The 144,179-nt window shown below is 43.7% G+C and overlaps 4 protein-coding genes across 10 annotated transcripts; 2 read left to right on the forward strand and 2 right to left on the reverse strand.

Annotated features, from left to right (window-relative positions):
• Window positions 1–2,202: 2,202 nt before the first annotated feature.
• On the forward strand, window positions 2,203–43,793 carry col2a1a (collagen, type II, alpha 1a). Of its 5 annotated transcripts, none has more exons than XM_056274544.1 (54): window positions 2,203–2,296; window positions 5,069–5,275; window positions 6,685–6,701; window positions 6,907–6,939; window positions 7,723–7,755; window positions 7,910–7,963; window positions 8,688–8,789; window positions 9,600–9,677; window positions 10,098–10,142; window positions 10,488–10,541; window positions 10,976–11,029; window positions 11,499–11,552; window positions 11,737–11,790; window positions 11,953–12,006; window positions 12,127–12,171; window positions 12,785–12,838; window positions 13,062–13,106; window positions 13,261–13,314; window positions 15,248–15,346; window positions 15,459–15,503; window positions 15,627–15,725; window positions 16,051–16,104; window positions 17,132–17,239; window positions 17,350–17,403; window positions 18,441–18,539; window positions 18,889–18,942; window positions 19,395–19,493; window positions 19,722–19,775; window positions 19,892–19,945; window positions 20,205–20,258; window positions 21,664–21,717; window positions 22,479–22,523; window positions 22,800–22,898; window positions 24,277–24,384; window positions 24,656–24,709; window positions 24,870–24,923; window positions 25,099–25,152; window positions 25,733–25,786; window positions 26,071–26,178; window positions 27,248–27,301; window positions 27,719–27,772; window positions 29,137–29,298; window positions 33,036–33,143; window positions 34,009–34,116; window positions 35,014–35,067; window positions 35,404–35,511; window positions 35,633–35,686; window positions 36,270–36,377; window positions 36,496–36,549; window positions 37,380–37,487; window positions 39,338–39,626; window positions 41,920–42,107; window positions 43,264–43,506; window positions 43,647–43,793. In XM_056274544.1, exons 1-54 carry the CDS (start codon window positions 2,203–2,205, stop codon window positions 43,791–43,793), a joined length of 4,473 nt encoding a protein of 1,490 aa, XP_056130519.1. The 5 variants fall into 5 exon arrangements, with proteins under 5 accessions (XP_056130519.1, XP_056130520.1, XP_056130521.1 ...); XM_056274545.1 differs by having other exon boundaries at window positions 5,069–5,263; XM_056274546.1 differs by lacking the exons at window positions 5,069–5,275; window positions 6,685–6,701 and adding an exon at window positions 4,141–4,148 and having other exon boundaries at window positions 2,203–2,311.
• A 5,529-nt stretch (window positions 43,794–49,322) lies between these two features.
• Window positions 49,323–56,448, reverse strand: aaas (achalasia, adrenocortical insufficiency, alacrimia). Of its 2 annotated transcripts, none has more exons than XM_056298599.1 (17): window positions 56,381–56,448; window positions 55,874–56,010; window positions 55,234–55,361; window positions 55,074–55,129; window positions 54,874–54,965; window positions 54,721–54,767; window positions 54,283–54,381; window positions 53,638–53,781; window positions 53,167–53,287; window positions 52,911–53,035; window positions 52,385–52,445; window positions 52,189–52,279; window positions 51,437–51,527; window positions 50,217–50,284; window positions 49,989–50,070; window positions 49,771–49,855; window positions 49,323–49,566 (listed from the first exon to the last, which is right to left on the reverse strand). In XM_056298599.1, the coding sequence occupies exons 2-17, from the start codon at window positions 55,982–55,984 to the stop codon at window positions 49,411–49,413; spliced, it is 1,557 nt and encodes a 518-aa protein (XP_056154574.1). In that variant the 5' UTR covers window positions 55,985–56,010; window positions 56,381–56,448; the 3' UTR covers window positions 49,323–49,410. The 2 variants fall into 2 exon arrangements, with proteins under 2 accessions (XP_056154574.1, XP_056154582.1); XM_056298607.1 differs by having other exon boundaries at window positions 55,874–56,026; window positions 56,381–56,440.
• A 2,425-nt stretch (window positions 56,449–58,873) lies between these two features.
• Window positions 58,874–69,771, forward strand: map3k12 (mitogen-activated protein kinase kinase kinase 12). Its single transcript, XM_056298587.1, has 13 exons — window positions 58,874–59,354; window positions 61,615–61,798; window positions 62,026–62,217; window positions 62,448–62,606; window positions 63,149–63,307; window positions 63,588–63,696; window positions 63,916–64,025; window positions 65,053–65,169; window positions 65,537–65,671; window positions 66,189–66,915; window positions 67,021–67,088; window positions 68,323–68,620; window positions 69,610–69,771. The coding sequence occupies exons 1-13, from the start codon at window positions 58,874–58,876 to the stop codon at window positions 69,769–69,771; spliced, it is 2,901 nt and encodes a 966-aa protein (XP_056154562.1).
• Window positions 69,772–71,441: 1,670 nt separating this feature from the next.
• pcbp2 (poly(rC) binding protein 2) lies at window positions 71,442–78,641 on the reverse strand. 2 transcript variants are annotated; one of them, XM_056298627.1, is made up of 13 exons: window positions 78,504–78,641; window positions 76,944–77,074; window positions 76,746–76,769; window positions 76,628–76,660; window positions 76,278–76,394; window positions 76,044–76,175; window positions 75,676–75,804; window positions 75,507–75,581; window positions 75,159–75,200; window positions 73,792–73,864; window positions 73,641–73,696; window positions 73,221–73,390; window positions 71,442–72,642 (listed from the first exon to the last, which is right to left on the reverse strand). In XM_056298627.1, exons 2-13 carry the CDS (start codon window positions 77,010–77,012, stop codon window positions 72,606–72,608), a joined length of 957 nt encoding a protein of 318 aa, XP_056154602.1. In that variant the 5' UTR covers window positions 77,013–77,074; window positions 78,504–78,641; the 3' UTR covers window positions 71,442–72,605. The 2 variants fall into 2 exon arrangements, with proteins under 2 accessions (XP_056154602.1, XP_056154595.1); XM_056298620.1 differs by having other exon boundaries at window positions 75,141–75,200.
• Window positions 78,642–144,179: the final 65,538 nt, after the last annotated feature.

The raw sequence follows: 144,179 nt of genomic DNA on the forward strand, positions 1-144,179 counted from the left end.
GACCACCCTTACGGAAAAAAAGCTGTACTTGCAGTTTTTTAGAGTATAAATCTCAGCTAAAAGTATAAGTTTCACAGTCTTTAGTACATGTTTTCTTTTTAGTCAAATTTAAGTACACTTACAAGTAAAATTTTATGAAGTAAAAGTGGGCCAATTAAGAACTAAAGCGTAACATAATATTAGGGCTGGAACTCAGCAGGTGTCTCCTGATTCGATAATACAATATTTTGGTGATAATTCAATAAATATTGAAATTTTTCAAATATTGCAGCATTATAATATTGCGATTCGATATCGCCCTGTGATGGCCTGGCGGCCTGCCCAGAGTGTCTTCCCGCCTGCTGCCCGATGTCTGCTGGATAGGCTCCAGCATCCCGCGACCCTGAGAGCAGGATAAGCGGTTTGGGTAATGGATGGATGGATGGATGGATATTATGCTTTTTTTTAAGGCTCCATCTCCTTTTTTCTTAAAGAAAAGGTACAACAAAATGCATTCATCTGAAGACCCATATATTACAATAGATGAGTAAAAATTAAAACAATTTAAATTCAGACATTCAAAGATGTAGAAATTATTACCAATTACAATCATGTTCATTGTGCGTCAACATTGTGATTCAGGGGTAACTTGAACTTGAACTCACAATATACACAATTTTGTTGTCTGAATGAATGATAACAGACTTTTATTACCTAAATTTTCTCACAAAATGAGGTCTGAAATATGTGAAACCTAGTTTCGGTTTGATATTATACTGTTGCGAATTAGCGGGGGCAGCCCAGGAACAGCCTCACCCGGGAAGCGAATCCGGGTCTCCCATATCACGGATGACAACGTTAACCAGCCGACTAAAGGGTCCTCGGACACGACCCGTAGCGGTGTACGTTACACTAGCCCCCCTCCTTCGGGAAGCGCGTCCACGCGTTTCAGCTCCCTCACGCCTTTGGGCGCACGCGCTTCCAATGACCTCACGGTCTCACCATCCCACTTCTGACACCAATGCAGCGAATTATGGGGGGCAGTCCAGAAACCGCCACAGCCGGGACGCGAACCTGTATGTTCTGCACCGCGGGCGACAACGTTAACCAGTCGACTAAAGGGTCCGACCCGTTAGCCAAAGGCTAACGTGTCTACTTATTCGTATACGTTACACTACTTTACATTACCAATCAGTTTAATGTGATAAACCTCAGTTGGATTCTTAAACATAATATTTTTGCACATGTAAGCAGATGTCGTGATATATATATTGATAATGTATAAATTTCTCAGTGATTATCACGGTGATATTCTCCATATTGCCCAGCACTACTTATGCTAGTATATGGGGGTGGGGGGGGTCTTGAGTCACTGCAACATCGCGATACTTTAACACATGAAGCGTGAACATTTTGTACGCGTATTTTTCAAATCCGTCGTCGTAACAAGCTCACAAAAATCTTCTATAGAACGCAAAAAAGTAGTAAATCGAAACTGTTGTGAATATTTTATGACTGACTACTTTTTCCGAGTCTTGAGGTCGAATTTTTTTACGCGGGAAATTATCCGACGAAAAATTCACTAGGTGTGCGAAGGCCTTAAGCTTGACGATTTTAATATGAAAGACGATTAATTTAATACTTAATTATTTCCCATCCCGTTGAAAGTACATTTTAGTTCCCCAACATTACCGTAGCTACTTTAAAACTCAAGTATACTTTTAAAAAAAGAAAGAAAAGTATTGCTTTTTTTCATATATGGGACGCCATTTTACTGCTGCACCCCGCGTGAACTGAAGCTGAAACGTTGAAGGTTTCAGCAGGGTGCATCTGCTGGCAAGGCCTTGAGAGGAAGGAGGTCCTGTGAGCAAAAGCCGAAGGGGGAGATGCTGCAGGGAGGAGGGAAGGAGGGCGGGATGGAGGTAAAGTTCGGGTTTCAGCCTCGCTGGGGGTCTGGGGGAAGGACTGGTATTTTAGAATATACGAAGATCCATAGAGAGCAGCGTGGACATAAAACCGCGGCGCTTGCCCTGACGCGGTGGGTGCAGAGTGCCGGCTGGGGCCCCACGTTGGATTCCACTTTGTTTCTGGAGGTTATTTGACTGCATGGTGCCATAAAGTCCGTGGGAACAACAACAAACAAAACACCAACAACAGAAAAGCACAAATTTGAACTCCTTTCCTTATTTCTCACCCAAGGTCCTGCATGTCTAACATTTAGACATGTTCAGCTTTGTGGATTCAAGGACTGTCCTGCTACTCGTAGCGTCCCAGGTTGTTTTACTATCCGTTGTCAGATGTCAAGAAGAGGACGACCGTAAGTTAACACTTGGTTTTTGTTGTTGAATGTTTTAACTTGCACAAATTTTGGATTTTGTTCCGCTGATCTACTTTTCTGCTGCCCTTTAACTTGGGCTGTCTCACCTGTTTGTTCCTGAGGAATAGCGGACAATCACAGTCAAACGACACTTGTTTGGAGTCAGATGAGAAGAGAATGGATTTGCTTTTTCTTTTCCTTTTTTATTCCTTTATCAAAGATGTCACCTTAAATAAGGCTATCTGTTGCCAACAAGTGTGAACAACCATTGATTTGGTTATTTATAAATATGGCTGTTATTGATGATAGGGTGCATAAAATGGATAAGGGAGATGACGTAACAAATAGTTGTACCAAATAGGAACTATGTATGCTGTAGAGTTGTTTACCCATATATTTTGTGGCAGACAGATTAATGAAACTTATGTGGAAAAATCAGATGTGTGATCAGTGATGTATTGGTAAATAAATAGGTGGGTAAACTGTTATCAGCATCATTAGGCGGCCAACTATCAATATGGACAATATATTCAGAAAAGAAGGAATTTTTGTAAGTTCCCAGTGAAATACACCATCATTCACTATAATTTACATCAGTTTGATACTATTGACATTGGTGTAATTTATGTGATGAAGATTTATTTTAGCTATAAAAAGGTGGCAAACTATAGTCTGCAAATCAAAATGTGGGTAAACTGCATTTAGGTATGTTGGTCGGGCGTAGAAATGTCCTCCACTACACCACTTTTTTTCTATTAATAGCTTTAGTAAAGTAAGGCCAAAGGTAAAATGTGAGGTACCATTGTAATTGCTCTCCCCTATAATAAAGGATCACTGGTCTTTACTGTAAGCCAGTGCAGTTCCCTCAGGAGAATAGGTGAGGCTGTCAATAAGGCACACCTGTGTGAGATGGAGGATCAGGTCAACAAGCATCTGCTTGTTCTCCTCCCACTGCATCACCTCTTATAACCAAGTTCTGTTCACAGCAGCAAATCTGCAGCACAACGGTCTTCAATTTGTTTTTTGTTAATTCACTGAAGACAACTTGATCATGCAGGTTTACAGAACAAGACACTGAACACTTGTTAGGACGGTTTCAAGCTTGAGTTTTATTGTAAATGAGTCACATCTAGGATTAATCTAAGCTACAATGTATTGCCAGGATAGACTCGGGTTTTCATGATGTGAAGTGACAGGGTCGCACAGTGTTTGACCCCAGACTAGCAGGCTCAAAGGGGAGCAGGAAGAGAGTGGAACTTGGTAACTTCACTTTGGGGCTCATGCACAGCAAAGAAATAGGGGGTCATGGAGATGTATTTCTGTGTATAGGCGAATGGAGTTTAGTATACTTAAAGTGCACCGCTTCACATAACCTGTTATGAAGCAAAGCTTTTATGACATTTTCAGTCCTCTTATGCTTTTCGTAATGCATTGAGTCCTTGATGAAAGTCAGTGGCGAAACTGAATTCAAGCGAATCAATTTCAAGTAACCAAACCCACCTCGATAAGAGAAAACTAATTCTGCATAATTTCTGTAAGAGTACGTGCTGAGATTCACTTTTGCGTAAATCCTAAAAAAAAAAAAAAAAAAACAACCAAAAACCAACAACCCCAAATAGCAGCATGTAGTGGGCTCGAAATTAAGTGGTACACACCAAACAAGCCATCCATTCTAAACTCTCCAATGTGTTTGAACTGGCACTTGACACAGCTATGAGATCCAGATGGAGAAATTTTGCGGGAGCCCGTGTTTACTTAAGGCAGCAGCTTGTCAATTGGGCACAGTCTCTCCGTGAGAGAGGCTCATTCATATGGATTCCCCAGGCCACTGGAGAGCACAGCAGGCCCGCAGGTTAAATATACCCACCCAACAACATAAAATACCCTTGGCTGGGGATTGAGAGCTCACTGTTGAACGTTTACTGATATTAAATTCCAATCCACTGTAAAACTGCATGAAGTAAATTGAAAACGTTCATATTGATTGCTTCTTCAGTTACAGTAAAAACACAAACCTCACAGAATGCAACTCAAAGCTGAATAAATATTGTTGTACCTGAAATAACTACATTGACGTTTTCAGTTTACCCAGTTTAAGCTTTGAGTCCGCATCATTTGTGACTCAAATGAACAAGGACTCTTCATCCATATTCAGATTTAGGTTATGACACCCAGCCCAACATTCATTATAATACATGATGAAAACGTGTCTATAATTTTGAATCCTCATGAGAGTTGAATATGAATGCCAAAATGATATTTCACCCTTGAAAACGTGATATGGCTCAGGCATTGTTCATAATGTTGTGCTGCTATGCTATAATGGTTTTTGAATTTGAAATACTTTGTATATGCTTTGTGCTGTTACTGTGTGTCTTCAGAAAGGTTTCATCCGACGGAAGATAACCTTTATCTTTCTTCTTCTTTATCCATTCTCCTCTCCTTAAATCATCTCTAATCCTTCCCTACCCCACAACCACCTCCCGTCCATCTTGTTACGACCCCCCCGCACCACCTCTTCTTCACCTTGCTCTTTCTCCCCCTCATCCTCTCCTCACTCCCACCAAACAACCTCCCTTAAAATAACTCAACCTTTGCCTTACACCTTACACACCTGCCGTGCCATCCCACAACACCCTGCGTTATGCAACCCAACACCTGCACACCTCTAATCCTTTCATTGTACCAACTTTTTCCGACTATCCTGACTGCTCCTAATCCTCTGCCCCTTGCTGTCTTAACCACAACGCGTCCCCCTGGTGGTCACCACAGAGGAGACAGGTGGCTGCATCCAAGATGGCCAGCAATATAATGATAAGGATGTGTGGAAGCCGGAGCCGTGCCGCATCTGTGTGTGTGACAGCGGCGCGGTTCTGTGCGATGAGATAATCTGCGAGGAGATCAAAGAGTGCACCAACCCCGTCATCCCATCTGGAGAGTGCTGCCCCATCTGCCCTGCTGATGCCAGTGCCCCCATTGGTTGTAATTTATTTATTCACATACCCATAAATAAATTACTCTTTACCTTACAGTGCATCTCACCCTGACTCATACTTTGAAATAGGGAACCACCTCAGGTCTACAGCTCATGATATTTTGCCTGAGCTGGGCACAGTGTATTTTGGTGTCATTGACTTTAGTGGCAATGATTTAGTGATTTAGCTTCTGCAATGTACTTTTGGCTGAGTCATATAAAAATTATTATAGGACTGATTATAAATTGTTTATTAGATGTGTGATGTTCCCTATTCCAAAGTCACCCCCGTCTCTGCCTTATTTCTTATGGAGAAAAGAAGGGCAACATCAAAAGGACCTTCTTCCTCCCTATGGAAGTTTATTTCCTACGGGGTCAAGATGGATCCTGAGTTGTGCTGTCTGGTTCTCACCTTAAACACCTAGAATTAGCTTCAGCTAATTTTGGCCAGCGGCTGACATGAATCATGTGACTTGTTTCTTTTCTGGATTTTATTGAGTTCTCATTCCCAAACTGACTTCATCCATCTTGAAGGTCTTTCCTCTAACGAAGGTACCCAGTGAGGAGAAGCCTTTTACTTTGAGGCCTCATATCACCTGTAGTAAAACAAACATGTTTGGCCCTTTTAGAGGATCACCGTATTCCTGTGGTGCTTTCAAATGCACCTGGTCCTCATTTGACATGGCACAGTACATAGTAGAAAGTACATTGTAGTTGTAGTTTGACAATTATTTTACAGCAAAAATCCAGAGATAAAAGGCAGGTAGATGGTTAAATGTTGGTTTTATCTATTAACACGAGTAATCTCATCAGACAGCACAAGTAGACCGAAGCTGATTTATCTGAAGTCAAAGTTTCATTCATTCACTGACTTTACATGTTTAAGCTAATTTAAATCTGATTTATTCCCTTGAATCTGTCATAACAATTGATAACGAATCTATATCTGTCAAAACCAAGTTATGTTAATTTCCTTAAGATATGTAGTATTATTCAGCTATTTTTAAAAAGAGCTTAGCATTGTAATGCTTATTTGACACTACCGACCAATCTGGCTGCCAGAATTTACTGTTATTTCTTCATTTTTCAATACAGAGATTTGATCCGAATGCTCCCTGATTTGTTCAACCTCTCATTAATATAACGTAACTGTTTCTTCTCTCTTTCATCTCGGTGTCTTTGCTTGCTCCTGCTTCGACCCTTTTTAAAAAACACAACTCAAAATTAAGTCTGATCTGGATGGGTTTATCATGCCTTTGGGTTTGGTGACAAGTCCTTGGCGTCATTAGATGTGACCTCTGGTCTCAGTCTGTATAACTACAAGGGGCTACACTTCAAATAAGTCCACTGTCTGAAATTTACCACTTTTAATGTTGTTCTTTCTTTCCCTTCATTCATCCAACTGCAACATCAGAGTCAGTCGGTGCTAAGGTGAGGCAATGGGTTGTGGGAAAATGCTGATTTCCACTGACACACACAACAAAATAATAATGAACCTGTTATAATTAAATCAGAAGCTGTCATACTTTGTTTTGTTTTGGTTTTTTTTCTTCTCCAAATCTAAAGCTTAATGTTAGTTCATTTCTGAAGGTGATGTGACTGACAGCTCATGCTGTTCTTCTGTTTTGTCAATCAGGGCCAGAAAGGTGAACCAGGAGAGATTGCAGATGTAAGTGTGTGTCAATGGTGCTGCCCCATAGTGAATTAATGCTCAAACTATTGGCGGTTTTAACTAACAAATGTATCAAAACTCAGTTTAATGCTGAGAATGATGAATTATTTCCATTGTAGAATTATTACATCTTGTGCATGTATTGTTTCATTGTGAAGAATTGAACTATTGTGTTCATGCAAAATAGTGCACCATTTTTGGTGTGTTGTTGGTGCCTATGATAATCAGTAACATAATTAAGCTAATTTTAAAGCAATTTTCATTCCAAAAAAACAAATAAAACATCTCTGACATCCTGCACTATTATTATGGACTACCCCATTGGAGGAAAAAAAATTCCCTTGAAGAATCATATGATCTCTATAATGGCAAGGTCTCTTGCTGACAAGCGATTAGCTAGAATGCTTTTTTGCTGAACTTTTCACTGACGGAGAGGAAGGAACACTTGCATTCCTTGAACATAATCAACCCAAACAAATCCTCTTAGATCTTCTCAGCAACTTTCTTGCAAGTCCACATGGCAAATGAACAAAGTCTGCCAAGTAGAGGTTAAGAGGGGGGTGATGTTTTTCGCCAAACTTGTCCTGTCAAATGACATCCCCATCATGTTGTGTTTTTGGCTTAGTGTCCACCGCCATCAGTGTCTTGATGTGTTACTTTCCCAGACTGGCTGTTCACAAAACTGGAGCAAAACTAGCATAAAAGATGTAACCTGTGATATGTATTTTAGCATCAACACACAGAAAATTTACAGAACACAATGTTTTCTCCCTTATGCAGGTTGTAGGACCAAGAGGACCACCGGGCCCTATGGTAAATATTAAAATCGTCCATCATTTATGCCTTTTTGAAGGAGTCATTATGGGAATACATCAGATATAGATGGTCTCAAGTTCATTATCTGTTTTATGCTTATTTAAGCTGAAAGTTTTGTAAAGCTGTTTTTTTTCTCTCTCTCTCTTTTAAGGGCCCCCCAGGTGAGCAGGGATCACGCGGAGAGGCTGGCGCTAAAGGTGATAAGGTAAGAAACAATGCGTTCTGCCTGTGAAATTACTCCAGCACTCGGTCCTTATGGGATTTAAGTGGTACTGATTCATGTCTGCATGAGACAGCATTGTACGGAATCAGGGTTAAGGTTATTTTTATACACTAGTCCTAATGATTGTGAGTAATAAACTTATATCCTATGCAGTTGTTGCTCCCCCAAAACTACTGAGCATATGTTGCCATATCTGTCAGTTCTGCCTGTCATGGCTTTCTCTATGGAAGATTGCGAAGAGGTGTCTAATTGCATGGCATCCTAAAAGGCATCCGCTTTCTCTGTTAGACTCTACCAGATATGGCACACCTAAAAAAAGAAATGGCTCCTCGTCATTTATTATCGTCATCAAACAATACCACCCCTATCGTTTTTCCCTCACTAGACTAAAATAACGTACTAAATACATTAAACTAAAATAATGTGTGTTAATGACCGAAGATGATTTAAGCATTGACAGTTTCATAATGAGCATAAATCATAATTGATGTTAAACATACTAAACATGTATTAAGAGCAGGTGTAATTGAAGCTGTGTTCCACCAAATTTTAATCTTACCTGAATTCTCACTAAGCTCTCAGCTCCATGTGAGGTCCAAGTCAGGCATGAACTCGGATTGTCTGTATTCCTTCCGGTGAGAGTTGAGTAACTTAATGTTAAGATTTTCTCTTTCATGGATGAATGTTGGTCCCTTTGTTTTGCTAGGGAAATCCTGGCCCCCGAGGCAGAGATGGTGAGCCTGGCACCCCAGGGAATCCAGGTCCACCCGGCCCACCCGGACCTAATGGACCCCCAGGGCTTGGAGGGGTAAGTTGGGGACAAAGGCAGGCACAAGCCCTGATTTGTCAAATTTTCTAATGCCATCTCAGAAATAACTTTCAGCTCCATTGAACTGGTCATGTAAAAATTTTAACACCCCCACTTGGGGTGATCCAGACTGCTTAAAACTAAGCAATACAAATGGATAAGGTTGTGATGAATCCGTTTTCCAGATCAGTGTTTAAACCTTTTGCGTTATTTAAAAACTTTTTTTTGCTCCGTTTGCATCGATATGGAAGTGAGAATCTATCCACTTATGGATTCACTTAAAAATGAGTCCAGAAAATCGTATTTAAACATGCTATCAAAATAACAAACAAATCAAGTCAAGTCAAATTTTATTTGTAATGCCCTAAATCACAGCTCATTCCCAGAGGCCTTTACAATTACATCACATTCTGTAATAGATAAAAAATAGAATAAGTGCCAAGTGTACGACACATACTGTAAAGTGAACAATGATGTACATTGTTGGAGAATGGAGATTACATAGGAAAGTTTTCTTCTCTATGTTCTAGGTAAAAGGTAAAAATGTGTAAAATATCTCATGGTTATGGTATGTGGGGATTCTGTCTGCTTTCTTTTATTGGTAAAGTAATGATTACGTTGGATGGATACTTGTATGATCTTATTATGGTGGGGGAGGAACGCAGTTACCGTGAAAGCAACAAATGCAGTTAATATTCCTCTCAATGGTATATAATGCTTCATTGTGCAACCTTGAGCCCACTATAAGACTTTAAAACCATGAATAGATTTAATCAAAGATGTTCCTTTGTTTTCGTGTTGTTTTTACAGAACTTTGCTGCTCAGATGGCTGGTGGATTTGATGAGAAAGCTGGAGGCGCTCAGATGGGAGTGATGCAAGGACCTATGGTAGGCTTTGTACTGTAGGAGCACAGGATATATTTTTGACATGGAGATACACTATTAGAAGGTGCATCTGTTTGCATGACTAAATATAAATTTTAAATGAGCAAAGAAGCTTATATAAGAGTGAGTACTTAAAATAAATTGATAAATAAATGCTTAGTGTACAATGGGTAACGGTTGATGAGATTGTAACGCTTCCACCTAGCGGCCAAATAGTTTTACTCCATGACATTGTCATTTAAATCTGCTCAATCAGAACAGATGTGTAAGGTTGAATTGATTATGTTAAGTTTGTTATTGCAGACTTTGAATTAGTAATGAACTCTTTATTTAAGCATCTTATTGTTTAAATTCACCTTTTTTTTGTAAAGAATGAACAGTGTTTGTTTTAATTTTTTGCAACTCATCTGTTTTGCCCTACAGGGCCCTATGGGTCCCCGTGGTCCCCCTGGCCCCACTGGAGCCCCTGTGAGTATGAACAACTCATAATAAATAATCTGAGTTTGACCATATTGTAAATTAAATTTCTCTAAGGAGAAACTGTTTTTAAGTTATTTACTCAAACACGTCTTTTGACCTTAGGCAAGGCGTTTTGCATTACATGTATGTGCTTGGTGCCTAGCAAACTGTCCTCATGTAAAGTTTGAATCAAAAGTATATGTCAGCATATGTATGATGCTTTTTGATCACCCTCCAGCTCTACACTGCTATGTGGCTGAGGATTATAGCTTATTGTTCATGGAAATCTGCAGTAACTTGTTTGTATATATGACTAAATTCAAATTATTGTGAACTATTTCATCTCTATCCAAGGGCCCACAAGGTTTCCAAGGTAACCCTGGAGAGACTGGAGAGCCTGGTTCATCTGTAAGTATCAATAGATAGTATCTCAGAATGTGCTGCAAATTGCTGTTACAACCGGTGTTATATCGATGGTCATTTGGACTGAAAACATGACATTTAGATGCTAGCGTGAGAAAGTGAGAACAAAATAATTTTACATTCCTATATCTAGATCCATTTGATCTTAAATGCTCTCCAAAACTCTCATTGTTATAAATATGTCACAGTCCAACCCTTTTTGATTTCTTTTCACTTCATGGATGAAACTCTCACATCCATACTTGGATTTATCAGGAAACACTATATAATTAGGGTATTCCTATTTCAAATGGTTCTTAAAGTCATGGTTAAACAGGCTAAAGCTTACAACCGTGTGCACTGCAAAGAGGCCCTTTTGATTTCATATACATGGAGCGACCTCAGACTTAAACGATTCATGTACCTTTGTTGTTTTACAGGGACCCATGGGACCCCGTGGCCCTCCTGGACCATCTGGAAAACCTGGAAGTGATGTAAGTATCCCTGATTTACTTACAAGTCTAAACACTTTATAGTTTGGAGATACACTAAGCATATGTGTAAGAAACACAAACCAAGTGAATCACACCACAAACATATATCCCACTTTGCAATGAAATCACCTGCGTAACAGTGATTACGCAGTGATCAAGGTCAAAAGATCATAAGGACCAGTATAGAGCAATGTTAAAACCTAAAGAACATAAAAGCTCTCCTATGAGTCATTCGCTGTCCATTTATTGAAGATTGTAAACTGTAACTATAACTATACAGTAATTATGCCACTAGGGGACACTGTCTATTTTCCAACAGCATTAAAGAAACGTCAGACAGACTTCATTACATAAAATCACAGCCCAGTCAACACATTACAGCTAAAAACAGTTAAACGTCCATCATTCAGTTGATCACCCAAACATCCATCTAAACAACTAATCCCGCTTTTCTGTGTTTTATTTCCAGGGTGAGGCGGGCAAACCAGGGAAGTCTGGTGAGCGTGGACCTGCAGGGCCACAGGTAAGTAGCCTCAACTATCACCTATCAGTATATTCAGTGTTATTATCACATTATACAGGTCTGCATATTCATATTACTTCAGGAATCTCTTTAGCCTTTGTTCTTTCTAGGATGCCTCTTGTAGTGACTTGAGAGAGGAGATAACTGATGCATGAATTATTCATTGAGTTTATTTTATATTTAGGGAGCTCGTGGATTCCCTGGAACTCCTGGTCTTCCTGGAATCAAAGGACACCGAGTGAGTACTTCACCTTTTACCATGATACCATTAAAACATGAATGTTGACACGCTACACACCCCTCGAAAAGACTATTTCTTTGCCTGTGGATTGCAGCATACCTTATGTGTGAGAGTTGCATGCATCCTATTGAGTGTTAATGTTTTTCTGTCTCTCTTTAGGGTCACCCTGGTCTAGATGGAGCCAAGGGAGAGACTGGCACCGCAGGAGCCAAAGTAAGACTGACACATAAACCTGCCAGGCTTTATCCTTCACCATCCATCTATTCAGGTTTAAGGTTTACATTTTTACCGTTTTGAGCCGAGACTAAGATGTCTCTGCTCCCTGCTCTTTAGGGTGAGGCTGGTGCTCCTGGAGAGAATGGTGCCCCTGGACCTATGGTAGGTTTGCTGCCCTGTTTGTTTTCAACCAAACCAAACGTGTGCACCTGTTTACATTATTCTACATTTTGTCACATACAACCAGGGCTGGGCCATAATCATCATCTTTCAATGGTATTGTGTCAGGATGAAATTTGGATGTTGTCATATCATATTGCCAACAGTTCAATAAGATGAACCTCAACGGGATTCTTAACTGTGATATCCTTACATTTGTAAGCAGATATCATGCTGTATAATCCAGTGAGCCAAGTAAATTCTTTGAGACAGTCTCATAAAGAACTTACTTGACTAACTGGATTATTTTGCTCCTTATTTGTTGAACACTTTCCCTACCATTGAGTGTTTCTTTTAACAAAGTTATCTTGATATATATATATATATATATAGATAGATAGATAGATAGATAGATATAGATATTGTGTAAAATGTCCAACGAGGATCCTGATTATAATAGTTTACTGTAATTTATACCCCCCAGTCCCCCTTACTTCGAAGGTTGTGTGGTGATGTAGTATTACAATGCGACCCAGTTATATGAGAACTAGTAGGACTAATGAATAATGTTATCTACTCTATAAGGGACTGATTTGAATTTTACCCTCATTTCCAGGGCCCACGTGGTCTGCCTGGTGAGAGAGGACGTCCTGGAGCAGCTGGAGCGGCTGTGAGTGACAGCTTTTAGTCTGTTTCAATCAGCTGAACCATCCTTCCAATTTTTCTTGGTGGTTTAGATGTCACTGTGTGCATTTCTATCTTTAAGTATGGAGAGTAGTTAAAATTTTAGTAGACTTCTCTACTGTAAGAGGTGAACTTGACCTGTGAATGAACTCTCCTGTGTTGTAAAGAAATTCAAGAGTCATCCATTTAACACTGTCTGTTTTCTGTAGGGAGCCCGTGGAAATGATGGCCTGCCTGGTCCTGCTGGTCCCCCTGTACGTACCATTCCTCCCACATTCACCGCCAATAAGCTGTTCTAGATGACGCATTGCATCTTTGTTTTGAACAATATTGTCCCTTGTAAATTAATAGAGACAAATCTTGATGAGTTGTGAATGCTAACTCGGGATTTTTTTTCCTCTTTTTCAGGGACCCGTTGGCCCAGCCGGAGCACCCGGTTTCCCTGGATCTCCAGGAGCCAAGGTAAGATCAACTCAGACATATTCTTTGTTTTCATATTTGTGAGGCTTTCTATATACCAGGAGTTGTCAGTTTATTACAAAAGATCAAAGAAGCTTATTGAGTTCATTACATGATTTCAGTCAACCCATTTCAACCTCATTCATTAAGTTACTTAATTTAAACAACTAATTTATTCAAACAACTTTATAATTACCTTGATTAAGGTTAATAAAGATTACCGTATTTCCCGGACTATAAGTCACTGTTTTTTACTCATCTGGCTGTGTCCTGCGCAATTTATACAAGGTAATTTTGTCGGATGAATACACAGCATTTCAACTAAGGCCACTAGATTGCACTCTTCAATCTTGTGACTCAATTGAAAATGCTGTACTGGAGGACTGCATTGGGATTGGGGTTCTGCCGCAAATCTCGCAGGAGCGGGTGGTTTTAACTTTGCTGTGGGTGGGAGCAGGCAGTCGAAAAACAAACTGCAGGTCCTGAGATTTAGCTAGCGCTAACTAAAAGGATGGCGTCAACAAATGAAGTTGAAAAGAAGATCAAAGCAGGTCATTACAACACAAAAGAAAAACAAGGCAAGTCTGACATTTTGAAAATATTCTCAGTTGTTACTAACAACGATGGAGACAAACTGGACTTTGTTAGTTGCGACAAATGTGCAAAAGTATTGATCTACAATGGGCACAAATCTGGCACCTCTGGGTTGAGGCAAGATACTCACGCTGTGCTTCTCGGCAAAGTAAGCTCCGCTTCAAAGATAAAGCACTTCTTCCTGCACATATTAAAGAAGATAATACTGAGAAATGTGTCGCACTTTGCTGTAATGACATTTGGCCATATGACTTTGTCGCCAGGAAAGGCTTTGTTGACACGGAATAGAATGGAAAGGCTTTATTGTCATTGTACAGAGTACAAGGCTCATAAGTATGTTAAAAGACAGGGAGACGAAACAAAATAAAACAACCGCAGCAAAACAAATAACCACAGCCAACAACACATGTTCTAAAATAATAAGATAAATAAATGTAATGTAATTTTGCCCTAGAATAGGCAAATAATACTTATTGCACTAGAATAACTGTAATTATTGCACTAGCATGAATGCAGTTATGCACTAATTATGCAATTATGCACATAATTTTGCTACGTTATTACCAACAGGTATGCCTCTCTTTATTAATGCTACACAGTAAAATAACGTGTTTTCCCTACGGGACGGGAGAAGACACAAAATCAATGGAAATCTATTGTGCGGGTATGAATGGTCCGAATGTTTGCGGGTGTCGGGGGAGTGTAACACACACATTGCAGGAGCGGGTGGGAGTGTAACACACACATTGCCGGGGCGGGCGGGAGTGTAACACACATTGCAGGAGCAGGCGGTAATGGTCAGAAATCTAGTGGGAGTGATAATAAGAAAACAGTCCCATGCAGGGCTCTATACTATACCACCATATAAATGCGATTTAGACACCGAAGCGACTTATGTATGTTTTTCTCCTCACAACAATAAATTTTTTGCTGAGTGGGATTTATACTCCAGTGTAACTTGTAGTCCGGGAAATATGGTAACAGGGATTCATGTGAGACTACATTATTACTTTCTTGAAATTATATAAATTTGTTTTGCATCTCAAACAACGTCATTTTAATGTACAAAGCATGACAAAACAATCAGTTTCCAAAGACATTGATTATCTCACAGGAAACCATCATGCTTATTTGCACGTTCCCACTGATATCTTGTTTTGCCATAAGCTCTCTAGAGTAATACCAAATTGTACCTAGTAAGAGTTATATTTATTACACTTAACCCTGGCCATTCAAGAGCTGTTGGTTCAGCATCCTAATTAGATTGAATACATGTTGATTATTGATTGAACACACACACATTCTCTGTTTGTTGATCATTAAATAATGTGTGTCCTATCAGGGTGAAGCTGGCCCAACTGGTGCCCGAGGATCCGAGGGCGCACAAGGACCCCGCGGAGAGGCTGGTACCCCAGGATCTCCTGGACCCGCTGGAGCCTCTGTATGTGATGTCACTCAGCTATGATTTCATTCTGAGCTTTCATTGGTCTTTATTCTGTTCATGGTGTGTACTGTCTTATTGAATGTATTTTTCCCCTCCGTTGATCCAATAGGGAAACCCTGGTACTGATGGCATCCCAGGAGCTAAAGGATCAGCTGTGAGTAGCCTCATGATTCTGTTTGATCCAAGTAACATCATGTCTTGCTATATCATATACATATACCTGGTGTGTGTGTGTTCAGTTGAATCTCATCGCTTGTTATTTCTCTCTCTCTTTCAGGGAGGTCCTGGTATTGCCGGTGCCCCTGGATTCCCAGGACCCCGTGGCCCACCTGGACCTCAGGGAGCGACAGGACCTCTCGGGCCCAAAGGACAGTCTGTAAGTCACCCTGTAATCACAAAATAATCTCAGAAACGTCTATACTTCTTTCATTCTACATAAATTTCCCCTGACTCTGGTGTAGTGTTATGAAGGAGTAGATGTGACCAGAGTAGTATAAAATACATAATAATGCAATGAAATTTGGTATTTGGTGGATGCTATTAGCATCTTATGATACCACAAGTTCTTAAGTTTTTATCATGGGTAGCCCCAGTTGGAGAGGAACTCACGACAGTTGTAGTGCCATGTTTCAACTATAATGAACTACAAGTCATGGTTGTTTATTATACTGATCATCACCATTTGCTTTTGCATTGTTTAGGGAGACCCTGGTATTCCTGGATTCAAAGGTGAAGCTGGACCCAAGGGAGAGCTTGTGAGTTGTTGAGTTGCAACTTATTCTTAAAGGTAAAATGAGTAGGATTTGTCTGTTGCGGTTTGTAAACACAATATTCAAAGTTGGCCCCTCCTCCCTGGCTCGACAACACTAGATGTGCACACCCCCCTGAACGCAGTTACCAGAACACAGGCCAACTCCACGTCACTCTTCATTCCCATCCTCCCCTTCAGTGCTCGCAAGCGGATGAAAGACAACCCCAGATTCACTCTCGTTTTGGAATGAGCTTTGTCCGCTAGGCATTTCGCCTGAGCTATATTTGCATCTTTTGTGCGCTGTGTCCGCCATGGTTGTAGCTTCCTCTTGGATGCGTGCCTACAATCTTGATCTGGCACCTGGTTGCTCCACCCCCTCTGCCTATCTGGGGAGGGCTGCAGACTACCACATGCCTCTTTCAATACACGTGGAGTCGCCAACCACTTCTTTTCACCTGACAGTGAGGAGTTTCGCCAGGGGGACATAGCATGTAGTAGGATCACGCTATTCCCCCCAGTTCTTCCTCCCCCCTCAAACATGCGCCCCGACTGACCAGAGGAGGCGCTAGTGCGGCACTAGGACACATAACCACATCCGGCTTCCCACCCACAGACACGGCCAATTGTGTCTGTAGAGACAGCCGACTAAGCTGTAGGTAACACGAGGATTCGAACCGGCGAGCCCCGTATTGGTAGGCAACAGAATAGACCGCCATGCCACCCAGACGTCCTGGTTGGTGCATTTTTAGAGTCCCACTTTCCAAAGGTTACCACCCAGAAAAGTCCCATACACATCAAAATAAGAAAAATAGGAAAATACAGAGGACAGATACATGTCTAGTGGCTAATAAGTGATGATTGACAGTGATTATTTTTGTATGAGTCTATACATTGATTTTTAGGAAAATCCTACTCGCTCTACCTTTAACTATTCAAAGTATGAAAAACACATTGTACCCACTCTAAGATATCTTTTTATAATGGATGAAGGCTGCAGGTAACTCATAATTGTATGTTTTTGTTTGGCCTAGGGCCCTGCTGGTCCCCTAGGTGCCCCCGGTCCCGCAGGTGAGGAGGGCAAAAGAGGAGCCAGAGGAGAGCCTGGTGCTGCTGGACCACTCGGACCTCCTGGAGAGAGAGTAAGTGATGTCAAGAAATTCACATTATTGTAAAGATAATATTATAAATAGGTTAATCCTGTTGTATGTACAGTCTATTTGTGAATAACTTTCTTTCTCTGATTTTTCAGGGTGCTCCTGGTAATCGTGGTTTCCCTGGTCAAGATGGTCTGGCTGGTGCTAAGGTGAGTCCTGCTCAAAATTATGATTTATTTGAACATGATAGCTCGGCATCCAATGTAAAATTTTGCCAAATCAGTATGTGGATTGACAAGACCATACTGGATTGGTCAAGGCCCACATTAACCATGGCCAGCATTGGTGCTGTGCCCTCACAGGGTCCTGATGGAAACTGTAAAATCCGCTGTGATGATGCCTGAAAAACAGGGAAAAAAGCGGAAAGAAGAAGATTCAAAGATGATAGCTCAATTAATGTGATGACAGACATCAACAACATAATGACTATGTCTATAATACAAACATTATAGCAAGAGAAAAGTGCTTTGCTCACAATTGATCCTTATTCTACATCTACAAACTATGAAGACCATTTACTGTGATCCTCTCAAGTGTTGTCCTCATTTCTGTGCTCTCAGACTACATCCAGATCCATTTATTTTTATCCTATGGCCAAAATGAATAGGGTTTTTGGATCTTGTTTGCCACCCTTATTCTTTTCAAATATATTGAGTAAGATAGTTTATTTTAACATGTTAGTCAATTTTTAAGAATTGTTTTTGCTGACAACCGTGGTGCGGATGTTACGTCACTGATCTAAAAAATGCAAATACAGGGGAAAGTACAACTTATGTTAAGCTAGCAGTTGCTAGCAATTTCTTAGTGCAGCCTCAGTACTGGTCAAAATCCAGCTCTACTAATCTAGAAATGGATAAGAGAGCAATCCTCAAAAGAGGTAAGAGTTCATATTAGTGTTGGACAGAGTTAAGGGCAATTATTTTACCACCATATGCATTTTTACAATGGACTGAAACAGCGCCAGATCCAGAAACACTCATTTGAGCATGAAATTTATGTCACTCTTTAAAAGGTCGAATGGTGCAGTGAAAATGGTGTAATTATTATATGCCTGTCCATCCTTCCTCTTCCTGAGCTGCTTTCTGGGGCTTTTCTGGAACTGTTGTTTAGGTATATACAAACAAGACATGCCATGACTTGATAAATCATATTTAATTAATAACATTTTTATTCTTATGTTCTTTAGGGAGCTCCTGGTGATCGTGGTGTTCCTGGTGCTGCTGGGCCTAAAGGAGCCACTGGCGATCCCGGCCGTACAGGCGAAGCCGGCCTCCCTGGAGCCAGAGTGAGTAGTAGCCCCCTCCTCATCACCTCCACAATTCCCAAGAAATTAATGAGGAAGCAGGATTTTGTATTGATTTGAGAATCAATCAATCAATCAGTCAATCAATCAGTCGAGCTTTATTTATGTAGCACATTTTGCATATTTAGAATGCAATGCTATGCGCATTACATTCAGCTAAAGTGCACAGATAAAAGTAGAGAAGGATGAAGGAAGAAAACAGCTCCTTTTATCTTAGCATAGAATAAAAGGGAAAAAATATTATCAGAACAATATATATGTATTATTAATCCTTAACAGTTATTCTCCTTGAATGATGTTGATGGTCTTTGGATCTGTGTGGCTCTTCTAGGGTCTCACTGGTCGACCTGGAGATGCTGGTCCCCAAGGCAAAGTTGGACCTTCTGTAAGTACCTCTCTTACCCTTTCCTATCTCCTCCTTACATGCTCACAAACAAGTATGAAGTGTCAACATCAATACAATCCAAGACAGTAGCTGTTTTACATTGCAAACAGACCAGTGGTTTAGGACACTAATCCACTCTGATAAAATTGCACAGTATAACAGAAAACACTTAATGTCTTTGGCAACCTTAGCTATTATTTAACAATTAATGATAACCTAAACTAAAGAAAGCTACAGAGCAAGGCTAGGGGTATTCACATCCCATTCACACTGGAACTTTTGTGAAACAGGGAAGTGCAACAACACACTTTGTTTTTGATGCACGCTACAATATTCACCTTTCCATATAATCATTATTGTGAGCAGAGACCTGGCTTTCTCTCCAAACCTGGGGGACTTATTATCCATGGGCATCTGTTTGATTTGGGGTTTTGTCTTGTTTTTTGTGATAGGGTGCCCCTGGTGAGGACGGTCGCCCTGGCCCCCCTGGTCCACAGGGAGCCCGTGGACAGCCAGGAGTGATGGGATTCCCCGGACCAAAGGGAGCCAATGTAAGTCTCTCCCTAGTTTAACCTAACACTTAACAGAGGAACTTAAGGTGTGTGAAGGCCATTGCACAAAGAAGTTAGTAAACATAATGTAGATTCCGCTTATGCGCAGTGGAAATATAAGCCTTTCATGTCTTTATCATAGAGTACGATGCAGTGTATTAGTTTCCAGTTCAGATGATTGCTGCCCTATTTTTTCTCAGGTTAACTAATAGGGATTTTCTTCAACAGGGGGAGCCTGGTAAGGCAGGAGAGAAGGGTCTTGTGGGTCGTCCTGGTCTGAGAGTAAGTACATTTGATATGTAGATATGATGTCCTGTTAACCTGACAAATAAATTCAGAATTATCTTTAACTGAAGGGGCATTTCACAATAAAATCCCTTAAATTCTCCTCTGAACAGGGTCTATCTGGAAAAGATGGTGAGACTGGTGCTGCTGGACCTCCTGGTCCTGCTGTAAGTATTTTATTCACGAGTCAAGAGTCTTTTGTTTGCACTGTGGAAGCTATTCTTATAGTACCAGCCATCCCAGGGCAAGTTTGACTTCATTTAACCCTTCTTGCACAGCTCCCTTTGACATAGTAGAGTTTCTGATCATTATTGCCATTGCAGCTTATACTCGCTAATTACAACTTGGTTGCTGAAGTTCATCTGAGCATTTGCAGAGCTCTAGTTTGTCTTATGATAACCTGATGATATGCTTTGTCCATTTTAGGGACCTGCTGGAGAGAGAGGAGAGCAAGGACTACCCGGACCTTCTGGTTTCCAGGTGAGATTACCTTACAATGTAGTCCTAGAGAAAAAAAAAATGGAGTGCACTCAGTAGAGTGCGGATCTCCACCAGTTATACGTATTTTCCCTTCTCCAGTGTTTGAACTTGGCAACAAACCACCCTTTATTTCACCTACCAGGAGAAGGGAAATACATGCACACACAGACGGAAAAACCAGTGTTTCTCCGGCCACTATAAGAATTAGTCATTTGAACAAGAAATATGGAAAAACATTTTAATATATAATGCTCAAGCTAATAAATCTACCTAAAAAAATACATTTTGCCTGTCAGTCTGTGGATGCACAGCCTCCTAGGCGGACCCTCGCACGAAAGCAACCAAGTCTGACATGAAATGACAAACGATCAGGATATCATTATTTCAAAGCCCTTATTAAAAGACTTCAAATGTGTTTAACTGTCAATGTTTTCATGATAGACAATGAATGAGGGCAAATGGCTGCTCTGCTGATTTTAATTCATGAAACAATTGTAAGAAAACATAGCTCAGCCATGGGAAATGTTTTATTGTAGCTGCTGAGATTATTTCCAGCTGTGACTGAGTAATCCTTTTAACACTGGAGACTATGGCACTTCTGTGTGGCGGCGAGGTGAATAAGGCGAATTATTTTTGGTTCATCCAGTGTTCCTGTAGTTCTTCTGTGCTGAGATCAGTAGTGAATGATTTGCTGACTTATGAAATATGATTGACTTCTCGTTTACGTTCAAGATTCATAACCGCATACATAATGTTTTCATTTTGACACTGACGCTGCCTGATCTGACTCTACCGTAGATGTGAGTCATGCATGTGCACGGTTGAGTCAGATAGGGCCCCGACAGAGAGCAGCGTTGGTTGAGCGAGCTAGAAAGTGAATGAAGAGAGGGAGTGGTGATAGCAAGAACAAACGTTTTCGAAGGTTTTTTTTCATATAGTCATAACTGCACAAAAATTTTTAGTCTGATCAGGTCTAGTAGTTTGCAAGATTAGCTGTGGACAGATACACACACACAGACACACGTGACCTAACGCAAAGTCCCCTCCAGACTAAAAGATAGAGATAAAAACAAATATAGGCTTATAACACCCCAAATTTCACATTACAGGTACTTGATTCACCACAGAATTATAATAACAAGAGGACTTAATAGTATCATCCTCAATCTAACCTCAAGGGACCTATCTTTTTTGCATAAAGGAAACAGGACAGAAAGAAACAAACAATATTTAAGAAGTAGGCTTGGGCATGGTGGAGAGCTGATAAGTCTGTTGACCTGTTTGCTTCCACAATATGACAATCAATTTGAAAATGAAGAAAAGACAGGTCGTCTTTATTGATGTGAAATTAAAATGGTGGGTCATTTGTTGAAATGTAGTCCATTTATTTTTTGATGTTGTGCAGGGTCTTCCCGGACCATCTGGCCCCCCAGGAGAGGCAGGAAAGCCCGGTGACCAGGTCTGTCTACTCGTCGACTTTTACATTTCATCCGGTCTAATAGTTGTGTAATTGTGAATCTATGGGTTATCTTCTTTATTTGAAACTAACAAACAATCTGAGGTGGATTGTCACAGCAGAAATGCAGCGTTTTTCAGATTTCGTATAAGAAAAAAATAATGTGCTTTGTCAAGAATCACACTCGTGAAACTCATTTCTAATTTCGCTGTTCAGATAAACACCCCTCTCTGTAACTGCTATGTGTCTCAACATAAAATGCTGTCAGCCAACTGATGGATTCATTACACCATTACACTGTTTTAATGGATTTTAAGATTCTTCACTCTGAAATCTATTGACTGAGTTACAGATACGAGGACTGACAGTATGCAACAGCTAGACAAAAGTTTGACTTCTATTGAGTTTGTAAACATTTTACATTTGTAAGTAAGTAAACATTATATTCAAACAGCCCTGTATTTTTAACAGTGTCCTCAACTCTAGTATGTTATCGCTCTATTATTAATATCATCTAGTATAATATTGCTCATACCTGGATTTGCACGCATATTCTTTTCAGTTATTGTGTTTAGTTTTGATATCCTAACCTCACACCTAACTTTCTTAATTTCTTCGCTTATCTTTTTGCATACATATACATATGCATAGCTGAGAGAAACACACCCAGTCAATTTCCGTATATGCAGTCATGCTTGGCCAATAAAACTGACTGTTGCTCTTTGTATTTGTGGCTGCTCACTGTGACTTTTCTCTCTCTTTAGGGAGTCCCTGGAGAGGGTGGAGCTCCTGGTGTTGTTGGACCCAGAGTGAGTCTCCATCTTTAAGATTTCTGCTCCTCATAAAGCCGTGCAATTATTTTCAAACACAAATGACTGTCAACTCTGTCAGTCCTGTACTACCATTTATGTAATACATCAACACCACATATATAAGATATTATGCCTTATGTTTTCTTCAGAAGTTAATCAACTCTGCATCAGGTGTAACAGAAAACGCTTTCTTTTCTTGATCACACAGCAAAAAGAAATTACTATGACTCTGTATTTCTCCCATTCACTTCCTGTCTGTTTGTTAACGGGTAGGGTGAGCGTGGTTTCCCTGGAGAAAGGGGTGGTGCTGGACCACAGGGTCTTCAGGGACCTCGTGGACTCCCAGGAACCCCTGGAACTGACGGACCCAAGGTCAGTGGACACATCCCGCCAACAGACTCTCCCTCCATGTGATTTATGAAGCAACCCTTTTTTTATGGGCCAGTAACTGTCCTTTATATATATGGCTGTCTGACACCATCTATTCCATAGGCATTGAAAAGATTCTCTGTATCTATGTTACAGTTTTTCAGAAATTGTATTGCAAAATGGAAAAGGGGGGGTGGATTTGAAATATATTAAGTGAAATTTAATGATGAAGTAAGGCTCAGATAGAAATTAATTCTTATTCAAAAATGGTACAAAAAAAGATAAGGTACTTAGTACTAACATATTTCATTTAAAATGGTGTACGTTAGGCAATACACAGGACTCCAACCTACACATAGGGTTGCTATATTTTTATCAACCCAAACCTCGAAGTCCTCCCTCTACCCGCCAAGTCCTGACTACTTAAAAGAATATGACCAGTAATATGATATGAAAATGCAGCTTGTTCAGAGGTTATGTGTTAGATTAAATATTACTGTTCATTCACAAGATGGACTTTATACTTATTTTTTGTCTGGGTGTTGCTGCTGTCACTGGCTCCATATCTTTGTCATTGTCCATTTTTGAGTGCGCAACTTGACAAGGTTGATTGACATGTGACCAGACTAGTGTTGACAGTTAAGTCAAGTCAGTTTTATTTGTATAAGTCCGTTATCACAAATTGCAAATTTGCCTAAGTGGGCTTTATAGCAATACAACATCCTGTCCTTAGACCCTCGCATCAGATAAGGAACAACTCCCTAAAAAAAGCCATGAGATGACAGACTGGATGCATGCACTGGTATAAAAACAACATTGATTTGATGGTCAAATGAGAAAAAGAATGGCACAGGAAGTCTAATGACCTGGCTAACGAAGACTATTTTTTCATACATATACCATAAGCTATTTTTTCCAGTCTCGAAAACCTGACATTTGGTATCAGAGACCTGGAATTAGATGGACAAGCAAACAGACGTTGATTAGGGTGTGGCAAGTATTCAGTCCTAAGTACTAATACTAAACACTTAAGTATTTAGTACTTAGTACCTTGTCTTTTGTATTCTGTACCATTTTTTTAAGATTGAGTCAAACAGGAAGTAACTCATATGTATCATATCTTATGATACATATAAGAGTTACTTTCTGTTTAACCCTCACGTCATCATTAAACGTCACTAATATAAAAGAACCTGCCCTTTTACATTTTTCCTTTTCTTTTCCCTCCATACCTTGCGGATGTTGTGTTTCATAAATTGTATAGAGACTTAAATTTACTACACTTGTGGTATATTCTAAAGAAGCAGGTCATCTCTTGCCAAAGCCTTCCTGTGCCATCTCCTTCCATAACGCAACCTCTCTCTGTCTTCTCTTCTTCTAGGGAGCCATTGGACCAGCAGGTGCTTCTGGAGCCCAGGGACCTCCCGGCCTGCAGGGAATGCCCGGAGAGAGAGGAGCTGGTGGCATCTCTGGACCCAAAGGAGACAGAGTGAGTGACAGATAATACCTCCACAGTTGTAATATATGGTTTTCATTTGGTCATTATGAGCTATTTCACCAGCGATATTTTAGGGTTTTGTACATCACATGTTGAATTTCCTGGAGCAAAATGGATGTCTTAGCGTAAGTTGTTGATTGACTCTTAGAGCCTGCTTTACTACTGGGGGGGCAAGTAGGAATAGTAACGTAGAACTAATCAGGCCGCTGTATTGGGTCACTTTGTTCATGATACACCTGCTTACATCATATCTGTCTTTCAGGGTGATAATGGAGAGAAGGGACCTGAGGGAGCTCCAGGAAAGGACGGTTCTAGAGTGAGTTCAATGCTCAGGTCTTTGTTTTCCAGTTCTGCCATTGTCTTTGATTGACACGCACCATTCACTGTCCTTGTGCAAGATAAGAAGCATTGGATCAATCTCTGCCTCTCTCTTCCCCTTTGCCTATTTTCACTGCCTATTTTCTTTTCTATCCCAGGGTTTGACTGGTCCCATTGGTCCTCCTGGCCCATCTGGTCCAAATGGCGCCAAGGTCAGAATGATGTTTTGAGTTTATTTTTTGAGGTTCACAGGAGGGTTGTGATAATATTCATTGTATGGTTGATTAGCAAGTTGCACCGTTAGGAACTGTTTTGCCTAAAATGACTATACATGTGTATATTTTATGGAGTTTTATTAGTTTAACTAAATGTTTCCTTCTCTTCCAGGGTGAGACCGGACCTACTGGTCCTACTGGTGCTGCTGGTGCTCGTGGTGCTCCTGTAAGTCAATCTCAATGTCCATCTATCATTTTTTTTAAAGCTTTGTCTTAGTAATTGATTTGCTGTAAAGAGTGAGGTTTCTCAGTAGGTAACTTAGCACAGACATGTCTGAGGTTTTTAATTAGATGTAAAAGAACCAAACAGCACACAGTCCAAAAAACTTCTTCAGTCGCAGAGTCAGACAAGTCAAAATGGATTCAAAGGTATAGCACTTGCACACCAAATTAAATGCTCCAAAAAAATCTGTATTTACATCTCTCTAAATATAAAAGAAACCAAATTTTTGATTTGCTTCCTCATATGAATCCTACCAAAGTCACCTGGGATTAAACATCTTTCCTCCAAGTTAGTACATTTTTGTGGCAGACTTATTATTGAAGTCCTTCAGAATTCAAGCAGCTCTCACCAGGCTTGAGGCAGGCTGCAATTACAGAGGATGATAGACCTCCTTTCTCTCCACTCACCAGCCATGGCTCAGGAATCAGATTATTATAATTACACACAGAGCGTGAATGGAATATTTTTAAGGCTTAACCAATGTGTTATATTGACCCGGTCCCTGTTATCTGTCCTCCTGTAGGGTGACCGTGGTGAGCTTGGGCCTCCTGGGCCAGCTGGCTTTGCTGGGCCTCCTGTAAGTACTATTTCCACAACGCCTTTTATTCTGGCTAAGAAAATATGAAAAATCCAATGTGTCGTCTAATTCACCCATATTCTACTCTCTCTCTCTCTCTCTCTCTCTCTCTCTCTCTCTCTCTCTCTCTCTCTCTCTCTCTCTCTCTCTCTCTCTCTCTCTCTCTCTCTCTCTCTCTCTCTCTCTCTCTCTCTCTCTCTCTCTCTCTCTCTCTCTCTCTCTCTCTCTCTCTCTCTCTCTCTCTCTCTCTCTCTCTCTCTCTCTCTACATATATATATATATAGGGTGCAGATGGTCAGCCTGGTGCCAAAGGAGAGCTTGGTGAGTCTGGACAGAAAGGAGATGCTGGTGCTCCTGGCCCACAGGGACCATCTGGGGCCCCTGGACCTGTAGTGAGTACCCAAACTATATATTAAGTACATCCAGTAAACAGTTTTATGCGACAGTCTGCACTTCTACTCATGTAACAGTAGAATCAGACTAGTCCAAACATACAGTCGTAGATATATTTCCATACAACTTTAGATTAAGTTTCAAGCGAATAATAAAATTTTGAAAAAAAGAGATGCGATTTAATTTGTCTTGTAGTAAGATCTGTTTAAGTGAATAAAACTCTAAATGTAGACCTACATGTCCTACATCATGTGTCCATACGTCCACATCCATGATAAAAATGGAGAAGTTAAGATGAAGAAACCACTGATCATGTGATTACATTCTGTCTGCATTTCATTTTAGATTTGGCAAATGTGTTTCTGCTGTTTCCATCCAACTTTTGAATATTTTTCAAATGAATAATTAAATGTTATGAAAAAAAGAATTGAATTCATGTCAATTTCCATCAGATCTTTTTAAGTGATTAAAACTCCAAACCAAGGCGCACCGTTCCTACATCATATGTCCATACATCCACACCCTCGAGAAAGATGGACCAGCTAAGATGAAGAAACAGCTGATCATGTGATTAAATTCTATTCACATTTCATTTTTAATTCGGCAAATATGTTTCCGTCGCAATTTATCCCATTTCTTTTATCCAATAAAATTGTATGCCCACTTGAGGTGGGCATACAATTTTTTATACCAATTTTGGAGGATTTTATTTATTACTTACCATTTCCATCAAGCCTTTTTTAATTCAAAACAATAAAATTCACATTAAAACACTTGGATGGAAATGCAGTTAGTATTTAATCCCAGATTTAAATTCAGATTTCATTCAAATTCAGATAAACTCAGTTTGGGAGGCTATTAGTGATTTCTCCCGGTCCTTGAAGTGAGCGACTCTATTTTTACTTTTCAAACACGTAAGTCCATTCATTACAATGCCTTGGTCCCCAGATACAGTGATATCAGAAAAACAGGTTAAAACATGCCAGCCCAATCTGTTCTCTCCTATTTATAATGTTCGGTTCTGCATAAACAGGATTAATATATGAGTGTCGTTTTTCTATTTTCAAGGGACCCACTGGTGTTTCCGGACCTAAAGGAGCCCGTGGTGCTCAAGGAGCTCCTGTAAGTAATGATGAATTATGAAATGCAGATATAGATTGGACAGGGGATGATGGAGATACAGATTCTGCAGTATGTATTTCAAACAGGAGCATCAGAGAAAAACAGTCTGAATTTATGTTCAGCATTATGCTGCACAATTTTCCAATAGCTTGCATCCTTAAGTGTGAGGCTCCTAACTTAGTGGGGAATATGTACTGCACACTGAATCTGTACTTTCTAAAACGCACAGGTAATTTCATTGAATCGTGTTTATTCACCTTGGAGAGGAAAGTATCAACTAAAACACGACTGGCCCTTATATATCCTGTCCAAATCAGTGATTTGATGGCATCCTATCACACAATAGGGAGAAAAAGGTAGATGTGTCAAATTGGCCAGTTAAGTTTTTGTTTGCTGAACATTAATTGTCTTCTGTAGGGTGCTACTGGTTTCCCTGGTGCTGCTGGAAGAGTTGGACCTCCTGGCCCCAATGTGAGTATCTAACCATGAAAACAAATCTCAAACAAATTTCCTTCAATTCATATGAAATAGCCTATGTAAGCACAGTTTATATTGTATATATTCTACATGTATTTCTACTACTCTATTCAGTATGTGGTGCTAAGCAACAAGTACTTTGTTACTGTACATAAGTGCATCTTTCAAATATCTGTACTTACATTTTGCAGACTTTCAACTTTTACTCCGGTACATTTAAAATAAAATATCTATACTTTTTACCTCACTACATTTCTTATACAGTGACATTACGTTAGTTAAAAAAACAAATCAGGATATATATTATATATGTATATCAAAATCAAGAAGAACCAGTCCACTGAAGCAATCATACAGTTCATTACAATGTTCTAATAGTTTGATTACTTAGATCAAATCCTCAATTTAATCATTGTTTTCAAGGTTTGTTATCAATATTTTATTTTGCCTAATTGCAATTCAATGTTTAAGTCAACTTCAAGAAAAACATATTCAGATTTATTGTAGCTTCAGTGTTCACAGATGGAAATTTGGTTTGTAGTATTAGATCCAGGTCACATAATTCAAAAATAGAATCAGGGACTGGATTTGTCAAACATTTGTTGAATTAGAATTGCTCATCAATTATTCATTGGGTCCAATTCCTTCTAAATTCCTTCTAAATAACTATGAGACCACCTGTAGTATTTCTTCGTAAACTATAATCTGGGTATTTGTTAAAAGCCATCTGCAGAAAAAGTGATACAGTAAGGCGTACGTTAAGCCTTATGCTGTCTGTTATAGGCACTGAATATGACAAGTACTTTTAGTACTTACTTTGGTGACACTTTACAATAAGACTACCATTATAAAGGGTTTGTGATTAGTTTATTAATTAGGTTGCGAACACTTTATAAATCATTAATAAGCTGCTCTAACACATTAGAAAAAAGGAGCAACGGCGACCTGTTGCTTGCCAAATAGTGAGCCCACATTTATCTGTACTGTTAAGCTTCAGATCACATTGGTTACTTAGCTAGTTACTAGCAAGATCTGCTAGCAATTAGCAAGCTCTGAGATTTAACAGGATAGGTAGATAAAAAGTGCAGAAGTAACTTGATCTTGCCAAATAGTTTGCCCGCATCATGTTTGAAAACTGTTATAACTTGTTCATAATTGTTTATTAATGATTTATAAAGTATTTAAAACATAATTAATAAACCTAATTATAAACCATTTACAAATCCCTTATAAGGGTGGTCTTATTGTTGAGTGGTACCTAATTTTGTGTCAGGGTATTTAGTACTTTTATTTAAGTCAAAGGTCAGAGTACTTCCACCATTGTCGTAGTCACACTGAATTCTCTATTTCTATGGCAGGGTAATCCTGGTGCTGCCGGCCCAGCCGGTCCTGCGGGTAAAGACGGTCCTAAAGGTACTCGAGGTGACCAGGGCACTCCAGGCAGAGCAGGGGATGCTGGGCTTCGTGGACCTGCCGGCCCCTCAGGAGAGAAAGGAGAGCCTGGAGAGGATGGACCCCCTGTAAGTCAGAGTCTCCCACTTTTGATTAGGACTGTTAGATTTAAACCCCAGAAAACATCCTCGAGTATCTTACAATACACAGTTGAGGTGTCCATCCTGTGTGATATCCTACTGTTATTACCCTCTATTACTGTAGCTACCATCACAGAAAACCCTTATAATGTTCTGTTCAGGTCAAAAAGACCCGTTTTAAATAACAGCTATTGTTAATATGATTAATAATTGAAATGTCAGTAAGATATTTTGAGTATTTTTCACTAAATTTTACAATTGTATTGTTATGAAATCCAAAGGACACCTGGGTCAATGTGACCGGTGAATAGTACAATTAGTGAGTAGAACATGAGGCTTCACCAACGGAGCAATTTTCAATTTGACCTTCTGTTCAGATTTATCCCAACAGGAGTTCTGCTTATTAAAGTGAAGGCATAGCCTCAGTACATATTAAATTATCAATATCTTCAAGTGCAGAGCAACAAATATGTCTGACATCACTGGTTCAGTCAAAAGGAAAAAAAAAATACGTTAACAAGAGTTTTAGGTTGGAAAACTGGATTTTATTTCCAGAATATAAATCAATGTAAATCTGAAGAAACTGATTTGGTTGTACTAGGCATTTATTTGAGTTTTTGTTTGGCAAAAGCCATAAAGCAGGAACTTCCTGCATCACATCATAACTGTGTGACCTCTAAAAGTATCCAAGTACTTTAAATGTGTTATAGTAATACCTTCTTAGATCTGTTTGTTTAGGATTTTAAATTATTACAATATGCAGGATTTAAAAATATGAAAATTGAAAACTTCAACCACCCGCACAACTCGCCCATTCCAGCCCTTACAGACAGGATATATATATATATATATATATATATATATATATATATATATAGTCTGCAAATCTAAGATGTCAAAATCACAGAAGAAATTAAATTCAGTTCAATTCAATTCAATTTATTGTCATTGAAAATACTGTGCAGGCACACGTTAAAAATGAAATAAGGGCTGCGGCTTCACCAAACAGTGCAAGGCAGACATAGACAAACACAGCAAACACAGTATAAGATATACACACATGAAGACCACAAGATAAAAATAAGTTGAAAAAAAAGAGCAAGAGTACAAAATATTTAAAAATATCCACAGACATTAATTCAGTGGGTAGCCAGGTTCAGGTGGGCAACAGCTTGGGGAAAGAACTAAACACCGGACTACTATTTAACACACACACACACACACAAACACACACACACAGACACACTGTTGCAAACATTTAAATATCAATAGTAATACTTGCATTAATAGAAATGAACACTATGTACATTTCAGGTTTAGTCTTCATCCAGGTAAACTGTCTATCTTTACATAGTCAAGGAAAAGTCACCAGGTGTTTTCAGATGACACATGATTTCACATGAGAGCCCTTTAAAGAAAACCCGAATTTGCCCAAGTTTAAGAAAGTAAGAGACATCCTTAATCCATCTATTATGGTATGGGGGGCAGACATGTTTCCACTTATTGAGTATAATTGTAATTATGTTGTATGATTCTATAAGTTATTATAAGTAATTATATGTAATTATTATTATACATAATAAAATTACTTAATAATAATTAGAATATAGTAATAATAATTATTATAAGATATTATATTATTATATGTAAATTATAAGTATAATTATATTGGCCCAGTGGGTAGCACTGTTGCCTCACAGCAAGAAGGTCCTGGGTTTGAACCCCGGGGTTGTCCAACCTTGGGGGTCATCCCAGGTCGTCCTCTGTGTGGAGTTTGCATGTTCTCCCCGTGTCTGCGGTAGGTTTTGCCCAGGTGCTCTGATTTCCCCCACCATCAAACAGACATGCATGTTAGGGTTCATACTCCTGTCTGTGTCTGACCAAGGCATGGCAAGACGAACTGGAGTTGGTCCCCGGATGCTGCACGGTGGCTGCCCACTGCTCCAAGCTACACAGCTAGGATGGGTTAAATGCAGAGAGGAATTTCCCCACAGGGATTAATATAGTATACCAAAATCAAAAATCAAAACAAGTTGCCTTGCTAAAAGTGAGATAAATGCGACAACCTTTTGTATTTCTACTGGATGGGCTTCCAGTAGGACTCCAGATACAGTGGGTTAAAGCAAGGTTGGGTTAAAAGGCAAACCACAGATCTCCCCATATGTGTTAAAAATACTGGTCTAAAGCTCAGCACGGCAACAACATCGGCAGGAGATGGTTCACAGCTAATATAGGAGGCACTTGCGCCAGGGAATATTTTTGCAAGTCTGGTATTACTGTATTGAATGTGGTGTGAAACTTCAAACTTTATCAGTCCGTGCCCTAGCATAAATTGAAGATGCATACACCATATCTGAAACAGCATCCGGTGTTCCCAGATATGGCGACAGGCATGGGCACAAGTCCATGTATATTGGGATGGCCTCCAGTGCTTTACCTGTGCCCCTGTCCATGGGGTTAGTGGTTGTATCAGGAAGGGCATCCAACGTAAAATTTTGCCAAATCAATATGTGGATTCACAAGACCATACCAGATAGGTCGAGGCCGCCATTGGTGCTGTGGCCTCACAGGGTGCTGATGGACACTATAAAATCTGCTGTGGCAACCCCTGAAAAACAGGGAACAAGCCTAAAGAAGAAGATCCGGTGTTCTCAGATCCTGATCCTAAACAGCTTTAATATCATAAAAAGACACATTGTTAATGTTGCTAATCATGTTGTAAATTACCAAAATATGGCCCCTGCAATATGGAGCTGGTTGCACAAAAGTATGTTTGACTGGTCTATGGTGTTAGACTAGTCTTAGTTTTGCTATAAAACTACATAAAATGAGTTAGAAAAAAATAAACACTGACTAATGTTAAGCCTGAAAAGTTAGCAGTGCTAGCTCAGAACTAAGAGCTGTGTTTCTGTGGGGACACCTGCCAACAACTGACAAAAATCAAAAGGAAAACATGGCTCATGGTTTGTGGTTTGAAAAAGATCATAAAGACCTATGTCACAAATTGTTTCAATCAAAATGTTCTTGTAACTGTTGTATTCTTTAAGAAGGCACACGTTATCTGCTGGAGTGGATGGAGCTGAGCAGCTTGAAGTGGGTACTTAATTTGTCAGCCATATTTTGTAGTTTTTTGGTCTTATTTTACCCATAATGCATAGTGAATCTGTCCTACTTAGGATAGTCAAGAATTAGACAGTTTGTGCAACAAGTGACGTTAGTAGATGTCTATCTTAAGTCTGACTATGTGCTAGATGTAAGCCTTAGTCAAAGTCCGTCTTTGTGCAACCAGCTCCTGGTTCCAGGTCCAAAAAACCTGTCATGCTGAGACAGAAGAAGTCTCAAGAGAGGAGGCGAGAGAAATGCCTCTTAACAAACTGATGCCTCTGAAAATATCTGTGTGACCAAGGAAGGTTAAATTTCTGTGAGGAAATGAGAAAATTAAGAAAAATTAAACAGCTTAAAGACCTCTGACTGTTTTAATACATTTGTGTGACCATATTCTGAAAGTACAAAATGGTGTCAAAACGATGGATAGAGAGATCTGGGGACCGAATAGAGAACCCATGCAAGCCAGTGCGTTTCCTGAACTGGACCTTAATCTTCAGCAATGTTTTTAGTCTCAGTAAACAACAGGACTACCACCAATGACGTTTACCACCAGTGACCTTTACACTGGTATATAACTTGTCGTTCGTAATTCATTCTGCTATCTCTTTATCATTTAGGGTCCCGATGGGCCTTCAGGTCCCCAGGGTCTTGCTGGATCTCGTGGTATTGTTGGTCTGCCTGGTCAGCGTGGAGAGAGAGGCTTCCCTGGTCTCTCTGGACCATCTGTAAGTGTCATCATCCTGACATAGGGAGTTTATTTTGTCTATTTGTGTGATGACAGACAGTTAGTTGGTAGCATGAAACCTAGCACTGGAACATGGTAAAACTCTTTGTCTGATATTTTGAAAATCACACTCTAAGATGCAAATGACATGACTGTCACTGTACTTATGAAGACTCATGTAATGGTAACCTTAATTTGATGTTGATGCAAGTTTGACTAGGGCTGGGCAGTAATTTACTGCTATCATTTATTGTCTTTCGATGGTTATCTGGATGAAATGTGGAAATTACCATACCATCCTACACAATTTTTCTAAGTACACTATTTGTTGTGTAAATTAAAGAATTTCTTACCTACAATTTCTTACAAAATGAGGTCCGAAATATTTTAGGGAGTATTGTTTGAGCTAGTTTTGGTTCTTAAACATGGTATTTTTGCATATGTAAGCAGGTATTGTCATATATATCAATATCATGTAAAATTCCATTTGATTGCTGTGATATTTTCTATTGTTAGCTTGATTGAATCAATGATTGAATCATTGATCAATGATTGAATTATTGATCCCAACATTGTAAGTGAACATTCAGCTTTTGTTTCTCTTTTAGTAGAAGAACTCAAAAGGCGATTTTGGTATTTCATTGCTGTGCCTTGAATATTTCACCAGCCATCGAAAAATGTTAAAAAACAAAGATTTAACTCTTCAGAATGAGTTAAAAACTGTATACAAACATCAGCTACACTCCAAATTCATCAAATATGAGAGAGGAACAACCACAACTGGCCTTGCACACTTCCTCTCTGATTTGTAAGTGTTTTTACTGTGTGAGGGTAAATCTGATGTAATGTTTCTATGTGTATTTCAGGGAGAGCCTGGTAAGCAGGGAGCTTCTGGTTCCTCTGGTGACCGTGGACCTCCAGGACCTGTGGGACCTCCTGGACTGACAGGACCCGCTGGAGAAGCTGGTAGAGAGGTCAGAAATTAACCTTAACCACCACGTCTCAGCATCATACACTTCACAGCCCATCTCATCCTACTAGTTTTAATGGTTTATGCTTTTGTGGTTTAGCTATATTCGACAAAACAGTGTTTTGATTTACCCAAATAAATATCCTGCTGGCAAATAACCATTTTCACTCTCTTGGCCCTAAAATGTTGGAACGAAATCCCATTCTCCATCAGAGCGACTTTTTCACTTACTTCCCTCAAGAAAAAAATGTTCCTCTTTAAGGACTACCTTAATCCTTAAAGTGGTCTCTGACAGCACTTGGTAATTAATATGAATTGGCACCAGCTGTTATCATTGTGCTCCTACTTACTTCAACAGCCTAATTGGTGTCCACTAATTTGCCCTCTTCTATCTGCACTGGACATTTTATGCCCTTATGTCAATGATACTATGTCATACTGACATGTTATACTGATATGGCAATGTAAATCTACTTTTTACATGGGTTCTCTTATTCACTGCCTCTTGATAATCTGAGGTGTACTTACATGAAACACACTCGAAAAAATGTGCACGCTTTGCTATTATATGATTAGTATGTAGTAAATGTATCACTACTTTGTATCGTACTACTGTGATGAGATTACTATATAGCAAACTTACTCCTGCTACTACTTCATATAGTATTACTATGATAGGATTACTATGTAGCGCTCTATGACGCCAGTTGGTAACATTGAATCTATTTGCTAATTACTGACTCTCATAAGTTGCTTTGGGTAAAAGTATCTGCCAAATAAGTAAATGTAAATGTAAGTAACTAAACAAATGATAAACGTCAAAGAACAGCCAACTAGGTGTATTTCCTTGGCATTGCTTCACATCACTTTAATTGAAAAAATAACTTTCTGTGTGTCACAGGGCAACCCCGGAGCTGATGGACCCCCGGGTAGGGATGGAGCCACTGGAGTCAAGGTGAGAGACAGAAACTTGATCTGATCCTACGTCAGCCAGTCACCACTGGTCCCAAACAGTGTATTAGATCCACTGTTTTGCATAAGCCCTCTCACTAGGTGGAGAGCATAGGATTAGAAGTATTTTTGATGACTTAGGGCCATACCATCCTGATAACGCCCAATCTCGTTCAATCTCGGAAGCTAAGCAGGGTCGGGCCTAGTTAGTACTTGGATCAATCAGTCAATCAAGTTGCATTTTTTATAGCGCTTGGGAGAAGTAGTTTTGATGGCTCGACAGCACACATCACATGACATTTGATGCTACTGTGAATCTTAACTTGTTGTTGTCCCATAGGGTGAGCGTGGTAATACTGGTCCTGCTGGTGGCCCTGGAGCTCCTGGTGCCCCCGGTGCCCCAGGTCCCGTCGGTCCCCTCGGCAAGCAAGGAGACAGAGGAGAGGCTGTGAGTAAAGGAAGGGACAGAGCCCATTGTAGTGGAAGAGTTGCTTGAGTTGTGCACTAATTGATATTCAGGTTTTTTTAGGAATTGATAAAAATATGCACTCAAACTCTTTGTATTCCAGGGAGCTCAAGGACCCGCTGGACCATCCGGACCTGCCGGTGCTAGAGGAATGGCTGTAAGTATCATCAAATGTAACTTGCAATCCAATGTATTTGGTCTCTCGTTATGTTTAGTAAACTTTTGTATGTGCGAAAGGCTGAACGATATTGGAGAAAAAAAATCAACATTGCGATATTTTTGTTTTTGCGATATGTAGTGCAATGCTAAAGAATTAAAAGAAGTTACAAAATGTCACCAGATATATGCAGCTTTAAACTTTCAAATCTCCATTTACAAAGAATTTACCACCCTAGCAATGGTTAGGCTGATTTTAGAGGGGAAATAAGACAGTTGTCCTTGTAGTAATTAAATCAGACTAAATTATATTATTTGTCAGATGCACTAGAATATTTTTCTTCAAGAGTAGTCATAAAAAGCAGACCCTGCTAGATTTCATTTTTTATCAAACAATATAAGTTTTAGCCTAACTTGACTGATGTTGTCAGTTTGCCTCACATTGCATCCTTTGCAATGTGACTGTTGCACATGCATATATTGCAAAGTCCATATTGAAATGATATATTGTTCAGCCCTATTCTGCTCATATGCAGCCGCAGTATTTGGTACATTAACTGATGCATCAACAACGCTACTTTCAGGGACCCCAAGGACCACGTGGAGACAAGGGAGAGGCTGGTGAGGCCGGAGAGAGGGGACAGAAGGGTCACCGTGGATTTACCGGTCTGCAGGGTCTGCCCGGACCTCCTGTGAGTGAACCAAACCTGTCATTGTCTATGGCAACAACCTTCACCCAACTTTGTCCTTGTCCTTTATTGGCCCCTGTTAGGTCCACTATCTGATCTGCTGTTGTGTTTGTCTGTACAGGGTCCCGCTGGTGACTCTGGAGCTGCAGGACCTTCCGGACCAAGTGGCACCAAGGTAAGTTCAGAAGCACTGGTTGAATTTAAGAGACATGCGCAGGGCACTTATTACCATCCTTACTACAGATAAGATGGCTGTTCGGCTCAAGCACCCAAAGTTATATGTGATGTTAATGAGGGGCACAGGTAAATCTCTGTGTAATCCTCCAATCGCGTAGCAAAAACATGGAGGGTAAGAAAAGGCTGTGCGCTTTAAATTAGCCACAGCTGTGATAAGATGGACAGCCAAGGACTTTTTTAATTACTTGCTGTGGTGATAAAGGAAGACAGGCAGAAGAAATCATTACTTGTAAGACTGCTTTGATGAGATGCAAAGTAGACTGTTGAATCAGTTTGAGATTAGCCAAACAGTGCATTGAACTAAAAGGATGGAAAATGTCACCAAGTGAATAAGATTTACGTATAATGAGATGAAACTGTCTGGAACTGATAAGGATAACAGGAGAGGACTGCTGGCTCATTTGCAATGCGTAATCAGATGAATTGATGTTTCCATATCCAAATTATATGGTGGCACAATCACTAAAGCAATCTTGTGCAATTTGACCAAAAGCATAGTTTCAGAAGGCAAATAGAGATTTGGGTGAATTGTCTCATACAACACACTATGACATGTAACACATTGATTAACAGTCGATTAACAATTTGATTAACAATCAAAGAAAGTTGAATCAGTTCATCTAGACACAACATTTATTGACAGATAAATCAGTAAACATTGTGTCCAGATGAACTGATTCAACTTTCTTTGATTTTCCTACCTGGATTACTGAGCATGCATAAAGAAAATTTGATTAACAATTGATAAATACTCTCTCCCTCTTTTAGGGACCCCCTGGACCAGTCGGACCTGCTGGTAAAGATGGATCTAATGGACAGGCTGGCCCCATCGGTCCTCCTGGACCTCGTGGACGCTCTGGAGAGACTGGTCCTGCTGTAAGTAACAACACATAACATCAAAAAAAGCAGGAGAAAAGATTAAAAAAAATCACACTGTAAACAACCTTGATATGAATCAGTTAATGACTACATGTACATGTAGTTACAGTACATAAAGGCCTTGTTCAGACTGCAGGCATATCAGATTTTGTTTCTCAAGTCAGATCTTTAAGACAGACTGTCCGCATTGTTATTTGCAAGTGATCAGATCGGATTTGTGTGTCCAGACATCACCAACCCATCTGCATGGGTTGCTGTGGTAACATAAGTGTGAGTAACTATGTATGCTGGTGATGCGGTTTACCACTGTGGAAGCATGACAAATGGAGATCCATCCTCTCGCCCTCCAAACAATTGCGCTGTCAAGTTGCAGTGCAGAACTCTTCTGTCGCACCAGACCACCCCAGCGACAGAGGAGGCTGGTAGACATTGTGATCTTCTGTGCTGCAGTCATGGTTGGCTCCACTTCAATCGCTCTGGATTTGACGTCGTCGTTGTGTGTCGTGTTGCGAGTGACGTAAAAGACAGTTTGAAATCCAATTTGGGTGGCCAGAGCATCCAGACTGAGACAAATCTGTAGAAATCCAATTGGAATTGCATTTCAAACCACCTACAAATGTGTCAAAGAAAGTTGAATCAGTTCATCAGGACACAACGTTTATTGACAGATACGTCTCATCACTCATCTAAGTGACCTCTTCAGTCTAAACAGACTGCAGGTTTCCCCACCCTTATAAAAAATACAGTTGCATAACGACTGAAACCAATGATCAGTTTCATATGCAAATATGGGTGTGACCATTAACTAGAGTTACAATGGCCATGTGTACTAGTCACCAGCCGATCGAAGAGAGAAGGACAACAGCTGCCTGAGAGTAAACCAGTGGTGATTCTGTATGTGGCGGGAGTGTCAGAAAAGTTTAGACGTATTTTCCAAACACCGCGTCTCAGTTACTTTCAAACACCAAAATACGCTGCGCCAGAAATTGGTCCACCCCAAGAATCAGGTCCCCCGGCACAAACAGAGCAATATAGTGTATGCTGTTAAGTGCCAGGAGGATTGCCGTGACTTGTACATTGGGGAAACTAAACAGACGCTGGCCAAGAGGATGGCACAACACAGGAGAACTAACATGTCGGGCCAGGACTCTGCAGTCTACACCATCTACAGGCCAGTGGCCACTCTTTCAAGGATGAGGATGTGCACATCCTTGATAGGGAGGAACCCTGGTTTGAATGGGAGTCAAAGAGGCCATCTCTGTGAAGAAGGAACAACCATCCCTGAACCCGAGGGGGGGGGCTAAGGGTACATCTGTCGCCATCTTACAATGCTGTGATTGCAAACATTCCCCAATCCTCTGTGAATAGTACACATGGCCATTGAAAGTCTAGTTAATGGTCACACCTATATTTGCATATGAAACTGATCATTGGTTTCAGTCGTTATGCCACTGTTTTGTTTATAAGGGGTGAGGATACCTGCAGTCAGTTTAGACTGAAGAGGTCACTTAGATGAGTGATGAAACAAATCTGTCAATAAACGTTATGTCCTGATGAACTGGTTAGACTTTCTTTGATTTTCTTACCTGGATTACTGAGCATACATAAAGACCTCTAAATATGGTTTAGAGGTGATTTGTAGAAATCACATTTCATGTGTGTTTTTTTTGCTGTGCAGACTTTCTAAAATAAATCTGGATAGAATCTGGATATGCCAAAAAACGGATTCAGGCTGGCAGTCAGAACCAGGCCTTAGTAAGCCTGCATCTAATTACATGCTTGTCCTGACACGTGACCTGATCCAACATGTCCACCCCGCCCCTTTTCCCATCCACTGCCCCCGTCAGGGTCCTCCTGGTAACCCCGGACCCCCCGGTCCTCCTGGCCCTCCTGGCCCTGGCATCGACATGTCCGCCTTCGCCGGGCTGTCTCAGCCTGAGAAGTCCCCTGATCCACTCAGGTACATGAGGGCGGACGAGGCCTCCAGCTCCCTCAGACAGCACGACATCGAGGTGGATACCTCACTCAAATCCCTCAACAACCAGATTGAGAACATGCGCAGCCCTGATGGCACTCAGAAGAACCCAGCCCGCACCTGCAGAGACCTGAAACTGTGCCATCCCGAATGGAAGAGCGGTGAGTAGTGGGGGAAGTAAGGTCAGAGAAAAACCAGTTTCAGGAACTGATTCATTCTGATTGTCCAATAGCGTCCTAAAGACGCATGCACTTCAGAAAACTTCCTCAGGTACAAAGTCAAAGAAATCAAACATGCTAGATTAAAAACTCCAAAACATGTCAATTCCAGCACAGTTCATGTTTTGATTTGAAACGGTCTTCATCAGAATCCATGTGTACTCATTCATTTGCTCATTTATGGTAGAGTTTTTACACATCAGTTTTTTAGTAATATTCTGACACACCTTTGTGGGGCAAAATCCTGCTTCAGTCCCTAAAACATAACTCAAGTGCACCTATCAGTTTCCTGGTTGGACTTTTTCTTTTCTGATCAGTACTCTTTAGTTAACCATGCATTTTATTTAGTGTGTGAGTCCCATTTCTTGGATTCATTCTGATTCTCAACCTTATTCTGCATTTAGCTGACTCACTGTAGAATGACTGGGCTTGTTTGTAGGGTTACCAGATGAAAACAGTCCAAATGCAGGACAAACAGTAAGATTTTGGACAGATTTGTAATGTCCACTCTTAGGTTACCAATTGTAAAAAGGTGCAACACTTTGATATAATCGATATCGAGCATAATTGGACATGTTTATATCTCACTTGCAGTTATATTCTTGCCCGCTGTTGGTACATGACAAGACATAATACGTATGAATAACAGATTAAGTTATATTTTGATTCAAATTTTGCAGGAGTTACATGGCATTACAAACAGCAATTTCCCCACCCAACCCCCCTCCCACAACATGAGAGAATGATAAAAGTAATAATAACAAGAATGGGGGGGGGTTAAATAAATAAAAATGAATAGCTATAATTTAATTAGGGCTGCAATGATTAATCGATTAGTTGATTGACAGGAAATGAATCTACATGTTCACCATGCTGTGCCATTTCAAGGACCAATCGACCAGTCGAGAAAACAATCGACAGACCAGTCGCCAATGAAAACTATCATCAGTTGCAGCCCCAAAAATAATAACTAAAACATAAAAGTCACATGTGTTAGAGGCACCATTTGCTGGCAGAGGTAGTGGGGAAGGGAGCCCTGAGCATGGCCATATGTATGAAATTCAACATATTACAAATTACAAAACCATCACTTACACAATGATACACAGACCCACTACTATTTACGAGGACAACATAACATACATATAAGTAGAGAGGCACAGACTAAATGGGATGGTATGGGGTAGAACTAAAGCAGAAACATAAAATAACATAAAATGAAATAAATAGGTGATTGAAAAAAATAACAATATAACAACAACAACAAAAAAACCCAGAATAAGAGACTAGAGAATAAATTGCGATAGGCATGACCAATGATAAATAATGAGAGCGGTGTTTGACTATGAGCCTTGTTGGTCTGTTTTAACTGAAGAGCGTGTTAATTTACAACCAGTCAATCTTTGCGATATGTGAGACTGAAGACATCTAAGGAGAGAATGCCAGAGAGTATTACTGGGTAATATCAAAAATGTATCGTTTTGGGGCGTCTGGGTAGCATAGTGGTCTATTCCGTTGCCTACCAACACGGGGATTGCCAGTTTTAATCCCCCTGTTACCTCTGGCTTGGTCAGGCATCCCTACAGACATAATTGGCCGTGTCTGCGGGTGGGAAGCCGGATGTGGGTATGTGTCCTGGTCGCTTCACTAGCGCCTCCTCTGGTCGGTCAGGGCGCCTGTTCAGGGGGGAGGAGGAACTGGGGGGAATAGCGTGATCCTCCCACATGCTACGTCCCCCTGGTGAAACTCCTCACTGTCAGGTGAAAAGAAGCGGCTAGTGACTCCACATGTATCGGAGGAGGCATGTGGTAGTCTGCAGCCCTCCCCGGATCAGCAGAGGGGGTGGAGCAGTGACTGGGATGGCTCAGAGAGTGGGGTAATTGGCCAGGTACAGTTGGGGAGAAAAAGATGGATAAATCCAAAAAAAGTATCATTCACATTTAATTGGAGACATGTGCTTTTATTCTACTTCAAAATTTCCTTAAACCTGTTTGAACACTGAGCAACCAAATCACCTTACAGGGGTGCATGAGTGCATACATTTTAAAATGGGTGGCCCCTCAAGGAATTGAACCAGTGACTGGTAGTGTCGGGGCTGGGCGTCCTCGAAGTAGTTGTCTGTATTTTTGTTACTTTACAAATAGAAGAACACCATTTGTTTGTAAAGAAAACCGATGGGGAAATTATTATTTCATGGCATTGGCATGAGTGTAACCTACTGCTATCATCTCTGCAGGTGACTACTGGGTTGATCCCAACATTGGCAGCACAGCCGATGCCATCAAGGTCTTCTGTAATATGGAGACCGGAGAGACCTGTGTCTACCCAAGCATTTCCAAGGTACCGAAGAAGAACTGGTGGTCCAGCAAGAGCAAAGACCGCAAGCACGTCTGGTTTGGAGAGACCATGAACGGAGGATTCAGCGTAAGTCTGACCACGAGGATGTTTATCTTTTCTTTAGGGATGTCCCAATCTGGTCAGAGTGAGCAGTATCGGCGCTGATCAAGGCTTATTTTAATTGACTGGCATATGCTATATCAAGCCTGATCAAATTCTAACCTTTTGTTTATGTCAACCCCTTGTGCTCCATCTACACCAGCTGTTGTACAGGTGTTATAAAGTGACATTGTCCACAACTTGAAGCAGTGAGGCATAAACCTTAAAAAGTCAACAACAGCAAAAAATCTGGTGTAAAACGATTTTCAATTGGAAAATGAAAGCATCCCAACAGCGACTTGTCTACAATGCTGGTGTTTCATGAGACAGTTGTAACTAAGCTACTTTCAACATGACTCATATGATAAGCAATTTGAATGAATACAACAAGCTCACATGTTACTCTTTGGAGTGTCCTATCTTTTTGGTCAGTGTTTCTATATTTGTAAGAGCTATTGTATTAATAATATTTCCATAGTTTTTTTTTAACTTTTTTTTTTAAAGAATAAAGGAAAACTATTAACGGGCAGCTATAATGCTATTTGTCCTAATTGGATTGGTTTTGTCCAAATTGGAATGGTTTTACAACAGCTGTGTTATGCAGGAAAATATGAATATCCAATCGGGAATTTGTATCGGCAGATACTCAATATTGAATGACTCAGATCAGATCCGGGGCAAAATAAAACACTGATTGGGACATCCCTACTTTTTGTCTTAAAAATCTTAATCCATCCATTATGTGGTTCACTGGGGAGGGGAATCCTCCAACGTGTTGTTAGTGCTGGGCGATATGGAAAATATTATCACAACAATCATAGGGTATTTTACACAATATGGATACATATCACAATACCTGCTCACATGTGCGAAAATACCATGTTTATGAATCCAAATGAGGATCATATTTAAATATTTGGTAATGTGATAGATTCTCGGTTTCGTTAATTTAGACAACAAAATCGTGTATCACTATGTGACAATATCCATATTTCATGTCGATTCAATACCATCAAAAGACAATAAACAATGAGCTTGAAATACCGCCCAGCCCTACGTGCTGCTGCGCTTTGTAGAAATATTTTGTTATATGGTAGCACAATTGGTTGGGGTTAACATGCCAACTTTGTGTCTGGCTCTACAGTTCAGCTATGCTCAGGACGGCCCGGCCGGTAACGCTGCCAGTATCCAGCTGACCTTCCTGAGGCTGCTGTCCACGGAGGCGTCTCAGAACATCACATACCACTGCAAGAACAGTGTGGCCTACATGGACCAGGCCATGGGCAACCTGAAGAAGGCACTTCTGCTGCAGGGCTCCAACGATGTGGAGATCCGCGCGGAGGGCAACAGCCGCTTCACATATGGCGTGTTGGAGGATGGCTGCAAGGTGAGAGGGAAACTTAGATCATATATCCAGTTTGGAAATAAACAAAAAAATCTACAGTTCAAACAGTTCTTTAGCATGCATGCATGTCTACTTGTTTGACTGTCATCCATTCATGCATCTCTCCAACTTTCAACCAACAGAAACATACAGGCCAGTGGGGCAAGACCGTCTTTGAGTACAAAACGCAGAAGACCTCCCGTCTTCCCATTGTGGACATTGCCCCCATGGACATCGGAGGAGCGGATCAGGAATTTGGAGTGGACGTAGGCGCCGTCTGCTTCTTGTAAATTGGAATATCAACAACAACCCAAAAAAAAAAAAAAACCCAAAAAAACCCCAAAAAACAAAACTACCCATGAAATGAAATAACTCTACCGTGAAAAAGCACACACACACACTTCCACAATAAAAGAAGACAGGAAATTATAAAGAAAATTGATACTTTTTTCTCTCACAAAGAAGTGCTCTCCAAGTTTGTACTCCCTGGAAGTTAGCACTGAAGGGCACCGGCAATATCTGTACATCATCCTACTAGCATTCCCTGTCGACCCGCGTCCTGAGATCCAGTCATGTTTCCCATGGCCCACTGTTGACGGGAATGAGTCAGAGCCAGGAGGAAGACGGACCAAGCGAACAAGTGATGGAGGACAGAAACATGACTCGATGTCACTTATTTATTGTCTAACCTGAAATGGGCAGAGTTGAGGTAGGATCGGGCGGGTTTACCATGCAAGTAAGACGAGCCCCCCCCCCCCCCAAAAAAAAACTACAGACGAGCCACAAACTCTGTCCCTGTCCTACTCCACCTCCCTCCCCACAAATATGGCATTTTGAATCAATGTAGACCAAAAATAATATTTTCAGTAAGTAAAATTAAATCCAGGTTGCTCCAGATTTTGTCCATCATAAGCAGGAGCAAAACTTTTACTGTGTATTATAAATCCTTGGTTCTATTGTTGTAAAAGTCTGTGTTTATAAGCAGCCAGATGGTTTTTATATATATATATTTCCACGTTATGTGTGTACATGTGTCTATATGCACACCAACACTTTTTGCAAAATGAGGTTTTCATTCGGGATGTATGTTTCATTGTCCTGTACCCCTTGACTGCCCATTTGAAGAAGGCTTTTTTTTTCTTTTCTTTTTTTTACCCAGTTACCATCCAAAATCGCTTAACAAATTTGAGGGAAATTTGCTTTTCTTTTACTGTAGTCATCCTGATTGTTTAAAGCTACCTCACGCTGAAAAAAAAAAACAAAGTGCAAATGTCGACCATGAATCTGAGCTGACCAAAAACCGGCTTTCAGGTGGATCTGGGGCTGAATGGCCATCTTTGCTTAGGGTTGCTCTCTTCACAAGGTGCTATGAGTTTTACGATTCAGTCTTTGTTCCATTGTTCCCCAAAAGCCCCCGACTTCCCACTAGTCTCACACCACACACACACTCTCCACCCTGGGGGCAAAGGGAAAGGTGAAGTAGAACAAAGATGGGGTGGGGGTGGGGGGACCAGGGCTTCCAAGTGGCCTCCTCTGGAGCCCATACCCCAAATTTTGAACCAGATGGGACTCCAAGGAAAGCCCCTCAAAACAACCAGGGTGGGGTTGTCTCTGTGTGTGTGAGCGTTTGTATATTTTTTTTATTATTAATTTTATTATGGTCATGATAATTTCTGTTTGGTTTATTTTGTTACACTTTTAATTGATGTAAATTGGAAATAAAAGGAGAAAACAAAGTAACAATGAAGTTGATTTTTGATCGAGCCTTTGAATAAAAACAGAAATGGCGTGGGGATGCATTTTCTTCTTTCCGCGAAACCTTCAAATTGTTATATTTATACCTTTTGAGAGGTCACTTACTCCTGAATGGACGTGCACGATATGAGTGTGTGTTTGTGTGTGTGTGTGTGTGTGTGTGTGTGTGAGACTGTGATGCAAGTGTATATTTTCATATGTGAATCTCAATACAGAAAGGAATGAAAGTACTGTATTCTCCGGTTTCAGGGTGGGGTTGGGTATGATTGCCTCCTGTTTGTTTGAATTGATAGGCAGAAATAAATGAAAAAAATATGGTGACTGGAATTGTTCAGTATTTTGTACAGTTATAACTCCATGATGCATTATAATACAGTTACACCGTTATTTGTCTGTACAATAGCCTGCTTTCTATGTGCTCTTTCAATTGGCTATTTATCTTTCATCTAAACAATAAAAGCTAGACTTAATAAACAAGTGGCATATTTTTATTCCAAGATGTATGCCATCACATTTGCTGTCTTTTGACCCCTTGTTGCCATTTAAGAAAGGGTTACTTAAACATAAGTATGTGTTTGTTGAAAATATTCACTGCTCAAAATAACAATAATGCATTTTATTTATGGGCGCCTTTCAGAGCACTCAAGGTCACCTTACAAACACAATTAAAAACAAGCAGCACTGTGTCATGCATCATAAAATCAAATAAAGCAGGGGTATACAATAATAAGTTAATACAGCAGATAGGTATAAAGTCATCTGTGCAATACTCAATGTGGGTGTAACCATTAAAGTCGGGGTCAGACTAAATATGCCAGTTTGAAAAGGTGCATTTTGAGATGGGGTTTGAAGGTGGAAAGGGAGTCAATATTGCGGATGTCTTATGGGAGAGAGTTCCAGAGGCAGGGGACAGAATGACTGAAGGCTCTAGACCTAATGGTAGTCCAGCAGGCAGATGGTGTAGAGAGTTGAATAGCAGAAGAGGATCTGAGATTATGGGACGGTGTGTGGATATGAAGGAGTTTGGAAAGATACGAAGGAGCTAGGCCTTAAAGGTGAGAAGCAGAATCTTGAACTCTATACTGTATTTAACCGGAAGCCAATGAAGATGCTGAAGAACCGGGGATGATATGATCTATGGAAGGAGTTTTGGTAATGATAAGGCAGCTAAATTCTGGACCAACTGAAGTTTATAAAGACACTTGAGAGGAAGACCAAAGAATTTCAGTCGTCAATACGGGATGTAATCAAGTAAGTGTAAGCGACAGGCAAAGACGATTAATATCGCGTAGATGGAAGAATGCAGACTGAATAACATTGTTGATGTGTGCTTCAAAAGATAACGTGCTGTCCAAGATGACACCCAGACTCAACCTGAGGGGAAGCAGGAACTAGAATTGTCAATAGTCAGAGAAAAACAATCAAGTTTAGCCAAAGTAGATTAAGTACCTATGAAGAGAACCTCAGTTTTATCAATATTAAGTTTGAGGAAGTTGTATGAGAACCAGGATTTAATTTCTAGTAAGCAGTCAGAAAGGGAAGTGGGCGGAAGAGTGGACGTAGGCTTGGTGGATAGATTGAGCTGGGTGTCATCCACATAGCAGTGAAATTGAATGCCGAATTTCCTGAAAATATGGCCAAGAGGTAAAAGGTAAATAATAAATAGGATGGGCCCACAACAGAGCCCTGGGGAACACCGGTAGTAATAGGAAAGGATTGTGATCTCACATTTTTAAGTTGGACAAACTGAGTGCAGCCAAAGAGATATGATCTAAACCAGGCTAGAGAGGTGCCAGTGATTCCAATGGAAGCTAATTTCTCTAGGAGGATGTTATATGAGATGGTACCAAAGCCTGCACTTAGATCGAGGACGAGTATGGTTGAACCCTAGAGTCAGCTGCCATCAACAGAACATTAGTGATTTTCACCAAGGCTGTCTCTGTACTGGGAAAGGAGCAAAAACCAGACTGAAATTGTTTAAACAGATTGTTGTCAGTCAAGTGAGTGTGCACCTGAGTTATAACTTTTCCTTCAAGTATTTTAGAAAGAAATGGTAAACTTGAAAATGGGTGAAAAATACTGACATTGTTGGGGTCTACACCAAGTTTCTTAAGTATTGGAGTTATTGCTGTTTTGAGAGATGAGGGAACAAGACCAAAAGTAAGGGATGAATGTATGATATCAGTTATTAAAGGACAGAGAAGGTAGATAGACTTTCACTAAATCAGTAGGAGGGGATCTAATTGGCAGGTAGATGGTTTGGATTTACAAATGAGTCCAAATATTTCAGCAACAGTTGGGAGTTTAAAACTAGATAGTGAAGAAAAGGGGGGAACATAGAAGGGTCAATAAGGTGAACTGTATGTAGTATTGTTCAAAGAGGTAAATTTCTGGTGAATATTTTCAATTTTGGCATTAAAAAGGTCATGAAGGTGTTACATTGAGCAACTGAACACAGGTGAGGTGCAAGAGTGTCCAGTGGCCATAAAATATTATTTACCGTGGAAAACAGGGCTCTTGTGTTCTCTTCGTCTGATCCAATTAAATTTGCGTAATAGGACGATTTAGCTGTGGAAAGAGCCTCCTTGCCCCCTTATAATAGAGTATGTATGTATGAAAATGGTGGTCATATGTATTTATGAACAAGGCCAGTTTTGTCATAATGAGATTCCAGGCGACAGCCTTTAGCTTTAAAATGGCGTAATTAAGGTGTAAACCAAGGGGAAGAGTGGGTAAAGGAAACAGACTGGGTTTTTAAAGAAGGGCCGTTTAAAAGACTATAAAGTCCATCGTTGTAATGACAGACCAGTTCGTCTGGGGTGGATAAATTGTCTTTGCTGGGGAGGTTATCAATTCTACTAGAAAGAGCAGATAAATCAATATTGTTAATGTTATGGAATTAGATGGAACCTAACAAATTTGTTTTGAATAATGTTAACACGGAATTACTCAATTTCCCCTCAGGGGTAAAGTATTCTGATTCTGATTGAAAAACTAACTTGTGGTCAGGAATATGTTAATCAGATGCATTACATTACAAGGAGTTACACCAGAGCAGCAAATCAGATCAAGGATGTGTCAATTGGAGTGTGTAGGAAAACGTATATATTGCTGTAATCCAAAACTGTCCAGGCATGATGTAAAATCCCTTGTGAGAGTATTGTTGACATTATCCATGTGTATATTAAAATAACCCAGCAATATGGGAACATAATGAAATTTTCACTGGATGAGAATTATCTGCATGGGAAATTGCATATTACAAGGATGACTCCAGGCTCCGGTCATCTCTCGGCTGGACTACGGCAACTCCCTCCTTGCTGGTGCCCCGGCGTCGGCCATCAGACCTCTGGAGCTTGTTCAGAAAGCTGCAGCTCGTCTGGTGTTCAACCACCCTAAGTACTCCCACACAACTCCCCTTCTCATGTCCCTACACTGGCTCCCAGTAGCTGCTTGCATCCAGTTTAAGACTCTGGTGCTAGCCTACAGGGCAGTGAAAGGAACAGCTCCTTCCTATCTCCAGGCCATGGTCAAGCCCTACACCCCTGCCAGACCACTTTGCTCTGCTGCCTCGGGACGCCTGGTTGCCCCGTCGCTCAGAGCCCCCTGCTGCCGATCGACCCGGTCACGGCTCTTTTCTGTCCTGGCCCCACAGTGGTGGAATGAACTCCCCACTGATGTCAGGACAGCGGAGTCGCTGCCCATCTTTCGGCGCAGGTTGAAAACTCACCTCTTCAAGAACTACTACCGTTACTTGTTCTTAGCACGTATTGTATTCACTCTTTTTTTTTTTTAATCCCTTTCTTGTGCTTTTACTTTAGCACTGGTTTTGCTCTTAGATGCTTGTTTAGATACACTTATGACCTCTGATGACTAGTAGTTCTCCTGATTTCCTACGTTAAATGCACTTATTGCAAGTTGCTTTGGATAAAAGCGTCGGCTAAATTACTGTAATGTAATGACTCAACTAGTTGCTATGCAGATTAAGATCACCCCACAATCATGTCTATTAGATGAAGTTGCTTGACCAATCATAAAAAGGCACAACAAGCCTCGATTTAGCAAGAGAATTATACAATTAATATTTATTGATGAGATGTATTAATGAAAGTTGCAAAATGAGAGTGCAAATATGTAAGGAGTGTGGGTAGCTTAAGAGGTGAGCTTTGTATAAAGGGTCTGATTGGCATAGTCAGCAGGCCTGTCCTGGGGGAGAGGCAGTTGGGAGCTGCCATTCAGGCCAAGATGGAGGACCCCCACACTCAGGAAGTAGAAAGGCACGTGGGTAATTCTTCCATTGGACCAACACTAGGAACAGAAAGAGAAACATTACTTCAGTCACTGAGAGGTGGTTAAATACAGAGTAGTCAGTGAGTAGTCTTTATTCCCTAAAATCCTCATCCAACATCATTTATGGGTGAAATCTACACATCTGTCACTTGAACTAATGAACTCAATAAGAATGAACTCAATAAGAACAAAGCAACAAGATATTTGTATAGACAGACTGACCACAGTGAGCAGGGCTCCATGTTCAAAATGAGGGTGAAACTGCATTAGTCTTGGCTCTGTCCCGGGCTCCCCCTGAATAAAACCACTAGGGGGAAACACAGGATGCAAATATAATATACAACCATAAACAAGATCGTCTACATTAAGAAACAATAATGTTGACTGCTAGTACAACACACAAAGTTGAACTCCAGCAGAAAAGTGCAAAACAGTCCTACCATGGCAGGAGCTCTAACATGGGAGTGGTTGCAGTCTTGAACACTGCTATCATAGCAGGGCGGTCTGCTGCTTCGGGGTCACCTGAAAGATAAAGTGAGACTGAGCCATATTTTAAAAGTATAGGAGGACAAACTGTAAAGAAGAGTTACAGTGAAATAACGGAAGTTGCAGCACGCAATTAGGGGAGAGTTAAATTGAGTACAACAACAAGGGAATATGTGTCAGACCTTTGAGAAGCACTGCAAGCCTTTCTCCTCTTGGGTCCCAGGCCAGAGCTTGGATCTCTCCACCAACCCTGGCAAATAAATAAACAAGATGTGAAAGTCTAAAAAGAATTCTCTTTGTGTACAGTTAAGGCTGTATGATGTCATGACCAGACAACCAGAGCACTGGCCAACATGGACTCCATTCATCTTACACCAAGAAAAGACATGCAACTTTAAGGCCGATTTATAGCCTCAATTTAATTAGACTACAATAACATGGGGAGGGCGTGGTAGACACTCAGCATTTCTCTTGCCCCCAAAATCCACTCAGGAGCTCCAGGGATGGGCAACATGATCCAGAAAGGGCCGGTGTGGGTGCAGGTCTTTGTTCCAACCAAGCAGCTACATATCTGATTCTATTAGTCAACCAATAGTCTTTTCTAAGGACCTTGATTTGTAGACTCAGGTGTGTAACTGCTTGGTTAGACCAAAGACCTGCACCCACACCAAGCCTTTCTGGATCATGTTGCTCATCCCTGACACCATTGTTTCAAACACATTTGATTTTCATGACTAAAATCTGGAAAAGTCTTAACACAGTGGTACGAACTCGTCTGCAAAGCAAAACTCAGTGAACAACAGAATAGTCATTGAGAGAAAGAAAAATATTCTCCAACTAGGAAATGTGAAAATTTATGTGAATTTAGATATTTTCAAATCCCACACCAGTTTGCTGATATAGTGTTCATTATTTTTGAATTAAACGGAACATTTTTACACACTGCTTTTTTTTAAAGATTATTTTTTGGCATTTTCTGCTTTTATTTGATAGTGATAGTAGACAGCGACAGAAAAGAGAGAGGGGATGACATGCCACAAAGGGCCTAGGCCAGATTTGAACCCAGGACACTAACGGTGAGGACTCAGCCTTGTGCGGTGGCTCTACCAGGTGAGCCACTGGGATGCCCCAAATACTGCTTTTGATTGTGCATTTTCTCTTTCATTAATTTACAAAAAATAAAATTACTGCTGTATTAGTTTGGGGTTATAGTGTAAGAATTTGTTTTGATGAGTATGGGGAGTTGCATGGCATTAGAACTCTTGTAGTTCATGATTCACGTCTTTCTGCCTTTGTCAGAGCGTTTTTGTCTCTACAATAAACCAAAAGACATAACAACTTTGAAAATCAATTTTAAAGTGCGTAATGCCCAGTTTTTTCCATTAATGTATTTCATCCTTACATGATATCTGCGTCTGCCGTTTTGAAGGTTGTCTCCGACAGGTCGGCCACCACCATTGCAGTCTTTGGTCCTCTTAATGTTCCTGAAGGTGCTTATGGAAAGGAAGAACAGGAAAGAACTGGAAAATCATATCTATATACTTCTATTCTGAAGATGTTTGAAAAATGTTTTGTAATTTTTTTTTCCTTCACTAGTATCACTTCCTGTGCAGAAGCAGTGGATGACCAAGATGTAGTTTTAAAATGTTAAATCAGAAAAAAAAAAGTTTCAACTACTATATAATACTTGCTACTTTCTCACAAAAAAAAAATTGTAAAATATGTCACATTCACATTTATTATTATCCTTTTGTTCATTATCCAAACCGCTTGTCCTTACTCAGGGTCACGGGTATACTGGAGCCTATTCCAGCAGTCTTTGGGCATTTACTATTTTCAATGTAATAGTTAAGATCATTCCGTATTATTTTGCACAAAAGACTAAAGTTACTCAGTACTTTATAAAGTACTATTGTTATTTTTGTGACTACTACTACTACTACTACTTTCGGCTGCTCCCGTTAGGGGACACCACAGCGGATCATCCGTTTCCAGTTGTCACAAAAATTGTTATTTTCTTGACAATCTTAAAATTAAAATTCCTCAACTGATTGAATATTACACTATTAGCAGAAAATTAGAACATACCACCTCAATGTTGGCATGCTTCTCTAAAACACTTGACATGTTTGACATTGTGTGAATAGTGTGAACCTGGTGAATCACTGAAGGACAGGGCATAGATGACAGCCTCTCCCTGTACAGCGAAAAGAAGTTGCCTCCCATCTGGACTCCAACAACCAGACTGACCAAAAAAATAATAAGACACACAATTAATTATTCATCACATGGCCCCACCTGTCAAACATGTTACAAGAATGAACAATGACTGTTAAATGTGGGCAATCACCTGACAACGGCCCTTCAAACATGGCCACCGCTCACACGTCCACATTCTGGTCTCCCAAACTCTGAAATAAGAGCTTTGAGTTACTCATCAGTGCTACATGTGCAGACAAACCCCTTAATATTTTACTTAACAACCACTTTTTACCTAGGTAACGCTAGAGGAAAAACCACAGATATGAATATTTGCTCATATGTATAAAAGAAATTGGACCTAAATGTAAAAGGACTCCAACCTAAACATCCTAAAAACAAATCAGAAGTAAGGAAAATTCGTAAACATTTTTTGACAGTGGATTTAGGCTGCAGTAACTGGAAAGTAATCAGAATAAGAATCAGAAACAAATTTATTGTCATCTCATTCATGTACTTTCATACACAAAAGAGATGAAATTTCGTTTCTCAAAACCCAATAAGAGCAACAAACCAACTATAAATACAACTCCAAACATTCTAAATTCCAATAAACTGCTATAAATTGTCTTTAAAACTCCATCAATTTCGAGATACTGCTGGATGTATTTTCAAACCTGAATAAGGCAGAAGGTGTAGAAGCCAGTACGAGGCTGCCATCAGGTGACCAGGACAGGTGGGTCACCCCTCCCCCTCCCACCCGCTGAAGTGGCACACAGCGCTCTACTGCTACATCCCATATCTGGCAAATAGATGAATACAGAAGTAAAGGCAGCCACACAGCCATCCATTGGTGGATTCATAGAATGCATTGTGTATATCCTTTTTAGCATGAAGAGGCTAATTTTAGATGTTGAGAGTGCTATCCCATACCATCATGGCTGTGTCCATGGGCGAGGCTGACAGAAGCAGAGATCCACTTGGGGACCATGCAATAGAGGTGACTGGAGAGTGGCCAGGGTGAGATAATACCTGAGCACAGCCAGAGGCTGGCCTGGAGGGTTGGAATGGGAAAAAAAAGACAAAAAATAAAATAAAAATTATAGCATAGAGGAGAGAAAACAGCATCATGCAGTGGTGTGTGGCCTTACCCTCAGACAGCATGCATAAATCAACATCCAGTGTTGTTGTTTTTCTTGCCCTTTTGTATCTGTTTAAGTCGGAGAGTACTGCTAGCGTCGTGTGTGGTTGCCGCTTCTCTCTCTCATAGCCCCCCCCCTTCCCATCCACCCCTGTATGTCTGTGTTATGTTTATCTGTTGTCTTGTTTCACCCCTTTTATTGTAAAGCGACTTTGAGTGTTAGAAAAGCACTATATAAGATTGATTTATTATTACTATATTACCTGGTTGACAGTGAGCAGGGATCTACATGCCAGACCAGCAAAAAATTCTGACAGGCAACAGCCAGGGCAGATGCACAAAGTGGTTTCCATTGCACAGCAGCAACACTTCTCTGTAGACGGTGCTTCAGTATGGGAATTGTGGCGCTGAAGGACAGAGTCCACATGTTCAGAGTTGGTGAAAGGGAACAAAAGGAGACTCAGCAAGGACAATGCAGTAAAATAACATTGCTCTAAGAGGCGCTAGTACAGCATGATTTTGGAGTATTTCTGTCATGGAGTACAGATTTATGGTGATAGGAAAGGCTTAAGGAGACCACTGAGGCTGGTCTCCTTAAGGCAAACTAAACCACTGTATGTGACAAAGCCTTTTCCTGTACATCACCACTGCTGTGGAGTAACTGCGATGTATTCTGTCTTCACTAATCACTGGTACAAAGCAGTGCATGTTTTAAAAATGTTGACTTCAAACGTCTTTCTTTTCTGTGGCTTTTACCAGCTGTTATCACCTACAATAGCACAACCATTGTGTTCCTAAGCTTTCATTAATAACCCTCTAGCTTCTTTTCTTTATTTTTGTTGATAGGTTGTTCTGACCTTCTGGGAAGTGGACTTCAAAATCCAATAGAATGAGAAGGATTCTGGTACCTCTTAGAGTTGTAGATCTTAATTGAATCGTCCAATAAAGCTACAGCGAACTTGTCTGTATGAGGATGCCAAGCAAAGGCTCGGACTGAACAATCAGACCTGACAAAGCAGAAGACCAGGGAAAAAGTATGTTAAAGGCATTAAGTTTGCAATTTTAGGACCACAATATCAGTCTATCAATTATGAATATAAATGGAATACAATCTTGAAAGGAATACAATGTCATATCACTCCATTGTTTCATAAAATGCAAAAACAAACAAACCTTCAGTGACATAAAAGTACATTTCAAAATCCAATACTGTGTGATTTTAGTAAGAATTCTGTAAATCAATTCTGGCATAAAAAAAAAATCTGTCCTCAATTCCAAATTTGGCTTTCCATGGAGGAATGACCCTAAAATATTTATTTTAGATGATTCACAAGGTCAGCACTTACCATTTTAACACCTGGGAAAACTCAGCAATCATGTCCTCACTAGTCAACTATAAAAGAGATAGCAAAAAGAAAAAATTAAAACACAGTAAGTGCTGACATATACCTTTGTTATCATAAGTACTCTAATATGTTGAACTCACTGGATCAACTTACTGTGAGGTGTGGAAACAAGGAGCTATGGAAAGAGGAGACCCTCTGAAGCAATGCCAAGACAAAGCCAGAACTCAAAGAAAGCCATTTGGGCACTAGAAAAATCACAAGACTTATTGAGAATCAGGCATCGAGTGAGCCATTATGTTTAAAGCACAATTGCAAAAAAAAAAGAAGAAGAAAAGAAACGGAGTCTAACTTACCCTCTGTACTTGAATTGGCAATTTCATTTAGAAGCCCTGTGAGACCTGCATCCCGCCTGAGAGCCAGAGAAAGAAGAGTTAAGAAGTTATTGGTGGGAGAGTGTGTGTGTGTGTGTGTGTGTGTGTGTATGTGTGTGTGTGTGTTGTGTGTGTTACATACCAGGCAGCTGCACTCCGCATCCACAGTGTCTCACAGTGGACCAAAAAGGCTGCTTTACTGCTACTCTCTGTTCGGCTGTGAGGCTTTAGTGACTCCCGAGGAAAGTAAAGGTTTTGAGGACTAAACTCCTACAGAGAACACACAATCCCATAATGTACCTTTGAAATATGGCCATTCAACACATGTCCTCAGCACAAAATACATACAACTTAGCAGGCGGACCTACCTAGACTTGCAGGACAGTTCTCAAATCAAATAGACCATAGATTCGGACCAAGAAACCTTGTCAAGATCACTTAAATGTAAATCTCTTATTCACTGAAAATATCACAATTTCTTTTTCAATATAAAGCAAGTTGATCCTGGATTATGACTCCAGCCCATCTGTGTGGAGTTTGCATGTTCTCCCCATTTGTGAGTTGGTTTCCTCTAGGAACTCCAATTTCCACCCAAAGACATGCATGTTGGGTGTTTTGGAGTCTCAAAATTAGAGATGTGAATGGTGTGTGATTGACTGTCTGTGTGCGAGCCCTATGATGGACTGGTGACCTGTCCAGGGTATCTCCCTGTCTTCCACCCAGTGCATGCTGGGGTAGAACAATCCTTTACTGGATTAAATGTATGGGTGTTTCTTTCAGACCTGATTCAGACAGCTGTCCGTCGTGGGTCCAGACACCAACTCGTTGTTTGACTCGTACAGGATCGTCTGTCCCGAGGGCAATGGAGGGGGGAACAGTGCCAAAGAGCACATCTTCTTATGGTCCAACAGTAAAACCCCTACAAAACACCATAACTTACGACAATGTTTCGTTGTTAACACACCAATGGAAAGTATCATCAATACATCGTCACGAATTAACGTCTATAAAGATAGCAGTGGACACCGAGGTGCTGCTGACATACCGTCAAATCTGCTGTCAACGTTGTGTTGTTGACATGAGCACCTATTCAGCTAGCTATAACCTAGTTGGCTAAATTGCTCTAGGTTAGCATGTTGCAGTCATATTACTCTTATGGACTTGCTTAGACAGCGAGGCTACAGAAACACTATTTGAAATTTCATTAATTTATCACGTTAGTGCCAGTTTATTCGCTATTTATCATAAGAGATTGGTAACAGAGTGATAATCTGTTTTAAGATACTTACTTTAAAACCGGATTCTTAACGGACCCCTAAAGTAGTGGTAGTATCAGATTTTAAGACCGGAATCCCGCCGTGTAAGTACGGGTGGTAGTAAGGGACAAACAACGTAGGGATTTTTTTTCCCAACCCGCTACCTTGCCGCAGCTTGAGTTTGCTGCCCCCTACAGGAAGTACAGCGACAGTCCACGGCAACCGACGTTATGCAAACCAGTTTTATTCTCCCACACCGGCGTCTGCAGGAGTTTGGATGAATGAGCGAGGAATGGTCGTATTACAACTTTATCACATTTTACTTACTGACATCATCCTTTAATGAAATTCCGTTCATCTTATCGAAGACCGTATGATGCGCTTACACAACTAGAATGGAGTAGAATAGAATTGAAAAGAGACCAAATTATTCACAACGATTTCCAAGTTGAACTTTATCTGCAGTAGCCAGTTTGAAGCAGGTAAACAAAATATTCTCATAAATCATACAAACATATAAAACAAATAAATCATGAAAACCATACTTAAAATTATATTTTTTATGTGAATAAACATTACGCTAATAAATTCTTACATTTAATACACTACTAATACTATACTAATACTAACACAATACAACTAATATTTCAGTACTAATAAAATGTTCTCTACTAAACAAATACATTTTACTGATATTATTAGCCTACACTATTATAGTATAGGCAATTTTTTTCATGTAGTACTAAATTTAAAAAAAAACACACATTAAAGGAAGGCTTAACGAGCAAACAGAGAAAATACAAACCAGCTCTTCGTGAGGGTGGAAGGATGCTGTAATTAAAAGAATACGTGAAAACTTGGCAGCCTTCATATTTTTTGGAGGGCGATAGTAGCGCCCCCTTGTGGGCACTGCGCGATTCCGTGACGTCAATTCAGCACTCGGGAAGGAGACAGCTCCCTCCCCCAAGCCCGCTCGCCTTCCATGGCTCCCCGGTTATTGATAACACGATTCGCCCGCTGGGATTCGTCCTGATAACGTGAACTCGTGGGCTGAGAGTTTCACGAAAAATACAGGCTGGACAAGAGAAACCACTACGGGTTGTTCATTACCGCCGCCAGTAGGAAGCTGAACCCACCCCTCACTTGACAACGCGACATCATCCAGGCAGAAAGGTATGGGAATGTCATCCTACCACTTAATAACGCTTATAATAAGAGATCAGGTATTATATGACGTTCAGGTGTGATGACTTTGCTTCATGCGGTGTGTGTTGCCTTACACTGCACCAATGAATTGGCTATTGCAAAAAAAAAAATCCTTGTCGATTAATGTTAAAGAATAATATCTGAGAAACGAGATAGCCCACATTACGAAATGTGTGTGTTGATGCCAAGATTTACTGAATCCAGGGACGCTGCGGCAGTTTGACTTGGCATGGACCAATACTAATGTTCGGGCTTCAATTCATGCACGTCGGCTGTGATGCTGCCGAGTGTCATCATCACATCCTTGGTTATTTAAAGATTGATCTTCGTGCGTTTGTGTGCAGTGCTCCTTCCCACAGACCCAGTGTGTGTCTGTGTGTGTCTGTTTTATTCTCCATTTTCACGCTTTCAATTCGCTCAGTCGTCGTGGTTCTCCTCATGCAGTGGTGCAGTATAAGGGATACGGAGCTGGTCCTGGCGATGTGAATTGGGTACATGTGCTCTACCCCCCCACCCCTTTCTCTCACACACACACACACACACACACACACACACACACACACACACACACACACACACACACACACACACACACACACACACACACACACACACACACACACACTAACCTGCATACACAGGCGCACATTGGGTGGTTATGCAATTCGTCATATTCTATAGATGCACACAGTGTTCTTCACTTACCGAATGGTTAACGGCACATGGGTACTGTTGACTTTCCATATTTGATTTTGTTAGGCATACGACTGATGATACGCCTCATAGGCTGATTAGTGACCAGGTTGTGGATGCCATAACCTGGTCCTGGGTCAGTTCATTCATAAATCTCATCTCTGCTCCAGGTGATAGCTCCAGTAGACAGGCTGCTGTTTCCATTCATCGATGTTGGAATAAGGTTGACAGCCTGATTCAGACTGAACTGTGATGTGCGGAAAAGACTGAATGGAGTATTTGATCAATTCATGGCACTGATTTGATATTTTTGGCTGTTTGTGGAAAGGTTGGTGAGGCTTTGATTAAGACACTATGTAGTACATGTAGCAGGGTCAAAATAGACAGTTCAAGCACAGGCAGCAGCTGATCTCAGCTCAGACCCATGGACTGCTGTCCGTGTTAAGAGCCGTCTAAACATAGGATATGTTAACTGTAGGTTTGCATAAACAGACTGCTACAGCAGCGCTATCACACTCACAATAGATATTTCTAATGTATTTCTCTTCATAAATCTCTCCCTTTAGGCTTACCGTTCATCTTGACACAACCCCTCCACCCTAACCTGCCGTGTTGGGGGAGCCCCTGATGAGTGGGACCTGTATCCATGAGCCCCGTGCCCCCTCCCCCTCCCTCTCAGGCTTTAGCACCCCCATCTCAGAACCCCCCTATCGAAGGCTCGATGGAGACACCCCCGCCTGCACCCCCGAAACTGACCTGACCCCGACACAGTGTGTCCTTCGCAACGTGCTGTCCATTGACACAGGTGGACAAGGAGGGTCTGGCGGATGCCCCCACACCTGCGGTAGCAGTCCCACGCCCAGCGATGGAACCTCAGCCCACTTTGACAACAGCGTGCTAAAACTCCACGAACATGAGGCCTGTCAATGTGGGGGTGGGGCAGAAGCGGGGCTCAGCTCGGAAGCTGGTGCCGTCCGGAGCCAGGCGGAAAACATCCGGCTGCAGTCAGGAAGTGGGGGTTTCTTGGAGGGACTTTTTGGTTGCCTGAAACCAGTCTGGACCATGATTGGAAAGGCCTACTCGACCGAACACAAGCATACCCCAGAAGGTACATGACGTGTCTGCGAGAGTGTTTTTGACCTGCAGGGAGGGCTGGGCAATATTGACAAAATCAATAATCACAATATTTTTGACTGAATGCCTCAATATCAGTAATCGGACAATATAGCAATTGGTGATTATACACAGGAAAATGTTGATAAATTATCATTAGTAATGTGGATATGAGGACCAAGCAGGTAGAGACAACAATTGTTCAATTCACTAAGCTAAAACAGTCAAATAAGTTCAGAAGATTGCCTCACTTTACTGTAATGCAGCCTTTAAGACCAGGGAATGTCAACATTTAAGTGATTTCACAATAAACAAAATGCCACATCACATCTAGTCTCACATCATGACATTGATATTGGTCAACTTATTGCCCAAGTCGACTTGCAGGTATTTGATTATATTCTCTGTGTTGTAATGATTTAGGGGTACAGCAACTAGCATTGTTGTAATGACAAAATAAAACAACAACCACAAGCTTGGTTTCGGTATCAGTGATGTGTAGGACATCACTGATCATCTGACAGTCATCTGGGACTTGAACATGTCATTGACTGTGTCAAGTCCATCCATCCATCCATTATCCGAACCGCTTATCCTGCTCTCAGGGTCGCGGGGATGCTGGAGCCTATCCCAGCAGTCATTGGGCGGCAGGCGGGGAGACACCCAGGACAGGCCGCAGGGCCATCACACTGTGTGAAATCGTTCACATGAATTCATAATAGGGCTGGGCGATATGAAAAATAATATATATATATCAAGATATCTGCTCGCATATGGAAATATACCATGTTTAAGAATCCAACTGAGCTTCATCACATTGAGCTGTTTGGTAAATCATATATCAAACCAATAGTAGTTTTCATGCAATAAACTAGAATAATACGACAATATCTGAATTTCCTCCAGATACAATATCAGTGAAAGATGATAAGCGATAATGTTAAACTATCGCCTGGCCCTATTTCATAACCATGGAAAGGCATCCCAGCTAACCTACAGTTTAGCTGCAGTGGACGAGCCTCGCTCCCTGCTAGGCTAGTCTGCTTACTTCTTTGCCTGCCGTGTCCCACCGGCAACACAACATAACAAGGTTTGTGTGTGCAACAAACAGCCTTGTCCATTAAAAGCAGTCCTGGACTCCAGATTCCCAGCTGGATTAGAGGAAGTCTGTCCATGGTATCAGTCCTCCAGGAAGTCCAACACTTCAGTGGACCTCATGAAGAATTGATCCGCTTCATGCAGTCGCGGGTAGTTATGATGGAGACCGTTAACGGACAGATTAGGAAATGAAAAGTGGGGTGATCCCCCCCGCTGTTGGGTTTTCACCGGTCCCAGTGAATGGGGAGATAGGAGTGAAGTTTTTTTTTTGTTGGTATGAATAACTTATCAGCAGGTCATTAAACTAGATGCATTAAGATTTGGTCCCCTGGTTTTCTGCAATTTTGTTCCCCCCGGCCCATTTCCCACTGCGATGTACACTCCATCTCTTCTTCACACTGGCAAGGTTGTACAGTATGTTTTTAGTTTGACAACTTGATGCTTAGTACCGGTGGAAGGATACAGTGAAGCGGTGAGTAAACCGGAAGGCCGCCATCTTTATTCATTTGGTCTATTTTCCAGCGTGTGCCCTTTGCACCACAACGATTCAGTGTAAGAACGGTGCATGAAGAGTGTCTGTGTGTAGTGTATTCCACGTTGTATGTCTCATATTGATCGAGAACACACGTTTAAAGCTGAAGTCCGTGATTTCCACGATATTTCCCTCCCTCGGACATCGAAAACTACAAACAAGGTGTATCAGCCACTGTTGCTTGTGTGCCATCGTCTCAGCAGTAAACAGTTCCCACCTTTGTAGAAATGGCATTCTCAGACAAAAGCTGAGACACAAACCACATGAAACTCTATGGGGAACACCGTTGTATTGTAATATTGACGGTAGAATTGGTAATTATCTGTTTAACAGAAGCGTCGCCACATCGCGGTCACAATTCAACCCTTGTCCCCGTTTGAGTAGGAACGCGTTGGCCGCTGTACCAGGTGTTCGGGCCGGTGAAACGTCTCGACAGCGGTGTGTGGAGCGTCTCCAACCATGGTAACGATGTGACCTGACTCTATGGTCCAGTAGACATAATGAAGACAAAAATCGTGGATTTCAGCTTTGAACAGGCCTATAGTTTCGAGTCATCGTTTCGTAATATGAAATGTTGTTCCTTGATTACCTTTAATCGGCTTTGACGTGTCGGATCCATATTCAGAGTCCTGGGAGGTGCCGTTTGAGGAAATCTCGGATCTGCAGTGGGTCGGCAGCGGGGCGCAGGGGGCCGTCTTCCTCGGCAAGTTTCACGGAGAGGACGTGGCCGTGAAGAAAGTGCGGGACATCAAAGAGACCGAGATCAAACACCTCCGCAAACTCAAGCACCCCAACATCATCACGTTCAAGTGAGGGAGCTCGTGTATCAACACACCCATTGAGTCAAAGTACAGGGCTTGGATATTCGCTCTTTTGTCAAGCCACCCATGTCTGTTTAGCTCTCTCTCTCTCTCTCTCTTTCTCTCTCTCTCTCTCTCTCTCTCTCTCTCTCTCTCTCTCTCTCTCTCTCTCTCTCTCTCTCTCTCTCTCTCTCTCTCTCTCTCTCTCTCTCTCTTTCTCTCTCTCTCTTTCACAGGGGTGTGTGCACCCAGGCACCATGTTACTGTATCCTGATGGAGTACTGTGCCCAAGGCCAGCTTTACGAGGTGCTGCGTGCTGGCCGTAAGATCACCCCCTCCCTGCTGGTGGACTGGTCCATGGGCATTGCTGGTGGCATGAACTACCTCCACCTCCACAAAATCATCCACCGAGACCTCAAGTCACCCAAGTAAATCACCTCAACCCCCCTCCCATACATACACATACACACAACCACCACCACCACCAGCCAGCCCCAAGCACAGCTAACACAAACGACAACACCCCCATCGACCAGGAGACCAGAAATGAATATGTGAAATTCAAATTATTCCCACTTAAAGTGGATTTCACTTACACCAAAAATCCACCAAAGAACAGAAGAGAGTATGAGTCTCAATGTTGCCATGTCCTTTTCAGCATGCTGATTACACATGATGACCTGGTAAAGATCTCCGATTTTGGCACCTCCAAGGAGCTCAGTGACAAAAGCACCAAGATGTCTTTCGCTGGTACCGTAGCCTGGATGGCTCCCGAAGTCATCCGGAATGAGCCCGTATCTGAAAAAGTGGACATTTGGTGAGTCACACAAAACAAAACACAACAAAACAAAACAAAACAAAACAAAACAAAAAATTAAGATGTTTAGTATTAGGGTGTGCAGAGGTACAAAAAACAATTTTTGTGACGGATATGTAGATTATAAATGAACAGCGTCCTTGTGTAAGAAGGGCTGGGCGGTAGTTCAGTTTTACCATTTGTCATCTTTAAACGGTATTGTATCGGGATGAAAATGGGACGTTGCATTATCGCGATACACAATTTTGTCATCTAAATTAATGATAACGAGAATTTATTAACTAAAATTTGAGAGGTCTAAGATATCTGAGTGAGTACTATTTGAAACCTAGTTTTTGTTTGAAATTATACTTCACATTACAAATCAGTTCAAAGTGATGAGCCTCAGTTGGACTCTTAAACATGCTATACGTGTAAGTTGACATTGTGATGAATATCGATACCGTGTCAAATTTTCTATGATTATCACAACATTAATATTGTCCATTTTGCCCAGCATGTAGATGACATGCACTGCAAGTCAATGGCATGTGATTCCACAGGTCATTTGGCGTGGTACTATGGGAGATGTTAACTGGAGAGATTCCGTATAAAGATGTGGACTCCTCTGCTATCATCTGGGGCGTGGGCAACAACAGTCTCCAGCTGCCCATACCAGAGAGCTGCCCTGATGGCTTCAAGATCCTCCTCAGACAGTGCTGGTGAGCAAAGCCCCAGAAATGGATAAACAGAAGGAGACGGAAAGAGTAAGCAAAGAGAGAGAGAGAGAGAGAGAGATTGGGGGGGGGGGGGTATGAGAGGCAGAGAATGAGCGGGTGAATTAGTAGATGGAAGATTTGATAACAGCTGCATAGGGAGACATTAGCCTTCTGTCAGATCTTCCAACAAGTGAAAACTGGCCCACGCAGACCTTAATTGATTTCATTGCGCATCGTAAATGTGCACTGTTGTCCTGCTGAAAATACAATATTGACTTTGCAGGAACTGTAAGCCCAGGAATAGGCCCTCTTTCCGTCAGATCCTCCTTCACTTGGATATAGCATCCGCTGACGTGCTCTCCACTCCACAGGAGACGTATTTCAAATCTCAGGTAGGACATCGCTGTTGGGATCAGCCTCACAGAGGGTAGATGTTCACTTTTAGTCACACCAAATACATAGATACACTGGTGTGTGCATGCTATAGGCACACTTGATGTGCATTTAACAGTCAGTATAGATACCATTTGTGATAAGTGAAATTTAGTTTACGGTACATTCCTTGCTTGGCTAGAGATAAGCGGTCAACTAAAATACATATTTAACAACAGGCTGAATGGCGCGAGGAGGTGAAACAGCACTTCGAGAAGATTAAATCCGAGGGCACCTGTCTCCACCGACTGGATGAGGAACTGATCAACCGACGCCGAGAGGAGCTCAGGTATGTATTTCACCTGGGTTCCCCTTTGCCTTTTAAGATTCCTCCCATAGATCTTTCTGGAGTCTCCTCTCTTGTATCATACAAGTCATTCAAGCCTAGATTTGTAAGATCTAGCACAGTGGTTCTCAAACGTCCTGGACCAAGCAACATCTCTGATCAAACCAAAGCATCCAAGTACCACCTACAAGCCTTCAATTTGCTAAGCCACAGAAAACATTCAATGACTAACATCCATGCACGCACGCACGCACACACACACACATACACACACCCACACACACACACACACACACCTCCGCAACAGATTACAATCTCTCATCATGACAACAGCAAAAAAAGACACATGTAAATGGATTTCTTTGCAAACAGTGACGAATGCAATCACACCTTGTAAACCATACTATGATAATATGATTTTACTGGCAAAGCAAATCAGTCTGCATACCATCGGCGGTATGCGTCCCACAGTTTGAGAAACACTGATCTAACATATACTGGTATTGTTACCAGGTTAGTTTATAAGTGCAGCTCCATTAAATCCCATTTCTCTGTGTCTTAGGTGACATGGTGGCCCAGTGGTTAACACTGTTTCCTCACAGCAAGAACGTCCTGGGTTTGAACCCCAGAGACCTTCCCAGGTTCTTTCTGTGTGGAGTTTGCATGTTCTCCCTGTGTCCGCGTGGGTTTCCTCCGGGTGCTCCAGTTTCCTCCCACCATCAAAAAGACATGCATGTTAGGGTTAATACTCCTGTCTGTGCCCCTGAGCAAAGCGATGGAAAGAAGAACTGGAGTTGGTCCCCGGGTGCTGCAGCTGCCCACTGCTCCTATACATTAGGGTGGTTTCATTTGCAGAAAACAAATGTCATTGACATGTACAATGAAAAAATAAAGTGGCTTTCTTCTTTTCTTCTTCATCTTATCCAATCTTTTGGATAAAGAAAAGTGCCCCGAGTGCGTTTCTGTTTTAGGAGATTTGGATTCCCTCATGCGGAAGCATGATGTCATCAGCAGCCTTTGTCCTTCGCAGGCATGCTCTGGACATCCGCGAGCACTATGAGAGGAAGCTGGAGAGAGCTAACAACCTTTATATGGAGCTCAATGCTGTCATGCTGCAGCTGGAGCTCAAAGAGAGAGAACTGCAGCGGTATGGATGAGTACATTCAATAAACAGGCTGCTTATCATTTGCACAGACATGGATGATATTTACCATGGTATTAGGCTATTCCATTACTATTACACGTTAACGCATTCTACGCTGTTGTTTCAGGATGGTATTTCTGTGTAGTGTTACCCAAGTAATGACAGACATCGTTTAGCACAGTATTAAGTAGTTGTATTATTATTATTGTTATTATTATCATTACTACTTGTTAAGACATTTCTACATCGCTGTTTCAGTGACCATACTTTCTGCAATGCTCTCTAAATATTGCCAGTTACAGACATGCGAATCATAATTTACTTTACCGTCAGAAGGCCGTTTACATTGTGGGGCTGGGTCATTTCTCAGGAGGGAGCAGTCTTTGGATAAGAAGTACCCGGGCCTGTTTAAGCACCATAGCTCCAGACAGAGCAGCTCCAGCAACTCTATGGACAAACTCATCAAGAAGAGGAATGTCCCACAGAAACTGCCTTCTGGAAAGAGGTGAGCGAGCTCATTTCAATCTTCATTCAGTAAAACCGAGGGCTGATTTTAGAGGGGCAAATAGGGCCGCTTTCCAACATGTCATTAAAGCCAGCTAAATTATATTATTTGTCAGATGCGCTGGAATATTTTTGTCTCAAAAGTAGTCATAAAAACCCAGATCTTGCTAGATTTCCTTTTCTGTCGAGCAATAAGAGTTTTAGTCTCACATGACTGATGGGCCCATTTTGCTTTATATTGCATCCTTTGCAACATGACTATTGTACATGCATATATTGTGATGCCCATTCCGAAACAATTCAGCCCTAAAACTTGTCGTATTTCAGTGATCACAACAATCACAGAAAATAATTAGTAATTAATTAGCTAATTGATCAGTAAATAATTAGCATTAGAATCCAGCATTAGTATCTAGAATTAGTATCCAGTATTAAGTATTGGTATGTTAAATAAATAACATCTGAATTCATGTATTGTAGTTTTTGACTGCTCCCTCCCTCCCTAACATCTATTTCAGGCCGGACATCCTCAAGTCTGAGGTAATCATTCCCAAAATGGACTCGTCTGTAATGCAGGTCACTATCCCAGCCTGCCCCAACAGAAGCTCCACATCCCCCAGTCGTTCTCGTCGGATAAAGACGCGCCATCGCAAGCCCGGCAAGGGCAGTAGTGGCGACCTGGCCGGGCTGAAGTCGACTCAGTCCTCCCCAAACGGGGACGCATCCGTCCAGGCTAACAACTCCTCGGCAGTGGACTCCTCAAAGCAGCTCCTGGAGCCCAGTGCGGCCCTGCGAGGCCTCACCCATGAACAACAGCAGCGGCAGCTCTCATCCTCCAGCCCTGACCTCATCTGCACCACGCTGGAGGCCAACAGCCAAGGGAAAGGGGATCCCTCTGTGGGTGGGAGGGAGAGAGGGGGGAGCCTGAGTGCCTCCGCTGGATTAGGGGAGTCTGAGGTGGGGGCGACCGGTCTGGATGACCTCACGGAGACCCCACCGCGCAGCGACACTCCCAGCGAGGACGCTGCATCATTCCCCTTCTCTAGTAGCCCAGATTCACCATGTGGGAGGGGGGTGGCTGCGGGGAGGGGGTCCCTGGGGTCGCCGCGCCTGCCAAATGATGGGGACGATAAGGAAGAAGGGGCCGGAGCTGTGAGGTTGCCCCGGGGGGCGTCAGGGGGCATTGGGAGTCAGCACCTCACCCCATCAGCCATTCTTTATCGAGCAGCTATTACACGTAAACAGGTACGCTCGCCTGCCCTGAGAGCTGTTTCTCACCTGCAGTATTCTCGCTCAAACACTAATTTTCGCTTGTGCCCCCCCCCCCCCTTGTCATGTCGCTGACTACAGAGGCGCGGCGTGTCATCAGAAGAGGAGGAGGGTGAAGTTGACAGTGAGGTTGAGTTGCCACGGAGACGGTGAGCAAGTCGCCGTCCTTCAGAACTGGAACACATTCTCTCAATCTTTCCAACAGTATCTCATCTTTCCTATTGCTCCTTGCTGCTATTTGTGAATACACCACGTGACTCCCTGGTTTGTGCAGGGAACAGATCGCAGTAATGTGTATTATTTTGTGCCGCTTCATTACATTCTCACAGGGTTGGGCAAAATAATTTGAAAAAGCATTTAGTGCCTGAATGCTGAATACGCTGACCTAAATGTAATCAGTGATGTATTCAGTTACAATACTCAAAAAGAGTAACTTATGTGTCCAGGTAGCGTTGCGGTCTATTCCGTTGCCTACCAACTCGGGAATCGCTGGTTCAAATCCCCGTGTTACCCCCAGCTTGGTCGGCCGTCCCTACAGACACAATTGGCCGTGTCTGTGGGTGGGAAGCCAGGTGTGGGTGTGTCCTGGTCGCTGCACTAGCGCCTCCTCTGGTCGGTTGGGGCACCTGTGGGGGGGGGGGTAGCGTGATCCTCCCACACGCCACGTCTCCCTGGCAACACTCCTCACTGTCAGGGGAAAAGAAGCGGCTGGCAACTCCACATGTATCGGAGGAGGCATGTGGTGGTCTGCAGCCCTCCCCGGGTCAGCAGAGGGGGTGGAACAGAGACCGGGACAGCTAAGAGTGGGGTAATTGGCCACGTGTAAGTGGTATCTCAATGCCATTATCTCGATATGTATTGACCACCTGCCAATTATTGCTGTGCACCACCAATGTGTGGTGCACGCGGGAGAAAATGTGCCGATATGAAAATAGTTAATAGTTTTTTTAAAAGATTGTGGGATTACTTATAATTAGGGACAGGGTCAGTGCCGGGGCATATAAGTTTCACCAGGGGGGGTGCTTTTCAGTTGACCTTGCCTCGCTAATGCTATGCAGCCCTAAGACAACCATTTAAAAGCCAATTTCCTTTCATTTTTATGTGCGCTCGCACCTGCTCGGCAATGAAACATCAACACATTGTCCCACCCGTAACGCCGATGCTAATTAGGTGGGAAGCACTTTTAAAGTAGTCCCCTCAACACTTATAAGGTAACTAATCTCAACAAGGGTGTTTCGAAACGTAACCTGGGCTTCACACAGATACTTCATTTTCTGTATTCTGAAAATGCATTGCCGTTACTTGTATTCCATTACAACCCCAACCTGCATTCACATTTCGGTGATTGTAAAAGACCGTGTTGCTGTTTTCCGACCTTTGCAGACGACCGACCAGCATCACTAAATGCCAGTCGGTCTCCACCTTCAGCTCGGAGAACCTCTCGGTGTCAGACGGTGAGGAGGGCCACACCACCGACCACTCCCACAGCGGCACACCTGACGTCGTCAGCACCAACACGGACGACAGGCTGGACGACCGCAGCGACGACCTCCTGTCTCAGGGGTCAGAGATACCCGCAGACAATACGGACCCAGCGCAAGCTTCTGATGGCCTGTCAGAGAGAGAGGGGGCTCTGGGCCGGTCCAAAGCCCCGATGGAGGCCGGACAGAATCCTAATGAGGTGAACCGGTTTTACTCTGGAACAGGGGCTCTCTGGGGGAAATCTGCCAGGTCGATCACAAAACATCAAGACAGGCGTCCACACAGGAAATACGTTGAGTTAGCCAAAAAAATAAAAAATAGAAAAAGACAAAAAAGAAGGTGCTTGCATGTCGAATGCGAAAGAGCAAGCAATAGTTTACTTAAATGCTTGCAATGTTGCTCAGTGGAGGGTGGCACGGTGGCACAGTGGTTAGCACGGTCGCCTCACAGCAAGAAGGTCCTGGGTTCGAACCCCGGGGTTGTCCAACCTCGGGGGTCATCCCAGGTCGTCCTGTGTGTGGAGTTTGCATGTTCTCCCCGTGTCTGTGTGGGTTTCCTCCCACAGTCCAGACCTGTAGGTCAGGTGAATCGGCCATACTAAATTGTCCCTAGGTGTGAATGTGTCGGCCCTGTGATGGATTGGTGGCCTGTCCAGGGTGTCTCCCTGCCTGCCGCCCAGTGACTGTTGGGATAGGCTCCAGCATCCCGCGACCCCAATTGGGATAAGCGGCTCGGATAATGGAATGGATGGGTGTTGCTCAGTGTTACCATGTCGAATGGCGTAGCTGATCAGTCTGCTATGAATGGAGAAAAAGAAAAATGAAGGATTCTTTGCTTTGTGCGTATTTGAGAATTACTGCAATGGCAAATGTTTTAAGTCACTTTTAGGAGCTTAAATGGAATAAGCTCCGGTAACTAACCGCATTGGAGTGTGTGCAGATGACAGGCAGACAAGTTATAGTAGTTCCCGTGGAGGCCGTGGGGGGCAAGAAAGCTGCGATCCACTGCTCTCTAAGTACAATAACTATAACAACATTTCATGGTTTGCAACGTTGATTTTACTTTGACTGCAGTGAATACAGCTGATTGATTGATACCACAAACTACTCACTGCGAAAACTTTTGTTATGTCTGACTCAGGTCAAGTATGACATCTTTCACTCTTTCCTCTCTCTGTCCGTCCCCCAGAGTCGGGCACTCTGCGATGACTCGGACTGCGACAGTGCCGAGCTGGACCAGTCGGGCAGCGGAGAGCCCAGTCGCCCACCCAGCGCCGGTGCTTGGGTACCATCGTCTCAACCAGTACCCCAACAGGGGTCTCAGCAAGCACCCCACACAGCTCCACCGTAGTTCACCGGGACACTAGCTAAGAGCTACAGCTAGCTAACAGGGGGACAACCATCACAGCGTAAACCTTTCCGTCAGTGCAGTACATTACTGTTGCCATAGGGGGGCACACCTACTACACTCCTCAGACTATGACAAGTTGACCTATGGGTGTAGCCCAGATAGTTTGCTGGTTGGCGATCAGATAGATGACTTAGGGCATTTGTCATAGGCTGATGTCCGATCTTTTGGCAGCTTGTGACATCAGATAAAATGTGTTTGGGTTCTCGATAGAGGGTTTAGAAAATTAGTGACCCAGGTATCTTTAGCCACCGCTCCAGGTCAGCAAAAAAAAACAAAACAAAAAAAAACAACCCTCCCACGGATGCACATGCACGCACAAGATAACACTTTGTCCTTTAAACACACTAACCCTCGCTGTGGGAGAAACACGACTATACCACACACTTATGTGTTGAATAGTAATGTAAATATCCATTACATACCACATGAGAAATATTTAAATTTATTTTATGTGTAAGATAAAAGTGTAAGACTAAATGGTATGCAGCCCTATGAACAAATGCATGAATACACATTTATAATTTATGGTTTGGATGTGTCCGTTTTATATTTTGTGAGAAAGTTTACACTTTTTTAATACTGAAAATATGGATTTTTCTTTCTTTTCTTTTTTTTGTTAAATATTGTTGTTGGCACTCAAAAGATGATGTCAAAATGGAATGAAAATCTCACTAAAACGTCAGACATGATGCATAATTAGGGTTCTCATGGGCTACTAGTCATGTTCGTTTCCTTGTCCTCATACCACAGTTTCTAATACACGTTGCGTTTTGAGATGTGCTTCAGGTTTTTATACAGCTTACGTTGTTTATAATGGACTGGCCGTCCTTCTAGTCCATCTACAAAGTGCTCCTACCAGTGTTTTTCTTATCAAGGAAACCATTGCAGAGGTTGGTAGCATTTTGGTAGCTATTTATAATCAATGCAAAGCCAAGTAATCAGTCGCGAGGTGTCAAGTGATTTTTCACAGCAACTGACACTAAGTGCCACCGACTAGCATTAACTACAGCTGTGAGCTTCTGCTCTCACCATCTTAATAACCAAAAACACCGTGGTGGATGCATTTGAAATGGACAGAAAGGCTCGTGGTTCATAGTGAACAGGGTAGGCCAGCGTAAACCTGAACTTTCCCTTTATGATGTAGCCGGATCAAAAGTAGAACACTGCCCTCTGGTGGTACTCGTAGAACAATAAGTATCCTTTGGACTTAGAGGTTTTGTTTTTATACAGCATTGCACATTGTACCTGTAATATAGGAATTATATCAAAAATCGAAATATAATGAGCAACAATAAATAATGTATTGGTTAAAAAAAAGAAGTGTGTGATTTTGTCTGTGAAGAAACGTGTATACCTAAAATTAACTGGTGTAGGACTAGAAACACAACATTCTGCATACTTTAGCATAATCAAAACCATTCCAGTGTTTCACTTTTTTTTTCTTAAAAGATTTGGCCTTTTACACTTGTGCATGACAGATGGACTGCTGACCACAATGAGGCGCGACTAGTTTCTTTTGGATTAGCAATAAATCTGAGCTTGTTTTGGGAGTAAATGAAAGTTATCCATCAGGAGCATTTGGTGATAAACACACTAATGAGCAGGGATAATTTAAGCATTTCACATCTTTTTTTTTTTAATTATTTCTGTATTTATGTTCAACAATTCAATTGCACCCAAATCTACAATAGTTGGAAAACGTGCACAAAAACGTGAGTTTCTTCATCCTGCAAAGAATAATAAAAAATAAAATCTGACCCAGGCAAAAAGGATAGCAGGAAACTAGTGTTAATTCTAGAATTCTCCAAGTTAATCTTAATTTAATACCTCAGCACGATATACTTATATCAAGACCAATATGTCTCTTAATTTGCCCCTTGCAGCATTTCCCAGCCCTGCAGTTAAAAAAAATATTTTCTCTATTTTAAAACAAACATTTCAATGTTATCATCATCATCGTCATCTTAGTAATTTCAAAGAAAAGAAAATATTTTTCCCCTCAGTCAGGCCCGCCCCAGGTGACCCAAGGCCCACCCACCCTATCAGAATCCAATACACAACAATGCTTAAACGTCCTGATTGATGACAAATGAAACGAATGGAAACAGGAATGACAAAAAGATTACACAGAAAATTAGAGGTGAAACATAATGCAGCTTATTATTTTCCTTTAGACTCCCACTTTAAAAGGGAGGCATTTAAATTACTTTCTAAATTAACCCCCCCTCCCCCAAATCTTCAAGCGTACACCCATGTATCTCAATTACCCATAATGCCTCATTCTGGATGTACTGCTTTAGGTAGCAAATGGCAAATGAGAATTCTAGCACAAGGAGTTTCTTATTAAATAAAAAATAAATAGATATTTTAATGAGGGCTAGAACAGTCTATAATGTTATTGGGTCTTTTTTTCTTCATTTTTACATTTTCTAAGAAAAATCTGACATAAAAAACACAATTTATGCCTCATAGATTTTTCCAAAACTGTTCAGCTATATCAATAGGTTCATAAGGATATACAGCAAAAGGAAAAAATACAGAGGAAAATATTTTTAAAAACTATAAGCAGAGGGAATTTTAAAACATAATAAATAAATAAAATACCAATAAATTGATGATGTAATTACAGCTGAGTAGGTATTGAACCAAAGGAAAGGAGAAAACGGTGAGTTCAGAGTACTTGGTTTTTGCATTAAATTCAGTAAGGGACCTCTTGGTAAAAAGTAGGAGGAAGGGGGGTGGGTAACGTTAGGTGCTGATGAAGATCTTCCTTATCAGTTGGCTGCCAACCCAGTAGCTTCAGAGGAGAGCCTAAGGAAGCCAGAAATAAAAGCAACAAAAAAAAAAGAAGGAAAAAAAAAGTAATAGTCAAAACATTGGTAATGAAACATAGTGAGTTCCTTTCATTTTTTGGGGGCACGGAAACATTCTTTTGATATTTAATTTCCATGACCTTAGCACTTTCATTAAAAATAAGACCATGATGGAGGGTAATGCATCAGGTCTTCTTTGATTAGTATGGTGATGTTTACAAGATTGCAAACTTTAAGTCATTGCACAGTAACAGAGCAAAAAAAAATAAAATAATAATCACAACTGCATATCGTTTTGTCTAAAACCATCTTAAAACCTCATCCATCCTGAAAAACAGTGATCCCTTATGAAAACGGACATGTTTCAACCAATCATCCGGTGTGACTGAAAACAAACTTACATTAAAAATGACAATATACACTTTATGCATTTAGACTTGTCGTTTCAAATCAAAGTAAACTGACCCAGACTAAAACAAGCCAGCTTCTCAGTTCCAACTGCTAAAGGGACTTCCTGTAACTTTTCATTATGTTACTGGACATTGATGGAAACGTTGTGCCATCATAGTCACTTACCGGGCATTGATCAGATACTCAGCCAGGCTGACACTGGCAGCAGAACCAGTGATGGTGACCTGTCTGTCAGTCGAGCCCTCCACAGGGTTGGCAATCTTGATCTGAGCCCCTGACATCTGACGAATCTCATTGATCTTCGCGCCCTGACGGCCAATAATGCAGCCAATCAGCTAAAGGCAGGAAAAAGAGACAAGAGTGTCAGCGTTTTTACTCCCCCCTGAGCAAAATTGTCGTCATTAAAATTAAAATAAAGTCAAGTCAAGTCAATTTTATTTGTATAGCCCAATATCACAAATTACAAATTTGCCTCAGTGGGAATTCACACAACACTGCTCTGTGTCAAGAGAAGAGTAAACAACAGTAGAATACTGGCAAAAAAGTAGAAAAGGTCAATGAATCAGACGGTTGTTTCAGACTTACATCATTTGGAATGGTCAGCTCATGCGAGCCAGTTTGTGCAGAAGCATCCATCCCAGCTGCATGAATAGAAAAGCTCTATGAGACCGGAGCCAGTTAAGACCATTAACAAATCTACAAAAGATAAATTCCTGCTTTCAGTCAAGCCACCTACCCTGGAAGCCCTGATTGCTAGGTGCAATGGGAAAGGGACTCTGCTGCATGGCCAGCTGGTGAAGTTTGGTGAGCTGTTATGAGAAAGAAGGCAAAAAGAGAACAACAAAACAGACAAATCATGAGTAGGACCTTTTCAACAACAGGCTGCTCTGCATGAGTGCACTGTCTCACTTGCTACAGAAGATTTATTTTTTTGGCCACCTGGAGTCAGGCTCAGAACAAGTAGAACACATAACCGACCCTATTCTGGCTATAGCACCGAAATAAAGAGGATTTGCCAAAAAGAAATCTGTAGATTTAGTGGGCTTCATTCATCAATCGTTCATACGTACAAATTTGTTCTTGCACACCCATGGAATCTTTTTTTGGTCTCAAGATTGTCTGACAGTCAGAAGCAAAGCCTGATGGTTATTTGTAATTCCTTCCCTCTAACATTTATTGTCTACCTCTTGCAATGGGCAATCACCCAGGCTCGAAAAGATATCAGTTAGCCAGTTGGTGTTTAAATTCAATGGTTACCCAGGTTCAACGCTGACCTGAGATGAATTTCAGGGCTAAAAATTCCATGAGCGTGTAAGAACATATTTGTACATGATTGATGAATGAGGCCCATTATATTTTTGACTGAAAAATTACATTTTCAGTTTTAATGCAGTGGAAAAGTTACCTATGAACACTGATCAAAGACATTTTTCACTGCGAGAAACAAAAGAATTTAATCTCTCATTTGTGACGTCATACCAATGACACTGGAGATGCTGTAATACAGATGCTGTATAATAAAAAAAGGCTAATTTTTGAAACACATCAAATGTTTTAAAACTTACATCCGAATGAAAGCGTAATGTGACAGATTCCAAATCAGGAAATATGTTCATAGTGTCCAGAATATCACACTAAATTCAGCCATTATCACCTTTCCCATCTTTTATAATGAATTCTCTGCAAAGCTGTGTGATAAAGGATTTGGCTAACGGGAGAAATTCTTCTTTCTTGTTTCTGGCGTTGACAGATGGCCATGGAGGACAGCAGTTAACACTACTTTAACAGACCAAACTGCTCGAGGGCACAGAAGTACTAAGGCTTCCAGCTGAAATTTAGTGATATTCTTCCCCCTCAATAAGGGATAATTGTGATAATGAGAAATTATGAAATGAACGATAAGACCACTCAATAGTCTAAAAAAAGCGTTTTTTGAGACTTCAAGGGAAGAAATGTTTCAGATTATTTGATGGAAAGTAAATGCAAAGGGGTGGTTAAAAAAACACAAGACGCAAGGATGGAAGTTGACAGAGGGTGTCATGGACCGATGGACCAGGACGGATGTAAATATATGAGATCACTTACAGAGGGACCTTCACTTACATCAGGCTGTGGAATGGCGTGCTGTCCTTGGACAGCATATGCCTGCAAGGAGAAAAGAGCATTCAGGTGGGTGTGTAGGGAGTTACTCAGTTACCACCAATATCCTTCAGACTTCTGCCCCTCTATAAAAATGCCAAGGAATGCTGCATCTGGCACAGTAGCAACTATGATGTTGACCTATGTATAACAGAAAAATAGCTCTGAAGTTCCAATAAAAGACTGGGAAATTTCCTCCCAAAAACACAGGCTTTTAAGCGTATATAGTAACAGCATTATGCACAACTATAAAACTACCTCAACAAAATAACAGAAGTAGACAGAAATGCAACAAATGCAATCATGCTTTACCTGACCACCTGCAAAGATGACAGGAGAGCCTGAGGGTTTGGGTCTATAAGGGATGGTCACTCCCTTTGGAGGAGACTTAAAAAAAAAAAAAAAACTCCATTAGAGAACGACTCTGGACACAGGTGCCAGAAAAGAAATTTCACATATAAATACAAATTCACTCTACTACCTCGAGCATGACGACACAGATCTGTTTGACACACTCGATGATGGACTGTGGGGTCCCTGCAATAGTGATGGCACGCTCTGTTGAGTTGGGCAGCATGTCCCCTGCTACCTGTACCTGAGCTCCTGTCGACTAAATAATGACGTTCACACACAAACATTCTAAATGTATGAAACAATTTAAGGTGGCAAATAATTACAAACATGTTTTATTCATGATTAACACACTTGCACTGAATTTTTGCCCTAGTTTTAAGAATTTGTTTACAGCAAATATTTTGAATCATTTAACTTGCGAAACAGTTCAGTATTGTAGTTTTATATGACTCAGAGTGAGGGCTTTGGTTTTATAAAAGGGTTAAAATGACACACCTCTCTGATTTCCTTGATCTTGCAGCCACCTTTGCCGATAAGTGAGCCGCACTGGCTAGCAGGCACAACAATGCGCAGAGTGACTGGAGGTTTGCTGGTGGCCGTACTGTTTGTCATTGAGCTGCTGATGTCCTGGACAGAGCGTGAGGACAGAGGACTGAGATGCTAAAAACTCAACACACTCATTGTATTTTATCTAACCCACTCATCTGAGATGTAGGGGACAGCTCAAACCTCCTCTAGCTTCTCAATGATCATGGAGAAGGCTTTAAAGATGGCCGTTGTGGGTCCTGCCAAGGTGATAATTCTCTCTGGACAGTTCCCCTCTGAGATGTTAATTCGGGCACCACTCTGCATGGGTGAAGGAATAACACAATTATCAGACAAACAAAAATATACATTTAATCCAGTAATGACAATGAATAAATGTCTCAAACAACAATGTAGGTATTAACAATTCAAAATGGTTATCTAGCTGTTGTAAAGTTGTTTGAGCATCTGGTATTTATATCATAATGAAATCTCTTCACTTAAATCACTGGTGGATAGCACCATTCAGTAACACAAGTCAAGACAATACATACCTCCTCTCTCATTTTCTTAACAGACTCTCCTTTCTGTTGGGCGAACATAGACACAAAATGAATACAAAATAAACCAGGACAAGAATTTTAGGATTACCCTGCATATAAAAAAACTTACCTTGCCAATGATGCTTCCAACTTCCTGAAAATAGAGGAATAGAAACACTTCATAAAGCTGTAGCTGCACCCATGATTGTGATATGCTATGTGAATCTGGAATGTGTAAACTCACAATGGCTACAGAGCAGATTGCTGATACTGAGTGGAGCGTGTATTATGGCCACAACAATTATAAAACATCAGATTTTTCCCTCACCTTCCCGTGCATGAGTAATCTAATAGTTAAGGTGACATTAAGTCCTCCTTCAACCACACCAGAGTCCATAGCTGCAGCAGAATCCAAAAACTAGACCAGCCAAGAAGAATCTTTGGTCACAGGTTTTAAGTCTGTAAGAGAATTCAGAAATGAACTATACGAGTGTCGGATTATTATAGCGACTACAGCAACAGACATTTTTTGTGACCAACTTGAATAAACTTAGCTCTAATGCAGAGTGATGACAGTCCATATATCACATTCACTTATGGAAGGGCAAATTACCCGTCTCTAATTCATTCACCACTGGTTAAGAGAATAACCCAAACCCAAATAACTTGTCAGTCAACACACAACTAAGTATTTCGTCTTTTACAGGCAGTGGGATTTCCACTAGCGCTTCCATACCAATAGGTAGGTTAAAACAATGAGCTGCGATATAGATATATAGATAGATAATTGTACTCAGATAGGAAATAGTTTCACTACTGGTGCGAGTACATACAGATCAAGAGACACATAACCCAGTCAGTCAGACGTTTCACTGTACTACAGTGATATGATCCAACAGATATACAACATAGTAAATCATGCATAGCACTATACTACAGTAAAACATATTAACAGAAACATAACACAGTAAATCAGACATTACACTGTCCACATATGACAAAGACATACCAACTGAGATGTATCAGTAAATCAGACATTATACTGGACACATGTGACAAAGACATTGACACGACAAGAGACATAATGCTGTGTTGGTTAATCACTGAGGGAGGGAGGGAAGGGGGTTGATGTGCTTGTCGAGTGCATGGATAGCAGAGGGGACGAAGCTTTAACCAAAGCGAGCCCTTTATTCTGAATAAAGAACTCAAATCTATTTATAACTAAGCCAAAATGACAACGACTTCACATTGGCACACCGAAACGCAATGTGAGTGTGACCCGAGCTACTCCCCAAAATTAAAACAGCATTTAGGGCAAAGCTTGGGGCGTTCCAATAAGAGATATGCAAACTATTAATATATACGACATGAAACTGTTTTCTGGTGTCATCTCTCATTAAAGAAAACTTGCAGGACAACGTCGGGGAAAAAACCATGTCCCGGACCGTAGGCTACATATCTGCTAGCCTCCCCATTGATACAAAGACTGGTTAGCTAGGCTAGCTATGCTACGTCGAAACTTCACTTTCCGAAATATTTACAATCTTACCACATAACTAAACACGATCAACCCAGTTTTGATATCCAATCAACTAAATTCAATTAGCTGGTTAGTTCACTAACCAACCAGCTGAAGTAATAGTCGGCATTTGCCCACACATGGCTAGCGTTAACTAGCTAACGTTACTTACGTTAGCCGGCTAACGCTACTTACAACGTTATCTGATCCAGAAAATAGCCCGTTAGTTCGAAGCTGCGGCCTGGTGGATTCACCCCAGGAAATAGCCTGATCCCCCATAGCCAAGGCCTAAATACGATGACTGAAGCGCACCGTTAACCCCGTCCTTCACTTAAAAAGAAATTAAAGGCCCAGTTTGGGCTGTCTTACCCGAACCGTCCCTTGAAATGTGTTCGGGGGAGGGTAAGGGTGGCAAGGGTGGAAGGGGAGAGGTTCGGGAGGGAGTTTTAAGAGGATTCGGGGAAGAGGGAAGAGACACTGCGGCTCGATCGGGCTCCACTCTTCTGCCTTAAAGCACAAAAGACAAATTTGGTCCAACTTTCAACTTTGAACCGGTCCTCCCTCTGCGGGTCAGCCCCGCCCCCTTCGCCAAGCCTCTTTTTAATCACGATGGTTAGAAGACCCAATCTCTCGATTTTATTTGACCATACTAAATTGAGTTATATCGACATAGGCTAAATAACTGACGAGTGCGAGTTATAGATTGAAATAAAAATTTTGTCTCTCTCGAATGTTTGTCACTGAAAATATGAGCCTGTTTTTCTCCGAGTTCTTTCAAACATTTGCCGATGTAAACAAAACGTACAGCATCGGAAAACTAAAACTATACATTTAGATGTCGTTTAGTGTCAGTCCTTGTATTAAGAAACCAGTCAATCAAACTGGGAGGGATGGCCGGTTTTGTATTTTGGTAGGCCCTGTTTTTGGGCGACCCTTTCATTTGAATTAAGTACTGTATCTTTAAAGTTCAAATAAGGTTAAAGCTTGTTGAATGGAGAGCTAGATACGTAAATAGATACACAGATAGATTCTTTATCGTCTTACTTGAGGAAAATCATAGCCTCAGCGTGTACATCAAAATATAAGCTCATCGCAACAGAATACAAGTTCCATACAGTTAGATACGTTTACACAGGTGTTACCACATACCATATACACATGTGCATAATGTACACCACACATGCAAACAAGCAGTACAAAAAACAAAATGTAATAATGATATACCATTAAACCAAGTTTCGAAAAGTAATTTGCCTGCTTTTCTGGACCCAGCATGCACAAGTGACACAAAAGAGTTTACATCTGACATGAATATCCAGAAGTTTTTTTTTTAGAAATTTCACTTTATGAATATAGAATATACCAGGTAAAATAAACAAATTTACAATATATTGGCGAGCAGTCTATGAGTTTTTATAATATAAGAAGTCATAAAAATTTGTAAAATCAAAAGCTCAACCAAGCTTCATACCAAGGTACATTACAAATCCATCTAGAAGTGTGAACACAACTAAAGAATGGATGGTTGATACTGTAGAATCATCCTCAGTACCACAAACTGAATACACTATTAATGTTACATATTCATCTTGATGTCAAGCTGTTACAGGGATAATATCTTTGTAGTTTTTTTGACAGATTTCTTTCATTGCTAATTAAAAATGTATGTGTAAAAGACTATGTATGTTGAATTATAAGTGTGTCATCAAACCTCATTCCAGGAGATCAAGGTCCAGGGTCTGTTTTGTTTGGATATCACCATTTACAAACTAAAAGGTTATTATTATAATGACCAGTATTGAAATAAGAAAGTGTGATAGCACTTACAGGTGATGTGGTGAACATGTATAGCAGGTGCCTTTTATTTTATTATAATAATGAAAATATAAATATGCTTTATCTTATCTAATTTTTCATATATAAACACATAACATATAAAATGCATAATATCATATTCAATGTTTTAATGTTTTGAAAAAAATATATATTTTCATCGATGGATTGTGGTTAGCGCAGTCGCCTCACAGCAAGAAGGTACTGGGTTTGAGCCCCGGGGTAGTCCAACCTTGGGGGTTGTCCTGGGTCATCCCTCTGTGTGGAGTTTGCATGTTGTGTGTGTGTGTGTGCGTGTGTGTGTGTGTGTGTGTGGGTGGGGGGCTTGGTGACCTGTCCAGGGTGTCTCCAAACCTGCTGCCCAATGGCTGCTGGGATAGGCTCCAGCATCTCTGTGACCATGAGAGCAAGAGGAGTGGTTCGAATAATGGATGGATGGATTGTCCAGGGGTTGATCCTGCATTGCACTCAATGCATGCTGGGATAGGGTCCAGCATGACCCCCACCAGGATAAGGGGTAAACATAATGGTTGGATATCCATATATTTTTATACCAGATCAATGGGAAATATCTGTTCAGATCTTGACTAAGGAGAAGATGCAGATGTCCCCACTGCACTTTAATGTAAGGCCAACAGATGGCACAAATACCCTGTGAGTGGTCTTTGTTTTGAATCAGAGCTTGACTGCCTACTGTTTAGCAACATTAGCTTTTCTTAATACTGTGTGTTCTTTCCAGAAGCATCCCAAAAAACATCTTAATCCCAGTTTGGTAGGCTGATTTCTCATAACCTCGCATTTACACTGGACCAAAAAAAACCAAACTCTGCCTATGCCTATGATGCACAAATTTCCAGTAGGCCAAGCAGAACTAATTAGATATTGACAGGTGTGGACTAAATAGCAAAACACATTTCAACTTAGTTACAGGTACAGAACAAAATAAATTATATGGTTAGAGAGAAATCTACGTAATCAGTATTCTCTCATGTGAATTTCAAACAGCTGGAGAATCGTGTCTAGGGTGTCAATAAAGAGTGCGGAGGTTAGCCTCATGACCACAGATGCTTATAATCTCAAATGTCTCGACTAGTTTCTGATGTTTCTGGTATCAAATTGGATTCAATAAACAGAAGCCCAGCTATTGAAATGTGTGTTGATTACTGGTCAACAATGGTAAATGATATGGAAAGAGATTAATAAGAAAGCTCTTTAAACAAAAAGCATGTACATATGTACATATGTGCACAACCCTTACATGCAAGCACAAAAAAGGTGCAGATGTGCATACACAGCACGCACACACACACACATGCACAGACACACACAGACACACACACACACACACACACACACACACAGTTTATAATCCCTTTGCATCCTTGAACTGATGCTACTATACTGGCTGGAGTGAGGGCATTTCCAGCATGCATGATGCAGGTGAACATCGAGCTTCTCTATCGAGTCGCTTTGTCTGAAACGGACACAATTAAACTAATTTTCTCAGCCACTGTCTATCTCTTCCTTTTCCCTTGGCTGAAGTAAAGGCAGGGTGTAAGATGAGACAGAAACTCTTTCAAGCTCCAACCTCCAGCACCGCTGAACACAATGCAACTGGTGTGGACTCTGACTCAAGACTTCACGGAGGCCTCTGAGCACTACGAAAACTTCTGTGTGTACCTGAAGATGTTTTCAATGCCAGAAAATGGACAATTGGTCAAACCCAGACTCTCCTTCCTGCGACCTGGATCAGAGAGGAAAGCTGTAGATCAGGTCTTCTCAGCATGGTTCCTCTTGCTAGTAGTGCCTTTAATGTCATCTCCAATATAAACTGAATTGCTTTATCAATATAACTATGGCGCTATCTATGTACCTCTGAGCTCTAAACAACAATGTTCAGTAGCCAAACATATCCTGAGGACATGTTCATTGGATTTTGCTGGTGAGGGTCCTTCTAGTTTAAAAGTGTAGTTGCTGATACAACTGGTGTCAAGCTGCCTAAAATGAGAAGTTCAATAATTCACCTACTGACCTGAAAATAACCCACTTCGGCTTTATTATTGGGATTGCTCATTCAGTCCGCGATAGATGAGTTTCCTCTCCGTGATGGATTGCTTTGTTTTCTGTGAGGCTGTTGTTTTTGTCACATGATTGATGGGATAATTAAGGACCTTAATTGTCTGCAAGTGTTTGTTTGGAAAAATATTGTAATCAAATTCTGATTGCAGTGAAATCCCTCTTAGAACTAGCGCTATAACCTTAACGCAGCAAAATACAGTATTGTGCTGCAGCAGTGACATTATAGCCGTGGTTCTCCACACGATGAACACTGTGCAGGCCAGGGACACGGGACGGTGAGATAAAATCAAATTGTTTGCCCGTATCACATTTAGTTGGTGTAGTTGATGGCGCTCTCTTCCTGACCTCACTCAGCACATGCTTGTTAGTCTGGAGCATACCAGAACAGGGGGTGGCACAGTGGCGTAGTGGTTAGAGCGGATGCCTCACAGTAAGAAGGTTGTGGGTTCGAACCTTGGGGGTCATCCCAGGTCATCCTCTGTGTGGAGTTTGCATGTTCTCCCCCTGTCTGTGTGGGTTTCCTCCGGGTGCTCCGGTTTCCTCCCACAGTCCAAAGACATGTAGGTCAGGTGACTCAGCAATACTCAATTGTCCCTAGGTGTGAATATGTGTGTGTGTGTGTGTGTGTGTGTGTGTGTGTGTGTGTGTGTGTGTGTGTGTGTGTGTGTGTGTGTGTGTGTGTGTGGTTGTGTGGGCCCTGTGATGGACTGGCAGCCTGTCCAGGGTGTCTCCCCATCTGCCGCCCAGTGACTTCTGAGATAGGCTCCAGCATCCCGCGACCCCAAGCGGCTTGGATAATGGATGGATACCAGAACAGCAACACCGCTGTTAATCACTATGCCACTGTCCTTGCTACAACTTCGATGACCCCAAAATAAGCTCTTGGTTAACCTTTATTAATTTAAAACAGGTACAGTATAAATGTAGCCTTGTGTATAGAGTCAGTTTTATTCACCAAGTATGTTTGCGTACGAGGAATTTGGTGCATTGCTCCCAGTTACGTATATACTATACATGCATAAAAGTAAATACTAAATGCAATAATTATGAAAAAAAATAAAGACACGACCAGAAATGAGGTATGGTATGAGTGCCGAATCAAGTATGAATAGTATTCAAGGTGTATTATGATAGAAGTATAACCTACAAAAAGACTCGCTGGCCGAGTCTTTTTGTAGGTTACAGAAGGGTGCTATAAGTAGGCCGTGATCACGGTTAGTGTAAGGCATGAGGTACGTATGTAAATGGTATCAACAGTGGATGAGAATAGGACAGTGGTAAATGATGAGTGATAAATAACACTGCCCAGATTCTGTACTTAAATTGCACATAGAGGCGCCCGGGTGGCGTGGCGGTCTATTCCGTTGCCTGCCAACACGGGGATCGCCAGTTCGAACCCCCGTGTTACCTCCGGCTTGGTTAGGCGTCCCTACAGACACACGTGTCCGTGTCTGCGGGTGAGAACCCGGATGTGGGTATGTGTCCTGGTCGCTGCACTAGCGCTCCCTCTGGAGGGGGGACTGGGGGGAATAGCGTGAGCTTCCCACGTGCTACGTAACCCCTGGTGAAACCCCTCGCTGTCAGGTGAAAAGAAGCAGCTGGCGACTCTACATGTACGGGAGGAGGCATGTGGTAGTCTGCAGCCCTCCCCGGATCGGCAGAGGGGGTGGAGCAGCGACCAGGGACGGCTCAGAAGAGTGGGGTAGTTGGCTGGGTGCAATTGGGGAGAAAAAAAGGGGGGGGGATGCACATAAACGTGTTATTGCACAATTAATTGGTGTGCTCCGTTGGTGCAGGAGTACAATCCAAAGTTAGGCACCACTGCTTACATGCATGGCACAAAAACCCTGGCTGGTTCAATTCTTTGTATCAAAAAATCCTGCTGGATTGGATGAACTGCCTCCAAGCTAGTAGGAATCAACCTCTGCTATTCTCCAACCCCCCCCCCCAATATGTGCTCTTTTGCTTAGGCAGTAGATGTTGGAGCTCGGTCCATGATGCCATCTGTGGTGCCGGCTGTGTGGTGCCAGGATTTTAAGACTGGTGCTATTGGGGGGAAAAAAGAGACCCATTACTCACTTGACGTGACCCAAACCACCAAAGCAGAGACAGACAAGCTGAAGGAAGTAGCGGCTTAGTGTTCGTTTTAAGCATGCAACGTGTTATTCCTTTGCATGTGAAGTGAGCACGAGCTCCACAAGGAGGATGCTGGCTGTCACCCAGCCTCCGTCACCACTGTAGCTAGAAAGAAATGGAAATACCTCCCTCAAAGAATGAGAACTGTTTTTGTTTTTGTTTTGTTGTTTTTCAATTAATAACAAAGGGCACTTTAATTAAGTTAAAGTGCCTGTCTCGTTGAACCGGAGAGCAACCACTGAAAGCCAGATCATACAAGAGAGCGGAGCAGCGACACACGGGGCTCCCTCCTTTTTGAATGCGCGTCTCCTCCTGTCGACCGGTTGATCATATAATCACCTGCACACTTCCAGCTCTGCCTTTCTCCCGACAACACGGGCTCTTTCGCACGCTCCCCCCTCTCCTCTGTCTTACCCCCCGCTACACCCCTCATCTCCCCATTTTTCTCCTTCAGTGCCTCTATCTGACATGCCAACTGGCTCGCTCCCTCGCTCCCCCCCGTCCCTCTCTCCTCCACCAGTCACTGGTCACTGATTACTGTCCATGGACTGTGTGATGAAATGTCCCTCGCCCACGTACCAGCGTCCTCTTGTCAGGTGCCCCTGGCGTCCTGCTGTTTTCTGCCCAACGTGACGCGTCTTCGCCGGCGTGCTTAGTATTCAGGGTGTTGTGTCATCTCTGGGTGCTCCTGCTCAGCATCCAGAGATGCCTTTGTGCCCCTGGATATGGGGGGAGTTATGGTGGCAAGGCTGGCCAGATGCAAGCACGGCGAAGCTATACGTCTTCGATGCACGTGACGCCATTGCAATTTTGTACGCCGAAAAAAACTCGCCATTGTTTGTCGTGATTGAACAGGCGAAATCCAATGTATGCTGTCCTGCACACAGATTTGACACGCATATTAAAGTAAATGAGCTGAATTAGCGCATAGAACCTGGTGGATACTCAGAGTCAGAGAGAGAGAAGTCACCGTTTATCCAGCTTATCGTCGAATAAGATTTCTTTTTGAACAGGTATTTGAAATACAACAGAATTAAAAAGGCACCGAGGATAAATCTGTGGCATGAATTACCAGCAGTCTCATGTTGTTTGATACAGTAGTCCCCCCCCCTATTTTTTTTCTCCCCAATTGTACCCGGCCAATTACCCGACTCTTCCGAGCCATCCCGGTCGCTGCTTCAGCCCCCCATGCCTCCTCTGATACATGTGGAGTCGCCAGCCGCTTCTTTTCACCTGACAGTAAGGAGTTTCACCAGGGGTTACGTAGCATGTGGGACGATTATGCGACACCCCCCCCCCCGAACAGGCGCCCCGACCGACCAGATGAGGCGCTAGTGCAACGACCAGGATACATACCCAGACCCGGCTTCCCACCTGCAGACACGACCAATTGTGTCTGTAGGGACGCCCGAGCGAGCTGGAGGTAACGCGGGGATTCGATCAGCGATCCCCGTGTTGTAGGTAACGGAATAGACCGCTACGCTACCCGGACGCCCCTTGATACTGCAGCGAATTAGGGGGGGCAGCCCGGGAAGCGCCTCAGCCGGGACGCGAACCCGCGTCTCCCACACCGCGGGCGACAACGTTAACCAGTCGACTAAAGGGTCCGACGCGTTAGTCAAGGGCTAACGTGTCTACTTATTCGTGCACGTTACAATACAGTAGTTACGCTGGGGACAACTGTCTCCCTATAGTAGGGGAAAATCTGAAAGTAAGATAAAATGTGTGTGTGTGTGTGTGTGTGTGTGTGTGTGTGTGTGTGTGTGTGTGTGTGTGTGTGTGTGTGTTCGCACATCCTTGCAATGTGTGTTTTGTGCAGCAACAACAGTGACAGACAAAAAGGTTGGAATTAATGTTTGACAGAGCCTTGGGCAAGCCATGAAAATCTGCTGCCTAAAATGGAGATGCAGAGATGCACACAAGTGTGACTGAATTATCTCCGCGGGTGTGCGAGGAGAGCGAGGAGATTGCGGTTTTTACGGTGGCTACCGCGTCACTACCTTTCCGCGCCCACAGTTAGATGGCCCTGCAAGGTCACAGCGAGAGGTGACATGTGCCTGCGTAAACTGTCCACTCAGGAGCCAGATAGGCTGCAGAAGGGGGTGTCGCCGGCCTCTCTTATTTTAAGAAGGTCCTCCACAAATAGGTTGCTCCCACTGAGACAAATAATTGGCGTGACATCTTGGGGGCACGGGCATGAGGAGCAGTCTGCACGTTAATGCCAAAGCCTCCACAGGAGGAACCCAGTTATGCAGGCCAGCGGGCACATTCCCTCCAGTCTATGTGTTTACGGAGTTCTGGGAACACGTTGCAGATGCAGCTTGAAAATGGTGTGGCGGTTTAATGGCGGCTCATATATAGAGTATGTACTGTTATTCTGAGGTCAGAATATGGCAAAGCTTTGTCGTTTTGAGACTGAATGTTTGTGTCACTGCCTCACAGCTGGTGGGGGATGTGTATGTCAAATACTAGCTGTGCTGGTTTTACATGATACGGGAATAATTATTGGACAAGGTAAAGACTTCTTAGTACAGCTGGTCAGTTACAGGTTTGTCAGAGGATTGCGTTGAATACATGGGCGGAAATACCGGGGGGAGGGACGGGGGGGCACGACCCCCCCCATCCTGGGAAAAATATGATATATCCCCCCCACCCCCAATATTTCGCCCCTGGTTACAGCACTACTTTTGGTGTCCCCCTCAGGAATTGTGCTTGAGAAAATTTCACGTAATTGTCCCCTCCAAAGTTGATATCAGATTTTCGCCCCTGATTTTCAACTAATTTTTTCCCCCTATGTTTCATTTTGCGAAAAGCACACCCAACTAAGTCTGATGATAAAAAATTGAAAGTTGTACTCTGTTTGTGGATGCTCTAAGTGACATGACATGCTCTGGTGCAAGAGAGAACATGCATATTTTAAAACAATATAAATATCACCAACACCCAAAATAGAAAATTGTATCCTCTCTATTGTAAATCTCTGTATACACTCAGGTTTTTCCAAACAATGGCATCGTGACAGAGTGCTGTTTTTAAAAAAATATATATTTTTATTGCATTTGTGCATAGGTTTATAAGACAAGCAGAACAAAATGTAAACGTGCCTAGGAGTTTTATCCCATGAAAACCGAACCCACCAACCAATAACCAACCCTCATCCCACCCAAATGCACCCTAATTTGGAGAAGCAAACAGGTGGACAAAAAACAAGAAAAAAATATATACAAAAGATAATAATCATTATATATACATACATACATACATACATACATACATACATACATACATACATACATACATACATACATACATACATACATACATACATACATACATACATACATACATACACATGTACACATACAAATATACAAATATACATACATGTAAAACTGTTTTTGAAAAAATAAAATTTTCTGAAATGTAAAATCAGCATGTTTTTTTTTTAGATTTGTTGGTTTTGATTTTTAAGAGGTGGCCTGGTGGCCCAGAAACCTAATCTGCAGGCAACTTCAATTCATATCCACCTCATAGATTTAGTCGGGTGTCATGGACTCTATTTTCCCAGTCATCTCCCACTTTCTCACCAGTTTGAGCAGGTGTGGACACCAAAAAGACTGCAATAGAAACTGTAACCTACAAAAAAGACTCACTGGCTGGTCACCAGGGGGTTGGCCCCCTTTACTCGAGCGATTAGCCATGTCACCTTGTGGTGCAGTACACCCATATTGAATCCCGCAGCGGACAGAAATATGCTCGGTTAAAAAAGCAACACTTGCAAACATGCATATGTAACAGAGATAAGAATTACATGTTTTAAACTTGTTGAAGTTCGGCAAAATATATTAAGTTATTGTTCTTTATATATTGAGTTTTCTTTGCAGTGGTGATGGACAGGTTAACAGACGAGATCAGGTAGGAGTCTCCATGGACTATGATGTTTGTGGATGACATTGCGATCTGTAGCGAGAGTAGGGTGCAGATTGAGGAGAGCCTGGAGAGGTGGAGGTATGCACTGGAGAGAAGAGGAATGAAAGTCAGTAGGAGCAAGATGGAATACATATGCGTGAATGAGAGGGAGGACAGTGGAATGACGAGAATGCAAGGAGTAGAGGTGACGAAGGCATATGAGTTTAAATACACTCGGGGTCAACTGTCCAAAGTAACGGGGAGTGCAGAAGAGAGGTGAAGAAGAGAGTGCAGGCAGGGTGGAGTGGGTGGAGAAGAGTGTCAGGAGTGCTTTGCGACAGAAGGGTACCAGCAAGAGTTAAAGGGAAGGTTTACAAGATGGTTGTGAGACCAGCTATGTTATATGGTTTGGAGACAGTGGCACTGACGAAAAGACAGGAGGTGGAGCTGGAGGTGGCAGAGCTGAAGATGCTAAGATTTTCATCAGGAGTGACGAAGACGGACAGGATTAGGAACAAGTATATTATAGAGACAGCTCAGGTTGGACAGTTTGGAGACAAAGCAAGAGAGGCAAGATTGAGATGGTTTGGACATGTGTGGAGGAGATATGCTGCGTATATTGGGAGAAGGATGCTGAATATGGAGCTGTTAGGGAAGAGGAAAAGAGGAAGGCCAAAGAGGAGGTTTATGGATGTGGTGAAGGAAGACATGCAGGTGGCTGGTGTGACAGAGGAAGATGCAGAGGACAGGAAGAGATGGAAACGGATGATCCGCTGTGGCGACCCCTAACAGGAGCAGCCGAAAGTAGTAGTAGTAGTAGTAGTAGTAGTAGTAGTAGTAGTAGTAGTAGGAGTAGTAGATATATTGAGTTTCTCTTGTACTCCCCTGGCATCTTTCACTTAGCACCTCCTAATGGTGACAGTTGTGGTCAAGTGCATTACGTAGTATCTTCTCTGTCCCTTCGTCACACGACGGGGACAGAGTTGGGCTGGAGTTGAGCTGACAATACATGACTACAACATCTATGTGTTCAAATTGATTTAGCCAGAATTGAGTTGTGCCAAAAATAAATGGGCCTGCAGCAGCTACCCTGAATTCAGAGGACTGATGTGGTTTCAACATGATATAGCCACAAAAAAAAAAGAAAAAAAAGGGGGGGTTACACATACAGATACAGGAAATTGGGAAAATGTAGCATATAATAGCTTGTCAGTGGAGCAACACTCCCTGTGTTGTGGTCCTCCCATTGGATCCAGTGAGAGGATATGAACGACAGGCGTAAAACAGAGCCTTTCTCTCTGTTTGGTGTGTGTAAGACGTGCTTTGAACTCATATATGAGAAAGTGCTTGCTTATTAAAATGATTTTTACACACTGTCACACTGCACACAATTATCTCGGTTGCCAAAAACAAAACATGCTCTTCTCTTACTTGAGATTACCGCGTGTGGATTAAATGCAAGAGTAACTCATATACTGTCTCCTCCCAGAACTTCCAGTGCAGACAATAAAAATGACAGGAAATGAAAACTGTTCCTTACGCCAACATGCCCTCCCAGATTTACTGAAATATTAGGCAAATGTGCGTTGATGAGACAGACCACCATAGTTGTTCACAGAAACTTGAATCAGTTCATCTGGACACAACGTTTATTGACAGAAACGTTTCGCCACTCATCTAAGTGACCTCTTCAGTCTAAACTGACTGCAGGTACCCCCACCCTTATAAACAATACAGCAGCATAACGACCGACACCAATGACTGGCTTCATATGCAGATATGGGTGTGACCATTTACTAGATTTACTATGGCAATTTGCACACAGATGTGCTCTTAGCCCCCCCCCCCCCCCCCCGGTTCAGGGATGGTCGTTCCCTCTTCACATGGATGGGGTACAGGGATTCACAGATGTACTCTTAGGCTTGTGGGCCAAAGAGTACATCTGCACTTTGATAACTTTTGGACTAGAGGCTCTGCTGTATTGTGCCTTGTGCTGTCTATATCATGTTAGTTTTTATGTTTTGCTGCGGTTTGTTTGTTTGTTTGTTTGTTTGTTTGTTTGTTTGTTTGTTTTAATGCAGCCAGAGTGAAGCCAAACACAAATTTCCTGCAATGGATGATAAACTTCTAGTGAATTAATGAATGAAGGGTAGAAAAAAGGGTGGAAGGAATAAAGAATGCAGAAAGTTGAATGAGTTCAGCTGGACACAACACTTATTGGGAGACTACGGAGTCCTGGCCTGATGCATTAGCTACAGTCTACACCCAGTGGCCACTCTTTCAAGGGTGAGGATGTGCACATCCTTGATAGGGAGGAATGCTGGTTTGAACGGGGAGTCAAAGAGGCCATCTATGTGAAGAGGGAACGACCATCCCTGAACCGGGGGGACTAAGGGTACGTCTGTCACCATCTTACAATGCTGTGATTGCAACCATTCCCCAATCCTCTATGAATAGTACACATGGCCATTGTAGCTCTAGTTAACGGTCACAGTAAAAAACATATTTGCATATAAAACCGTTGGTTTTGGTCGTTAGGGCCATTGTATTGTTTATAAGGTTGGTTGGGAGGTGGGATCCCTGCAATCAGTTTAGACTGTAGAGGTCATTTAGATTAGTGGTGATGAAACGTTTCTCTCTCAACGTAGTGTCCAGATGAACCAATTCAACTTTCTGTGATTCCCTTACCTGGTTTATGAGCAGCACATAAAGACACCATAATTATTGGTTTACTTTACACATGCACGGGGGAACTAAGGCCTGGATCCATACCAACTAGCAAAGGCTAATGGTGTTAAACTAAAAAGGCCTGTCTATCTGTGTATAGGGTAACTGCAGAGTAAATAATATACTACCATGTATTATTATACATGTATCATAGCCCGAGGACACTGTCTGACTAGGTGCTCAGCATTGCCTCATTTTCATAGGTAACAAATAATTAGTGGTTGATTCTATCTGTGTGTGTGTGTGTGTGTGTGTGTGTGTGTGTGTGTGTGTGTGTGTGTGTGTGTGTGTTTATACAGAGGGTGAATACAAACCCTGGTTGAGGTAAGAGCCAAGCACATATGGGCTTTAATGCCTTATTAGTGCCCAGCTGAGACCATTCCTGTCTGTTGATGATATTCTAAACGTTTCTTAGTTTGGCTTTAGACCTAATCATAGCACAGTTACTACAACTACATTTGTTTTGAATAATTTCATCTCTTGATGCCAAACATCACTGTGCATCTCTATTCACAGTGTTGATTTGAGGAAAGCCCCCCCCCCTTTATTTTTTCTCCCCAATTGTACTTGGCCACTTAGCCGACTCCTCCGAGCTGTCCCGGTCGCTGCTCCACCCCCTCTGCCGATCCGGGGAGGGCTGCAGACTACCACATGCCTCCTCCTATACATGTAGTGTTGCCAACCGCTTCTTTTCACCTGACAGTGAAGAATTTCACAAGGGGGACATAGCGCGTGGGAGGATCACGCTATTCCCCCCAGTCCCCCCTCCCCCCTGAGCAGGTGCCCCGACCGACCAGAGGAGACGCTAGTGCAGCGAACAGGACACTTACCCACATCCGGCTTCCCACCCGCAGACACAGCCAATTGTGACTGTAGGGACGCCCAACCGAGCCGGAGGTAACATGGGGATTTGAACCTGCGATCCCCGTGTTGGTAGGCACACTACCCGGACGCCTCTTGGAGGATAACTTTTGACTCTATTGATCATGTTCTTCCTTTGTTATCTGCCTGTTTTGATGACTCTCTTGTTTCTTGGTGTTCATAATGGTCTTTGGACTTGGGATCACTGCCCTTCACTATTCATATAAATGATACATCTTGAGCCAGAGCCACAGATTGGCCATAGATGTTCAATCTGCAGACAGACTGAGTCACTACGGCTGTCTCTCGTTAAACTTAAGTTAATGCTAAAAGCAAATAAAAATAAATACGGGCTGTTTACAAGGAGCAAACAATCATCTGCCACTTTTGGCATCTCTGCAATTACCGTAACCAAGCATGTTTCCACCCACTGTGGGATTTGAACCAGTGTTGTACTGCACCATGAGCTGACGTCACTAACCACTCGACCAAACAGGCCGAGACTTTTTAGCGGTTCACAGTAGTCACCCTAAACCATCTGTCTTTCCACATTTCTCTCCTTGACACCATACCTACCCATCACCTCATCACCTCTGTTCCCTTCACCAACATGCCCATTGAAGTCCACTCCAATCACCACTCTCTCCCCATTGGGTTTACTCTCCACCACTTCATCCAACTCCCTCCAGAATTCTTCTCTCTCTTCCATCTCACACCCAACTTGCGGGGCATATGCACTGATAACATTCATCAATACACCTTTGATTTCCGGCTTCATACTCATCACTCTGTCCAACACTCTCTTCACCTCCAGCACACTCTTGACATACTCTTCCTTCAGAATACCCCTACCCCATTTTTCCTCCCATTCGCACAGTGGTAGAAGAGTTTGAACCCACCTCCGATGCTTCTGGCCTTACCCCACTTCCACCTGGTCTCTTGCACCCACAGTATACCGACCTCTCTTCTCTCCATCATATCAGCTGCGCTCTCCCTTTACCAGTCATAGTGCCAACATTCAAAGTTCCGACTCTCACCTCCACACTTCTACCCTTCCTCTTCTCCCTCTGCCTCTGGACATGCCTTCCCCCTCTCCTTCTTCACCCAACAGTAGCATAGTTTCCACCGGCACCCTGCTGGCCAGTAGTACCAGTGGCGGTCGTTGGTAATCCGGGCCTCGACCGATCTGGTAAAGACATCTGATTTATGATCCGCATATTTGATTTGGCAAAGATTTTACGCCGGATGCTCTTCCTGACGCAGCCCTCCCCATTGATCCAGGTTTGGGACCGGCACTAAGAATGCATTGGCTTGTGCATCCTCAGTTGCTGCCTTGTGTGATTCACAAATTGAAAGAGTATCTTCTTACAAATGCAATGGTCTCTGGGTAGATAAAAATCTGTCCTTCAAAAAGCATGCCTAGGACCTCACTAATCTGGAATTGTTTTCCTTATCATGATAGAGAGCAAAAGGTGCAGTTTATCTGTCTGCAAAAGCCCTGTTTCATTATTGGTGTGTCACATGTGGTATGAGTACAATGTGTCTGTTGGTGTGTATATATATATATATATATATATGCTTTACTGCTTTAGGTTGTCCGTCGTGTCCGATGATGACAATCCTGCCTCTGTCACTTGTGAGTCTTCTTATGGCTGTAAAGCCCAATCCGCGATCCACAATGTCTGCCACAGACAGAACAGGTGAAATCACTGACTGGGGGTGTAGGTGTGGTACTGGCTTCATGTCTCTTCAGACGTCTTCTGGTCCGTCGATCACCGCGGTCCTTCTCGAGGTTTTGCACCCCTTGTTGACAGAGCTGCCGCCAGATGGAGCGTTGGGCGGCAGTGTCTTCCAGCTGGCTCGGGTTCAGGCCGCACTTCTTTATGATGGTCTTCAGCTGGTCTTTGTACCGTTTTTTCTGGCCCCCTGCCAAGCGGCGGCCAAGATGTAGCTGGCCATACAGCACTTTACGCGGTAAGCGCTCCTTTGGCATCCTGATGACGTGACCGAGCCATCGAAGTTGGTGCTGGGTGACGGTAGCCTCCATGCTGATGCAGTTGGTCTTGCGGAGTATTTCAGTATGGGGCACTCGGTCACGCCAGGTTATCCTCAGGATGCATTGTAGGCATCTGATGTGGAAGGCCTCAAGCATCCTGAGGTGGTGGCTGTACAGGGTCCACGCCTCACAGCTGTAGAGGAGAGTCGTGATGACAACTGCCAAGTAGACAGATATTTTGGTGTGGAGGTTGAGGTCTTTGTTTTGAAAGACCCTTCTCCTAAGTCTGCCAAAAGAGGATGACGCTTGTTTAATCCGGTTTTGCATCTCCCTGTCGATGCTGCAGTCGTCAGAGAGAAAGCTGCCCAGGTATTTGAAGGATTCCACTGTTGCAAGTGGTTTGTCGGAGATGTTGAAGGTTGGTGAATGAGATGGAGGAGTAGATGCCCACTGGCATACTACTTCAGTCTTTGTCACATTTATAGAGAGCCCCAGCCTACCATACGCCCTTGTAGCAGCTGCAAGGGTAGCTTGTAGTGCCTCGGGTGTGTGGGCCACAACTGCACAGTCATCTGCGTACTGTAACTCCATGATGTGCTCCGATGTCATTTTTGTGACCGCTTGGAGCCTACGGATGTTAAATAGGTTTCCATCTAGTCTGAAGTCCACAGTAACCCCACTGTCCTTCCTGATTTCCTTGTGGAGCAGCAATGTCACACACAGGAGGAAGATGTTAAAAAGAACTGGAGCAAGGATGCACCCCTGACGTACCCCGGTGCACACCCTGAAGGGCTCAGATTCCTGGCCTCCAATGGTCACACGTGCCATCATCCCCACGTGAAATCTTTGAAGGATGTTGACAAACTTTCGTGGACAGCCAAACTTCAGGAGGATGTTCCATAGGATGTCCCTGTTGACTGTGTCGAAAGCCTTTGACAGGTCGATGAAGGCTATGAAGAGGTTCTGATGTTGCTCCCTGCACTTCTCTTGGAGTTGCCGTGCTGTGAACACCATGTCCACAGTACTCCTATTCCTCCTAAACCCACACTGTGACTCAGGCAACAGCTCCTCTGAGATGTGTTTTACCAGCCTGTGTAACATGAGTTTGGCCAGGACTTTTCCAGCAACAGCCAGTAGTGAAATGCCACGGCTGTTGCAACAGAGGGACTTGTCTCCTTTGCCTTTATATATGGAGATGATGTTAGCATCCCTCCACTGCTGAGGGACAGTTTCGTTCTTCCATACGTGTGAGATGAACAGGAAAAGTGCACGGGTGCAGAGGTAGCCTCCCTGTTTAAAAATCTCTGCAGGGATACTGTCAGGGCCAGGGGTCTTGTTATTTTTCAGCGACCTAACTGCACAATGAACCTCTTCAAAGGTTGGTGGAAGGTCAAGGTCTTGGATGGTGGGGCGGACAGGTAGTTCATCCAAGATCGAGGGATCGGTTGGGGAGGGCTGGTTCAAAAGAGTCTCAAAATGTTCTGCCCATCTTTTTGTGATGAGTTTCTGGTCTTTTATGAGGGTGGTACCATCATCAGACTTCAGGGGGGAGACAGAGCAGTTTCTTGGGCCGTAGATGGTTTTCACTGCATCATAAAAGTTGTGCATATCATTTCTATCGGCATGGGATTGTATTTCATTTGCCTTCGATATCCACCACTCATTCTGCAGGGCACGCAATTTTGACTGCACCTCTCTCCTGGATGCTTGCCATTGTTGCCGGAGTGTAGCTGATGTGGGATTGTTGAGGACAGCACTGTGTGCTTTATGCATGCCTTTGAGTATGGAAGTTATTGTGCCTGTGTTATCATTGAACCAGTCCTGGTGTTTTCTGCTCTTGTAACCGATGGATTGGGATGCTGCCTTGTAGAGTCTGGAGCTCACGGAAGACCATTTCCTGTCAATGGAATCATCCGTGCTCAAGAGAAGCTCAATGTCTTCCAGGTTTTCAGCCAGAGAGAGGCGGAGATTGTTCTGGACCTCAGCCTTTTCTAGCCGGGTACAGTCAAGCCTCTTCTTTCCTGACCTTTGGAGACGAACAGCAGGGCGTACCTCCACCTGGAGCCTGGTCATGATGAGCCGGTGATCTGTCCAGCACTCAGCACCTCTCATTGCACGAGTGAGTAAGACGTCTTTTGTATCAGCACGTCTCACAATGATGTAGTCCAATAGGTGCCAATGTTTGGAGCGTGGGTGCATCCAGGATGTTTTGTGCTTGTTTTTTAATTGGAAGAGGGTGTTTGTGATGGTCAAGCCATGCTCAGCACAGAGGCTTAGGAGGCGCAGTCCATTTGCATTGACTTTCCCAATGCCATGCCCACCAATGACACCACTCCACACCTTGTTGTCTTTCCCCACTCTGGCATTGAAATCGCCCAGCAAAAAGATCTTGTCCTCCTTGGGTATATGACGGAGAGCCTCATCTAGTGACTGATAGAAGCGGTCCTTTACGTCATCCTCTGATGGCAGTGTTGGTGCATAGGCACCTAGGAGGGTGGCATAACGTTTCTTGGCCAGAGGGATCCTGAGCGACATGAGTCTTTCACTTATGCCAATCGGTGTTTCAGTGAGTCTTGGTAGGAGGCTGTTTTTTATTGCAAATCCCACACCATGCTGATGTTGTCCTCCTGCAGGGTATCCCTTCCAGAAGAAGGTGTAGGTGTCCTCCTTCAGGGAGCCTTCATCCAGGAACCTGGTTTCACTGAGTGCAGCAATGTCAATATTGTAGCGATTGAGTTCCGCTGCAATTAGTGCAGTCCTTCGCTGAGGTCTTTCGGCATTAACGTCCAGCAGAGTTCTTATGTTCCATGTTGCCAGTTTAAAGGGAATTATTTTCTTTTTTTTATTTCGACCGCAGAGTGGAATGTCCCGATAGGTGCGGTAGCCTATCCAGGATGTTTTGAGTGGGCAATGTTTAGGCCACCTTTTCTAGGCCCCTCCCCAGTTGGGGTGAGCAGTGTGGCTCCTAAATAGGGCTGCTCAGACACACAGGGGTCTGCCGAGAGCAGCTGCCACTCAAGCCCAGCTGCTGGCGACCATGAATAGCCCTGTGCCGCTGGCGTGCAGGGGTCTGATTAGGAGCTTCCAGTGCATTCATACCTGCTCCCGTCACCAGACACCCCATCGCCGCCAGACTTTGATCCATATTCCGGTTGCTGGTCTCACCGAGGCAGAGGTGGATACCTGCGCAAAGAGATTATTTACAGTGCCGCTGGGGGTGCGCATGTCCCAGCAGCACTTCTTCACTGTGAGAGGGTGGGATCTGGTGGCAAGGGGGGCCCAAGACGACCAGCACTCTTCCACAGCTGCAGGAGGCTGCCGGAGCTCCAGTCTGTCAGAGGACCGCCTATCGTGCGCCGCCATGCACATTGCTTTTCTCTCAGGGTGTGCTCCCCTAGCCTTTGTCGTCCTACACTTACCCACAAGGCAGTGGGACAGTGGTTGGTCAATGCCAGGGCGTATCCACTTCACATGGGCCTGCGCATTAGACCTCTGGGGACCACTGTAGCTCCGAGATCCCCTACAGTTTAGCCAGGGACCGCAAGGTACCCAGTTACCGTGTGTGGCCACGAGGAGGCACTGCAGGAGTCTTGGCGGTAGAGAGGCTATGTACCGGCAGGGGAGACTTACGCACTCGGCTCCTCTTTTCACCCCCACAAAGAGGGCTAGCCGGCGGCAGTAGCTGAGAGCAGAGAGTAGCAAGCAGAAGCAGCATGCAGCATGCACTAACTACAAGCACTACTACCCCAGTATTACTGCACTGACGCATCACACACGCCCTGTGCATCACACACACACATATATATATACACACACATATATATACACACACACACACACACACACACACACATATATATATATATATATATATATATATATATATATATATATATACACACACACACATACATACACACACACTGTATATATACTCACCTGAGTTGGGTAAGGGATGTAGGTTAGGTTTGGATGGACACGGTTTGTTTGATATAAATATTGACTCAGGTGAGGAGTGAGTGTGTCTGGTGTGTCTGGTGTGTCTGGTGTGTGTGTGTGTGTGTGTGTGTGTGTGTGTGTGTGTGTGTGTGTGTGTGTGTGTGTGTGTGTGTGTGTGTGTGTGTGTGTGTGTGTGTGTGATGATGCCTGAATCTGGGGTTGAGGTAGAGGGACAGTATATATATTTGAATGTAGGCACCTCCCCCTTCCCCATTTGACATTGTGCACGTGATGTGCATGATGAGGCAGTTAACATGTTATGTTCTTTCCATGTAGCTTTATTGACAGCTGATGATTGCTTATAGCATGAAACAGGCTTGTACTGTCCATTATAGAATTTACTTCAATCACTGGATTACTTTGCTCCTTATTTTTTGAGCACTTTCCCTACAGTTGAGTGTTTCATTTAACGAAGTTATATATACATATATTAAGGTACATGTAGGACATTTTTTTAATGCTTTTCAGTACAAGCTTGTTTCATGCATCACGCACTCATCAGCTGCCAATGTGATGTTTGTGTATACACACACACACACACACACAGGCATATGTGTGTGTGTGTGTGTGTGTGTGTGTGTGTGTGTGTGTGTGTGTGTGTGTGTGTGTGTGTGTGTGTGTGTGTGTGTGTGTGTGAGTGGCTGTCAGTGGGGGGCTGTCAGTGGGGGGCTGTGGAGGTCAGATTGTCCCTGTCCACCTCAAGGTCCTGGAGGTGTGCAGGTCCTGGAGAGATGGGCGGCAGCAGCCAATCACCTTTGCCGCCGAGTGAATGAATCCAAGTTAGAAATTAGCATTCGTGAAAAGAAATCCGGCTTTTGGGCCGATTCAGGCCATAATATCTCTGTAAAGATACCTACCGCTGCTACATCAGATATTTTTTTCAACCTGTGCTGTCGGCAGGCTTGCCATAAAACACTACGAATTTGCATGCCAATGTGCCCTAGATAGAGTCAATTTGCAAGTGGAGTTCAGATTCTCCACCTGCAAAGGCAATCTTTATTAATTATCAAGATCCACTTATAATAACTCCATCCTTTGGAGGATCTGTGGGATGACAAGAACACAGGGTTTTTGTTATACATGTATAGCTGTCACCAGCCCCCTGTCCTACATGTTTGATCAGCTAAACAACCAATCAGCAGCACTTCTCAGAGAGGGGGAACAATCACCAAAAGAAAAACATGGAGACTCAGAAACAAAAACTGACAACACTATTTTTGAGAACTACTTTGAGGCTAAGTAAAGCCCGAGATGCTTGAGATGACTTTTGAATTCTGTCTTGAATCTCCTACGTCCACACTTGGACAAGGTCATTCGTTGTATGTAACGCAATTGCAGACAAGCAGCCGACTGATTCGGTGTATATATCACAGCTTCACCTTCCTGGCTGCATTAACAGTGCTTTGGAAGATGAAGCAGGTTTCCTCCACTCCACAGATGTCAATCTCTTGTTCCAAAATAGGAGCCATGGTTAGTTTTGGCACCGGCCGAGGAATATCTCATCGAGCAGGTGTCCCTCCACCTCTTCACCACAAACTAGAGTTTGAATAGCTGAGCTGAGCGGCTGAACGAATTGACTGCCGTAGTGAAAGACATTATCGGTGGACACCGTGTCAGATACCTTTGTTTGGCCCTATCGAACAGGAAAATCTTGGAAAATCAGACATTGACTACTGCTGTGCACATTCAATTTCTCACTCTTGGACTAGATGCAAAGCAGATAGTCATGACCTTATCCAACCATCAGTCTTCTTTAATGCTTGACCTGTTGGCCATTTTTCTTGAGAGCACAAGTCTTATTTGGTGGTTTGAGTTCTCGCTCGCTCTCGCTCTCGCTCTCGCCTCTCTCTCTCTCTCTCTCTCTCTCTCTCTCTCTCTCTCCTCTCTCTCTCTCTCTCTCTCTCTCTCTCTCTCTCTCCTCTCTCTCTCTCTCTCTCTCTCTCTCTCTCTCTCTCTCTCTCTCTCTCTCTCTCTCTCTCTCTCTCTGCATAGTGTGCATATGTGAGTAATACGTAATTGCCTTGACAAATTCCACTTGCAAGCACAACACAATAACCACAGTTTTGCCCTCCCCAATCATCAGCACAGCTTCCTTCAAACACAGTTACTTAATAAAACAGTATCATCTCTTGTGCATAATACACAATATGATCATGATGCCATTATATATATATATATATATATATATATATATATATATATATATATATATATATATATATATATATATATAGGTCAATTTCTAAGCTGCCTTTTCTTTCAAAAGTCTTAGAGAAAATGTTTTATGTACAATTACAAACGCACCTAGAAATTAATGGCATTTCTGAAAAGTTCCAGTCTGGTTTCATATCACGTCACAGCACTGAAACAGCCATTTCTTCTTTTAACTGTGGACTCTGGGAACTCTGCTGTTCTGGTGCTTTTGGACCTGACTGCTGCCTTCGACACGGTTGACCATAATATTCTTTTATCATGTCTTGAGCTGTGTGTAGGCATTAAAGGTACTGCCCTAGAATGGTTCAAGTCTTAGCTGTCAAATAAAAGCTTTTCTGTCCATATAGACCAATTCTCTTCAGCTGCGGCCCCTCTTAACTGTGGGGTCCCTCAGGGCTCCATTTTTGGGCCCCTTTCTCTTGGGGCAGCATATACAGCATATATATCCATTTTTAAAAAACACAATATGTCTTGTCATTGTTTTGCTGATGATTTGAAAATCTATCTGCCTATAAAAACAAACAGCAGAGATTCTATAATGCTTTGCTGAGTTGTTTGAAGGATGTCAAAACATGGATTGAGTTAAACTTCCTGAAACTAAATCAAAATAAGATTGAAATAATTGTATATGGACAACCTGATCTTCTGGATGGTTATGTCAGTGCTCTTGGTCCTTTAGCTTCCTACAGTCGCTCTTCTGTTAGGGATCTTGGTGTGATTTTTGACAGCTCTTTTTATTTTGATAAACAAATAAGCTCAGTCGTCAAAACAAGTTTTTTTCAATTACAACTTCTTGGAAAAGTAAAGTGCTAGCTCCCTCCAAATGATATTGAAAGTGTAATTCATGCATTTATTACCTCTCGTTTGGATTATTGTAACACATTGTATGTTGGTGTAGCTCAGTCGTCGCTTCATCACCTGCAGCTTGTACAAAATGCAGCTGCTCGCCTTTTGACTGGAATGACGTGATCACATAACGCCTGTACTGGCCTCCCTTCATTGGCCTCCTGAATGTTTTAGGATCCAGTTTAAGATTTTATTACTTGTTTTTAAGTCTTTGAATGGGCTGGCACCACCTTATTTATCTGAGCTAATACATCATCATACACCAGTAAGAGCACTCAGGTCGACAAACCAGATGCTCTTACATGTTCCGAGATCGAGGCTTAAGAATAGGGGTGATAGAGCCTTTGCAGTGGCTGCCCCTGATCTCTGAAACAATCTACTAGTACACATAAGATCTGCTCAGACTCTAGAGAGTTTTAAATCTTTGTTAAAGACCTACTTCTTCTCACTGGCATTGAATTCAAGTTGAGCTTGACACCATGTCAGCACATTTCCATCTCTAGTGCGCAAATACATTTTGCACACTAGAGACCTATTTTGCACCTATTGAGCAAATATATTTTTACTCTTGTTTTATTGTTTATATTTTATATTCTTTATTTTATTAGGTTTTCTTTACATATATTTTGATATTCATATGTGTCACTTATCTATGTTGTATTTTAAGGTTGTGCAGCACTTTGGTTCAACTGTGGTTGTTTCAAATGTGCTATATAGATAAAGTTGACTTGACTTATGTACCATATACCTATTTTTACCTCAGTTCAAGTGTCGCTTTTACCTGCTTTAACTCCATGCACATTTCTTATATTTGTAACGTTTACTCGTGTTTATTAATGCTGATGATGGCTCTTTTGCACAACTACACTTCCTACCACCATGCAACAAAATGCAATGCAAAATGCAAAATGCATGATGACCAGACCACCAACCATTATTTGAAATAGTAGGGTTTTTCTTTTAGGATTCATCTTTAAACTTGCAAGAGTGTTTGATATTTCTATTGCCATATGTATATGTTTCATGCTCTTGCTCTGTTATCATGTATTGGTGCAGTGCAAAAAGTATGTGGACACCCCTTCTAATTAATGGGTTCGGCTATTTCAGTCACACTCATTGCTAACAGGTCCATAAAACCAAGCATAACACTGCAGTCTCCATAGACAAACATTGGCAGTAGAATGGGTTGTACTGAAGAGCTCAGTGACATTCAAAATGGCACTGCCATAGGATGCCACCTTTCCCACAAGTCAGTTGGTCAAATTCCTGCCCTGCTAAATCTGGTCCGTTCAACTGTTTGTATGTTACTGTGAAGTGGAAACGTCTTGGAACAACCACAGCTAAGGCAGTGTTGTGTGGTAGGCCACGCAGCACCACAGAACAGGGAACTGCCAGGTGATGAAGCATAGTGCGTAAAAATCATCTGTCCTCGGTTCAACAGTCACTGCAGAGTTCCAAACTGACTCTGAAAGAAACTTCAGTACAAGAACTGTTCGCTGGGAACTTCATGAAATGGGTTTACATGGCCGAGCAGCCACGTACAAGTCTAAGATTACCATGTGCACTGCCAAGTGTTGGCTGGAGTGGTGCAAAACACACTGCTATTGGACTCTGGAGCAGTGGAAACGCGTTCTCTGGAGTGATGACTCACACTTCACTTTCAGGCAGTCTGACAGACCAATCTGGGTTTGGCAGATGCCAGGAGAACGATACCTGCCTGAATGCGTGGTGCCAACTGTAAAGTTTGGTGGAGGAGTAATAAATGGTCGGGGGGCTGTTTCTCATGGGTTGGGCTTGCACCATTATTTCAAGTGAAGGAATATCTTCATGCTACAGCATACAATGCCATTCTAGAGAATTGTGTGCTTCCAACTTTGTGGCAACAGTGTGGGGAAGGTCATTTTCTGTTTCAGCATGACAATTCCCTCTTGCACAAAACAAGGTCCATAGGGACATGGTTTACCAAGTTTAATGTAGAAGAACTGGTCTCCACAGAGCGTTGACCTCAGTCCCATCCAATACCTTTGGGTTGAATTGGACCTCAGACTGTGAGCCAGGCCTTCTCCCCACCATCAGTGCCCAACCTCACTAATGCTCTTGTGGCTGAATGGGAGCGAATCCATCCATCCATCAGCTGAACCGCTTATCCTGTTCTCAGGGTCGCAGGGATGCTGGAGCCTATTCCAGCAGTCATTGGGCGGCAGGTGGGGAGACACCCTGGACAGGCCGCCAGGCCATGACAGGACTGAGACACACACACACACACACACACACACACACACACACACACACACACACACACACACACACACACACACACACACACACACACACACACACACAAACATTAATATCTAGGGACAATTTAGTACGGCTAATTCACGTGACTTACATGTCTTTGGACTGTGGGAGGATACCAGAGCCCCCGGAGGAAACCCATACAGACGCGGGGAGAACATGCAAACTCCACACAGAGGATGTCCTGGGATCACCCACCAAGGTTGGACTACCCAGGGCTTGAACCCAGGACCTTCTTGCTGTGAGGCAACCGCGCTAACCACTGCGCCACTGTGTCGCCGGGAGTGAATCCCCGAAGCCACATTCCAAAATCTAGTGGAAAGCCTTCCCAGAAGAATGGAGGCTGTTATGGCAGCAAAGCAGGGACCAGCTCCATATGGTTTTGGAATGAGATGTTCAATGAGAAAGAGAATCAGAACCATGTTTATTGGCCATGTAGGTTTGCACAAACATGGAATTTGAATCCGGTTTTGTGGCTCTCTCAATGTACTTAACATAGAATAACAACACTACAACACAACAATCTTCAGATATATACACAAGGATTAACTTATACAGGAGAAATAAGAGGTGATAAGGTGCAATGGTGCAGAGAATATATCAGAGAGGCTGAAAGTAATGTTAGCAGGTTACTTACATACATGCCTGAGGTAGATGGACACGACAGAGCGTACCAGTATACATACACTGTACAGTATAGTATATACAAAACGGTTGGACTTATTAACAGTGTTAAGCATTCATTCAAATAACAGCCCGCGGAAAGAAACTTTTTATATCTGGTTGTTTTGGGGTACAGTGCTCTGTAGCGCCTACCAGGGGGGAGGAGATGGAACAGGTTGTGACCAGGGTGTGATGGGTTTGCTGTGACATTGCCTGCCCATTTCTGGAGACTGGGTGTGTATAAGTCCTGAATAGAGGGCAGATTGGGACAAAGGATTTTTTTCTTCAGACCTAACTGTCCATTGTAGTCTGTCCCTGTCCAGTTTGGTGGCTGATTCAAACCAGAGAGTGATAGATGTGCAGAGGACAGACTGGATTATTGTAGTGTAGAACTGAATCAACAGTTCCTGAGGCAGGTTGAATTTCTTGAGCTGGCGGAGAAAGTACATCCTTTGCTGGGCCTTTTTGAAAATTGTGTCTATGTTGGATGCCCACCTTATGTCCTGGGAGACTGTGGAATCCAGAAATCTGTAGGTTTTCACCGTAGACACTGTGCTGTTGAGTATGATGGGGGGGGTGGTGGTTAGGGGGCCCCTCCTTAAGTCCACCATCATCTCCACTGTTTTGAGTCTATTCAGCTCCAGGTTGTTATGGCTGCACCAGAGGGCCAGCTGATCAACCTCCCATCTATATGCAGACTTGTCACCATTCCGGATAAGGCCAATGATGATTGTGTCCTCTGCAAACTTCAGGAGTTTAACAGATGGATCACATGAGGTGCAGTCATTTGTGTAGATGGAAAAGAGTAGAGGGAAGGGCACACATCCCTGGGGGGCACCAGTGCTGATTGTCCGGGTGCAGGATGTGATTTCCCCCAGCCTCACCAGCTGCCTCCTGCCTGTCAGGACATTTTTAATCCACTGGCAGATGGGGGCTGTTACAGTGAGCTGGGTGAGTTTGGAGTGGAGGACATCTGAAACGATGGTGTTGACTGAGCTTAAGTCCACAAACAGGACCCTTGCGTATGTCCCCGGGGAGTCAAGGTGTTGGAAGATGTAGTGCAATCCCATGTTGACGGCATCATCCACTGACCTGTTTGCTTGGTAGGCAAACTGCAGGGGGTCGAGCAGGGGCCCTGTGATTTCCTTCAAGTGGGCCAACACCAGTCTCATGAAGGATTTCAAGACCACAGACGTTAGGGCAATGGGCCTGTAGTCATTTAATCCTACGAAACGGGGTTTCTTGGAGACCAGGATGACAGTGGAGCTCTTGAAGCAGGAGGGGACTTCACACGGCAGTGATCTGTTGAAGATCAGTGTGAAAATGCACAACACGTATGGGTGTGATGTTCAGGTGTCCACATACTCTTGGCCATATAGTCTAGCTGTCTGTCTGTCTCTCTCTATCTCTCTCTCTGTCTTACTACTTACATAAACATGAAGAACAAATGGCTTACAAAACTTTTACATATATGTTACCCCTGTAATACCTTCATATCAAGGTATATACATAAAATGAATAGTGGAAGTAGGTTTTGTTGCATTGAAGATGAATCTGTGTGCACTGATGTAGCCCCACAGATATGGGAATATACATGGTAAAGTTTTTTATTTTACAGAATTTGATGTCTTCGATGTAAACACAGCAGATCGCCAATATATTGTAAATCTATTTATATTACTGGGTGAACTTTTTATTCATAAAATGATTGTTTGTTTGTTTTTAAAGAGGCCCTTATTTAGAATTTTTATGTCAGATGTAAAATGTTAGGTGTCATCTGTGCATGGTCTGGGGCCTAGAAAAGTGAGAAAATGCCTCAATTGCTATTTGGAAATTGATTTAATTAGTGTAGTGTTAGTATATTTTCTAATTGCATTGTTTGTATGTTTGATGTATATTACACACTTTTGTATGCAGCAGGTTGTAGTTCCTCTAACCGTGTCTTACTGTATATGTAGACACGTATGTAAATATGCACATACATGAGTGTAAATATGAATGAAGGCAATGCATTTTCTCAAGTAGCACAATAAGGAATCTATCTACGCAACACCATCAACAACGTTTTATTGTTAGACGAGTTAATAACTCACTTCTACAGTCGCCCTGCACTGTTTTGTCACGGGTGGGCCCTTAAATCTCTCTCTCTCTCTCTCTCTCTCTCTCTCTCTCTCTCTCTCTCTCTCTCTCTCTCTCTCTCTCTCTCTCTCTCTCTCTCTCTCTCTCTCTCTCTCTCTCTCTCTCTCTCTCTCTCTCTCTCTCTCTCTCTCTCTCTCTCTCTCTCTCTCTCTCATCCCGTGCGTCTCGATGGACCAAAAACGCTGCAGCATCACCGGCAGCCTCCAAGCTGCGTTTTCACCTCCGCGATGCGGTGCCGATGTAAGCGTGTGAGCTGGAGGATCAGCGGAAGCGATGAACACAATGACGTTACACGTCTGGGAAGACAACACGTTATATTAGTATATCCTCCAGCAGCGATGTTTTATTAGGATTAGGACGTTGCCGCTGCTGTTGTTATTGTTTTTGGGTTTTTTTTCTCCCCACCTTCCCATCAGATGAACAGTCTGGTCGACTCGAGAATACATGACGATCGACATGTAATAAAATAGCTGGATAACTATTCCCGGGGCGACCGATCAGCCATCTGCAATTGATGACAAGTAAAATGAGAATAAGGTAAGCTTGGTTGTCAGACATATGTTTTGTTTTTGTTTTTGTACCGGGTGTTCATGTTGGGGTATCCGAGATAAAAGATAAATGCACCCCCTGGTCGGATTGAAGGAGGCTGCCGGTGAGTTTATAAATAAGGCTTTGCCTCTGAACTGGCGATGCTCGGCTGTGTGAGAACGAGTCCCGCTGCTGTGAATGCTGATGTAGTTGTGTCAATGTCACGTCAACAACAACAGCCTGTTCCTACGGCGAGTTGGGAGTCTCGACACATTTCAGCCCACCTTGGCTGCGGGTTGCCAGGTCCGCTTGCCAAAGCCAGCACAGGAGCTATAACGACGAAATGTTCATACAGCGGACGAGCATCGGGGGGGGGGGGGGGGGGGTTGAACGAAGCTGTGTCAACGCGACGTCTCGGATGCTAACACATGAAGATGCATCTCAGAGTTGTGGAGACAAAAAAGAAGAAGAAATATGACGTTTTTCCCTTTGTGAACTCTGATTTACAATCACATTTTCTGCGCGAAACAGCACGCTCTGGAAACTTACTCCAAACACTTCAGAGATAATCTTAGCAGGGCTGATTTGCCGTCGACTTGTATTTACGTTTACCTCGAGGTTTCCCAGAGGCTGTGCGGCGGACTCGTGTGTTTACTTTAACGCTTAAGAACAAGGACTCAACTTGGCTGCAGATGAATAAAGCATGCCATCCGATGCAGCTGGAGCACAGCAATAGCCACACATCCCTGTGTGTTTCTGCTGACAGAAATGCTACTGAGAGAATAATTAATAAGGTGGCGCTTTCCACCTCTCGCTGCACAGAGTTTATGAGACTGAGAGCATCCAGAGCACACCGCGCGGTGTACATGTGAGCTCCGGAGCAGCAAAGCCTCCCCGCTCTTCCTAATGGCGCGTCATCTGGAGCCACGGCTCTTCTCTTGATCCACATGGGCTCCTCGTATGGATGTAACACGGCGCAGCTGAAGATGAGGCTCAGTCACAAGGTAGATCGATCCGTCAGTTTGCAGGGAGGCCTTGTTGTTGTCGAACAGGACTCCCTGCAATTAAATGCCCATTTCGTTCACGGGAGGCCGATTAATAATTCATATTAAACTCGGCGCAGTCACACATCTATGGATGATGGCACACTCTCTGAGTGCCAGAGATAAGATGGCCATCGGATGCCTCCTATGGCAAATTACTGCAGACTGGAATCCTGAATACTGTCATAAGTTTTTTTTTTAATGCACGTACCTACGTTTTACTCGAACATGGTTGGAAGAAGATGGCACAGAGGCGTGCAAGTCAGCACAGAGGGCAGCTGGGGCGATAGAGGACTTGGGTTTTGAGCTCTCTCTGACTCTTAAGATGGAAAAGGCGGTAATTAAAACATATCTGTCGCTGATAGACGGTGGGCTCTTTGCTTAGTCACTCGAGTGCTTGTATCAGATGCCAGGGAGGGAAAACAGGCACGATGATGATGCCGGTGAGTTTAAAGGAAACTAAGCTGGCCCCGGTCCAGAAGGGTGGGTGTTCTTGAGGCCGGCTTTATTCTAAAGGCGCTTGTACATGGAAACAACGGTGATGAGAAATTATACTATACTCAACGCCATTGGTTGATTTGATGTCATCTAGGGTAACGGGATGTATCTGGGGCAAAAAGTCACCCTACAACAACCTGATTGTGGGGTTGAAAGTGTGAATGACACTTGAAACTGCGTGCCCCATTGAAACCGGGCCGATCAAAGTTCTGCAGAAAATCTGCTCCTCTAAAACCAGTGGCTATTGTACTTGTAATTAATAGTGGCATTTAGTCCAGATTCATGTCATTGTCATGCAAATCATGTGTATAGATGAATTTTCTTCAGTCTGCAAAAGTGGCAATGGATCATCCACGTAGTATGTATATCTAGTCATGTAAGAGCGCCTAAACCCTTTATGGCTTTTGTGAGTTTGCTACCATCTAAATATGACAAACCATCTGTAAGCGCTGGGCGGATTTTGGGATCAAGTGATGTGAGCATAGCAGGATAAACACAGCTGCAGCTAATAAAATTACTGATGGGTCCGTTTGATTAATGGGTCCATTAATGTTATTATGTGCAGCTGTGTTTATCCTGCTACACTCACATCACTTGATCCCAAAGATCAGGCCAGCACAAATAGATGGTTTTTCACCTTTAGATGGTTGCAAACTCACTGGAGCGATACAAGGTTTGGTTGCATTTTTAAATATATCTTTGTCTAGTGGTAATGTAGTTGAAGGCACCTAAGGCTATAACTTAGACCAAAAAAAAACCTGTCAATACAAAAACGGTAAAGGGGACACGATGACTGCAGGAAGACTTTGTTTCTTCTTCAGCTGTCTCAGAGATGAAAATAATGAAAAGAACAGAAACTGTGGAAAACTTGTGTGTGTGACCAGGGGCGTCGTAGTGGGGGGGGGAGGACCTACCAGGGCCCAGAAGGGAGGGGGGTCTCGGGGCGGGGGCTCGGGAAGCCTGGAAATAAGTTTGTTTTGGTTTGCAATTTTTTTTATTTCTAACCAATTAGTGTCACAACTTTAGTTAAAATTGGCTCAATACATCGGTTGAGGGAAATAGTGGAGGCTCTCTGAGGCCCCTCTCACCCCTTACAAAAGGTGCAAAATGATTTAGTCCGCCCCTCACGAGCATCTCTCAATGCAGCTCATCTAGTCCTGTCGCGAGTGACTGCTGATACAAGCAAAGATCAGACCAACGATGTCCAAGGAGAGGCTGAACAACCTGGCACCACTCTCAATTGAAAGACGATTAGCAAAACAGTTGGACTTGAAAATCTAATCAATGACTTTGCAAACAAGAAGTCCCGTCAGTAGGCATTTACAGTGGAATAAACACCACGGGTGTCAGCATCAGTACCCTAAGATGCATCAAAGCTTGAAGTGAAACGATACATTTTTTTCCAGTCACTGCAAGATAATTAAGTTAGGTTAAGGTTAGGTTAAAACAGATTAATGTACTGTGATTGCAAATAATTAACAGTATGCTAGAACTCAAAAAAGTGATGCGTGAGAGACCAAAGAGGAAAGGGGCCCAGAGACCGCTTATGTATAGGGCCCAGATTTTGTGCTACACTCCTGTGTGTGTGACCTACAGTTTTCGAGCATTGCCTCCGTTAGGCTTGCTGTGTGTGGCTGCCTGTTCTGTGGCGTATTAGCTTCATCACGAGAGGAGAAAGAGCAGAAATGTCACACGGCATCAGCCTAATTGGTTATGCAATGGACATGGACAGCTGACTCAAATATCCAGCTTTTTCTTCTCTTTTTACTTCTCTCTGCTTTTCTTCTTCCTTCAGGAGCAGAATTGGCCAGCTTTCCTCTGCCTACCTCTATGCCTCCAGCTGGTTGTGGAGGTTGTAGGGTCAGTTGTTCTACCCAACACGGTTTACAGTTGGAGTAGAGCCTGCCTCGCGTGTCGCTGCTCCTGCTGTGGGAGGCAGGAGAAGCGTAGATTGACACAGATATACGTTTTGGATTGTCAAGCGTCGTTGCACACGCCAGCGCTCACTTCGCCAAAGAGCGTGTTGTTTGGGTTTTTTTTGTTGACCTTGCGCCACCTCGTGGACAAAACTGGTAGCGTTTCGCGTAAGAATGACTAATTCGGTTAAGCATCTTTAAGTGAAGATCCAAATTCACCTACTGGTAGCTCTTTTTTTCCTTTTTTTGTGGAGGAGCTTGACATATGTAGTGGTGCTTTGAAAAACAGCTGTTTCTAAGATATGCAGAGATAAAAAAATAATTTATTTCTAATTGTGGCTGTGTCCTGTTTGTGTACCGTAAATTGTTTCTCAGATATATAAGGGGAATCTAACCTTGAGACAAGCATTAGGAGTCATAGAGTAATGTCTCATCTTCTCGCTGATGGTCTCTCATTTGATTCTGTTGATCATACAGAGGCATCAAAACTGAGATCGATACAGTGGAAACTGTTCATAGCGATCACATCTATCTAGGCCACTATGACTGCTCTATGAGAAGTCACTCAAAGGGAAGTCATATTTTGTTTTTTCCGGATGACCACCTACTTAACATGTACACTTATTAGATAAATATGATGTAATTAAATAGACAGCTTCCCTGTTTTACTGGATTTAACTGACTGTAGCCTACAATTGGTTATCATGCTGTAAACAAATATCAGCTGTTTCAAATGCTTCAAACAAGAATTTAAAAAACAGTATCGTGAGTGAACATTGCCCAAGGTATATTTATAGTAAGTAAGGTGTAAAACTTATCGTAAAGATGTGCTACTTTGTGCTATGTGGTGATTTCAGAGGCAGATTTTGGGATTTTTGGAGTGGAGGTGGTGCAATTCGATATCATGGGAGTAAGCAAAAAAACAAAACAATTTGTACATGTGATGTCCCAAGTTACCTTGGTTTTAAGTTTTTTTTCCCCCCAATGTATGAAATACCCAAAATGATCACTCTAAGTGGATGGTTTGTTCACAATAACCGGATTATTCTAACAGCGGTGAATATGGGAAGGATTCTGTCCAGTGAGTTTTGTTCCGCATGGTTCGTCACTATAACCAGGATCGTTACAGATGTAAATGAATTGGTGAATTTAGGTTTATCGGGACATCTTAAGAAAACAGCTTTCTTCTGCCCTGAAAAGTGTAGTAAGTCAAAGAAATTGGCGCTGAGACCTTGCTGTGGAAACACATGACCAAAGTCACGTCACATAAATCCTGTGACATCACGTGGGTGTGTGTGGTCAGCATCAAACAGCAAGATGACCCCATGACATAATGCTTCAGTTTAATTTTAATATAAGGATATAAAATTCAAATGACTCTAATATACTGTGGTTATAAATGATATACAAACATGTATGACGTAATAGTTTACCACATTAAACATATGTTGTTTTGAAATTATGTTTACATATTCTAAATTGGGAAATTTTCTTGGTGTCCACAGCATGTTTCAGGTAAATTGGGACAATGTTAAAAGGGTATTGAAATGGAAGTGTAGCACCAGTTTTTTCATATAACCTGATAAAAAGGGGACCTCACATCAACACAGAACCACAAAGGTGTAGCCTACAGCCAAATTTTAAGTAGATATGAAGACTTCAAATTGATGCTAATCTCCCAAATTGTGTGTAATAGTAGGCTTTATCATTTTGTCAAATTAGCCTATCCCAATAATTTTCTTTGACAATGGCAAACAATAAAGCGTGATCCAACTGTTATTTGGTATGTTTAGTGTGCAAGCAGTGGCGTAACAAGGGATTTAGTCTAATGAAGCAGCAATGTTGGTGCCTGCTGATGCAGGTGTAGCCTACAGAACTGTTGATCACTTTGTTTAACCTCTATCCAGCTGTAGTGGAGGACTGATGGCTCGGACTGTAACTGTAGCTGGTTGGGAGTGTGTGACCACTGTGGTGCATTGGCAAGAATGCTATCTTCAAAGACGTTTATTGACGAGTAGGCGTGTGTGTGTGTGTGTGTGTGTGTGTGTGGCTCTGAAAATGAAACAATACAAAGTAATCACTGGCAACATGAATTACAACTGGTAAGAACTGTCAGAAGAATAAAGCGCAAACGTGAAAGCTGTTAGCTGCTAACCGTTAGCTCGGTGCCTTTCTACTACTCATTAATTACAGAAACCTAACAAAGCAGCGAAGTTATATCCGGTACGTACGGACGAACACAACAGGTCTTTCGGGGAATAGGAGAAAAATATAACCAAACTCTCCCTTAACTTCTACGGTAGAACTCGTGCTGGTTTTCGGTCCGTCCCTTAAACAGGTCCGATGCTCTCCTGGAGAACGAGGAAAGTTCCGCCTCACAACAGGAGGCGGTATCAATGGTGATCTACACGTGATTACATTTGCTCCATAGAAAGGTGAAAACAGTCTACTGAGGGGGAACTGAGGCTCTAGGGTTTCCCTCATCTTCGACTTCTGGAATGGCTTGTAGGACGACGGGCCGTGCAGCCCGTCGGGTGTAGACACGGTCCTGGATCCGCACATCGGCTGACCTGACATGATCATCAGCACCGAGGTGTACTTTGATGGCATGTTCAATGGGCCAAAAGGCTCGTGGCAGCTGGGGATCGACTAACATCACAACAGAGTCCTCAGTGAGGTTGACTGGAGTGGGGCGCCACTTTTGGTGGGTTTGCAGGCTGGGTAGGTAATTCCTGATGAAACTAGACCAGAAACGGTCGGTTTGGACCTGAAAGTGCCTCCAGTGATGACGGCTCAACAGATAAGACTCCGGGTACACCACCTGAGGCAGCGAGGGGTCAGGCCGCCCCATCAAGTGCATGGTCGGTGTTACTGGGTCCGTCCGGGTCTGTGATGTCACTGGATACATACCTCAGGGGCTTTAAGTTCAGGACGCCCTCTACATTGATCAGCACCATGCGCATAATTTCTTCTGTTACAGTCTGGATCTGGATCGTAGCATACAGGGCAGTTTTGATCGATTTAATTACCCTCTGCCATACACCACCAAAGTGAGGCGCACTTGGCGGGTTGAACACAAATTTGACCTGATGTTTGGCCAGCTCTGACTATAGAGTGGGGTGCAAAGCCTTAAACGAGTCATGGAGCTCCCTCTCACCTCTTTTTGAAGTTTTTGCCCTGGTCCGATAGAAGCGCCAATGGTTTTCCTGTGTGAGATGAATCGGCGGAGGGACATCAGGAATGAGTCCTGGTCCAGACTACTCAGGATATTTGTGTGGGCAGTGCGGGTGATGAGGCACTTGAATAGTATGAGGGGGGAGTGGCCAGTCTCCATCCTCTGCTTCTTTGCTGACATCATGCACAGGCACTAATGAAGAGTGGACGTTGGCCTGTGGTGCTGGGCCTGGCAGACTGAGAGCAGAGGAGGCGCTAGTGCAGCGACCAGGACACATACCCACATCTGGCTTCCCACCCGCAGACACGGCCAATTATGTCTGTAGGGACACCCGACCAAACCGAGAGGTAACACGGGGATTCGAACCGGCAATCCTCGTCTTGGTAGGCAGCGGAATAGACTGCTACGCTACCCGGACGCCCCAATTCTACAAAATATTTTACATAAATTACATGTTTTTAAAAGCATGTTGGATTCTTTAATCACTTTAACACCTTAATCTAATAGACTAGCCTATAGGGCCTAAGCCTATCTGTTGACGTAATAATCCATTAGAAGAATAAGAAGTTAGACTTTATTAATCCCCATGGGGAAATTCATCTTCTGCATTTTAACCCATTTTAGCTGTGTAGCTAGGAGCAGTGGGCAGCTGCCGTGCAGCGCCCGGGGACCAACCCCCGTTCTTCTTTCCATTACCTTGCTCAGGGGCACAGACAGGAGTATTAACCCTAACATGCATGCCTTTTTGATGGTGGGAGGAAACGGGAGCACCCGGAGGAAACCCACGCAGACACGGGGAGAACATGCAAACGGCACACAGAAAGGACCTGGGATGGCCTGGGGTTCGAACCCAGGATCCTTCCTGCTGTGCAGCGACAGTACTAACCACTGGGCCACCGTGCGGCCCATAACGCATCTATAAGCTATCATACCACATCATAATAGGCTAATACATAATATCAAGTAACCTTAGACTTATATTTAAGGTTAAGAAAAAAAGTAATCCGTTTAAATTATTCTTTGAAATATTATTAGGATGGAAAGCAAAGGCCTACACTAATGAAACTGTGTCCCAAATTACCAAATATGCCAGGGAAAAATAGTTTTGTGTCAGCTACAACAAAATCGTGAGCCATGCCTTGTAAACATATACACACTTAATTTCTTCGCATAAAGAGAGTAGACACCGTATTGTTTTTTTTTCAATTGGCGACAAGAACGCGACCACAACATAGAATCAGAAAAACTGTGCCAGTGTAGCTGAATTCACAAAATGCTAATAACATGTGTAGTGAACAGAAGACGCATAATTTGGCAGAAACCATGTAATTTGTAACCATATAGTTTGATTTATGTCTATATTCACAACCGCGACGGGCTGTTTTCATGTTTACTGTGTTCACCATAGAAACGGGGCTTCGGCGCGAGGCTTCGGAGTGGTGGTCTAAACTCAGCATGTGTACCAACCATTTTTACCATTCCTGACGTGTGTTACCGCTCCTTCTGGTCAGCTGTTATCTCATCGTCACTCTCTCAAAATATGTGGATAAAGGGGACTCAGATGGAGAGGGAAAACTGATTTTTCCATGTCTTCATCTGAGAGTTTTCTGTATGACCTTGCTTTACCGCTGCTCCCAGTCTGTCCCAGGCAGGGGCAGATGAAGTGGACGTAGTCGATTAGACGCCGGCTCCACTGACGTTGTCCTGAGCTGCTGAGTCAATGACCTCTCCTGCCAACGGCTTTGCTCGACTGTAGCACAATCCAGCCTCATCTATTATCCCCCTGCCTTCTCCCTTCTTTCCTCTCCTCTCTTTCCGTGCCTGTCATCTGCTCTGTGCCCTCCTCTCTTCACCCCTCCTCCTCCTCCTCCTCGGCAATCTGCTCAGCTCCGTGAAAAACGAGAAGCAAGGGCATAGAAAATGAAATTATTAACCGTCTTTAACAACCATTGAAACGACATATCGCTGCAGCGAGCCCTCTTCCCATCCTCGTGACACGGCCCTCTGTTCTCATTCAACTCTAATTGTAATATTTCCCCGTTTTCTGCCCGCCGTATACTGTAGTGGGTACAAATTAAGGCTCAAAACTGAAATAACTGTTGTGCTACGCAGTCAAGCCCCCCTGACGAACATCTTGTTATCTCCCTGCACGTGTCAGTTTTTAAGCACCCCCCCCCCACATGGGCCGTATCTTTGAATGGATCCTCTGACACAAATTTGCATGTTAAGCCGAACGCCAGCTCACCAGGGACGATTAATCAGCACACAGCAATTACTGAGACTGTGTCCCATGGTGATTAATTATGTTTTGTACGTCCAACACAGGGAAGACACCGGCAACAGCTGTTTGTTACTGTCAGTATTTTTGTGGCTTCAGAGGAAGAAGTCCTGTGTGCCGTTTACAGTCAGATATGCAGAAAGTAGTAGTAGTAGCAGTTTATAATTGATACCCATATAAAGCTGCTGTACACAGTGCAGGAGAATAATGATGGTGAGATGTTGAAGCCATCTAACATAAATGAGAGGCGTTTCGCTGGCTTTAAGAAGAGGTGGTATGTGAGCAACGAAAACAGCACTGTGGAGGTTGCAGAAATAATGAAAAGTGATACTCGATGCTCAGGGATATTTTGTTTTGTGACTACAAAGAGATATTCTATAACCCTCGCTCGAATTTCTGGGGCAGTTCTTGGTGATTGTGTCTGTGGGTGGCTGTGTGTACACAAAAATACCTTTTGACAGAGAAAGAGCTTTCAGGATTTATTTATTTATTTTTGCAGCCTCTAATCACGAGTTACGTTTAATTACCTCTGTGGGAACGCAAGACCTCAAAAGAAAAAACTGAGCTCATAATAAATGCCTGTTTCGGAGGTCTGCTTTTATCTGAGAGATTGTGCTGTATCGGTGTCGACTGGTGTGGCGAGTAAACGGGATTGACTCGACTCGATCTCTCCGTCTCCTCATTCCTGCACTCCCACATTGGTGACCCCGCACGTTGACAATGAACATGTCGACTCAAAGCGATGAAGACACCGCTCCGGCTCCGAGTGATGCTAACGGTATGGCTCATGTTAGCGCTAGCATCTCAGCAGCAACGGTGAAGTTGCCCGAGTTTTGGCAGCACAGTCCCCGGCCATGGTTTCAGCACATTGAAGCCCAGTTCGAGTTGGGAAGAATAACGCGGGACGTTACGAGGTATTTCCATGTGGTGGCGGCGTTGGATGCCCGGACGACGGCCCGAGCTATGGGGCTACTGGAAGCCCCCCCCCCCCCGGCTGTGGGAAAATACGGCGCACTCAAGGCATTTCTGTTGCAGCTCTTCGAGCTGTCGGAGATGGAGAAGGCGGATCGCCTGTTGTGACTCAACGGACTCGGCGATAGCAAACCTTCTGAGCTGCTGTAGAAGATGTTGGCCGTTTTGGGCTCGGCGAACCCCTCTTTCATTTTCACCCATATTTTTCTACGGCAGCTCCCAGCGTCTGTGCGCACAGCGCTAGCCAGCTCCCCCCTCTCCTCCACCAAAGACTACCGCGCTCTGGGTGCGGAAGCGGACAGGATTTTCCTTGCCAACCGGCAGCAGTTCGTTCATGCGATGCTCCCCACTCAGACCTCGCCCCCGCCTCGGGAGGACGCAGCGGGCACCGCGGCTGCGGTGGCTGCCCGCCGCCGTGACAGCGGGCTGTGTTGTTACCACAACAGGTTTGGTGCCAGGGCCAAGCAGTGTCGCCCGCCATGCAGCTTTAGCGTCCAGGGAAACGCGAGTGCCGGCGAGAACAGCAGGCTGTTGTTTATCAAGGACGCCTTATCTGGCCGGCGGTTGCTGGTCGATTCGGGCGCTCAGCGTAGCATCCTATCTGCATCGGCCACGGACACCATGGCCGGCGGTCAAGGCCCCCTGATGGATGCCGCGAACGGCACGCCCACACGTACCTACGGCACCAGGTATGTAGAGGTGTGTTTCGGCGGGCGGCGTTTCGGCTGGGACTTCGGTATGACCGCCGTGTCTGTTCTCCTCCGTGGCGCGGACTTCCTGTGCGCCTTCAGGCTGCTGGTGGATGTTACGAACTGTCGCTTGATCGATACGGTCTCTTTCGCTACATACCCGTGCACACTGGGAGGTGCAGGGACGCTCGGCCTGTCAAACATGCTCGCCGCCGGAGATACGTATCAACGACTGCTCGCAGAGTTCCCTGACCTCACCACACCTACGTTCTCGTCAGCGGTGGCCAAGCAAGGCGTGGAGCACCATATTGCCACCGACGCCCCCCCCCCCCCGGTGTGCGCACGTGCTCGGCGCCTCGACTCTGCTAAGCTTGCGATCGCCAGGGAGGAGTTTGCCACCACGGAACGCCTCGGCATTGTGCGCCGCTCGGACTGCCCGTAGGCCTACCCCCTGCACTTGGTTTCTAAGGCTGACGGCGGTTGGTGCCCCTGCGGCGATTTTCGTCGCCTGAACAACGCCACAACCCCTGACCGGTACCCCCTCCCGCACATACAGGACTTCTCCGCCCACCTGGCGGGGGCCACCATCTTTTCCAAAGTAGATTTGGTGCGGGGCTACCACCAGGTACCGGTCCACCCTCGGGACGTGCCCAAGACAGCGGTCATCACGCCATTTGGACTCTTCGAGTTCCTGCGGATGCCCTTCGGTCTCAAGGGGGCAGCGCATACGTTCCAGCGGCCGATGGACTCTGTGCTACGGGATATGCCGTTCTTGTTTGTTTACTTGGATGATATTCTCGTGGCCAGTGCATCCGCGGAGGAGCACCTGACGCAGCTCCGGCAGTTGTTCGAGCGGCTCAGTGCGCATGGACTCATAGTCAACCCAGCCAAGTACCAGTTTGGCCTGTCGTCCATCGACTTCCCCGGCCACCGCATCTCCCCGCAAGGAGCCGTTTGCTTCCTGCCAGTCGACGCCGTCGCCAGTTTTCCACGCCCCCGCACTGTGAAGTCCCTGCAGGAGTTATTGGGCATGGTGAACTTTTATAACAGGTTCATTCCCCACGCAGCTCATCGCATGCAGCCCTTGTACGAGGCCCTGCGGAGCAAGGACGCCAAGGGCGAGGTAGACTGGTCCCCGGGGATGGACGAAGCTTTCGACGACGCCAAGGCTGCGCTGGCCAGTGCTGCTTTGCTGGCGCACCCGTCCCCCACTGCCCCGATTGCCCTCACTACCGACGCCTCTGACTATGCGGTCAGGGCGGTGTGTGAGCAGTGGGTGGGCGGCGCCTGGCAGCCCCTTGCCTTCTTTAGCAAACAGCTTAAGGACTACGAGCGGAAGTACAGCACCTTCGATCGGGAGCTCCTGGGTCTCTTCCTCGCCTCCCGACACTTCAGGTTCCTGATGGAAGGCCGCCGTTTCACTGCCTTCGTCGACCACAAGCCGCTGACTTTAGCCGTGGCCAAGACCTCCGAGCCGTGGTCCGGGTGCCAACAGCGTCAGCTCTCTGCCATCTCGGAGTTTACCACAGACATCTGGCACGTGATTGGCAAGGACAACTTGGTCGCTGACTGCCTCTCCCAGGCGGTGGCAGGGTCCGTCCACTTGGGACTCGATTACGCTGCCATGGCTGCAGACCAAGCCGCTGACGTGGACATCCAGTCCTATCGGACGGCCGCTGCGGTTGGAGGATGTGGTGTTTAATAGTGCCAACGCCCCGCCCCATGGTGCCCACCGGCTGGCGGCGCCGTGTTTTTGACGTTATACATGGCGTTTCCCACCCAGGTGTGAAGGCGTCCACTAAGCTGGTGGGGGCCAAGTTCGTCTGGCCCGGCCTCAGGAAGGACGTCAAGGCCTGGGCAGACTCCTGCGTGGCGTGCGAGCATTCCAAAGTACACCGTCATACCAAAGCCCCCTTGGCGCCATTCCTGGTGCCCGAGAGGCATTTTGACCATGTGAATGTGGACCTGGTGGGCCCCCTGCCCCCCTCCCACGGGTTCACTCACCTTCTCACCATGGTGGACAGGACCACCAGGTGGCCGGAAGCTGTTCCCCTGTCATCGACCACGTCTACTGAGGTGGCCCGGGCATTGATCGGGTCCTGGGTGGCCCGTTTTGGCACACCGGCTGACCTCACCTCTGACAGAGGCCCGCAATTCACGTCGGAGCTCTGGACTGCAGTTGCGGAGGGGCTGGGGGTGAAGCTCCACCGCACCACAGCGTACAACCCGCAGAGCAACGGAGTTTGTGTGCGGTTTCATCAGTCTATGAAGGCCGTTCTTTGTGCCAGCCTCACGGACAGCAACTAGGTCGATTGCCTCCCGTGGGTCCTGGGTCGATCGCCTCCCGTGGGTCATGCTCGGCCTTCGCTCTGCCCCCAAGGAAGACCTCCAGTCCTCGTCTGCCGAGCTGGTTTACGGCCAGCCGCTGTGTGTCCCGGGTGAGTTTCTCCCAGACACTGTGGCCTCCTGGTCAGCAGCTTCTCATCGGGCTGTGGCCCGGGACAGTGCCAACGCTTTCGCTCTGATCCCTACATCTCACCACTGCCTCCCTCAGTCCTATGTCCCCAAGGATCTGCTGTCGGCCAGGTACGTCTTCATCCGCCGCGACAGCCACCGTACCCCCCTGCTGCCCCCCTACGACGGGCCCTTCCGCGTCCTGGAAGGGTGGCCTAAGAACTTTGTGGTGGACATGGGGGGCAAGCCGGAGCGGGTCTCGGTGGACCGTCTCAGGTCTGCCTATTTGGACCTGGGTGGGCTGGTCGAACTGGCCCTGCCCTCGCAGCGTGGACGTCCCCCTTCTCAGGCCCCTGGCCCAGCCTCGGCCCCTGCCCAGGTTCCGGCTCTGTCCCCTGCTCCTGCCCCTGCCCCGTACCCATTCAGCGCAGAGATGTTGACTGTTTCACTGAGGACTGTTCGCCTGTTGGCTGTTTGTGTTTCGCTGAGTACTTTTGTTTTGCATTTTTTTCGTGATGGTGAATTCTGGGGGGGGCTATATGGTGATACACAATTGAGGGTAGATTCACCAGGGGCTGCTGCTCCTTTCAGGCAGACATTCAGAGTGCTGACGTAGGCACTGCTTAGGGTTTCCGGGGTGAGCCATATTTGCAGCAGCCTAGCGGTTAGCTGGTTGCCACGAGAGAGTGTGTTGTATCGGTGTCGTTTGGTGTGGCGAGTAAACGGGATTGACTCGTCTTGATCTCTCCGTCTCCTCATTCCTGCACTCCCACAGTATCATAATTTCATCGGCTGTTTTGGATGTTGGCCACGTGATTTGTTTGTACAAAGGCTAAAATTTTGTCAGTGCATCATTTCACTGTAAGGGAGTAAAAGCGGCTGTAGACAACTTTCAACCCCCCCCCCCCATCGTCACCTACTACTACTTTCGGCTGCTCCCGTTAGGGGTTGCCACAGCGGATCATCCGTTTCCATTTCCTCCTGTCTTCTGCGTCTTCCTCTGTCACACCAGCCACCTGCATGTCTTCCCTCACCACATCCATAAACCTCCTCTTTGGCCTTCCTCTTCTCCTCTTCCCTGGCAGCTCCATATTCAGCATCCTTCTCCCAATATACTCGGCATCTCTCCTCCACACATGTCCAAGCCATCTCAATGGCTTGGACATGTGTGTCACCAAGTGTTTTTATTGTTTGCGTCACTGTTGCAAAGACAACCGGATTGCTTTCAGTTTATTAGCAGTTTGGCTGCTGTCCAAAGCAAGAAACAACCATAAGAATCCCAATTTGAACTAGAAACCCCAATCTCAGTGCTATGATAAAGGCAGAGTACATCTGGTAGTATTAATAAGTTGGCTGGTTGTGCACTGATCCAGTAGAAAGCATGCCAATTGAATGTCAATTTGGAACCATTTCAAGTCCCTGGTGTTGTATCGAACTCTGTTTCCCCGTGGAGATCTGTTTCCCCCTAGCCAGAGTTTGATACACCGCCGGGACGCTTGATTAACCTAAACTCAACCTAACCCTAACCTTAACTTACCTTTAACCTAACCCTAAGCTTAACCTAACGCTCACCTTAACCCAATTGTAACTGATAGCTAACCTGTTTCCATGTGAACGCTTTCATCTGGCTAAGGGGAAACCGATCTCGTCAGGGAAACAGAGTTCGATGAAACACCGGAGCACGCTCCATCGCGTGAATGCCCGTCTGGCGTTCACTCTTGTTTTACTTCTGTTTCCATCACTTTCCCTCTTCCACTTCTTCGCCTCCTCTGTCAATGGGGTTCTTCTTCTCTTGTAGAGTTTCCACTGTCACTTCGGTTGTTCCACCGCCCGCCATTTCCGCTACTGGGGATACCTACCGATAGCACCGAGGAAAACAAAAGCACTATCCTCTCCATATTTTGACTGATGGTTGATGCACTTCTTTTTTGCCATAAATCGAGCCTTCGTCTTCCTGCGAGATCTTACCCGGTGGCAGACAGAACTGCATAGTGAAACGAGGCTTATGTGGACCAATCTAAAAGCCGATGGTATCATTATTCTATAGCCACTACACTGTACAATCAACATTTACTTCATAATGATAATTTGAAGCAAAAAAAGATGTCGACTGCTGCTTTAACACAGAGTGTGTTAGATAGAGTGTCAGTGAGCAGATCTGAGCCCTCTGAAGATTAACACCATGGGACGCCTGCCTTCTGGCTCCTGCCACTGATTACATTCACTCAAACCAGGCACTTACCCTGCTGTCACTGCTCCCGTCCCTATAGCACCATGTGGACAGGACATCTCATGATACCAGGCCCATTGCCATTACCACTACTAAGTTACCAGACTGCTTGAACATTTTCATCCTTTAGCATGCATACCTCTATACGATTTAATCCACAATCAACCGCTGATATTGCCTGTGCCGGCAATGTACAGTTCTATCATACTGGGGGGGGGGTCATATTCTGAATGCATATATAATTTAGTGATATAGATGCTGAGATGCGTTTCTATGCCCACGGTTTTAGAGCCGGACCAAAATCAAAAATTTCATTTCCACTTTTTACGTCAAAAAACGTTGAACACGTCATAAAACATTCAGCAACAATTCTTTCATTCTTCAATGAATTACTTTTTTTTTAATAATTTCATCCATAACTGTTCTGTTGTCTCAAGAACTGTGAGGGAGTGGTCTAATCTCATTAATATCCATGAGCTGACAAGTACAAGCAAGGGTTGGCGGTAAGGGTGGGTGGGGTTTCATACTTTGATGATTTGATCTGATTGGCTGTATGTGAATGTCTATCTGTGGATATCATGAATATCAGAAAAAAGTTCGACAGACATGCTGAACTAAGGGGGAGCTCTTTTGAAAAGAGAAAAATAGAAAAACGGAATTCTAGCTTTTATACTTGTGTTTCTTTAGTAGAAAGAGATGGTCCAAAATAATTTTTGTCTGACTCAAAAGAATTCAATTTTGCTTGGTTTGTCTGTAAATATGGCTTTTGGAGCTAACGCTGAGTCATCCACCGAAGTGAAATTGCTTTATCTGTATGTCATCTAGAATAGCACCTTAGAATGTTTCTACAAAAGGTGGACTACTGAAATTATTGTTGCAATTAACCCCTAATCAGAATTTTGTTCCAAATGAGATGACCGCCATTTAAATGAGGGACACCTATTCCAATGAAATATGCCAGTACAAATAATAACCCCCCCCCCCATTTTCTCCCCAATTGTATCCCGCCAATTACCCCACTCTCCCGAGCCGCCCCGGTCGCTGCTCCACCCCCTCTGCCGATCCGGGGAGGGCTGCAGACTACCACATGCCTCCTCCGATACATGTGGAGTTGCCAGCCGCTTCTTTTCACCTAACAGTGAAGACTTTCGCCAGGGGGACGTAGCGCGTGGGAGGATCACGCTATTCCCCCAGTTCCCCCTCCCCCCGGACAGGCGCCCCAACCGAGAGGCGCTAGTGCAGCGACCTGGACACACACCCACATCCGGTTTCCCACCCGCAGACACTGCCTGTAGAGAATATGTATTGGCCATCTCGGTTTGTCCCTTCTGAGATACCGTCGCGCTTCCCTTGTGTATTTTGTGTTTTATGGTTATGCGGATTCCGGGGTTTCGACAAGAATACATCTGACCGCATAAAATACTCCCCCCTGTCTCCTGCCTCTTTATTTGAAGTTATACTCAAGTAGAAATAGGAGTATACAACAAAACTGGCGACGAGGTAATACGTTCCCATGTTGTGTTTATTATTTTCGGTAGAAAGTCCGACTCATACAAGTTTTTCTCGCGGATGTACAGCGTGAGACGGCAGTCGAACAGAGGACAGCGCTGCTGCGCGAGGAGGCGGCATCTCCGCGGTGGAAAGGAGACGGAAAGAAAGAGGAGGAAAAAAGAAGGGCAGTAAGTTAAACGAAGCAACAAAAAGAGAGACAAAGTGGACTGGCTAAAAAGGAAAATTAGCATAAAGAACCATAAGTTTAAGGCTAGTTGCTGAAATCAGTGGAAAACAACCGATACTGTATGAAAATGGCGGCACTATTAGGAAACATAGGACCATTTGAAGAAAACAGAGCAGTGGAGCACATAAAGGTTTGAGTATTTTATATGTGCTAACAAGATTAGTGGAGAGGTTGTAGTGCCAACCTTCTTGAGAGTTATGGGAGGAAAACCATTTAAACTACTGTGCAGTTTAGTGCAACCTGACAAGCCAGGGGACAAATCATATGATGAAATAGTCCAAATATTGGGAAATCCCTACTCTCCTAAGCCGCTGATCATCGCAGAGTGGTTCAGATTCCATAAAAGGGACCAGGAAGAGGGGGGATCTGTTTCACAGTTCGTAGCTGCACTAAAACGGTTATCTGAACATTGTGAATTTGGACGTGTGCTCAATGACACCATACATGACAGATTGGTGTGTGGCCTACGTTGTGAGTCCATCCAGAAACGACTACTTTCTGAGGCTGATTTGACACTGGAAAAGGCCATAACTATAAGCACGTCAATGGAGATGGCTGCTAGTGAAGCACAGCAACTAAGGGCATCAACACAAGTGCATCAGTTGTCTTATGAGACCAAGAACAAGGCAGCAGCTGGCAAGCCATGCTACCATTGTGGTAAAACAGACTTGGACTGCAGACACTGTGGTAAGAAAGGCCATATTGAATGCACCTGTAAAACAAAAAAGACCCAAACACTACATTGAAAAGAAGGAAAGTGGCTTCCACAGAAACAAAAAGAAACACGTGAATAAGATGGAGCATGACCAGGATGAGCAGAGCAGCTGTGAGTCTGACGATGACACAGTGTGTGTTCTATCTGTAAGGGACAGTAATGATGGATACTGGGTCACACCACTGTTGGAGAACCAAGCAGTGCGGATGCAAGTAGACATCGGTACATGTGTATCCATGGTATCAGAAGCTGTCTATAAGGAGAAGCTGCAGCACCTTGCTCTACGAATGACAAAGTTGAGATTAAGGAGGTACACAGGTGAGGCTGTTCCAGTGTTAGATGTTGTGGATGTGACAGTGGAACACAACAAACAGAAAATGATTCTTCCACTCTACATCAAAGGAAACCGTCCAGCTCTGCTAGGCCGCAGATGGCTGGAAAAGCTCAGACTGAACTAGCAGGATGTGTTCCTGGTTAATGACAGAGACACACACAGTTTTTGATGGAGAACTCGGCAGCATGAAAGACATTGCAGTTAAACTGACAGTCAGTCCAGGAAGCACACCAAAGTGTCTAAAATCTAGACCTGTCCCGTATGCCATCAGACCCAAGGTAGAGGCAGAATTAGACAAATTAGTGAAGAGTGGAGTATTGGAACCAGTGAGAACAAGTGAATGGGCTACACCAATTGTTCCAGTCATGAAAAAGGATGGGTCTCTAAAGATCTGCGGTGATTTTAATGTCACTGTGAACCCTGTCTTGACTGCAGAACAGTATCCTTTACCCCTCATCGATGACCTCTTTTCAGGTTTGTCTGGAGGACAGAAGTTTAATAAGATAGACTTATGTCAGGCATATCTGCAGATGCATGTGGATCCAGAGTCACAGGAGTTGTTGACCATAGTGACACACAAAGGGCTGTACAGGTACCATAGGCTCCCTTTTGGGATTACTTCTGCTCCTGCACTGTTCCAAAGAGCAATGGGTCAAATTCTGAGTGGGCTACCAGGGGTCCAGTGCTATCTGGATGACCTCCTTATCACAGGTCCAGATGAGGAGTCCCACTTAAGGAACCTGGATGCAACACTACAAAGACTGGGGGTTATGGTCTGAGAGTAAGGAAGAATAAATGTGAGTTTGTCAGATCTTCTGTTTAGTACCTGGGCCACGTAATTGACAGTAACGGACTCCACAAGGCACCATCAAAGGTGAGGGCTATTGTGGATGTGCTGTCCCTGAAGAATGTGAGTCAACTGAGATCATTCCTTGGCCTGTTGACATACTATGCAAAGTTCATACCTAACCTAGCCAATAAGCTGAAGCCACTGCACGAGCGTTTAAACAAAAGCAAGATATGGAAGTAGACAGACAAATGTGAGGCAGCTTTCAGAGAAGTCAAGTTGGCCCTCTCTGAATCAGCGGCCCTCACTCATTTCGACCCCAAACTACCACTTCAGTTGGCATGTGACACCTCGCCCATCGTATGGTGTAGGTGCAGTAGTGTCACACATCTTACCATCAGGGGAAGAGAGACATATTGCCTTCGCATCAAGGACCTTGAGCCAGGCAGAAGGCAGGTGCTCACAGATTGAGCGTGAAGCACTGTCTATAATATTTGGAGTGCGGAAATTCCATCAGTATCTTTTTGTCAGGAAATTTACGCTACTGACTGACCATCCACCACTCACCTCTATCTTTGGTCCCCACACTGGCATACCGTCACTGGCAGCCAGTCGCATGCAAAGATGGGCTCTGTTATTGTCGCTCATCAGTATGACATAAAGTACAGGAAAGCAGACTGGCACGGGAACGCAAATGGGCTCTCCAGGCTCCCTTTACCTGTCGCACACGCTGAGCCAACACAAGCTGAGATCTTCTACATCAAGGTAGTGCCTGCTGCTCCAGTGACCTTGACTCATGTGAAGAAACGCACAGGCGCTGATCCAGTCCTCTCTGAGGTTATGGACATCATCACCTGTGGAAGGAGAGGAGAGATGACAGAGTTTGAAGCCTTACCTGGTGAGAAGAAACGAGCTTTCAGTCCAGTCTGGATGCTTATTGTGGGGCTATCGTGTCATCATTCCACTGCCACTAAGAGAGAAAGTGCTTGATGAGCTCCACTCTGGACACTGTGGTGTGGTGCAAAGGAAAGAGATCGCACGCAGCTATTTCTGGTGGCCGGGCCTGGACGCAGCTATAGAGGAGAAGGCAAAGTCATGTTCTGCCTGCCAGAGATTGAGAAACCTCCCACAGCTGGCTTCATTACGCCCATGGGACTGGCCTGAAGAACCGTGGCAAAGTGTCCATTTAGACTTTGCTGGACCGCTGGAGAACTACATGTTTTTAGTGGTGGTCAACGCTCATAGAAAATGGCCTGAGGTTGCCGTCATGAAGAGCACCTCCTTAGAGAGAACCATTGAAGAGCTAAGGTCTATCTTCAGCCGTTTTGGTTTACCACAGCAGCTTGTTAGTGATAATGGCCCACAACTAGTGTCTGACGAGTTCGAGACATTCATAGAAGAGAATGGAATCCAACACATCAAGTCTGCGCCGTATCACCCAGCTACAATTGGGCTCGCAGAAAGATTCGTACAGACCATGAAGCAAGCGCTCAAATCCTCTCAAGGTATGCCGTCCCTCAACCGACATCTCAGTGCCTTCCTGTTGTCTTACCGAAACACACCTCATGCTACCACAAAGATGTCTCCTGCCACAGCTCTGCTCAAGAGACAACTCCGCACTCGTCTGGACCTCCTGAGACCACAAAATACAAGAGAGGTTGTGCACCGTCAATAGAGAGCTCAGGTAGAGAGACGAGGGAAAGCAAGGCTGCGGAGCTTCACAGCTGGTGACAGGGTCCTCGCCCGGAACTATGCCAAGGAGGGAAAATGGACACCAGCGACAGTTTTAGCAAAAACAGGTCCAGTGTCTTACACAGTAGAAACCAGTAATCATCTAATCTGGAGAAGACACATTAACTACTCCACGCTTCTGGTTCCTGTGTTGACTCACCTCAGCCATTATCCTTTGAACCAGAGCTGAAGGCCTACCAGGCCACCTCCATCACCAGAAGATCCCCAGACGCCAGCGTCCGGAATGGATACAGTTCCAGACACCCCTACGCCTGCTGAGGTGCCTACGCCAGGCATCACTTCGCTCAGACCAGGCCCCATACAGGCCCCACCCAGAGACACAGTGACTGACTTACCCACAGGTCGTACTTACCCCAGAAGAGACAGATGACCTCCGGATAGACGGACACTGTAGTCTAGAGACTAACCCACGGTGTTGGGGCATAATAATCCCCAGGGTTCAGTCCGGAAAATGAGGTACTCTACCCTCTTTCTCTAGTTCAGGAAAAAGGTCTATATTGTCAAAACAAGTTTTGGTAGTTAACACAATGTTAATTTGTTAAAAGTAATTATAAAGGTACATGTTTTACTTTTGTTAAGGGAACATCAAAAGTACAGGGGAAGGAATATGTTACGTATTGGCCATCTAGGTTTGTCCCTTCTGAGATACCGTCATACTTCTCTTGTGTACCTTGTGTGTTGTGGTTATGCGGATTCCGGGGTTTCGACAAGACTATATCTGACCACATAAAATACTCCTCTGTCTCCTGCCTCTGTATTTGAAGTTATACTCAAGTAGAAATAGGAGTATACAACAGAGACATTGTAGAGACGCCCGACAAAGCCAAATAATACTTTTTAAAATGGTATATATGAAAATATTGTAGTACATACTGTACTTATTCATTATGCTTTTAAAGCGACAGTCAACAACTTTTTTTTTTTTGGTTTAAATTATCATTATGAAGTAAATGTTGATGGCGCAGTGTAATGGCTATAGAATAATGACACCATCTGCATTTAGATTGGTCTATTATGAGCCTCGCTTTCACTGTGCAATTCTGTCTCGCGGGAAAATTAATGCGCGATTTATGGCACAAAGGAAGTGACAGTGGACACTCACGTGGCAAGAGAAAAGATGGAGGAGGCAAAGAAGTCGAAAAACGAGCGTGATAGAAACAGAGGTAAAAGAAGAGACAAAAGCGTTCACATGGAAAGAAGTTAGCTATCGCTTACAATTAGGTTAAGGTGAGCGTTAGGTTAAGCTGAGCGTTAGGATTAGCTTGGGGTTAGCTTAAAGTTAGAGTTAGGTTGAGGTTAAATCAAGCGTCCCAGTGTTGTATCGAACTCTGGCCAGGGGGAAACAGATCTTGATGGGGAAACAGAGTTCGATAAAACACCTGGGACTTGAGAGGATTCCAAACCGACATTCAGTTGGTATTATTTCTACTGGATCAGTAAGAAACAGAACCTACCTATTTATTAATACTACCGGGTGTTTTATTCTGCCTTTATCATAGCACTGAGAATGGGGTTTCTAGTTCAAATTACGGTTGTTTCTTGCTTTGGACAGCAGCCAGGCTGCAAATAAACAAAGCGGCCCGGCTGTCATTGCAACAGTGGCGCAAACAAAAACACTTTGAAACGCTGGGGGGGGGGTTGAAAAGTTGTCTACAGCCACTTTAAACAATAATGGTATGTCTCTATTGCTCACAGATAGATCATTTATACATTGAAGAGATATAAAATGATCTGGTGGTGCAATATTATTTTTCTTCAGTTGACATATGTGTCCAATTATCTTGAATTGGTTTCAGCAGGTATAGATAATTAAAGGATGGATGGATGAATAGATGAAAGGATTAACGTATTGTCTCCACAACATAACACCAAGACTGTGAAAGAGTTTCACGTTACTATGATTGACATTTTCCATCCGCATATGCCAATAATCCAGGAATGTAAGCCTCGGCTGAAACATACTGGTTTTTCACAACCTGGCCTATAATATTAAAGAACCCCACGTGGTCAATGACCTGTTCACAACGCTGTACTGTATCAAACAAACACCAGGCAGGTCATATTCACATCTAATTGTTTTTCCATTGTAAAATGAGGAAAGGGATATGCATTGGCCTCCATTTGTCTTTGGTTGATATCTTTAATACCACTGACTGAACTCAAACAGCTTGGGAAAGGGATGCATTTAACCACTATGTGATGCCATTTTATAATTACTCTGATTGGCCCAAGGTGGGGATGGGGTGGGGGGGGGGGGTGCCACATTTTTGACTCGTGTGTTCATGTGTCATGACAATATCTCAGACACGACTGATCCAATTTTTTATGAAACATAGGGAACCTAGCCATCTTACTGGGTTTTGGCATTACACTGATTGCCCCCAGGGGGGCCCTACATTGCTTGTTTGTTCATTCATTTACCCATGTGTCATGGCTCAGACACCACTGATGAGCTATTCATTTAACTTGGGGAAATGAAGCATCTCACACTGTGGTTTGGGGTTTCAAAACTGACTGACCCAAAAGAGTACTGCATTGTCTATGGGGACAATATGTATGCTGCTGTCCTGTTCATCCTATGTCCAAAAGTCATCTGGTGCACATTGATGGCAGTGCAGATGGAACACTCAAATGTGCAATTGCGGCACCACGGGTGAGTGGATACCATGAAACCAAAGAACTGTGTAAAAGAGTCTTGTTTCACTGTAACTGCTGTGTACCACTCACATTAAGTGGGTGGTACGCAGCAGATACAGTGAACCAAGGGATTGTGTAAAAGAACCTCATTTCACAAACTACTGCGTACTACTGGCATGCATTGCCCTTGCAAGCTGGTCCATCTATGCCATTTTCCCATAATCATCCCAACATGTATCCACAGACACACACAGTTCCAGCGGTGCATGCAATTATACAAGAACACACACACACACACACACACACACACACATTTACATTCTTTGTAGGATTTAGACAAAGAATACGCCAGCCCTTTGTGAGCTACAGATTAAGCCAAGCTGGAGTTGGAGACTGAGAAATCACACCACAGCATCAATTTGTTCTAATCCCATCTATGTATAGTGTCGGGATCTTTCAGGGTGAAGCAGAAGTCAGTGCAATAGCTTAAGATAACAGAAAAGCTGTAAAATTGCAGAGATATCCCAACTTTTAATTACGATATGCCTCTGGGGAAAGCCGCTGTATGAGGCGGCGAAATAAAATGGCACAAATGCACAAGGAGCAGATGAAAATGCTGTCGGGGATGCTGTGTTTTGAGCACCACGGTTTGATCGGCTCCAATGCAAGAATTTGTCTGAGGCGATGATGTTTGTGCATTACGTTGGGTGTTTTATCACCTCTTTGTTTCAGTTTTTGTTCTTTAGTCCGTTGCCTTTCTTGGGAAAGGTGACTTCATACCCGTGTCTGATCAGGAGAGACTGACAAGTACACCCACTCAGACGCTGACACGACTGTAGCTGGAAGGAGCGATAGTGGTACATGGTGTCAAACAGAGTGGTCAGGTAATTTGAAGCCCGTCTCCCTTTTCACAGGTGGATGCGACGTGTCCCTTAAGGACTGTTGAACACATACACTGTCACGCTCACTTCCTTCACTTTAACCTTGATGATAAGCGGAGTGGTTTACCTTGCACCTATCTCAATGCATGTGTGTGTGTGTTACTTCTAAAATAGGATGAACATTTTCCCCCCCTGGCGTTTGCATTGGAGTTTTACTCAAGGTGTCCCAGACACCTTGCTTTATAGGTCCTGTTACCGCATTGACTTCTGCAAGGGAAACAGCACAATAGGTTATACTGCCAGTTGCTTACCTGGTGAATGTTTATTTTTTTGTGGACCCAGCCCCCCCCCCCCCCGCTTTTTTTTCTCCCCAATTGTATCCGGCGAATTACCTTACTCTACCGAGCCGTCCCGGTCGCTGCTCCACCCCCTCTGCTGATCTGGGGAGGGCTGCAGACTACCACATGTCTCTCCGATATATGTGGAGTCGCCAGCCGCTTCTTTCCAACTGGCAGTGAGGAGTTTCGCTGGGGGGACGTAGCGCATGGGAGGATCACGCTGTTCCCCCTCCCCCCCAAACAGGCGCCCCGACCGACCAGAGGAGGCACTAATGCAACGACCAGGACACATACCTACCCACATCCAGCTTCCCACCCGCAGACACGGCCAATTGTGTCTGTAGGGATGCCCGACCAAGCCGGAGGTAACACAGGGATTTGTATCGACAATCCCCATGTTGGTAGGCAATGGAATAGACCGCCATGAATGTCTTTTTTTAATGGGGACTTGTTAAAAACATCTGGCTTTAGGATGCCCTGAATCTGTGTTTTTGTTTTTTGCATCATTACATTGTGAATGTACCTTAAACTACTGTGTTTTCCGACAAATTACACAGTATGACTACTCTGGAATAAAAAAACATCCTCACCCTGAGGGGGTTTGAGTTCCCAAACAGTTTTTTTTTGTCCTGTGCTAATCCCTAAGGTATAAATCTCTCCAAATTAAGCCGATACACCATCTTTTGCCATCCTTTTATCTTGCCTGTTTAGTATCTCAAGTGATTTACATGACAATATGGTCCTATCTTCACGCTCATGAGGCTAATAATGGCATTAGTCTATATAATTGTTCTCCTGACATCCTTGCGACAAAGTGCTAACTGTATGTTTTCAGCGCGTTCAAGTGCACAGTGAAGGAACACGCTGGGTTTAAATAGCACCCAGAGTCACAGGAATATTCATAAGACCCAATTACCTGTGTTCACATTACATATGTGTTCATGCTAAAAACACGTCCTTATACATCATGTAGAGGATGAGGAAGATGTAGTTCATATTTAGAGGTGGGGAATAAAAGCCGCTGTAAGAGCTTGTTTATTAGTCTACACTAACAAGCAGCAGTGCTGGCTGTATTCATGGGTTTACTGTGAAGGGGGTGTGATGTAATACCAAAACTCATGTTGTGCTGTTCCTGCCGCTGCAGCAAGATTAGCAACACGGGCAAAGAACTGAGTTCTGCAATTCCTCTTCTTCTGCTCTCTTGTGCTAGAGGGACAGTTTAGGCACACGTTCACACATTTTATGCACACACACACACACACACACACACACACACACACACACACACACACGTACGCACACCACGTTTTTGAGATTTCCCTGAAATGACTTGGCATTATCATCCATAGCGTGACAGCGTGAGCAGGTCACCGTGAGCTGTCTGCTGTACATTTCTACTATAATAACTGCGGGACAACCGGAGTAGACAGCTGCCGTGCCGCCATCCTGCCTCCTTGTGGGTTTACACGTCCTTGTTTGTGTTTCTTCAGGTGCTGTACCTTTGATCGTAAACACCTGTGTTGCATAATTCGCAGCAGGAGGGAGGTGGCTGCTCCAGAAGTTGACAGGTAACGGGGTCAAGAAGGTGCCTGCCTCAATGCCTCTGCAGAGTCTGGAGGGCAAATGGATGATTGGGACATACAGTACACTGCAGTTTAATTCCTGCAAAACTCCAGTTTAATATGCAGACTTGACATCCCGTCTGTGCTTTTTCGGTCCTTTGTGCTGTACTTTTTTACCCGAGAGGGTACAGGTACAGTCACAGTTAAGCCCTTAGGAGCTGACTTTGATCAGCAACCTAATATGTTGGATGTTCAGCTACTAGTTGGTTACCCGGCGTGGAGAGCATCTGTCCGTCATCAGAGGACAACCTGTCTATTCATTAATCAGTCGGGGGTCGTGATTAATTTAATCAGGAGGTTTTTTTACAAGGGCTTCCAGAGGTCACTGACGCATTTTTTTTGCTATCTCTCCATCTTTATTTCTGTCTACACCCATTTCTGCCCTATCCCCCCGCCTCTTATGTTTATACGAAATACAGGAGCGTGTTGTATATGCACACACAACTGAAATCCCTCCCGTACAACAAAACATACTCCTTTACAACGTGTTGTTCAGTGGTAGTCTCTCTGTGTATGCAACGTGCATATAGACACTGGCGCTTTAACAAGAATCTTACATGAGCAGTGGCTGAAAAAAAACCTCTCAAATTATTCTGGCTGTATCGCCTTTTCCTGGAGCAACATTCAGTCATTTTTCATTAAGAATATGCTACAGCTCTCATGTTTGTTATATATGCTGAGAATTTCCCCCAAGCCCAGCCCCGAGTTAAGAGCATGCAAGACTTGGTTTGATAGCTAGCTTAATTCCATCATGGGTATCAAGTAAACAAACACTGAATAAATTAATGAAACTTTTATTGATATAAATGTCCTGCAGGACTTTTCTAGTATCCCCGATACAGATGTTAGTGAAGGTTGTTATTCTGCTGTGTAGAGGTTATGATTATTTTATTTTACTTATTCAGTTCAAAAACCAACCCAATGAGGACTGCAGAGATCTAGCTTGGTGTCCAAGACACCAAGAGTTCAATCAACAACTGAAGTTATGTTAACCGTAACCAGGATTGGATTACGTTCAAATGTTAAAATGAATGTTTACTTTCCGTACATATGAAGTACATTCAGCTCAAATTACATCTTTTTTTCCCCTCCTTATTCTCCCTAATTGTATCCGGCTAATTACCCCACTCTTCTGAGCCATCCCGGTCTCTGTTCCACCCCCTCTGCCAATCCAGGGAGGGCTGCACACTACCACATGCCTCCTCCGATACATGTGGAGTCGCCAGCCGCTTCTTCTCACCTGACGGTGAGGAGTTTCACCAGGAGGATATAGCACGTGGAATGATGAACAGGCGCCCCAACTGGTCAGAGGAGGCGCTAGTGTTGCGACCAGGACACATACCCAGATCCGGCTTCCCAGCCGCAGACATGGCCAATTGTGTCTGTAGGGATGCCTGACCAAGCCGGAGGTAACACGGGGATTGGAACTGGCAAGCCCTGTGTTGGTAGGCAACAGAATAGACCGCTGCTCTACCTGGACGCCCCAGCTCAAATTATATCTTATGAGTAAATGACAACACTGAATTCCCGATTGGTTTTTTTTGTGTTCTCTCTCATGCAATGACAATAAGATGCACTTTGCTGCTGAAATCTTAATCGTGCAATAGAAATGTAAAAAAAAAAAAAACGTATCAGGGGTTTGGCGGACTTGCGTACAAGTGTAGTTTTTGTTTTCTGAATGTTTTGAGATGGGGGATCCTACGAGGGAAGGTATAGGCTGCAAGATTGCCACTGCATACTTTCGGTCACTGTGCTGCATACAGTCTCATTAGTATGAGTGTCAGGGCTTCTCCTTCAGCTGAACCTGCCATGACACTACTGTAGTAGAACTGCTGTCTGCCTGCCTGCCGCATTGTCCCTGGATGGCCGCTGAGAGGCTGCCAGCCCCATCTCCTCCCAAGGATGACTGACATGTGGGCAAGTGTCAGAAGCAGAATATCATGATTTAAGCCAAGGACAGGACATGTGGGCAACTGCACACGTGCAGAGGCATGTTTCTGTGTGTGTATATTACGGGTAGCAGGCACAGAGGACGTGCTGGTCTTCCTCGTCTCCCTCATTTGACGCTGATGTAGGATGTGAAAGACATGCAGCGGCTGAAATAGATGTGTGGTCGACACATCTGAAGTAGGTCATCACGTCTTTAAGCAGCACAACTATCACAAGTGGCAACTATGTACTGTTAACAAATGCAGTATGGTTGATTCAGTGTTGGTTAGTAAGCATGGGCAGGGGTGACAGACATGGGCGTAAGTCCATCAATACTGGGATGGCATCCAGCGCTTTACCTGTGCCCCCGTCCATAGGGTTAGTGGTTGTGTCAGGAAGGGCATCCGATGTCAAATTTTGCCAGATCATTATGCGGATTGACAAGACCATACTGGATCGGTCGAGGCTCCATACGGGATTGGCTGAGGCCCAGGTTAACAACGGCCGCCATTGGTGCTGTGCCCTCACATGGTACTGATGAAAACTGTAAAATCAGCTGCGGCGATCCCTGGGAAATGGGGAACAAGCGGAAAGAAGAAGTGTGTTGGTTAGCAAGCATGACCTGAGTCTGTGGAAGACAACTAAAACCCAATATGTATATGTGGCATATTTATAAAAAGGGTGAGAAGACGGGTCAAGTAGTTGAGGCAAGTTTATTTCATATACCCCTGAATCATATTAATAGTCTGAGAGGGCTTTACATTCAAAAAGTGATACAACAAGTAAGTACGGCAAACGACAATGGACGACACATGACAATGATCTCTCTCAGTTGTTGCAAATTTGGATGGGTTTGTTAGCCCTCACACTTTGCCTAATCTCTTCACTACTACTACTGCTACTATTTTCGGCTGCTCCTGTTAGGGGTCATCACAGCGGATCGTTCGTTTCCATCTCTTCCTCTGTCACATCAGCCACCTGCATGTCCTCTCTCACCACATCCATAAACCTCCTCTTTGGCCTTCTTCTTTTCCTCTTGCCTGGCAGCTCCATATTCAGTATCCTTCTTCCAGTATACCCAGCATCAGTAAACCATGCCTAATTTCTCCACACTAGATTTATAACACGCAAAAATGGAAAAAGCTGTGTTGTTCATTTTCGAGACCTTTTGCACAGACGGTGGGCTGCATGCAAGGCTGAGACCTCCACTTCTGTCTCAACCTCATAATTTTTAGATCCACACTCTGATGGCCTTTCAAGCTTTTCCTGTGCACTGCCTTGGTTTTCCATATTCTCCTTGTTAGCTATGAACAGAATAACATGGGCATGAAGAAAGTGGTGGGCTAAGAGCTATTCATGTGCCCTGGCAGGCTGGCACAATACGCTCGCAGCCCTTGTCCCTCGTCGAGGCCAGAGGTTAAACCTCTATATCTCACTCCGAATGCATCGTCGTCCTCCCTTCATTCAGCCAGTGTGATGATGACTGGAAGTCACGTCTTTTTTTTTTTTTTTTGCAAAGTCACCTGATTATGCAAGAGTCTGTTTTTAGCCCTCCTGAAAGTGGCAGATATAAACAGCACGCTGCCCTGCTCTGACAGCATCACCTGTGATGACTCAGAAGACTTGTCATCAACAGCACATCACCGTGAGATTTATCGAGTGTAAAATGACATAAATCGGATCATTTTATATTGATGTTGCATAAAGTGTTGGGTTAATTATGCTGTTTTTTTGGGGGGGGTTTTGTTTTTTTTTTTTTACCGAGGTTGACTTCAAGGCTTTGCATTGCTGCCGTCATGGTTACTCTTTCCCAACCTACTTGTTATCACACATGCTGTTGGAGCAGGCGCCTTCCCCGGCATTATTGATAAACACTGACACCAAGTTTTGTTCCTCGTGTGCTCACCACATGACATATTGACATGACGCCTAGTGTTTTTGATAATGCTTTTGGTCCTGTGAGATAAAGAACCCATACATCAATTTCTGACAGGTCTGTCGGGAGGAGGCCTCACCTCATCACTCACATTTCCCCACATATTCACTCATCCTCCCTGCCGACTGTCTCTTCCTGCACACCTGCCTCCTGTCTCTTTGTTTACCTTCCTTTAATTTCCCATTCCATACTCTCTCATTTTTTCTGCTGTATCATATATTCTCCATCCTTCTATCCCCCCCCCCCGCTCTCTCTGTCTCTCCTTTGTTTTACAGCAACATCCATTGCATTCATCCTTGATACTGAGCTATATGTTCTTTTACATTTATATCCAGTTCTTTCCACCAGCCTTGCACCGACCCCGTCAACGCAAGGCTGCCATGAAGTTTCAGTGTGACAGAAGCTACCTTTTTTCTCCCTACACTGGGGATTTATTGATGTTTTTTGGGGGGGGGGGATGGGGGAGGGGGACAACTCCTCTAACCTTGTGTGTCAGAAGATGATGACAGAGTGTGAGGATAACAGAAGGTGTGTCTCAGTAAAATACAGGTCCCTGAAGTCTGGACTTGGCATTAGAAGTGGCAGCTGGTGGCCATTTACCTGGGTGGAGCTATTGTAAAGCACTGATGGGGCCTCTTTCTTACACACACACATGCACACACACACACACACCGCAGTCACTTGAGGATGAGTATGACTGTCCTACCTCTGGGTCTTCAGGTGGGTGTAGAGGCCGATCCTGGAGCTACATAATGGGAGGACGCCTGTGCGTGACAGCTTTTTATGTGGAGCAGCTGATGCACCTGCAGCCACCACAGTCCTTGGCAGGGGGTGGCCAGAGTCCAGTGTTATCAAGAACCAAGATGATTGGGGACCACCCTCTGCTGCAGCCTTCATCTATTTTCACTGCCGTTGTGACCTGGAGACATCTTCCGCCAGTTGCTCCGTTGAGGTCTTTGTTGGATCGCGCTTTGTCTGGAACCTCCCGCTTGACCTGTCTGCCTTGGATGACTCTACCAGGAGCCAAGCTCCGGACGGCATCGGACCCACAACTGTGGAAGAGCCCCCCCCACCCACTTGCACATTCAAGTTCAACTACAGGTTCAAAGTTCCTGTACCCACCGCAGTGCAGAGCCAGACCTTCTCAAACCAAATAGTTAGATAATCTGAGCCTGAATCGACATGATCAGGTCGAGCCCGGCAGGGTTTGGGTTGAGAATTACAAACTAGTGTTCAGAAATGTACATTTTCCCACATAACAAGTTTTATGAATGGGTTTCAACTGTTGCTGTGTATTTTGAGCACAAAAAGGAAGAAGACAAACAATCGGAGCCTGACACTCCTAATTCACTCATTTAATTTTCCTCATCAGATTATTTGTCTCTATCTGGCACGACATGCATTTGCTGCATCCATGCCATTGTAATAATGTGAAACTATTTACCCACAATAGACTATTTATTAAATGCAAAAATATCAGGTCAGGAGTCTTTAGTTTGCCAACACAGCATAAAAAAAAATCTGTTGTGCTGGAAATAAAAGAAAAGAAGTGCAGTTGGGCATTTCAAATGTTGTATGACAACATAATTTGACAGTAATAACTTACAGATGTGAAATACGTCATACTAATTGATGGTGCATTAAAATGAGGCTCGAGTGAGCAAGGGTGTCTCATTTTGTATGCCCGTTGTTTCGACTCCTCACTTCTGGTTTTTCCGTATGTGTTTAGGTGTTTATTTACTTGTTTATTCAGGGGTGTAGTACAAATTCTGGGCCCTATACATAAGCAGTCTCTGTGGGCCCCTTTCCTCTTTAGCTAGTTAGCTATCATAGCTTTCCTCTTTAGCTAGTTAGCTAGCCACCTTCCTTTTAAAAGCTCCTAGCTCGCCTTTCTTTTGGAAGAAATGATTCAACAATTTTCCTTCATTTTGCCTTCTCTCCACTGCCTTTTTTTCTTTTCTTTTCTGGAACCCAGATTTTGCTTTCTTTGGGAAAGACATGACTGTGCTTGGGCTTGTATCAGCAGTCACTGGCGACAAGACTAGATGAGCTGCACTGAGAGATGCTCGTGAGGGGCAAACTAAACTATTTTGCACCTTTTGCAAGGGGTGGGAGGGGCCTCAGAGAGGGGTGAGAGGGGCCTCAGAGAGCCTCCAATATTTTTTTTAAGTCCCTCAACTGATGTATTGAGCCAATTTTAACTGACGTTATTACACTAATTAGTTAGAAATAAAAATGTGCAAACCTAAACAAACTTAATTCCAGGTTTCCCGAGCCCCCCCCCCCCTTCTGGGCCCTGGTAGGTCCTTCCGCTCCCCCCACTACGACACCGCTGTGTTTATTTACGTGATTGTGACACATGCCACAGGGAGGGTTCGAGACGAAGGCGGACACGGTTTTAGGCGATTAACTCTGGCTTTTGAATGACATCTGTGAATGTTCTCATTCATCCAGGTCATGGTTATCCAAAGGAATTGAATCAAGTGCAACTGGACTTGGTTATATATCCGTGAAGACGTTTCGCCTCTCATCCAAGAGGCTTCATCAGTTCGTGCCTTATGAAACTCAGATATTTATCCTCTTTGGAGTCGTTATCAGAGCTAATGATGTCCATGGCTCTTTTGTGTTCCGATGTTTAGCAACGCCCGTTGTTATTAGAGGTGCGTGTTAAGCAGCGACGGTCGTTGGGGGTGTTAGTTTTGACTTCGTTAGTGCTCCATTCAGTGGTCATGAGTCGTTGGAGCCGTTAGTGACTGACTGTTGTTCTTGGAGGCTAGGCTTCTTGAGTCTCCTGGGTAGAGATGAAAGGACGGCATTGTAAGTGGGAGATAGGTGGTGTCGCAGACCACCTCCTCTGTTGAGGGATGGTTTTTCCAGTTTCGCATAGATGGCTTCCTTCACCCCTCTTTCAAACCATCCCTGTCCAAAATGTGTACGTTGCTGTCCTCGAAGGAGTGTGTCTTCTCCTTTAGGTGTAGATAAACTGCTGAGTCTTGTCCTGAGGAGTTTGGCCTTCTGTGTTGGGCCATCTGTTTGTGTAGTGGTTGTTTGGTTTCTCCTATGTATAGGTCAGTGCAATCCTCATTGCATTGTACAGCATACACCAGATTGCTTTTTTGGGTGTGTGGTACACGGTCTTTGGGATGAACCAGTCTTTGTCAGAGTGTGTTGCTGGGTTTGAAGTATACCGGGATGCGGTGTTTGTTAAAAATTCTCCTGAGTTTCTCGGAGACCCCAGAAACATACGGGATGACTGTGTTATTCCTTCTGTTCCTTTTCTCCTCATCGCCTCATTGGTCCTTTTGGAACGTGTTGCAGTTTTCACAAAGGTCCAACTGGGATAGCCGCAGGTTTTTAAAGCTCCCTTCAGGTGTTTGTGTTCTTCCCGCTGGGCCTGAGAACTGCTGGGCACATTGTCAGCTCTGTGTTGCAGAGTTCTGATGATGCTCAGTTTGTGTTCCAGAGGGTGGTGTGAGTCGAAAAGTAGATATTGGTCTGTGTGTGTAGGTTTCCTGTAAACCCCAATGTGGAGTCTCCAGTCTTCCCCAATGTGGACGTCACAGTCCAAGAAGGGCAAACTGTTGTTCTTTACGTCTTCCCTTGTGAACTTAATGTTCTTGTCTACTGAGTTTATGTGTTTGGTAAACGCTTGCACCTCTTGTGTTTGGATTTTGACCCATGTGTCGTCCACATATCTGAACCAGTGGCTCGGAGGTATTCCTCTGAATGATGTTCCTCTGATGAATGATGTCTTTCGTTCGTTCACTCGCATGGGCCAGTGTGGGGCTCTTCCGCGAGCCACGCCCCCTCTCCCCACTTGCAGCTGAGGCTAAACCACACCCCCTACCACAGTGACGTTCGTGTTTATTTGCATATAGAGCGGGGAAGTGAGATCCGATCACAACTGGTCCCTTGAGACGCATGTGGGGAGCATTCTAATGCCAGGTGTGAACTGACGTACTTCGAGTTGTCCGCTAGTGATCATGTTTTGGTATCACCCAAGACGCATGTTAATGCCTGGTCTAAACAGCCTCTGTGAAGCAGTGTGCAACGGCTTTGAGGTACATTTTCTCGTTTGGTGGGTGCGTCCGAAGTGTTACCCAATCAGCAACGACGTGTATATAAACCCGCCGTATTAAAAGGCAGTGCAGTGCGCACAATGGATCCAACTAAAGTCCTCTATATGCGTCCACTGCAGTTTGGTGTATGCAACACATGAAGACATCAGAAGGTTGTCGTAAGTGTTTTGTAGTATTAAACACGTATTTAAACCGATTTCATCAGGCTCCGAGATTTCCTCGAAAAGGATGCAAAGAATGGCCTTCTCAGCTGCCATAGTTTTAAAGCGTAACACAACAGGGTGTTGTTCAACTCACAACTATTTCCGTGTTTTGTCGGGCTGAACGCGCTCCAGATGCCTCGGACGGTGTGCAGGCAATTTTTTTGCATTCAGTTTCATATTATTGCAACAATTCACTTACATGGCACACACCAAAATGTAAAAAAAACCTCACTAACTTCACTATATTTACTAAGTTGAAATATTAAAAGTAATTATGAACGTATATGGAACTTGACGCTTTTGATACAGCTTACTGGCTGGTGGGGCGGCAAACGCGCGCCCCCTTTTGGCTGGTCATGCCATATCCTGTAGGGTGGTGGTGGAGGGGATAGCAAAAAGTCCATGTAGGCTTATCCGTTCTTGGGTGCAGTTTAAGAGCAAAGTGGGCGATGCGAATCAAGTGATTGTTGTTTACTACATAGGACATGTCTGGTAAAATGACCATGCCGGTTTTTATGATGATGATGATGGTGATGATGATGATGACAGGTAAGATGCTGTCTCTGCTACTGAAAAATGAGGACCAAGACGAACACAGTGAAAAAAGTCATCTGTTCAGCCTTTGCGTAATTATGTTTTGAACACTGCAGTTTTTGTAGTTGGCGTCAATTTGGGCTTCCTTTATTTGACTCTGTACTTCTCAATGTCATGCTAGAGGCTTGAGAGACTGCAGGTGAGAAAAAGAAACATGGGAGGTCAGAGGGGAGGTCGATGCACTGAAACTCATCAGCATCAGTTCTGCCCCTGAGTTTGATTCATGGGACACCTTTTCAATTGATTGCGCCCACTTTGTTCCAGAGATCAAGGCCCCCGGAGCTCAACATGTGGTTGGGATTTGCATATGGGATGTTATTATCAAAGAGTTTTCAGGGCATTGCTCGCACCAAAAACGCTGATCCTTGGTTCTGAGTGATGTATCCTTGGGGGGGGGGTGTATCTTCTGCATTATTTATGTGCTCCCTGGTTTGGTATGCTAATAGTGAAATGTCTCTTTTCCCATGACATATGGCCTCTCTTATCCCAGTAGTGCAAGAGCCCAGCTGACCAAGGCAACAAGAGAACATCATTGACACCTGAGTATAGTCAAAGGAGAAAATACTTCTCTTTTTACCCTTTAGATTGACTTCTTAAATTTGGTTAAAAGTGCAAACTTTTGGGCGTCCTGGTAGCGTAGCGGTCTATTCCATTGCCTACCAACACAGGGATCTCCGGCTGGAATTCCCGTGTTACCTCTGGCTTGGTCGGGCGTCTCTACAGACACAACTGGCTGTCTCTGCGGGAGGGAAGCCGGATGTGGGTATGTGTCCTGGTCGCTGCAGTAGCACCTGCTCTGGTCAGTCGGGGTGCCTCTTCAGGGGGGAGGGGGAACTGGGGGGAATAGCGTGATCCTCCCATGTGCTACGTCCCCCTGGTGAAACTCCTCTCTGTCAGGTGAAAAGAAGCGGCTGACGACTCCACATGTATCGGAGGAGACGTGTGGTAGTCTGCAGCCCTCCCCGTATCGGCAGAGGGATTGGAGCAGCAACCGGGATGGCTTGAAAGAGTGGGGGTAATTGGCCAGGTACAATTGGGGAGGAAAGAGGGGGGAGTGCAAACTTTTCTGATGAGTACCGATGAGTATTTGAGATGGCTAGATTTGGTCTTCTTTTGCATACAAAATCTTTGTGAGGATGTGAGGAATGTCATATGTGGTTTAATTATGCCTTAATTGCTAATCTTCATTTAAGATAATTATTTTAAACTGTAGCACCATAGGAGATTTAACATAGTAAGGAGCACTTTCTCCTATCCTACACTATTAGAAATTTGTGTTCACATTATTTAAGTCTGTTTTTATGAAGAGCACATTTTAGCGCCATTTTAAGCTTAACAATATGAAAAAAAGCAGATCATCTCCTGACTGATATGTGCCCATGATGGCTAGCTGCAGGAGGAGTATTTGGAAAATGCTGCGAGGTGCCCTTTCAAAGACTTCACCAGAGACTCCTACAATACAGTCAATTTTCCCCATTCATTACTGGAGTTTCTGCAAATCAGCAAACAACAAGTAGTCTGCTTTCTGAAAATTAGCCTTCCTGCTGTCGTCGAAAAAATGTCAGCTGCTTCCGATGCACAAAACCCGCTGAACTGTATGGCAAAACCTCACCTTTAGTTGGCTGACATCAAGTGGGCTCCATTAAAGAGACTTTAGAAAATAAAAGAAATAAAAGAAAGGTGCCAGAGCATCACTTTTCAGCATCTCTGATATATTCTCTGCACCGTTGAACTTTAATGCCTCTTTTTTCGCCTTGTGTCTATAGCTGAAGCAGGCACGTAGCCAGGTAGGTGGTTTTCGTGTCTGAACCCCCCCCCCCCGAAACCCCACGGCCCGTCTGAAATGGCACCAATAATTATTTAGTTGTGGTGACCCACATCTATATAACTAGAGACATTCACCTAAGAGGACAGTGTACCTTTAAGGGAAGAGGTGAGGGGTCAGATAATGCACTTCCGCTTCCGGTACACAGTTCAGTGTCGTTGTCGAACGTATGACATGCAAAGTTGGAGCTAGTAAACTACCTCGACTACGTCTACTCTCACGTCTCCTGTCTCGTTGTTTTCTAACTCCACATTGGTGACCCCGACGTGATCGAACTACTAATACGAGTGTGTCTGACAACGACGACGCCGGTGCTAACAACATGGCTATTGCTAACGCTAGCATTTACACCGCTACTGTGAAGCTACCCGACTTTTGGCAGCATAATCCACGGCCGTGGTTTCAACATGTGGAAGCCCAGTTCCAGCTGAGAGGGATAACGCAGGATGCAACGCAGTACTTCCACGTAGTGGCGGCGTTAGACGCATCGACAACGGCGCGAGCAATGACGCTGTTGGAAGCTCCGCCAGCTGCTGGCAAGTACGATGCTATAAAGACATTCCTCCTGAAACTATTTGAACTGTCGGAGCTGGAGAAGGCAGACCGTTTACTGTCCCCGAATGGCCTCGGCGACGGCAAACCGTCTGAGTTAATGGACAAAATGCTGTCTGTGCTGGGATCGGCTGATCCGGCCTTTCTTTTCACACACATTTTTCTGAGGCAGCTCCCCGCACCTGTACGCACAGCACTGGCCAGTTCTCCTCTCGCCGCCTGCAAGGACTACCGTTCTCTGGCTGCTGAAGCAGACAGGGTTTTCCTGGCCAACCGGCAACAGTTTGTGCATGCCCTGCTACCCCACCAGACCGCCCCACCACCACCTGTGTACGACTATATGGACACCGCGGCTGCGGTGACAGCCCGCCGCCAACCTGACGACGGGCTCTGTTATTACCATGCCAGGTTTGGGGCAAAAGCAAAACGGTGTCGCAAACCCTGCAGTTACAGGGTTCAGGGAAACGCCAAGGCCGGCGCTCGTTAACGGCTATGGGCGCCGGCCGTGACTGCAAGCTGCTGTTCATCAGAGACTCCTTGTCGGGCCGGCGGCTGCTGGTTGACTCTGGCGCTCAACGCAGCATACTACCAGCACAAGCTGTGGACACGATGACCGACAGTCACGGCCCCCAGATGGACG

This window comes from Lampris incognitus, chromosome 2, assembly GCF_029633865.1.
Source record: "Lampris incognitus isolate fLamInc1 chromosome 2, fLamInc1.hap2, whole genome shotgun sequence".
In the NCBI taxonomy this organism is placed as follows: domain Eukaryota; kingdom Metazoa; phylum Chordata; class Actinopteri; order Lampriformes; family Lampridae; genus Lampris; species Lampris incognitus.

Excerpts from the sequence above, each read along its gene's own strand:
- pcbp2 (XM_056298620.1), bottom strand. The coding sequence starts at position 77,012 with ATGGACTCTGGTGTGGTTGAAGGAGGACTTAATGTCACCTTAACTATT. Across the intron at positions 76,770-76,943 it reads GATTACTCATGCACGGGAAG|GAAGTTGGAAGCATCATTGG; the intron begins GTGAGGGAAAAA and ends CTCTATTTTCAG. Across the intron at positions 73,391-73,640 it reads AGCTGACCATTCCAAATGAT|CTGATTGGCTGCATTATTGG; the intron begins GTAAGTCTGAAA and ends TCCTGCCTTTAG.
- col2a1a (XM_056274544.1), top strand. The coding sequence starts at position 2,203 with ATGTTCAGCTTTGTGGATTCAAGGACTGTCCTGCTACTCGTAGCGTCC. Across the intron at positions 17,240-17,349 it reads TCGGACCTCCTGGAGAGAGA|GGTGCTCCTGGTAATCGTGG; the intron begins GTAAGTGATGTC and ends CTGATTTTTCAG. Across the intron at positions 22,524-22,799 it reads CTGGTGTTGTTGGACCCAGA|GGTGAGCGTGGTTTCCCTGG; the intron begins GTGAGTCTCCAT and ends GTTAACGGGTAG.
- map3k12 (XM_056298587.1), top strand. The coding sequence starts at position 58,874 with ATGAGTGGGACCTGTATCCATGAGCCCCGTGCCCCCTCCCCCTCCCTC. Across the intron at positions 59,355-61,614 it reads ACACAAGCATACCCCAGAAG|AGTCCTGGGAGGTGCCGTTT; the intron begins GTACATGACGTG and ends ATCCATATTCAG. Across the intron at positions 61,799-62,025 it reads CCCAACATCATCACGTTCAA|GGGTGTGTGCACCCAGGCAC; the intron begins GTGAGGGAGCTC and ends TCTCTTTCACAG.
- aaas (XM_056298599.1), bottom strand. The coding sequence starts at position 55,984 with ATGTGCTCTTTGGCACTGTTCCCCCCTCCATTGCCCTCGGGACAGACG. Across the intron at positions 54,768-54,873 it reads CCTTGTTTCCACACCTCACA|TTGACTAGTGAGGACATGAT; the intron begins GTAAGTTGATCC and ends TCTCTTTTATAG. Across the intron at positions 49,567-49,770 it reads ATGGAGCCCTGCTCACTGTG|TGTTGGTCCAATGGAAGAAT; the intron begins GTCAGTCTGTCT and ends TTCTGTTCCTAG.